This window comes from Muscardinus avellanarius, assembly GCF_963383645.1.
Source record: "Muscardinus avellanarius genome assembly, chromosome: 9".
In the NCBI taxonomy this organism is placed as follows: Eukaryota; Metazoa; Chordata; class Mammalia; order Rodentia; family Gliridae; genus Muscardinus; species Muscardinus avellanarius.
In genome coordinates, this window is record NC_137795.1 from 14,441,716 (window position 1) to 14,568,262 (window position 126,547).

The 126,547-nt window shown below is 42.9% G+C and overlaps 1 protein-coding gene across 1 annotated transcript; it reads left to right on the forward strand.

The window, feature by feature from the left end:
- Positions 1 to 25,497: 25,497 nt before the first annotated feature.
- VWC2 (von Willebrand factor C domain containing 2) lies at positions 25,498 to 118,851 on the forward strand (the record flags this gene model as incomplete). Its single annotated transcript, XM_080701536.1, has 3 exons — positions 25,498 to 26,193; positions 47,137 to 47,266; positions 118,700 to 118,851. 3 exons carry the CDS (start codon positions 25,498 to 25,500, stop codon positions 118,849 to 118,851), a joined length of 978 nt encoding a protein of 325 aa, XP_080557662.1.
- Between the last annotated feature and the right edge of the window lie 7,696 nt (positions 118,852 to 126,547).

Sequence of the window (126,547 nt, forward strand, 5' to 3'; positions counted from 1 at the left end):
CCGGACTAATTTTTATCCAATTATGTACATTTCTGGACATGAAAATATGAGATCCTATCACTGGCATTTTTAAATTTCCAGGAGTATTGCACAGTTCTGTACCAATCTCTATCCACCATTGTAAAGTGCTCTATTTACATACTGTTGGAATGTGACTATTTGAAAATGGAGCATTATCTTCAGATATTTGGCATTTGAAATTGCATAGATCTGAGCATGAAACTTTTCTGAGCCCTAGTTTTCTTGCTTAAAAATATAATATATATATATAGTAAAATATATAAAAATATATAATATATAAATATATATATAATATATATTAAAATATATAATATATAAATATATAAAAATTTTATATATATATATATATATTGTAAGGATGTTTCGGGTATTTTTAAAAATGTACTGCCAGGCATGGTGGTGCACACCTGTACTCCTAGTACTTGAAAGGTTGAGGCAGTAGGATCACAGGTTCAAGACCAGTGTCAGTACGTTAACAAGACTTTCAGCAAACCAGTGAGACTATACTTCAAAAAAATAAATAAAAATAAATGAGGGTGTACCACATTGGTAAAATTCCTCTGAGTTCAAACCCTAGTCCAAAAAGAAAGAAGGAAGAAAAGGGAAAGGAGGAGGAGGAGGAGGAGGAGGAGGAGGAGGAGGAGGAAGAAGAGGAGAAAATGTATAGCGAGTACTATGTATACATGATTTTTCATGCCTTGGAGTTATCATTATTATCATCATCATCATCACTATCATCTGGTACTTTCCAGTAGAAAGTGGGTTCATAATTACATCAGATCCAAGTCCTCTCGACTTAAGAATGAGCCACTATTAATCCTCCTGAAAACGCAATGATCCGTAGGAAATTGTTTTGTTTCTTAAGACTCAGCGACTCAAGGAATAGGTTTTAAAATGCTACAGCATTTTCTCTCTCTTGGTCAGTTTGAATATAACTCTATGCTGTGGAGACTGGAAGTTATTACTGCCTAATGACCTGCAATAAAAAAGGTGAGAGTCTCCATCAAGCACTGGCGAGACAGGTGTATACCCCAGCCAAATGAGTGTCTCTAATTGCCAGCCCTGTTTGCAGATCCTGAGACAAGATAAGAGCCCCCTAAGCATACGGACTTGGGGTACATACCCTCTTCTAGCAGGGTTTGGAGCTTGGGGAGGACAGGCGCACACAAAATTTATGCTTCACTTCCTTCTGTTAAGAGAATAAATTAAGCATCTCCCTCCAGAACATCATCAGTGTAGGTAAACTCCACATTAAATTTATATTACGCTAAAGGAGATTCCATGATAATAAATGTGGCCACGTTTGACAAAATTTCCTCACATACATCTGCAGGTTTTGCATGCTATAACATTTAATATTCCTTCCAAAATTAAGGCCCAAACAATCATCCATTATCCATAAAGGAAAAGAATTTATGTATTAAGATTTAATTTCTTAAGCACCAGCATTTTAAATTTCTCTTGAGCTCTCCCATGAAATGTTAAGGTAAATCTCTTAATTGTATTTTCTTTGCCCCATGAAAAACAGCAAAGAAGACACTGAGTTTTTAATTTTTTTATTTGTGCGTTAAGTCATATATCTTAATGGAGTACAAGATGGTGGAGGCATACATGCACACATCACTCATTTAGCCCTTCCCAAATTCCCTCCCCATTTCCTCTCCCTCCCTCCTTCTCATGTTTGGCTTAGTGATTGACTTTGATATGTTTGTGATTGTACATTAGAAAATTTCTCTCTAAACCATGTTGGAGAATAAGACTCTATCTTTTGTCCAGATATGCCCTATAAGTGTATTGAGGATGCAGATAAAAATTTGAGCAGCCCATTAATAATTTTTAAAGTACAAAAAGCCATGATAATTAGCAAATTTAGTGGAAGACAACATCCCAACCAACCCTGAGAGGTGATGGCAAAGCCAAAAGGATGGAATTCTCTCCAACACATTGGGGGAAAAGGGGGAGGGGCAGGTATTTTTCTGACACCTAGTTTGGAGGGAAAAAAAAACTATGTTGTTTGTTATACCTGTCCCTGAAATACAGGAACAGAGAAAAAAAGATAGTTATGCATGCAAAGCCATCTACACTGCTAAGGCTTCTGGTGAGATAGACTGGCATAGGATGTGAGGATGGCAAACGAAGAGGGCCTAATTCATAGAGAGTCTGCCCGGGAAGGGCTCAACAGTGGTCCGTAATAAATCAGCAAGTGTGCCAGGAGTCTGTAGCTAAATTAGTAAGTCAGCTTGTAACAGAAAGACTTCATTAAAGACAGCAGGGTTGTGAAGAGGCAGCCAAGAGCAGACAGGAGGGATTGTTCTAGGATAGATGGACTCCAAGTGAGTAGCCAGGTGTGGTGGCACACACTAGTAACCCCAGCACTTGTGACGCTGAGACAGGAGGATCGCAGGTTTCCCAGCTTCAGCGACTTAGTGAGGTCCTCTGCAACTTAGTGAGACCCTATTTCAAAATAAAGAATTAAAAATAGAGCTGGGGACGTAGATTGGAGGCAGAATGCCCCTGGAATCAATATCCAATACCATGCAACAACAACAACAAAAGAATGAGTAAAGGTTTCAAGACAACTGAGCAGGCTTGTGCCGTTCCTGGACACAGAGCAGTTGGTGAGCTGGCTCCCGTGTGCAGGTGGTATCCCAGGACAGGAGAGGGGCTAGCCACACATATCGAAGCAAGGTGTGGTGGCACACACTTACATCCCACTACTTGAGAGGTTCAGACAGGAGGATCACAGGTTCACAGCCAGCCTCAGCTACTTATTGAGGCCCTCCACAACTTAGTGAGACCCTCTTTCAAAATAAAGAATGAAAAATAGGGCTGGGGCTGTAGCTGGGAGGTAGAATGCCCCAGGGTTCAATTCCCAGTAACACACACACACACACACACACACACACACACACACACAAAAGGCACATGGATTGTCCTTCAGAAGAGACCCTTGATTTCCTTCTTAGGAAGAGAAACAAATACAGATGCATGGTCACAAAACAGCGGAAGAGTAAAGGCTCCATGTGACAACAACATGACCAGAACTCCGTGATAGAGAGATGAGGAAGGGATCAGGGAATCTCCAGCTGTAGCTAAATGGCACCTCTCTTGTGCACATTAGTCAAGGAAGGCGTTTGTCTCTGAATGTGAGGTGCGTATTCAGATTCATGAAGGGCATCTTCAAATGATGAATGAATTCAGCCATGACATCACTTCTTGCAAGTAAAAAAAAAAAAAAACCCATAAAGATGGCATATGGCCTAAGATATAGGTGAGTGAATTGCAGTCAATCTGGACAAAATATGGAAACTTGAAAAATAAAGCACATGTTCAGCAATGCTTTGATTTTCCTTCTCAACAGAAAAATGTGATAAGATTAGTGTGGTTTGGGCAGGTACACGCAGAAGAATCTTAAAGAAAGGCTTCAATCTCAAGCCCGTTCATATGAGACATGATAAGTTATTAAATTCATGTCATTAAGATTAAGAGACTTAATTCATCACCATGATATGTCATTAGACACATAATTCTTAGAACAATTAGAAGAAACAAAATATAAAAATACCTGGAATATACTGGAATTATGTAGATGGGTTACCTTAGCATATGATACAATGTTTAGTTTTTGGTTTGTACCTTTCATTTTGTTGTATTTTTAAGTGATCAGTAGTTAAAGACTATGTGCTTTCCTTAAGAATGGGGGAATCATTTATTCTTTCCCAGTACCCATGAGCAGAGTTCTAGACCTATTTCCAGGCTTGTCCTTCCTTGGCTTGGAACCTGCAGGAAGTTCAGCCTGGAATAGAGAGACCTCATTAGATACAGCAAGGCCAGAGAGGGACAGACAAGAACAGAATGGAGAGACTGTCCAGGGATAGATAGGCAACCAAAAAGATTAACAGTATCAAGACAACCGAAAAGGCCTGTGATGCTCTGGAGGACACAGAGTCTACTTCCAGGAGAGCAGAGCATGGACAGAATTCCAGGCACAAAGTCAAGCAGGAAGTGTCTCCATGGGAGTCCTCCAGAAAGTTTCTGGTATTCAGGCTTCCAAAAATCTCCTGAGGGAGCTGAGTGGGCAGCTCCCAAGAGTTGAGCGAGAGGCTACGTGGAAAATAACACCTATTTTGAAAAGGCAAGAATTTGAGGAGGGGGAATCCTGGCTGGGGCTTCTCAGATATGGCAATGAAAATTATTGGGATGAGATGTAAAGAAGAGCCACGTGGTAGAATGGGACTGAGACTCAGCAAACCGCTTTTTGAAAAGGCCCAACAGGTACATAGCTTGGGTTTTGTGGGCCAAACATTCTCCATTGCAGCTGCTCAACTGTGCAATTACAGTAAGTCAAAAGCAGCCACAACAGATACAGACAGGAATGTCAGGGCGAGGGTTCCCCCAAAATGCCAGCTGGATTTGGCTATGGCTTACTAATGCCTGTTAGCGAACCTCTGGATTTTTAAACAAAACTTTTTTGTTTTTTATCCTAAGAATAAAAAGTAGATGACCAATGTTCAAAATTTATTTATTTATTTATTTATTTATTTATTTATTTATTTGCGGGTCTGGGGATGGAACTCAGGGGCATTCTACCTCCAAGCTATATCACCAGCCCTATTTTTTATTCTTTCTTTTGAAAACGGGTCTCCCTGAGTTGCAGAGGGCGTCACTAGGTAGCTGAGGCTGTCCACGAACCACGATCCTCCAGTCTTAGCCTCCAAAATGCTGGGATTACAAGCGTGTGCCACCGTGCCTGGCCAATGTTCAAAATTTAAATGGAAAAGTTTAAAAATACATTTCTTGCCATCTGTATATCAGTGGAGAAACACTAAATCAATGTTTTTGCCAACCTTTTCTACAAAACTGCAACCCTAATTTATGCATGGTCCTGGTTACTGCTTTTTAGTGAAAATTCTATTATTGTTATAACTTCACAACATTTCTCATAAATACTTGGGTTGCTATAAAATATTTTACCATGTGACAACTTTAATCCAATCCATATAAACTGATAAAGATGTGGTTTCCAGTATTTTCCTATTATAAATGGTTTGTGATAAACATTTAACACATAGATCTTTATCTACATATCTCATTATTTCCTCATCAGTTGATTGCCTGGGTTTAATTGGATTACAGAACTCAGAGTGATTTTGAGTGCACAAAGAGAAACCAGAGGAAGGGCTGATTTTTTTTTTACACTGATTGGCATCCTGTTTATTTTTTTTCTTAGAACACAATAATTAATTTACTTCCATTAAAAAACGATTATTGCTTTCTGTGACAGTATCTTACCAGAGTTTCAGTCATCATTCCCACTGCTGTAATCCCAAACACCTGACCATCATACTTTAAGGGAAGAAAATGTTATTTGCTTAAAGCTCTGAAGATTTCAGAGGTTCCGTCCATGTTAGGCCAGGTAAGGTCTGTAGAGCTCAGGAAATGATAGCAGAAGCAGAGAAAGAGCATGAAAAGGCTCTGCTCTCCCATCACACAGGTTGGAAGCAAGAGAGACAGGGAAACAGAAAGCAAGAAGGAGAATCATATATAATCTCCAGGTCAAACCCCTGGGAAGCCTCCTCTATAATAAAGCCCTGCCTTCAACATGGCTGCCTTTATTCCAGGAGGTCTAGGAGGCATTCTTAACCCAAGCCATAAAACCATGGCAAATTTCAATCATATATTTGAGATGTAAGAATTGATTGGAAGCTATAAAAAGGCTAAATTATTTGATTCCAATAGTTGTGTCTTAAATATGAAGATTAGGAAAAATGTCTCAGAATTGAAGAACCAAAAAATATTTGAAGATAATAAAATTTTTCTTTTTTTTCTTTTGGCAGAACTAGAGATGGAACCTAGGGCTATTCTACCTCTGAGCTATACTTCCAGACCTATTTTTCATTATTTTTGAAACAAGATCTCACTAGGTTGCAGAAGGCCTAAGTAGCTGAGGCTGTCTGCTAACCGCAATCCTCCTGTCTCAGCCTCCCCAGCCCTGAGATTACAAGCGTGTGCCACCACGCCCAACTGAAGATAATAATTATAATAGGAATTTATAAGTGAGATTAGTCAGGCACAAAAAGTCAGAAATCAGAAGCTAGGGAGAAAAAGGGTCATAGGAAGAATTCTAGTTAAAGGAAGAGAAACCATAGATGAGCAAATAAGGAGACCTAACTGGAGGTGATAGGAGGGAGAAGAGGGAAATTCACAAACATAACAAAGTCAACCACTAAGCCCAACATGAGAAAAAGGAAGGAGGACGGAATGGGCTGGGAATTGGGGAAGGGCTAAATATAACGTGTGCATGTCTGCCTCCACCATCTTGTACTCCATTAACATGTATGATTGCAATGCACCAAGCAAAGATATTTAAAGAGGAATTTATACTCACATAATGACTTAATGGCTTCAAAATCACTTTCACATGCCTTATATTATTTGCCTCTAGAACTAACACTATTTCCAGGGAGGCTCTTTTTTAAGATAAAAGATACACAATTTTCTTAAGTAAATCATTCCTGAACTGGTATGAAGGAGACAGAAGAGATCACACTCTGAATTCCAAAGCCCTTCCCAGAGGGCAGCCTGTGGAGAGGTGTCGTCTATTATTTTTAGTTTTCTGCACCTGCAAAGCTCACACGGGACTTGTTTTCTTTTTGATGGCAGGGATTTGGTTCTTCTAAAGCAGTTAACAGCAGGGTTGGTAAAAAAAAAAAAAAAAAGGCCAAATTGGTATCTGAATTAAATGAAATCTAACAATTTACAGTGTTCGAAGAGACAAACAAATGTCAGGACATGAACTAGTTAGCACTGATGCACTGTATTATGTTTCCTTTCCTGAAAGTAGAGGGTTATAGTTCCTTTAATTGTGCTTTACACTGAAAATGCATTATATGCCTGTGTTCAAAAATAATTTTGAAATAAGATTATGCTAATTTATGTACAGAGGCCTTTCTCGTTTAAGTTCACAGAGGACAGAAAGATAATTCAAAAACAGAGCTCAATTCCAATCCAACAGTCCTTCCACGGGGTTTTCATGTGTTAATCAGTATCATAAACTGTGTTAGCCGCTGTTTAAATAAAAATAAAAGGGTAAGGAATAGCAATGTAATCCAAAGAATTGCAGTTTGTTTTAATAGATAAAGAGTCTAAAAAATAATATAAAATTAATACTGGATTACCAGACTGAGATACAAAAATTAAAGAAAACATTAAAATCTCCATTGAGAAATTATTTTAGTCGAAGTTTGATGTTAATATACGTTGAAAAAAGAACAAATAGAACAAAAATTTAAACTTTTATGCTGCATAATCTAAAGACTAGATAGTAATTTAAAGCACTTTAAACAGTTCCTCAGAGGCCTTACCTACCTAAGGTCATCTGTGCCTCTGATCTTATTTTTTCTCTAAAATGCAAGGTCCTCTGCATTTGTTTTACATTGATCAGACTGCCAGCTTATATATAAGACAAAAGAAAGAAACAAAAAGGCACACAGAAACCAATATGTAAATATATATATATATATATATATATATATATATATATATATATTAAACCACCTTTACTAAAGGTTTCTTAAGAAGGGCAAAAGGGTTTATATCTTAGCAACGTGAAGAATGTCAATTTAAACAGCCTTGTTTTTCAAGTGTTTCTGTAAAGAACCAGTGTTGAGAGCTAGGACAGGATTTAGGATGGAGTCTAGGATGTATTCTGCTGTGAGATGCAACATGAACAGCGTACTCTCTGGTTAAAGGTTGATTTTTAAACATCAGTACCGAAATTCAGAGACATCAGGAAATATACTTGTGCTTAGCTGAAGGTTGAGTGGAGTATTGTTTTCAATTCTCGCTATCAAACTTAACCAGAACTTATAAACAAAAGTGTTTGCTACTCATGTGGCCTTAAAATCTGAGTCAAAGAATTAATGGAGTGTGGGTTGGTGGTGTTAGAGATGATTGGGGAGCTAGGCATGATGGTACAGACCTGTAATCCCAGTACTTAGAAGGCTGAGACAGGAGGATTGCAATTTCAAGACCAGCCCCTGCAACTTATTTATTTTTATCTGTTTATTTTTTTATTGGTGCACTGTACTCATACATCATAATGGGATAAAAACTTGTGTAGACATACAAGCACACATCGCCCAGTTAGACCCTACCCAATCCCCACCCCCTTTCCTCACCATCCCTCCTTCCCACAGCCCCTGCAACTTAGAACTTAGCAAGCCCCTGCATATAAATTAATAAATAAGTAAATAAATAAATAAATAAATAACTGATTTAAAGAAGCAATATATCTAATACTTCTTGCAGGAATACATATTTCAACCGAAAGATAAATTTTCAAAGAAGTGTTACAGAATCCAGACATTCAGGGGAAATATTGCAAAGCACATAAGAAAATAAGACAGTATGAATAAAAAGCAAACCAAGGCTCACAATGCCATTTTCAGAATATGAGAGGCAGTAGTTACATTCACCATGACCTTGAGACAAAATGGCACAGGAATGTCACTAAGGAACAAAGGACCAGAAAGTTCTGAGGAAGAAAAAGGAAGCAATGTAAATCCTCAAAATTAAAAAAATATTAAAATTAGAGATTCATCAGACAGATTACAGAGAAAATTAGGAGAAGAATATAAAGTATCAAAAGAGAATGAAGAAGAGATTATCATACACAGAAAATTCATAATAAGAATTCTAGAAAATGGTTGCAAGAAGTAATATTTTTAAGATAATTTTTGAAATTTTTCACAATGGATGAAAAACACCAATCCTCAGAATGAGGAGCACAATGAATCCTAAAATTGACTATAGAAATAAAGAGATTTTACTGGAAAAAAATTATAGATTTTTCTACTGAAAAACACTTGTCATTTCTTAAAATCAAATTTTTAATAAGGATTACTGATCCAAACTGAAAAGAAACAAATATATAAAAATACAGGTTTTATATATTATATATGTGAACTACATTTATGTATACTTACACATATATAAATTATTTTAGTAAATAATTAGTAATCTAATTTACTATATAAAGCAATAATATGTCCAATGTGTAAGGCTAAAGAAAAAAAACTAAAATATTGAACAAAAAAGGCATAAAAATTGGGTAAATGGCCCAATCCAGGTTCTGCATGGTTCATGATGATCATAAAAACACTGGTTAATATTAAGTAACCATAATAGGAAGAACAGAAAAGAAAGATCTTAACCAAGGGTTAAGTAAATGATGAAAATAAATTTAAGTGTAGCAAAATTAAAATAAGTATTAAAGAATTAGAAGGTTGTTTTGTTTTTGTTTTTGTTTTTGTTTTGGGGGAGAGGATGGAACCCTTTTACCTCCGGTCTACACTCCCAGACCTATTTTATATTTTATTTGGAAACAGGGTCTCTTAAACCAGCAAGGCTGGCTTCAAACTGGTGTGATCCTCCTGTCTCTGCCTCCCAAAAGCGGGGATTACAAGCATGAGACACCATGCCTGGCGAATTAGAAGTTTTTAAGAACAAATATTTTTATTCAAGATTTAAAAATCCAGAGAAATTAAAATTCAAAGGGTAAAAAAAAAATTCTAGGCATATTAAAAATGAGTGTTGCCGGGCGTGGCGACACACGCCTGTAATCCCAGCTCTTGGGAGGCTGAGACAGAAGGATCACACAGGTTCGAAGTCAGCCTCAGCTACTTAGTGAGGCTCTCAGCAATTTAGTGAGACCCTGTTTCCAAATAAAGTATAAAATAGGTCTGGGAGTATAGCTGGAGGTAGAAAAGCCCCTGGGTTCTACCCCCTATACCACAAAAAAATAGAAAAAAAAGGGAAAAAAAAGTGTTGATTTTTTTTATATGAGAAAATAGACTTTTGTCACAAATAATGTGTCTAGAGACACTGATTTCTATACACTAACTATAAAGCACCATTTACCCAGAGTAATAAAATATTCATCTTTGAATTCACCTAATATTAGTCTCAAATACATAGAGTAGGCTTAAGAAATAGCAGAAAAAAAATTCCTCAAAGATAAAATTTTTAAAGTCTGCTGATCAAAAGACATAATTATGAAAGACTAGGCAAAAATATTAGCTGGGAGAAAATAGAAGCAGAACTTATATGAAAAGGATATATTCTGTATCAATAAATCTGACAACTCAATAATAAAAGAAAGAATTCCAATCAAACTTGAACAAAAGGCCTGAGCCAACATTTCACCAAGGCCTGCATGCCCAGATTCTTCCTTTTTGTTTTTCTTTTGGAAGCCAAGGCTGTCCCCTCCAATCAGTCCCTCCAGTGCTTTGCTATTGTTGCTGTTGTTTTGAAACAGGTCTTGCTCCGTTGCGAGGAGGCTCACCTTAATCTTCTCACCCTCCTGTTTCTGTCTTCCACTCTGCATGGCACTAGTTTCTTAAATCTAAAATAAACCAGCTATGATAGGTCTAAGGGGCTTTTCCACTTAAGGGCATGCTCAGAGAGCACTAATCCTGGGGGTTTCTTTTAGGTACCGTGGGAAAGTTTCCAACATGGAGGGAATAGCCCAGAGAATCAGACAAGATATCAAATTCACCACAAGGATACTACCAGTTTCCCCTTTTGGAACAGACTTCTTCACAATAAAGAATATTTCTATCCTTCTGACGCCGCTTCCTGTCTTAGAACTGCCCCCTCGCTTTGCTAGGTAACCCATTTATATTGATTCTCCTCTGCAATCTTTCTTTCTAGGAAGACAAGATGCCCAGAAAATGGCTGTCCAGCAGCAAGCTCAATTCCGACCGAGGACAAGCAAATCATGTAGCAAGTGACTCCAGCCTGACGGTAGATGTCCTAGTGACCTTTGTTCTTATTTCCATGGGGCATTGTTGAGGAGTAAATCATGGACACTCATACACTTACAAATCCGGCTATTCAAACTATGCCCTGAACACGCCCATCCTCCCTCACCCCAGGGAGACTCTACACTTCACACCCTGGGACACCCTACCATTTGATGACCTGTTGCTTTTTGCAGCCCCAGCCCATCTCAGGGCATAAAACATACAGCTGTGCCTTATTTTTTATATCTTAGTACCAATCACAACGCCTAGGATGAATGTGAAATACTAAAATTTTGGAATCATAGTGTTAAAAAAAGATGAGAATAGGCTTTTAGTGCCCAGAAGCACTTAAGGTATTTAAGGATGATCTGCGTTTGATGTCTTTCTTTTATCTTTTCCTGGACAGGGAAACAATTAAGGGAGCGAACACATTTTATAGTCCTGCGAAAGTGGCAATTGTGTGGACGTTTTTCATCTTTGTTGTGGAAGGAAAGCCATTTACAGTTCAGTCCATCTAAAAAAATGGTGCTTTTTGGATAACTCTTGTGGAAATCAAGACACAAATACAGAAGAAAAAATTGTGATATAGAATACCTAATAGGAAATTTAAGGTTTTATACTGCGAGCTTGTGGTTGTCATTCACAGTGTATCTTAAAAGTTCATACAATTGAAGTCTACAAGTGATCTAAATTGGCGTGCCAAATATAGTTATATAAACCATGCTCTTGCAGAATATTTTGAAATCAGAGTAAAGTAAAAATACAAAAATAAGTCCTGTATAATAAGGATATTTGGAAGTAGAAAATATGTAAAATGCTTAAGAACACAATTAGATACTTTTTCTTTGGTGGTGGTACTGGGGTTCCTGGAAACCCTTCTACCTCTAGGCTACACTCCCAGACCGATTTTGTACTTTTTGTTTGGAAACAGGGTCTCTTAAGCCAGCGGGGCTGGCTTCGAACCTGTGTGATCCTCCTGTCTCCGCCTCCCCAGTACGGGGATTACAAGCGTGCGCCACCACACCCAGCACAATTAGATACTTTTGATGACTCTATCTATTGCCTTTATCCTGAAAAGTATATTTGTATCATGTCAGCTAATTCTTCACTTACTTTTTATAATTCATAGTTGTTTTATTTCAAAAACATAATGTTTATTACCATTTATTTTCAAGTTTTTATCCTCACCTGTTTCAATGACTTATAATTATTCCATGTTAATATACTTAGTTCACATATGTATTTAAACCATTTTGAAGAACTTCTACTTATCAATTATTTAAAATTTCTCAATTGCTAAAAATGTATGTTTTATGAAGGAGGATGGCAAGTCCCTCCTAGGTATCTTTATTTTCAAAATGTATTTTGCAAATGGTGGAGATGGTGGGAAAATTCAAGCATTTTATATTCAGGTTCTAGAGTCCAAATGAAGATCAGGCACGGGATAAATATTAGGGTTTTATCTGCATTTATTTGTACAGCATTAAGAAGACCTCAGCCCCCTTTGCAGAGTACACTCTGCAGTTTAGAAAAGTAATACAATACCTGTACCTTCCCTGACTGCCACTGAGAAGGTACAGGATTGAGAGCTCATGGCCCACTGCTGTGAGGGACATGGCACCCAGGGCTCACCCAGCACCACCTGGCAGCAGCTCTTTTTTTTTTTTTTTTTTTTTTTGGTGGTACTGGGGTTCCTGGAAGCCCTTCTACCTCTGGGCTATACTCGCAGACCTATTTTTACATTTTTATTTGCAAACAGGGTCTCCTAAGCCAGCGTGCGCAGCTGGCTTCGAACTTGCACGATCCTCTTGTCTCTGCCTCCCAAGCGCGGGGATTACAAGCATGTGCCACTACACCCGGTGTGGCAGCAGCTCTTTATACCTTGAAAACGTATGGATATCCCCAGTGAATCCAGTTCTGTTTTGCTTAGTTTTGTAGTAGATATGGCATGTCATTTCTTCTTTCTTTTTTTTTTTCTTTTAGAAACTCCAGTAATATAGAGTCATTGTAGGGAAACAGGAAGCACAGATAAACATGAAAAAAAGTTACATAAAAATCAACTTACTAGAAAAAAACAGCATTAACATATTGGCTTATATATTTTCAGGCTTATATGGTTACACATATCAGTAATTATGTGCTTTCACTAATCTGCTTTTTCTCTTTGAATGCAAGTCTTCTGATGCAATATCAGAATATTAGTTTTAATGACCATTGATTTGAGTGTGCCATAATAAAAAAATTTTTGACTAGAGATGAGAGAAGAAATTTATCAATAAAAGAAGAATTTAGGGGCATAAAATGGCAAAAGATCCTGGGACACTGTGTAAGCAAGTACTTGAAGTTTTAATAATTTAATCAATTTACTATGAACCATTTTAAATGAGTCCTCCATATATGTAAAAATCATCTAAATTTGGTAGAAGAATCCCATAAAGTTTCTGATTTCACAGAGTTTATTATGTAATGGGGAAGGAGCCCAGTTCCTTAAACAAATATTTTTTTTTAAAAAGCTACATAAAATTCAAGAACTTTATAGGTGGCATATGGTAAGCACAGCTAAAACATCAAAAATATGAAAAGATGGCACTCTTTCCAAATGGGCAGTTGGAGGAGGGTTTTGTGGAAAAGATGGTATTTACTTGAGTGCTTCAAATTGACGGGTTGCAGGTCAAAATTTACTAGCAAAGCCCTGGATGAAGAACAACCACACAGAATGCAACACGGAGAGTTCAAGGTGATGTCAAGAAAGAGGATTCCTTGGACAGGCACCAGCTCCAGCCCCAGTGTGGAGGAGCCCAGGGGTAGTGATGTTTGACTCCATGTCAAAATATTGGGTGTTGAACATTGAAATTCAGTAAAGTAGAGAACGGTGCAACCAAACCAAAGCTGTTAGTTAAAGTAATCAGAGATTTCCCACACCCAAGCACCATCACTTAAGAGAGATTCACTAAATAAAATGGATGATAAATATAGGAAAAATACTGAAAAAGTGATGTTCAAAGGACATCAAGCTTGTCCTCTAATAATACAGGTCAAAAATATGATGGAATCCAGTGTAAACTCAGAGGAATTTGCTTCCAAAGACAATCTGGCTGACTGGGTATCACCGAGGTAAATCCATGACAATGGTTTATCAACTTCTGGGACTACTGTGGTAATAAGAGTTACTAAATTGAAAGACTGAAAATTATCCCTCCTCCAGTACTTGCAAAAGAATGTAACTGCAGAGAAGCAGCCGACAAGGCAACCACCTGTAGGTAGAAGAGATGTCCGTGGAGGTCACATTTGGCCCTGTACAAGATCACTCAGGAATTTCCCCCTTTTTCTTCCCTTACCCCACTTCATCAAGGGACCCTGCAATCACTAACTGTCACGTCTCAGCTTCTGTAAGCCCACCTGCCTGCTTCTGCTTTCTGTCTCAAATCTAGAAAGTAAAAGCTTATGTAGAGCTCAGGACTCGAGTTTTTCAGGAGTTATCCTAACTTTAGCCTACTGGTGTAATAAACTTCCTTTTCCCCACCCTAATTGGCATTGAGTCAATTATTCCAGAGGATTTCTGCAACATTATACCCCTCGTGACTCAATTATATCAACTGAGAACATTAGTAAATGAGCTCTTTAGGGGACATGTAGAAAATAGAAGTCAGAACCCCCCCGTTAATTCAGACATTCACATTTTAAACTATTGTGAGCCCATATAAGAATCTTTCTTTAAATATAGGCCTTTAAATTCTACCATATAGTTTTCTTACCTCCATGATCAATGGATTGGCTTTTTCCCCGTGTTGAGGTTTTCCAAAGTAAAGAAATATTCTCAGATGCCTGTCACATAAGATATCGATTATAAGCAATACGTTATCATAGAATATTCCATATACCTGCTGGCCATAAGGGTACAGGTAACAGCGGCTCACACCCCAGATTGTTCCTGGCAGTCCTATTTGTCACTGAAGTAAACTTGCAGATGAGACTACATCTCCTAATAAAAGAAAACCCAAGGATGTTTCTAGATTGCTAACATGCCCTGAACTTAGTTCCAACGGTTCCAATGTCTTTCTTGGTTGGGTCACTTTGGCATGAGGTGGGGAAAACAGCTCTTGCAATTGATAGCAAATGACAGCAGGATGATTGCCGGAGCCAGCCGGCAAAAGTACAGGTTCCGAAGAGAGGAGTGAGGATGAAATAATATAACTCTTAAGAATTAAATTCCAAATATGATTTATTCCTAAGCATGGAAGGATCTCCAGTCAACTCCCCGGGTCGATATCTCTACTGGCCGACACTGGGGCTTCTTCTCTAGTGGTATTTATAGTTTTTTGCTTTAGGTTACCCTGGAGGGAAAATTCCAATGGCCCAATGGCCGGGCAGGTCAAACAATACCCTGATGCAACACAAACCTAGTCTTAGCTCAGACAGAACAATATCATCATTAGCATTAGTAACCTTGAAGCTTTCAAGGCCCCAAACCTTGTGGACTCTGGGCGAGAGGTCAGTCAGAAGTATGTTTTTAGTAAAGATAAGGGGAAAACCTTAATGGCTCCCCACAGATGATAAACCAAAGTACTGGCTGGGCTCAAAGCTGCAAACAAGCAAGCAATTAGCTGCTCTTACTGGAACAGATGGGCATTCGGCAGGGGGGAATAGGGGGACCGGAACTGGAAGTTTTGAGATGGCACATACCATTTCAAAAATCAAGGAGTCGAGTGTGGCTATTACTAAGACAAAGAGCAGCATCTCAGGCCTTTCCAGATTGCAAATGTCTTGTAAACATAGGTATGAAGTCAGAATTTAAAAGTTGTCTGGAAGGTCATTACAAATAGCTCATTCTGTAAAAATACAACTATAATCACAAGCTGATTGCTTGAGTCTGAGACATCATCTTCACATACGCGAACACACACACGTGTTCACACATGTACCATTCTTACATCTATATTGAGTAAAAGCGATGCATAAAAATGTGGTGCAAATCTTGGGTGGCCAAATTATTAGTTGTTACTGATAAGTAAAATAAAAAATTAAATGCGAGTAAAATAAAAATAATGTGCGTACGGCGGAGTGTGAAAAACACGAGAGAGGTCCGGTACACGTGGCATGTAAAGTTTTAATGGCACGGCTCTCCCGGGGATCAGGGCAAGGCACCATGGGGCCCGCGCGCCTGTCCGAAGCTTGAGGACGCGGGCTCTCCTTTTCAAGGTATGCATCTCGCGAGATGAGGGTTTACTCGCGGGAACGCCCAGTTCTCGCGGGGGTTTCAGCCCCTCCCTTGCCCTGCAGAGGTCATGTGACACAAAGTCACATGAGTGCAGGACCCAACTTAACAGTTACTTGCTTACTTAATATTATTATAACTTCCCGCGGGGCTTCATGAGCATATATTACGACTTTAAATGCCCTTCATTTAAGTTGTTTGTTTAGGAGAGGTATTAAAGATTGAACCCAGAAATGTTCTACTTCTGAGCTATACCACCGGCCCTATTTTATTTTTTGTTTTGTAAAAGGGTCTCACTAGGTTGTTGAGAGTCTTACCTTTATTGCTGAGGTTGTCCTCGAATCTATGATCCTTGTGTCTCAACCTCTCAAGTACTGGGATTACAGGTGGGTGCCACCATGCCCAGCTTCATCTAAATTTTAATACAAGCCAGAAGACTATGTCCCTTTACTCAAGAAGATTGTATGAGCTTCAAGTACAATTTTCATTCTTTTATAAAAATTCTTATATTTTTTATTTTTAATGCTCCATTGAATTCTTTAGGAATCCCCAACCCAATGTGGCATAAAACGACCCAGAGTCTTTCTCCCAATCATACACAGAAAGCACCAAATAAAATGTTGGCTGCAGATTCTATATGTGAATGTCTTTTATTAGTTCGAGGAAATTCCTTTTTTTCTTTGTTGATTGTTTTCATGATGAATGGGTGTTGAATTTTCTCCAGTGCATCTATTTCCTGCAACCATTGATGTGATCATACTTTTCTCTTAATGTATGAATCACGTTGATAGATGTTTTTTAACATGGCACAAATTTTTCATCTTTGACACCTTAAAGGTTGAGATTAGTTGTTTTCATATTTTCTTCTGGCTACTTTATAGGTTGAGTGTATATGTTTAAGTCATTTATTTATTTATTTATTTATTTTGGTGGTACTGGGGTTCCTGGAAGCCCTTCTACCTCCAGGCTACACTTTCAGACCTATTTTATATTTTAGTTTTGGAAACAGGGTCTCTTAAGCCTGCGCGGCTGGCTTCAAACCTGTGTGATCCTCCTGTCTCCGCCTCCCAAGCGCGGGGATTACAAGCGTGCACCACCACGCCCAGTGGTTAAGTCAATTATTTAGTTTGAGATAATTTTATGATCCACCCAGAGTTAGAGGTCAAGGTTTATTTCATTCCACACACATATCTCTAGCATTCCTAGTACCTTTTTATTAATATGAGTTTTTTCAGAATTTGTTAAATTTGATTATTCTACTTACAGAATTTCTATTCTGTTGTATATATACTTGTTTCAAAAGATACAATACCTAATTAAATTGTTTTATCAAAGCCTTGGAGTTAAGTAATGTTAGTAGTCCTTTTAACTTTTTAAAAATTGTATTCATTTTTATAATTTGAATTTACATACAAGCTGTTATATAAGTAGTTAAATCTGTATGTTTTATTGTGTTTAGTCTATAAATTCATTTGGGGAGGACTCATATCTTCATCATACTGATGCCTTATTTATGGATATAGTATATCTTTCTATATGTTTAACTCTGTGATATTTTTATTAATACAATTCCTTAAATTTGTTAAAAAATATTTTCTGATTTTAGATGCCACTATAGATGACAACTTAAAATTATATTTCCCAAGCCGGGCATGGTGGCGCATGCTTGTATTCCCCGCACTTGGGAGGCTGAGACAGGAGGATGGCACAGGTTCGAGGCCAGCCTCAGCTACGTAGTGAGACCCTGTTTCCAAACAAAATATAAAAAAATAGGTCTGGGAGTATAGCCCGGAGGTTAAAGCCTCTGGGTTCCACCCCGTACCACAAAAATAAATAAATAAATAAATAAAATAAAAATTATATTCCCCAATTGTTTGTTGCTGGTAGGCATAGTAATTAAATTGGCTTTTGCATATTATCTTATATCATGTGACCCTGTAAATTCACACAATTGGTTCTTTTAGAAAGTTGGGAGGATAAATAGGCAAGTATTACACAAAATTACTGAATCTACCAGGTGACAAAGAAAAACTAAAAAGGAATTTCTTGATCTAATAATAAGACATCCACAAATGATATCTAGAGTCAACACTATTTTTATGTATTCCATGTATGAATGGGGAGCGAGACTCTGAATCCTTTTATGCCACATGGTATTGGAAATTCCCAAAGAACAGAATGAGGCATTAAAAACAAAAGAGAATTTTCAAAAATAATCAAAACTATATTTGAAGGTCATACAATTTTTTTCTTTAAAAATGTTTGAAGGATATACTGGCTAGTATTACAACTAATAAATGAATTTACTATTATGTCTACATTTATATAAAATTTACACATCTTATTGTATGTGAATTGCTTTTTATTAAAGTTGACTTAAAATGATATAAAGCCTATTTCAGATCCTTACATTACCACCTTATAAGATACATGTGAGTTTATTTCTGACAGTGCAGATATGTTTATTATTATGCTGATATGGCATTTGGTACAATTTTAATGGTCGCAGACACGGAAAGAAACAGCAGTGAGTCTTCACAAATAACAGTGATATTGTGTTAAGTAGAGGCCAGCATCTTTACGGGAAGCCCCGCTAATGAAGCACTGGAGTAGTTTAAATAGAGGAAAATGTTGGAGAATCCAGCCCCACCAGACATGAATCCTTTTACAGCACTGAGCCCAGAAGAACCAGAGTAACTAGAAGCAGGTCCTCCCCAGCAATGAGCAGCCATGGGGATTCAGAAAGAATCCCTCTCCTTCCTCCTCCAGCGACTGTGCCTGGCTTTAATTTCACTGGCCTTGTAGTTTATTTTACATCTGGTCTGTAAATTTACTTTTATAATTGTCTAAGAGCTATAAACATAAGGACCCGTAGTATGTTTTATGTTTGCATATATTTAAGTAACATTAGAATAAAAAGGATTTAAGTCAACATTGGGAGGTCTGTGCGAATATTTTCTCCTTTAAAGGAGATCAATACATTATTCAGGGATGGAAAATGCTGAGTATTTCTAAATGGTGTTGTAATTGGAAAAGACCCAAAAATCTTGATTGGATGCTTGGGCTGGCAGGACACACACACACACACACACACACACACACACAGCATAGAGTTGGCAATGGCATCTCTGCACAATTCAAGACCAGTTCTATCTCCGAGAGCAAAGAGGCAGATTTATTTTCTGGGGTGGCATGAAAGGAATTCTTGTGCAGGAGAAGCAGTGGCTTCCTTTCCAGGCACGGGATCCCTTTTCAGCACAACGCAGAGAGGCCTAAAAACCACTACAGTCTAATCATAATGCTGAGATTCTGACACTGGCAGATATATTTGGGGGGCCACAACTTGAATTATGGTATCACTGAATTCAAATAATAAACTTAACAAAATCATTGATTTGTCAAGGCTTTTGAAAAAGTGACCAAAAACTCCAAATTTTCTTGGGAAAGAAAAAAATGGAGAAGATATACATGGGATCTAACTACTGAAAAGAACACCAGGCTTGTTTTTGCGTGGGAGAACCTCACATAATATCATCAGGGCTTGATTAGCCTTTCCTGGCTACCATTTTCTTCTGTTTGTCTCCATTTCATGTAGAAGCTATCACTGGTGGTGCCCCTAAGGGGTCAAGTCTTAATTTTACAAAATTCAGGTCTAGTGGGAAGACAAAAAAAAATTATTTTCAGAGGGTTCAGGCCAAAGTTCTAGTCCTGAACTTGTCATCAAATCAAAAGCTTTTTCCCCTCTGCCTGAGGCGCTTAGTGAATTTCTAATAAGAGCGCAAAAAGGTGTCACAAGAAGTCCCAACATTTCTGAGCAATCCGCTTATGGCACTTCCTAGACCAATAAAGTCTAATCGACCTTTGTTTCCTTGTAATTGTTTCCAAAACCCTCTTACCCATCAACACCGCTGTGATTGATGATGTACATACGCGATGGGTGGCTTTACGCTATGTTAAAAAAAAAAAAAAATGGGTCCCTGGAAACTTCCTTCCAAGGAGCAAGCTTTTGCGACTGATTTTGGAAGGATATCTCTGTGTCATCCATTTGCTTATCTGAACAGATGCTGCTGAGTTTTGGAATCATCGCAGAAGGAATGAGTCCCGAAGGTGCATTGCAATCAGCAGCCTGGACCGCAGGTCAGCCCAGGGAACAGTAACTCTCAACCCCAGACATCTATCAAAAGGGTAAGCAGCAGTGGGCTGTTCCTCTGTCACTGGTACCTTGCTCCAGAGCAGTGCTTTAATTAGTGGCTCCCTTAGCAGCCAGGCAGGCTCTGTGTACATCCATAAAGAGTCATCTGAGCCCCCCGGTGGCTTCTCCCACTCATTAAGTTGAGTTAAAGCTCAACCTTCTGCCTCAACCACCAAAGTCCTGTTGACCCTGATTTCAGGTAGAAGTGCCTTTACTCCCCGTAACCTGGAGAGAGGGGAAGATTTCACAGTGCCTTCTTTCCTGGCCTGAGTCCAGAATTCAAGGTGAATGTGGCTGTGTCAGAGGTGTGAACTATATAAAAGCACCTCATATTTATTTGCCCCAGGCCTTGGACCATCAGCGGGGTGTAGCCAAGAGCCCTCTGAAGTTGCTCTGGCCCCATGGAAGACACCACACCCAGAGCTCAAGTTCCCTGAGTGCACCCCTCCGGCCGCAGCCCTAATGGAAGTTCCACTACACCTCCCCAAAGCCAAGGTGCAGGGTGCCAGCGCCCTGCCCCCGTAACACTAGCTCACCTCTGGATCCCCAGGCAGCTCTGCCTGATAAGAAGATGCTGGAGGTTGGGGCTCTTGTTCTCTACCTGATTTCCAATCCCATAAGGCCTTTTCTGTCTCTCAGCCCCTTTAGTTCAGGCAGAATGCGGAGCATTCACTCAAATTAATGAGTGGAACTTCATTCTATATTTCTTTTACCCCATCTCTTTCCGCCTCAAGATGCAAACACCTGCCTCCCCCTCTGGGTTCCAGCAGGTAATTTTGGCACATCCCTTGGAGGAGTAGATCTAAGAGTCCTCCAGTCTCTTCTACTTCACCTGGAAGTGGGTCCAGAGCACTTTGGGAAGTCCTATCCATTTGGAAAATCTGTCTTTTTCCTTGTAAAGACAAGAAGACGAAGACCAGGTAACACTGGGTGATTTGTACAACCTTGTACACCCAACCCCTGGTAGAGACTGGATGAGACACAAACTTCCTCAGAGTTCTTTCTTCTGCTGTCTCTCACTCTGAAAAAGAGTTGGCAGAATCCTGAAAGACAAATGGGAGAGAGCAAGTGGGGGGAGGAAGGAAAGGAAGGAAGGAGAGGAAAAACAGAGAAGGGAAGTGGATTGTGACTTGGTGGCACTAGCGATTAGCACATTATAAATTACCCTAGGGCCGGCCAAGTCCTCTGGATTTTGAGCTACTCGGCTAACCAGCTGTATGAGTACTGCTACTATTCACTAAAGACAGAAATCCTTCTGTAATTTTCCACTTCATCTCATCTGTCCTATCACACCATTTTTGAGAATATTGGATGGGGAAAAAAAATCAGTTTGGCCAGGAATGATGGCACTCTCTTAATCCTAGTATTTGGGAGGCTGAGACAGGAGGATTGCGGTTTGCAGACAGCCTCAGCTACTTAGTGAGGCCCTTTGCAACTCAGTGAGACCCTGTTTCACAATAAAGAATAAGCCGGGCATGGTGGTGATGGCACATGCTTGTAATCCCTGCGCTTGGGAGGCGGAGACAGGAGGATCGCTCAGATTTGAAGCCAGCTGTGCTGGCTTAAGAGACCCTGTTTCCAAATAAAAACAGTATAAAAATAGGTCTGGAAGTGTAGCCCGGAGGTAGAAGGGCTTCCAGGACCCCAGTACCACCAAAAAGAGAGAGAGAGAGAGAGAGAGAGAGAGAGAGAGAGAGAGAGAGAGAGAGAGAAAACAAAACAAAATAAAGAATAAAAAATAGGCCTGTGGGTGTTTCTCAGAGGTAGAATGTACCTGGGTTCCATCCTCAGTACTGACAAAAAAAAAAAAAAAGCATTCTGGACACATGGTATAATAATTTATCTTTAGTTTTGTCAGCTCTCTTCTTGCAAACCTGAGAGCTCATATTTATGACTCTCCACTGTAACCAGAGGGGCTCTGAATCAAAGGGACCTGTGTTTGAGGTGGACCCAAGAGAGACCTCATTATTCCCTCAGTCAGACCCCAACAGATTTTTTAATTAGTATTTTTTTATTCACGTAGTTACAGATTCTTATTCACGACCACTTTGGGGGCCACCCCATTGCTATCATGTACTGTTGGTAAAACAAATACATGGGATATTTAAGAACTGAAACCAAATTAGCTGATAAATAAGACAAAGAAGAAAAACTGCCCTGATTCTCTAAAAATGGTTAATGACATCACAAGACCACCCAGTGAAGACCACAGCCACATTCCATTATCACTGCGCCCTCGGCCCCGCTTTTAATGGGCGCACCAAGGAATCTGTGACTAGGGCATCATAAGGCCATGGGGGCCTAATGAAGGACCCCTAGGACAAGAGCCAGGGAGCACCAGCAGGTGGTGGCTGAGCCACTAGTGCCCAGGAAAGGCAGCCCACCTCTTGTCTTGGGGTGAGACCAAGAAAAGTGGGCCAAGCAAAGGCAGGGAACTCAGATCATCCAGGACGCAGAAGCCGCCCCATCCCCCATCAGTTTGGGTTTGGGGACAAAGAAAAAGCACCCCACCCTGGGTTTCCAGGCCTCCCCTTTCCTGCGGACAGCTGATCTGAGCACTATCAAGAGGTGAGGAGACTAATTTGTTCCAAATCATCCCCTCTATAGAGAGCCTCACCTTGTAGGGAAAATTTGTATTGACCACTTTGCATTTCCAGGGGTTCTACAGTGACAGTGATGAGTAGCCATGAGAAATGAGCTAATACACACACACACACACACACACACACACACACACACACACGTTGTTGTTGGGACATTTTACCTCTGAGCTACACGCCCAGCCCTATTTTTATTCTTTTATTTTGAAACAGGGCCTCACTAAGTGGCTGAGGTTGGCCTCGAATTCACCATCCTCCTAACCTCCCAAACACTGGGATTCCAAGTGCGCGTCACCGTGCTTGGCTAGAAATGGGCAACTCAGTAAGACCCTGTTTCAAAAAGGGCTTTTTAAAATAAACATTTCATCTCAGAGACTAATGCAAATGGGCACCATTGACCTTTTTTCCTTTATCCAAAGAAAGGAGCAAATTCTCTGATCTAGAAGAGAGTAAACAAGTTGGACCACACGGGATTGCCCTGAATGGTTCCGCGTTGTTAACAAACTAATAAAAAATGTCTCTGGCTGTGGTAGAAGAGAGTTTCCTGTAGTGAGCTGCCTGGATTTTGTAAATCTCCTACTATTATTCCAAGTCTACACTTCTGGGTTCTGAATGCAGAGGTAAAAACACCTCCATCAATCTAAGCTAGGAGGGCTTTTTTTTTTCTTTCTTTCTTTCTTTCTTTCTTTCTTTCTTTCTTTCTCTCTCTCTCTCCCGGATTTCAAACCGAACAGTTTGCTTTCTGTGTTTCACCAGTGGCAAAACCAGGCCTTCCACCGAGAGGAGAGCCAGCGGGGGCCAATTAGGGAGGAAGAAATAGAGGATAAAGGAAGAAAACGCCGAGATGACAGGTCCAGCGGAGAGCCCGGGAGTGGCAGGCAGGACCCTGACAGCCCACAGGTGGGCTGGGCAGCGCCTGGGCCGCGGGCCGGCGGGGCGGGGCGGCGAGGGCCGCTGCGGCGGGGGAGGCGGCGCCAGCTCGGTGCCAGCCTGCGCACCGCTGCCCGCTGGACGCTCCGGGCCGCTCTGCCTCCGCGCCCGCCAGACCTCCCGGCTGCGGGATCCGAGCGAGCCGGTCCGCGGAGCCCAGGTGGCCCCGGGGCTCCCGCCAGCCGGATGTGAGCGGAGGAGGGCGGCGCGGGCGCTGAGCGCACTTGGGGACCCGCCGCCGCGCTGCGGGGCGAGCCAGCCCTGGCCGGCGCCCCAGCCGGGTGCACGCGCCGGGCGGTGCGCGCAGGAGGGACTGCGCTCCCCGCGGTCCGCCCCGCGCGGGTCCCCGCCGGCCGGAGGATGGGCGCGGGCGCCCGGGGGCCGCGCCCGCCGCTGCTGGCCCGGCACTCGCCGCGAGCCCGCCGTCCGGCCCGCGTCCTGCGCTCATGTATGTAGGCTGGCGCCGGTGCGCGGGGTGAGGGTGCATGCCGAGTCCGCGCCGCGGGCGCACGGGCGCCGCCCAGGTGCCGGGGAGGGGGGGGGCTCGGCCTCCCGCACCCCAAGTTTGCAAAAATGGGAGATTGGCCCTGGACTGGGGTCGGCTGGACCTGGGCTGGGGATGAGCGGAGGGCAGGCAGGGCAGGAGCCCGACCCGGAGCTCTGCGGGGGAGGGGAGGGGGCGCAGCGGAGCTCGCCCAGTGGGTGGGCTTTGGGGGATCCGGGCGGAGGGGTTGGATTGCCTTTGCCCCGCGGTGCTGAGCTCCTTCGGGCGGCAGAAACTTTGCAATCCGGAAAGACTGGCGGGCCTGCCTTGCGCGAGCCAGGGTGCCCCACTGTACATCCTAGAGTCCTCCCCCCCACCACCGCCCACCTTATCGCCCCGTCGCCAGGACCCCTCCTGGGTAAATGCAATCCCAAGACCGAGCGGGATCCGCTCCTGGCACCTCTCCGAGTTGCCCAGATCCGGCCAGGCGCGGGTCCCGTGGCGGCGCCCAGCCTCCGGCATCCCGGACCCCACTGTCCTCGAGGGCCAGGGCCGCCCCTCTGCGCAGCAGGGGTTGGAGAAGGAGGGGGCATTGGCTCCCCGGACAGGACGCATTTAAAGAAGTTACGAGCGAGTCACGGGGTCTAAGGAGAAACCCGGTTAGCCGCTCCTCCTTCTCCGCCCAGCACAAAGCCCCGGGGCGAAGGATTCCCCTTTCATGCTCCAGCACTTTCGCTCTCCTCTCGCACTCCACCGCAGAATTTTCCATTTAATAACCCTGGGGAAATGCGGCCAGGACCCAGGGAGGGACGGCCACAGCCGCGGGGGCGGATTTATGTAGCTTCTGTGGGGGCTTTCCTGGGGGGCGCGGCCGACTCCCGGCATCCCCCCTCTCCGCAAGCTGCCGCGGACCCTCCCCAACACTCCTCGCCACTGCAGGAGACCCCGCTGGCCGGCGCGCGGCTCGGACTTCGCTTCCAGCGTCCGCCCTCCACCTTTCCTGATGTGTAAGAGCCCCGGCTGCGCCCCGGGGCTGGGCAGACGGCCCGGGTCCCCGGCTCCCGGCTCCGGCCCCTAGAGCGATGCCGGAGCCCGGGCGGGGCGGCCGCGGGCCCGGGGCTCAGGGGCGCTGCTCTTCTCTCCGCAGGGACGGCGGCTCCCGGCTGGCGGTGGCGCGCCCCCGGGCTGTGAATGCCCCTCGCCCCCCGGCCGCGCTCCCCGCCCGCCCGCCCGCCGGGACGCGGTAGGGGATGCCCAGTCCCGCGACGATGGCCCTCGGCGCGCTCTCCAGCTCCCTGCTGGTCGCCTGCTGCCTCATGGTGGCTCTGTGCAGCCCGGGCATCCCGCTGGAGAAGCTGGCCCAGGCGCCCGAGCAGCCGGGCCACGAGAAGCGCGAACACGCGTCTCGGGACGGCCCGGGCAGGGTGAGCGAGCTCGGGCGCTCCGCGAGGGACGAGGGCAGCAGCGGCCGAGACTGGAGGGGCCGGAGCGGCCGCGGGCTCGCCGGGCGGGAGGCGTGGAGCCGGCAGAAGCAGGCGTGGGCTGCCCAGAGCGGGGGCGCCAAGGCCGGGGACCTGCAGGTGCGGGCCCGCGGGGACACCCCGCAGGGGCAGCCCCCGGCCGCCGCCGCGCAGGACTCCATCAGCCCCGAGCTCGAGCCCACGCCGGAGCTGCCCGAGGAGTACGCGTACCCGGACTACCGCGGGAAGGGCTGCGTGGACGAGAGCGGCTTCGTGTACGCCATCGGGGAGAAGTTCGCGCCGGGGCCCTCGGCCTGCCCCTGCCTGTGCACCGAGGAGGGGCCGCTGTGCGCGCAGCCCGAGTGCCCGCGCCTGCACCCGCGCTGCATCCACGTCGACACCAGCCAGTGCTGCCCGCAGTGCAAAGAGAGGAAGAACTACTGCGAGTTCCGGGGCAAGACCTACCAGACCCTGGAGGAGTTCGTGGTAAGCTCGGCAGACGCCCACCGGGCGACTCTGCGGTTCTCAGGGAGGGGTTGAAACAGCCTTGGTTCTGCGGGGTCCCCCCACTATGGGAAGAGATGCTTTGGGGTCCTCAGAGGTGGAGAGCACCCACTCTCACAGAGAGCCCCTTTAACACGACCTCCATTCGCAGGGCACACAGTGGCCAACCCCTACTGATTCATTTGGCATTTGCTCTAGCAGGGCGCCATTAGAATAAGGCCCTGGGCACAGAGGGAGCGGCTCCAACAGTTATTGGCTGTGTTTTCAACGTGTATTTATTGCTCCTAATTTAGAAGTGTTGCTGCTGAAATGCACAACCTGTTTTCAAACACAGGATAATTTACCATGCCACTTGGGATGTATCCTTCAGCTAATAGCTAATTAAGAGAGGCCGCTCATATAAATAAGCCACTCCCAGAGATACCTGTTCAGGGTATCATGCACGCACATATCCTAAAAATTAAAAGAAGAAAGCATTGGCTGGTTAGAGGGGAAAGGCATACTGGGTGGCAAAACCTGTATGCTTAACAGTGTCTCATTTTAAGGAATAGTACTCATCTTTTCCTAATCCCTCTATGCTGGGTTCTAGGCTCTGCTGTTCCCGTGCAATCGTTTAGTTAAGCATCCTGCCAGGCTAGGAGGCATGTGATCTACTTACCTCTCATCTCCATTTTGTGAAGATGAGGAAACTGAGACCCACAATATTTAAATAACTTGCTGAAGGCAAGGAAGTTATTAGAATGCAGATTCTGTGTGGAACTATACAGTTCTACCTCATGGCTTCTTAACCCTTACTCTCCACTTGAACCAAAAGCCCAGCCCCGCTGGGGCACAGATGTAGAAAGGAGCTGTCCAGAGTGGAGCTGGCTACCCAGAGACCCTCCTCTAGGGGCCTCTGCCAGAACGCTCAGATGTTCGTCCTTTTCAAACTCCCCAAGGTGGAGTCGATCCTTGCTTGGCCTCGCTGAACCTAGGATTTGATATATCAGATACATTTTCCCAACCTGTAGAAGGCATCTCAGAGCCTGCAGCCCCTAAAGCAGAGCTTGGAAGGCAGGTAGGGAGGAATCATTCTGGAACCCCTGTGAGACCTCTGATTCCAGGGCCCAAGATGTGAAGGCTGAATTAGTGAGCATTAATGAATACCCAGCAATATATTGCCTGGGTTTTGTGAAACGTCAAGTCAGAAAGGACAAATCTATGGAGACAGTGCTCCATTCCTAAAACAAGGCGTATTGTCTCCTCTGGCTTCCTTTGCTCTGTTCTGTGGGACTAGGATCGAACTAAGGCTCACAGGCAGGATAAAGGTCCAGGCACACATTGTTTACACAGTCCTTGGCTTCAGCCTTTTGGAGAAAGATGACTCTGATAAGATCTCCTAAGAAGCAGGCCCAGGTGGTTCATTACTGAATCCGGAACTCTCAGCTCAAGTGTGTCCTGTCTGTGGGGAATTCTGGCAGGTAATTCCAGTGGCTTTGGGTACCACGAGACAATGCAGCAGGCAAGGGGACCCTGGGTACTAAGGAGCCCAGAAGAGGAGCTGTCCATCTTCTTAGGTGTTTTGGGTTCATAAAATAGTCAAATTCTTAGAAGGTCAAAGAGAGGCAGTTTGTTGTTATTATTGTTGCTAATAACATTTGTTTGTTTGCATTGTTTAGACTTGCAGTCCTTCCTTAGAGTGATCCCAGGAAGTTAGCTGAAGAGTTATTACTACTTTGATCTAAAGAGCCCCAGTACTTCACAGAGAAACTATCCATCTGCCTGAGACCATATCCATTCTGCCAGAGGATAGAATTGATACTTCTGCTTATAAAACTCATTATGAAGTTCTACAAGCCCTGAAGCTGCCTTCAAGCTAGGGGTGGACAGAGGAGCAGGGAACATGCCTCGTAGTTGATTTCTGTTTCCAAAAAGCGTAGTCAATAGATCGGATGTGTTTTCAAACTGTGGGTATGGGAGATGGCTTTGACAAAAGAGCTTTTGGAAAGATGACAATCTTTCAAAACTAGTAAGGCTGTGTGGAGTAGTTAACGCATCTTCTCTCTTCAAATGTCATTTCCTTCAACTTTCATTACTGGATGCTAGGAGTCACACATACTGAACGGCGCAAAGTTACTACGCGTTTTTAATTGTATGCTTTCTCCTATAAATGTAAATTACACCAAGAATTCAGTAGTGTTAAGTGTGTTCATTTCTGTTAGTAGCAGGCAAGCTGCTAGGCACTTCCCTAACGTAGTATGGCTTTGTGTAACTCATGCAGGTAGTAGCTCTGCTTTGGTTTCCTGCTGGGTACAAAGGAACACCCCATACTTGGGTGCCTGGTGTGGAGAGGATGAATGCAGACCCTACAGGGTCAGCCAGGAGCCCATAGCGTCTGTGGGTCGCTGTAATGGGGATTTGTTATGATGCTGAGGCCAAACCACAGCAATAGATAGCATGCCTGCTCTGGGTATTGTAGATTTTGGAGAAAGAAATTGTAGTGAGTAGTTTTCACAGCACAAAGTATATGGAAAATTAAAAAGGAGATCATTTTCCATGGGAAGGGCTTTGCGCTTCTGTGAAGAAAGTATAATTCAAATGGAGGTGGTGGCACAATAAGGGCACGCTTCCAGCAGTGTTTACCTTAGCAAAGAAGGAAGGGAGAGGGAGATGGTATCTGGCTTCCTTTCTCAGGGTTGCAGAGCCCAGCAACTATCTCTTCTCTGCTTCCTGAGAGAGGAAATTACTACTGAGGGAGGCTGGCTCCGCCTCCCGGGTGTCAGAAGGGAGCAGCGGATAAAACTCCAGAGTTCCCCTTGCTAGTGATGCGCAGGGCATTCAGATGGCTTGGCTTCCTGTGCTTCTATGTCTGTGGACACCTGTTTTCTTGACACCTTCTCTGCCCAGCTCCCTGCAGACTCCAAAGCCCTGCTTCCCCTTCTCTCTGGATTTGTAACACATCAGAACTCCTGTCATTACACTCAGTTTGATTTTGACCACAAGTCAGTACAAGACTTTGCTGACTCGGCAAAATACCACTGAACTGCTAGTTATCAGGAGAGGCAGCCAAGCATGGTGGCAAATGCTTGTAATCACACTACTTGAGAGGCTGAGACAGGGGGACTGCGGGTTCAAGGACAGCCTCAGAAAATAGTGAGACTCTCATTAATCTAGTGAGACTGTTTCAAAATTTAAAAATAGCCGGACGTGGTAGCGCACGCTTGTAATCCCCGCGCTTGGGAGGCGGAGACAGGAGGATCACGCAGGTTTGAAGCCAGCCTCAGCTGGCTTAAGAGACCTTGTTTCCAAATAAAAAAATATAAAATAGGTCTGGGAGTGTAGCCCGGAGGTAGGAGAGTTTCCAGGAACCCCAGTACCACTAAAAAAGAAAGAAAAAAAAATTAAAAAATAAAATAGGGCTCAGGGTATAGCTCAAAGGTAGAATGCACCTGGGTTTAATCTCTAGTATAATAATAATAATAATAATAATAATAATAATATGCTTACAATTTGAGAGATAGTTGGAACTTGATTTTTTAGTCAAAAATAAAAATAAAAATGTAGTTAGTAATAAGTTTTTTTTTCTATTGCCCTTTAAGTTATACCAAGTGTCTTCTTGTTCTTCAGCTTATGCCAACAGATACCCAACTTTGAGCAAAGAAGCTTGCCTATTGGTACACACACACACACGCACACACACACACATACACACACACACACATTTTATACGTACATATATATTTACAAATGACTATTTCTTCTTCTTAGGGTATATTAGTCTGCTAGGAATTCCATAAAAGCATATGGAAACCTAGGTGACTTAAGTGTCAGCAATTTATCACCTCACAGACATAGAGGCTGAGATCAAGGAATGTGTGAGGACGGTTCTGAGAACCTTCTCCTTGACTGATAGGAGTAAGTGGTTACTTTCTCTTTGTCTCTACCTATTCTTCCCTCTGGAAATGTCTATGTTAGAGGTACTCTTCTTCATTTTTTATTTTTTATTTTTATTCCATTTTGCATTTCTGGGGTGAAAACTAGGGCCCTGCACATGCTAGGCAAGCCCTCTACCTCTGAGTTACCCCCTCAACTCCAAATTTCTTCTTCTTACAAGGACACTGGTCATATGATCATGACCTCATTTTAATGTAATTATTTCTTTTTTGACCCTGTCTCCATGTACATACAGTCTCACTCTGAGATATTGGGACTTCAACATATAAATTTGGAGAAGGCCCATTTTAGCCCATAATATAGGGAGTTGGTGACCAGAGTGGGCGTGGTAGAAATGGGCCCAGGGAGATTCAAGACACAAGATACGGTGGGGAAGGGAGCCTCAAGAAGCCAGGCTGGAGGAAAGAGCGTTTGTGGAGAGGGGGTAGAGCAAGCAGTTGCAAACTGAGTGCCTTAGTGTTACTGACTGACCCATCCCGCACATTCTGATTCTGTTCCTGTTCCTGTTTGAGCTCCCCCCGAGGAGGGTGTTTTACTTCTGTGAACGGATCATCATCGTATCACAGATAACTAAAAGGTGACTTGGGGGTAGTGGGAAGGAGGGGTTGTTGAACAATTTAATGGATTACCATCCATCAGAGAAGCAAACTAAATTTGAAATTATCTATTAAAAAGTAATTCTGTTTTGGCCGGGCGTGGTGGCGCATGCTTGTAATCCCCGCGCTTGGGAGGCAGAGACCGGAGGATCGCGCAGGTTCGAAGCCAGCCGCGCGTGCTGGCTTAGGAGACCCTGTTTCCAAATAAAAATGTAAAAATAGGTCTGGGAGTGTAGCCCGGAGGTAGAAGGGCTTCCAGGAACCCCAGTACCACCAAAAAAAAAAAAAAAAGTAATTCTGTTTTTATCAACAGAATGAATTATTCCTGTTATGGGAATTCTGGCCCCCTGGGGGACTCCAGGTGAAAGTAGAAACCTAGACCTTTGTTTCAGTGTTGTATAGAACCTAATGGAATGTCTGTGGCTCTCTGAAACTCAGGACCCCAAGGCTTCATACATCTTTGCTTTGGGCAGGAGTGATGTTTGTTCAGAGTGTCAACACTGGCCACCACAGACAGCTCTGACTGGGAATCCTATGCATTTTCACAGGAAAGGAGAAAATGAATGATACAGTGCATGAAGCTTGCAGTTGAGAGAGAGACAGCTCAAGGAGCTCCGTGGTGACTTGATCTTGGACCACTTCCTTGGCCAGGCGCTCTCCCGGGACACACATTCTGACTCACCATGAATACCATCCCAGAGTCTCACATTTAGGCTTTTATCAATGAAAAAAAGTTTCTTACATGAAATTTGGAACCCACACCTTCATCTAAATAGATCTCTGTTACATCTTTGAGGGTGTGCCAGTCAAGAAAAAGATGCCGCTCACCACAGTCTTTCAGTCCAACAGCATTTATATTCTTGTGGCTGGTGTCACTTAACCGAAAACAATGCTGTTATCATCACCATCATAAATTAAAATGAAGCAATCTGTGTGCAGCCTTCACTTGTATCTACAAGTCAGCCGAGCACAGGCAGGATGCTGCCTCTCCCTTTGATTTTAAGATTGTGCAATTTCTGAACTTATTTTCTGCCTTTCAACCTAAAGCGATTTATTTAACCAGTAACAGTTTTGATTGCTTTTTCATTTAAAATGGAAGAGCCCATGCAGGCTCTTTGGACTTTTCAAGTGTGTCCATAACTCAGGTAGGGGTAAACACAATCTTCAGAACTCGTATTTCCCTTCCCCTGGAACATTTGGTGTGTTCCTGGCAACATTTGGCATGTAAGTGTGATGGAGTTAAACTCAGAAAAGGTTAATATTTTATAATGGGTAGGGGGCAGAGGGAACCAATATTTACTCTGCATTTTATGCATCCTCTTGTTTTTCTTTGGTAATTTATGCAGCAGATTGAAGAGTTGGTGAGCTTCCCTTTAATAAAACTAAAGTTCAAGAAAGTTAAATGACTCAGTCCTGGTAATAGAGCTAGCCTGCTGGACTCTGAAAATTAATCACTTCCAACTGTTTCAGAGTGTCTTCCTGACCAGATGCTGACAGAGAAAGATTTTGTAAGTGGCAGAGAGAATGACATTTAATTTCAGGTACTTGAAAAAAGGAATAATTGACACCTCACAGGCTTGGCGTTTCTGGCCCATATTTGTGTCCAAAACACAATCAATCTATTTGGCCAAACATTTATTAATGTGGATTTATGTCCTATTTGACTCTAGCGCCCTGGAATAAAATAAATGTCTATGCTCTTCAAAGTATGTGTTGAGTTGTTGGGAGAATAAAAGCATTTTGTCCTGGGCATTCCTCACAGCAAAGAAGAGGATTCCAACAGCTGTGCAGAGAATATCGGATGTAGAGAGGTGGACCTCAGAGGTGACCAGACCCACTGGGGAGCAGGTGTCCTGGCTGGCCAGTGTTGACCACCAAGAGATTTGACTATTTAAATAGGCACACTCATTCTTGTGACAACAGATGATCTCCAAAGAGCAGCCACGTGCCAGGGCGGAGCATAGCTGTACCTTGAGGGCATTGGCTCCCCTGCTGACCACGGCCCACCTGGTGGGCATGCGACTCTTCTCTGCTTCTGGTTCTATAGACAGAGGACTTGAAGTTCCACCTTAGAGAACTGATGCCTGGTTCAAAATCATATTGCCAGCTGGTATCGCAAGGAGGTGTAGGATCCCCAGGCTCCATGCTATCAAGTGCTGTGCTCTCAGGGACCAAGAGTGAGTGTTGGCGTCCTGGAGGAGGACAGAGGCATATCGTCTAGAGACATTCGTGTAAAACTGTGCCCTGGGTCCTATTTCAGAGGCTTCTTGTTCTTAGTGTCCTCTGGTGGTATAAAGTAGGTGATGCTCTGCCTGTCCCTCACATAAGACAAAGATGAGATTAGTGAGAGCAGTTTCACCCTATGAAGCTCTGAATACATAGGGTTGAAGGCTGCACCTGTTGCTGGTGTGATATGCGCTTGCTGGAGGTGGCTGTGGCATGGTCCGGGGGCTCTAGAGGGACCATCTGGAGAGTCTCTCTTCATCAGAGCCTGGATTTATGTGTTTATGATTTTCCATTAAGCGCTTCCTACTCAGATAATTTCTCCAAATCTGATAAGTTCCAATAGAAAGATCATTTTAAAATTTGTTTATCGAAGATATTTTGACTATTGTGTGCCCAGCACCAAGTTAGATCCTGGAGAGACCAAAAGAAGCAAACAGGTCCCTCTAGTTTGCAGGCTGGGACGCTGTGGTGTGTGATGTATCCTGAGGGCTCTGTAAGAGCATGTGGCTGGGCTCACCCTCCTGTTTATTATTGCGATCTATTATTACCAATGGATTAGTGTTTGTGCTGGCTTGTCTTTAAATGGCAGAGGAGTCCTGGAACAACGGTTCTAGCGAAAAGCGAGAGTTTATCTCAAATATGAGGATTGTGAGTTCAGATGAAGAAGTTGGCTTCTCCCCGAGGCCTGCGTGCCCTGCAGCCATCTTCATGGTTTTTCTGACCACGTAGCTGGAAATCCTGCTTGCTGCTCATCTGCTCTGAGGCTGAGTGCCTGCCAGCTGGATCTCGCTTCTCGTTCTATTTCTGTCGGGCACTGGGGTGCGGCCAGGACGTAGACTGCCTTTCGAATCTGCAGCAAAGGATGCTGTCAGGCATCTGCCGACGGCCCTGTGAGTGATCTCAGAGGCCCTAGGCCAATGGGGCAAGCACAAGAGATGAGAAATAAAGTTCTTTGTCCCTCTGCACACTTCCAGTTATGGCAGAACCGATATTTCTGTAAAGACGAGGAGACCATGTCTTTCCTTGGAATATGGAAGGCATCCTTTTTCAAAATCCATGGAACCCTGGATATTATGTAAAACACATCCGCATTAGTCAGCTTTCCGTTACTTTAACAAAATAGCTGAGACAGTCAACATATAAAAGAAAAGGGGTTGTTTTGGCTCACAGTGTTGGAGTTCCAGTCTACGGAAGACTAGACTTATTGTGAGCCAGTGCATCAAAGAAAGGAAGGACACATGGGAAAAATGAGAGGAAGGAGCCTGGACACCACAGTCCCTCAAGGGCAGGCCACCAGGAACCTGCGGACCTCCTCCTAGGCTCCACCTTCTACAAGAGCTACCATTTCCCAGGAGTACCACCCTGGGGACCAAACCCTTCACATAGACATTGTTAGGAGATCTTGAACATCCAAACTACTCAGCATGGCTTGACCAGCACAGGTGACTTGAGAAGGAAATGACCTGAGAAGAGAAATGCCTTCCCAGAAGCAGAAATTGTGATCCAAAGAGCAAAGGCTGCCTTGCGGGGATGGCTGTCTGGAAGCTGGTTCCCGGGGATGCGGCTTTGGTCCTCATGGAGTCAGGAATGGGCAGGTGATGAGCCCCGGGGCCCATGTAGAAAGTCAGATGAAGGTCTGTCTCATAAAGATAGGGTCTTTCAAAAAGGCTGTTCTGCAAGGGATATTGTAGGCAGTCTCCAGTGGTTTTGGTCTCTACTGTACATGCCTCCTGTGGGCATGGAGGCAAACTCATGCTTCCTGTGTGTCCTGAAAACTCCAAGCTGAATTTCACTTTTGAAAGGCAGCCACAGGTGGCTGATCTAAGAAAACCCATACAGGGAACCCCTTCCCACCTCCAACAAGGCTGCAAAACTTTTTTCACAAATAGTATTCCAGAGAATGGGACCTCAACATAAAAATGATAGGCAAGACGAAAGGGCCTGATATGCAAGAGTCAGCCCAGATAAAAGCAGTCAGGCCAGACCCAGATAGTAGGATGTAAAATGAACACATTTATATTAATATACAAATAGTTGAATAAATGCTTGTGTAAAGATCAGAAGTATATCACTAATACTAATCATCTTTGAAGAAGAATATAATAACACCTTGCATAAGTAATACAAACATGAGAGTTGATGTTCAGTGGGAGAGCTTAACAGAATTGGGCTAGGTACTGATGAGATAATTTAGTGATGCTGATAGATCTGCAGAAGGCAGCCAGTCTGAGACACAGACATATGGATGCAACATAGCCAAGGGGTGTTTCCATATGTGTAGGAGAGGGTGAGAAGACTTAACATATCCTTGATCAGAATTCTAACAGATAGTAGAGAGGAGCCTTCTAGAAGATGTTTTTAAACAATAACCACAGACACAGTGACACATGCTTGCAGTCCTAGCTACTCTCTACTCTAGGGACAGGAGGGTCACTTAAGCCCAGGAGTTCAAGACCAGTTTGGGCAACATAGACTCTGTCTCAAAAACAAATTTTTTTTCCAAAATCAAAACGTTCTACTAAAAATCTTCCAGATAAGACATTTGCAATGTGTGAAGACAATTTTGGTTGTGGTGTGCAAGATGTTAGTGACAGACACCCAAGGACCAGCCCATGGCAGAGGTGTAAGGTGCGGGACCCAGTGCAGACTGTGTGGTCTGAATGAGTGGACCAGGCAGTTGATGTGACTGTACCTTGAGGGCTATGATTTTTGTGACACCAAAATTTGTGTTGGAAACTTTAAACAAAACAAACTATTAAATAACTTTCCGTGGTCTTGGGAAAATAGTCTCAGGGTCCAGCTCCGCTTTAGGACAATCTTAACAAAAACTCCTCCTGCTACCCAGGGCTACTCACCTCAGACACCACCAAGAAGCAGTAGACCTTTCTATCATGAAGGTCAGAATCTTCCAAATGATCTTCCTTCCCGTTGGGCCCTCTTACCCTTTAGCCTTTGAGCATCTCAGAAATAGTCTCTCTCCGGCCATACCAGACCACACCATACATTCTCAATTGTGCCTTTGCCTCTCCCTGTGGCTGCCTTTAAAAACGATTTATATTTGGCTTTCAGATTCTGTTTTCCCTTTATAAAGATATCTCAGTAGTTTTGTTTGAGGAGACTTTAAACAAATAAAATGGAGTCAAGTTCATTTCAAGAGAGTTAGTACTATCCGGTCCTGGTGGTGCATGCTTTTAATCCCAGCATTTGGGAGCCTGAGACCGGAGGATTGCAGTTTGTGGCCAGCCTCAGCTACTTAGTTAAGCCCTGTGCAACTCAGTGAGACCCTGTAACCAAGTCATACATTTTGGGCATAACAAAAGCTTGCCCAGGAGATAGTGTACGGGCCTACACCTGCATCTGGTCAGGGGCAGATAGAAAGACTATTGATTAAGCAGGATGGGAGATAATAAACCCTTATAAAAACTGTTCTGAGCTGGGCGTGGTGGCACACGCTTGTAATCCCAGCATTCTGGAGGCTGAGAGACTGGAGGATCAGTTCACGGACAGCCTCAGCTACTTAGTGAGCCCCTCTGCAACTCAGTGAGACCCTATTTCAGAATAAAGAATGAAAATTAGGGCAAGGGGTGTAGCTCGGTGGTTGAATGCCCCTGGGTTCCATCTCCAGACGCCCCCACCCCCCAAAAAAAAACTGTTCTGTGTTCAAAAACTTCAGTGTCTTAATTTCCATGCACTCCACTGTGCCTCTCTCCTTTCTGATGCAGTGCTTTATAGTACTGTCCCTTCTTTCTACCCTTGTAATAATAAAATTTGCTTGAGCTTGCAAAGAAAGAAAGAAAGAAAGGAAGGAAGGAAGAGAGAGAGAAAGAAAGAAAGGCAAAATATAGAAATATAGGAGGGCTGGGCATGTAGCTTGGAGGTAGAATGCCCCTGGGTTTCATCCCCAGTACCGCAAAAAAAGAAAAAGAAAAAAAGAAGGTTATTACTCATACTTATTAATTACTTTGGGTGTGTGGAGCCAAACCTTCCCTGCTGACAGCCACACTCTGGGGACACAGGACCCCCGCCCAGGGAGCAGCTGGGACATGACCTTTCTGACCACTTGGTGCTGGTCAGCAGCTGGCCAGGAGGAAGCACGCATCTCTTTCTGACATGGCCAGAACCACCCTGAGTGCTGTTGTGTCCGCTGGCTGGCGGCTCAGTCATGCCAGGAATGCAAAATGTCAGGCTGGGCAGGATGAGTAAGAAAAAGAATTCTGACACGTGTGAGGAGCAGCCAAGGCAGCCTGGGGGATAAATCGCTGCCTCTTGCTCAGGGTAGTCTCCTGCTGATGGGAGCCAGCTTGGCTTCTGGGCTCTTGGTGGTTTCCAAGAAGCCAAGAAAACAATAAACCTATCTTGCTTCTGAGTAGCAGTTCAGATTTAATAGTTAGGCCTCTGAGAACAGCTCTTTGGCTTGAGTGCAGAGAAGGGTCGTTTCTAAGTAAAGGAGACCGGCAAGCTCCTCTCCACCCAAGCCTAACATCCCAGGGAAGGGGCCTCCATTACCCAGGGCCACTGCGGTGTGTCCTGACCTCATCTGAGCATGAAGGAAGAGGCTTGGCTTCAGGCAGAAATACAGGCCAGAGGGAGCCAGCGGCAGGGCTGCCCTGCGGTACTTCCTGGGCACCTGGCCACTGGTGGAGGTTATAAGACTAGCCGGCCTTGCACTGCAGGCTGCCGGCATGGGTGTCCACAGTGGCCCCTTTGCAGTGGAGGTAGGAGCCCAGTGCAGGGCCCTACCAGGTCCAAGTCATGGTCATTACTCCCTGCCTGTGATGACCTTGACACTGCCATCTCTGTTGATGATTCCGTGTATGTGTGTGTGTTTGTGTGTGTGTGTGTGCACGTGCATGAGAGAGAGAGAGAGAGAGAGAGAGAGAGAGAGAGTCGTCCACAAGTGACTGCCTTTTGGATTCCCCCAGTTTGTCAGTGTCCCCACCACTCCTCCACACAGCATGGTGTTCAATGCTCTGTTTTCTTCCTCCACTAGTTGTGAACGGGCCTCCTGTCTCTGTTACAAGCCCGTTGTTTGGAAGACATTTAGTTTTAGTCATTTAGAGTAAGGAGACACTAACCTCTCCTCGCCCCCTCTTTCTCTCTCATTCTCCTAAGGATCACTTAGCTTTGACCCTGTATTCTAACTCTAAAACAAAAGGTCGTGGATCTTCTGTGTGTGTGTGTGTCGGTGTGTGTGTCAATGTGTGTGTGTCTGTGTGTGTTTCTGTGTGTCTGTGTGTCTGTGTGTGTGTCTGTGTGTCTGTGTCTGTGTGTGTGTCTGTGTATGTCTTTCTGTGTGTGTCTATGTGTGTGTCTGTGTGTGTCTGTGTCTGTGTGTGTCTGTGTGTGTGTCTGTGTGTGTCTGTCTGTGTGTGTCTGTGTGTGTGTCTCTGTGTGTGTCTGTCTGTGTGTGTGTGTCTGTGTGTGTCTGTGTGTCTGTGTGTGTGTCTGTGTGTGTGTCTGTGTGTATGTCTGTGTGTGTGTGTATCTGTGTGTGTGTGTGTGTGTTACTGGTGGTGGAATTGGACCCAGGGGGATTCTACCACTAGCTACTTCCCCAAACTTTTCTATATTTTATTTTGAAACAGGGTCTCACTAAATTACTATGCCCCGGCCTTGAACCTGCGATCCTCCTGTCTCAGCCTGTGAGGTCTAGGATTACAGGTGTGCACCACTGTGCTGGCTCCAGTTTTATTTTATTTTATTTTTAAATGGTTCGGCCTTTAACCTAAGTTAGCAAAGGGACTTCAGTCACGCTAACTAGTTGTTTACCCAGGGAATGCCACAATCCTTCTCTTCAGGGCTTGATTTAGGAATTTGTGAACGAGCAGATTCTCTGTTAAAATGATCCCAGGAGAATCTCCACACCACGTGGGCTCCCCAGGCAGGAAGCAGGCCCCTCCCTGCCCTGCACTGTCTGGAGCCCCGAGGCTGGCCATGGGCCGGGTGGCCATCAGCCCCTCTGCACTCGGCTCCAGTGCTGTTGACAGCAGTCCTGAGGGGACATCGGGGCTGCTCCACACGGCAAACACACCTGCCTGTACTGTGGAGGGAGCTCGTTGGCACATCCATCCTGACTTGTGTGTCTGTCAGCCTGCAGATTCTAGAAGGCCCCTCAAATTCAGACCACCATCACAGAAGGGGGAGGTCTTCCTGCTACTCCTCGAAGCTCTTCCGCTCTTTGGTCCCAAATAAATGTACCATGTAAATACTGCCAGCCTGCAGCTCCCTCATGGCTGACCGCGTACATTTCTGCAGGATCTGTATTAATCTGAGGAAGTTCTCCAGCGGAGGATTTGGGCGACCCTAGGAGAGGAGGGCCTTGCCCCAAGCTACCACAGAGATGAGGTGAAGTTGTCAGCAGGTGACTGAGAAGAAGGCGGTGCCACCCCAGTAGCAGGCCTTGGTGCTTTGAGTCCCCCTGTGGGAAGGAAGCTGTTTTTTAATTCATGCTGCTCAGAAACTGACAGCTTCTGGGGACAGTGCTTAATTAAGCCCTTTTTGTGTGCAAATCAATGCTCTGAAGGAGCAAAGAAAGAGAAAGAAAGAAAAAAAAAAAAAAGACAGCAAAAACTCCTTTTTGGAGGGCTCAGGCAGCCAAGGTCCCTGGCCCTGGCTTCTGTCCCCACTCGCGTTGGGTGTCAGAGGTGGCTGACGCCTTTCGCCTTAGGTCTACTGTGAATCACAGGAAGGGCCACAGGAAGGCCCACAGGAAGGGCCACAACAGTCAGGTCAGGGCACAGGGAGCCTTTCTTTGCTGCCCCTGGCGAGTGAAGGAACTTAGACATTTTGGACAGATCGCGGGGCTGGTTGTGGTGCTGGTTTGGAGGATGCATGCGGTGCTGGCTGCCTAGAAAAGATGTGTAAGATAGTTTCCCGGAAGGAAAACTAAAGCAGGGTTGGAGAGAGATTTGATTCCACGTGATGTGGAGAAGGCAGTGAACCGGGTGTCACCTCCCAGGCCTCCAGCAGGTATAAGGGGAGCAGAGAGAAGCAGTCAGGGCCCTGAGCCCAGCATGCGCCCTGACTCTGAGGAATGGAGGTTGTTGTGGGTGCGGGGTGCTGAGAGGAGCAGGCTGTCAGGCAGCTGCCCTGCCTTGGCCATTCACGGCCCGTGGGTGTGTGTTTACTCCAGCAGAGCAGAGTCAAAGGCTTCACTTCTGCGTCTTCCTCCAGCTCTGAAATAGCAGCTTCAGGTTCACAGAGGCGTCTGTGTTTACATAGAAAGGGACTTGGCGGCTTCCCTCTTGGAAGCTGGACAGAGGTTTGCTGGACTGTGCGGCTAGAAAGGACACTTTCGCCACCTGGTGACCAAACAGTAACAGTGACATTGGGAGGCTGCCTGGACCCTGGACCAGGTGGGGAGGCCTCGGGCCACTTGGTTGTTACTCTGAGCTCATCAGAATAATCCTGCCAAAGAGTCAGAAGGAGCACACGACTCAGATGTGGAAGGCTAGAGCTAGTTGTCTTTAGGCTTAGATGTGATGTTTCTTTTAGTTGTGTGTGTGTTTCCCCATCTCCTATCTGCAGATGGCTGAAAACATTTGTGCTTAGCAGTTTAAACTTTCTAACTCTGTCAGGACATCCCAGTCTTTGGGGCCATTGGGAGCCTCCTTATTTTGATAAATACTCAGTTTTAGGAGTCCTCCTCTCTGAAGGCATCTCTCACCTTTTGCACATCCGCAGCTGCAGTGTCGTCATGGTGATGTGAAGGATGTCATGGTGATGGGAAGGATACCTTGTCCTGTGTCATCTCTTGCTTCTTGTGTGGCCCTTGCAGAAGCAGCCCACCATGCCGGGGTACCACAGGCTGTGTTTTCCTGGGGCCATGGCCCTAGTCCCCATGTCTGTGGACATGGTCCTCTTTCCAATCGGGGTACTGGGGTCTTTACTCTCTGAAGCTTTGTCTGCTAGGTTCTGCAGTCCAGCAGAGGATGGGCAGTATCTTTGGAGACAGATCAGAAAAAAGTAGGTGAACCAGATTTTCAGGCTGCTCTATGTGTTCATGTTAATCCTATTTTGGTCACTGAAGAATCAATTAAATAAGATTGGAAAAATTAATGCCACTTTTCTACTGGTGACAGGAATGGCGAAATGGCAAAATAAAAAGTTTATTTTGTGCTGGACAGTTTTATTTGAAAAAGAGCTACACTGCAGCCTATTAATTCACACTTCTCTTTCTTCTCTGTCTTTAATCCCATCTATGAAAGCATTAGCAATTATTTGGAAAATAGTTCTGAGATTTCCATGCCCCCATTTGTCTGTTCTTGAGTTAGCATCCACTATCAGCCTGGAATTCTTCCCCAGCCACCAAGAACCAGTGTGTTTTATAGCAGTGAGATTTTATGACATCTGCCCTTGAAGTTTGCAGTGACAATCTCCAAATGGAAAGTATGGTGGTGGTCAGAATTTGGGTGAAAGGATTGTTCACACAGAGATCTCTAACTCCCCTTCCAGGCCAGCGATTTTTCCTGGCAGTATAGAATAAGAAGGTGTGTTATGCTGAATTTGAGAAGAGTAGGTTGCATTCCTGAATAGGCGGGAATTCTGATGGGTATTGGGGTACAGTAAACCATGCACACAGGGAGAAAGAGAAAGAAGTGTTTGGAAAATAATTTCTATTTCCCACAATGGAAAGAGGTTCAGGACAAGAGGGGGTATAGCTAAGTGGTAGAGCATTTGACTGCAGATTCAAGACATGGAACAGAGTAGGATTAAACTCTAGCCAGCTTTCCTCAGTATTCCGAATACTCATGGCTATGAAGGTGATTATCTTATAAAATTAAGAAAGGCAAAACTTCTTATGCCTAATAATGCCTGGTTTCATTACTACAGTAGATATATATGCAATAAAATACAAAGCTCTGTATATTTTACTTATGTAGGATTGTTAATCCCAATCTCTCTACTATTTCCCATCACATGGGAACATGTGTTGAAGGCCTGTTCCCTACTGCAGCAGTGGGAAGTCTTCAAGAGGTAGGGACTAAGCTGGGTGCAGTGGCGCACGCTTGTATCCCAGCATTTGGGAGGCTGAGACAGAAGGATTGAAGTTCATGGCCAGCCTCAGCTACTTGCTGAGGCCCTTTGCAACTAAGTGAGACCCTGTTTCAAAATAAAGAATAAAAAAATAGGACTGGGGGTGGAGCTTGGAGGTAGAATACCTCTGAGTTCCATCCCAGGCACCAAAAATAAAAAAATAAAAAAATAAAAAAGAGGTGGAAACTAGCAGGAGTTGGTTAGGTCGGATGGTAGCCCTCAGTTTGTGTGTGAAGCACTTGACTTAAACCATTTTATTTTCCACAGGTCTCATTTTACATTTAAGAATTGTTTTATGTGTAAACTCTACCCACTCCTACTTAGTTGTTCAGAAGTAGACTTAAAATGTATTGTATAACCTTTGCTGTTCATGTGCAGATGGTATGGACCTGTATAGAATTGCTGAGCATAGTTATAAAGGTCTAACTAACGATGACCAATTCTCCATTAGTTACCATTGAGTCAATAACTTGTTCTGATGAGCATTCTTGCAGATAGAATCTAAAAGACTGGCCATGTAACTAAGAGGAAAGAAGATTTATTTTCTTACAGTTTGGGGTTCAGTCCATGTGAGACTGGGGGCCACAGATCTCAGAAAATGGCGGCAGGAAGCCGATAGAGGGAAAGCACCTGGGCTGTGCTCGCTCCTTACATTATGGAGGCCAGAAGCAACAGAGTAAGTAGGGAAAGGAGGAACCACTTACACAATCCCCAAGGCCTCCCTGCAGGGACCCACCTCCACCCACACCCTACTTGCCTGGTTCACCACCAAGATAAATCCATTCCAAGGATCCACTGCAATGGATTTATCCATGGCTGAGCTTACCACCTTCATGACTCAGTGACCTCAGCTCCCAACATTAATAAAAGAGCTCATTTTATATCTAACTATAACATATCTTTAAGCTGTGCTGTCCATGTTGTAGACATAGTTGTTTTTCTGAAAATAAAATATTCCCCAACATGTCTGTTCTGGTGTTTCGCTTCAGATTTGAGGCATGGTTCTTAGATCCATTTTAAAGAATGGCTGTATGTAATCAACGTGGTAACTGTAAAATCCACTAAAATGATTGAAATAGAGAGCCGCCGGCTGAAAGAGTGCGTGCGGGGGCCAGGTCAGACTCCACTCTTTAATCTTCATCACCACCCTCAAACATCATTACTGTTCTCAGCTTCCCCCCAAGAGCAAAGAATGAGCCCTAGGACTGGAAGGAGCAGACTGTCTCAACTTTCACTCCCAGTGGGGAGAAGCCAGATCCTTTCACCCAGCATGGTTTCCGACTGCTTCTTGGTGCCCTGAGGCACTGAGCAGAGCCCATTGTTGGCATGGTGGGCGCCCAAGCTCTGTCGGGCCCAGGGCTGTAAGAAGGGCTGGCCTGCAGCCATCAGAGTCACCTGCCACTTCCCTGGGCGACTGCCAGCTGGAACTCAGAGTCACCTTCCAAATGTGACATTGTGAGGCGGGTCGTGGCCACTGTTCCTGTGCTGGCACTCAGCTCACCCGGGCACTGGACTTTGCATATGTTGTTATTGTTGTTTTAACTTAGATACATTCTCTACACTATATAAGGCATAGACGCAAGCCCAAGCGGAGGCGTAATGGAAGGGATTACTCTGTCCAGTCATGTTAGCATTGGCTTCCTGGAGGAGGATATGGATTGGCTGGCTCTGTGACAAAGAGGAGTTTATCGAATGAAGTTTTACTTGGGCACATACCAGCATAGGAAATAGACATGTTTAGGGGTCATTTTTAAATGATGGAGCTGTGCATAGAGCATGGCAGCACAGCCAAGCACAGCAGAGGCCGGGTGGACTGAGCTCAATGGATCGTTCTTGCTGAGCTTTGTAGACAAGGCCCAGGCATTATTTTGTCTCATAGGTCAGAGCAGGCCTGCGTGGCCTTGAATGGCAGAGCCCAGTCAGTGACCAGGGCCCAACACGCATGGCCAAGGGGCCCATCAGGTGATCTGAGCCCAGCCTGCAGGCGGGTTTCCCTGGGAGGCTGGGATCGGGGCTCCCCAGGACCTCAGGCTGTACTGTCTTGCAGGAGACAGACATCTGCACGATGAAGGCAGAGTTCTGTTACATGGCCTGGAACCAGGGCAGGGGCAATGGAGCCGTTATCAGATGAGAAGCTCTGACTTCTCTGGACCAGTAGGAGAGCTTTACCCTGGTGAGACTAGCGGAGGCATGGCCAATGTCTTTGAGAACCAGCAGAGCTGTGACCTCTGCTGTCAGGCTTCCTACTGCAGGAACTGGGCAGCCTGGCCAGAGTGAGCGTGAATCGGAGCCCCATGGGAGCCTGAGAAAGTAGACTGGGGCAGACGTGAGGCCCGAGAGCATCGTACTCATGGTGACCCTGATTCTGAGAAGGAAACAAATCTCCACGTAGTTGAATCAAGCTTCCTCATTATTATTTAAGACACATTTTTGATAAAACCACAAAACCTTTAAAGGAATATCACAGCAAGATGTGCTCCTACTTTTGAGACCCGAGATCCAGGGCCTAGTGCAGCAAAATTGTGGCTCCAGGGTGGTAAAGAAGATTCCTTCACAGACCAGGCTCCCTGCTGGCTTTGCCAGGATGTACTCCCCCACACCATGCAGAAACAGCTTCACTGGGCCAGGGCCTCCTGCTGAGGTTCCTGGGGCCTCCTGGCTTGCAGTTGCATGCTTTGCTCTGGGTCCTGCTGTTCTCCTGGCCTCTGGACACAGAGCCCACATCTCTTAGGTGCTCTGTACTCCCTCCCAGGAGACCAGGCTGGGGAAGGGGTGGGTGGGTGCCACCTTGTGCTGCTTCTGAGAAAAGATAAAGATCCGGACACCACCCCCTCTTGCTGGCGCTGCCGCCTTCTGCAGGCATGGCCTCCCCTGCCCTGGGTAGCCTGGCCTGGCTCTCAAACTCTAATCCACACCATCTGGGCTCTGATGTGCAATAACCTGGGTCTGACAGCTCAAGGTCCCTTTGAAAACTCGGGATCTTTCTCTCCTCCTGCTTGCAGCATACATCTGCCCTTGAGACCAAGGTGCCACAGTCTAACCTGGAGACATGATAGGAGACAGACGGAGGGGGGAGAGCAAAAAGAGTAGCATTAGTCATGGTAGCAAAACCCCAAAAGCCTTATGGTGCCAAAAGTGTGTCTCAAAATCACACCTTTCTCTTATTTTAATATATATATATATATATTTACTTCTAAGACTGCATTGCAAAATTGGTCAATATTTTGTCCTGGGCTACTCTAAAAGTTTCTAACACCCCTCTCACACTGTTAGATTGATCATCTAGACAAAAGGTCAGTAAGGATGCCTCAGACCTAAAGAACACCATCAACCAAATGAACCTATTAGACACATAGAGAATATTCTACCCAATGACAGCAGAGTTCACATTTTTCTCAGCTGCTCATTCTCCAAAATAGATCACATCCTGGGCCACAAGTGATCACTAGCAAATTCAAAAAATGTGACATACTTCCCCGTGTCTTTTTAGACCATAATGGAATGAAACTAAAAATAAACTATAAGAAGACCCAGAGAAACCAAATAAACCTGTGGAGACTTACAAAAGTTCTCTTTCTTGCATTTTTTTGGCCAAGTACACACACACACACACACACACACACACACACACACACACACACCTAAATCCTGACTATGGTCAAGATGAAAAATAGATATATTTAAGTCCAAATCGAACTTCTGCTTCATGCATTAACCAGCCATTGATGGAGAGTTGGGTTTTCCATGTTTGCCTTGAATAGACCGAGGAAGTGTCTGCCAGCATCCCTATGTCCTTTCCCTCTTTCCCTCGTGGGTGCTTTGGGTGCCATGTGATGGTGCACACAAGTCAAACAGGGTCTCCCTGCCCCTGGGCAGACAGGAAGCAGCTCAGCACACTAGCCCAGCCATGCTCGTTCCCTTTCCAAGTGCAAATCTCCACTTCATTTTCTGAGTCTGATGGTCTCTGTGCTATTTCTGCATTGTCCTGGATCAAACCGGATCAGAAACCACCCCAGGTTTCCGGAAGTTGAATGATCCTCTTTACACCCTGCATGCACCACTGGGGAGAGCATGGTTGGTTCTGTGCGAGTTCCCAGATATGTCTGTTGTGCTTGACTTGAGTGCCTTCCAAAAGTAGTGTTTGAGCCAAGATGCTGGAGAGTCCAGTGGCAGATTGGGGCCCAGTATCTAGAAAGACATGGCAACACTGGCTGACAGGAAGGGCTGACCCGAGGCACCTTGGAGAAGAGAGGGACCATCAGAATCATAGCTGTGAGCCCTGGAGTCTAAGCATCCGCTTCCTAAGGAGAAGTCACCTCTGAGTCTCAGCTTCCTCCTCTGCAAACAGGACTGAGAAGTGTAGCCAGGCTATTTTAGCATTACTATAAAAGTTCAAAGACTGTATTCTCCAGCTCCTGGCAGCAGTCCCACTTCCCCCTCCTCTTATCCTGTGTCTGTTCTAGTGTGTTCTTAACCGGACACCTGAAGAATGTTCCACAGCAGGCTAGGAGACGACTTGGCAGGGCTCTGGAAGTGAGATTTATCTATGTGAGGAGTGGCTGAGCTAGAAATTGATAGCAGATTATTTGATGGATGTTTTTAAAAACCAGAAACATTTCCGCAAAAGAAATTAACAAAGAAACATAGTCACAGCCAGGTGCCACGGCACACACCTGTCATCCCAGTACTTTAGGGGGAGGATCACAGGTTCCTTGCCACCTTTGACAACTTAGTGAGACCCTGTTTCAAAATAAGCAGTAAAATAAAGCTAAGGGTATAGCTGTAGGGTAGAACTAGAACACCCCTGGGTTCAATCACCAGTACCAAGAAAGGGAAAAGAAAAGAAAAAGAAGCATACCAGTATATCATGAAAACCCCGAGGCTCTCTGGTTGCAGCTAAGAGGGAGGATGGGTCCCCACGGCCCTACCCCACCATGAGCAATTGCACCCATGACCACCTGGTTAACACCCAGGGAGCCCTTGTTCGCACTTGGAAAACCATTGGCCACATCACTTGTGTTAACATTTCTAACACCCATGGGTGTGTTTGCAGAAAGCTTAGAGAAATCAAACATGGCTCTGTAGGGTGAGGCTCGTGGGAGGCATGACCCTGACCCATGGGCTTGTGTTTCAGGTGTCTCCCTGCGAGAGGTGCCGCTGCGAAGCCAACGGGGAAGTACTGTGCACGGTGTCGGCGTGCCCCCAGACCGAGTGTGTGGACCCCGTGTACGAGCCTGATCAGTGCTGTCCCATCTGCAAGAATGGTAGGTGGGGTGGCCGTGGTGATGGTGCACCCCGGTCCATGCCCTGCATCATCGCCATCACCGTGGAGGCAGCATGTGTGGACATATGAGTTTGAAGAGGTGTGCAAATTCACACACACACACACACACACACACACACACACACACACGTAACCCATAGGCCAGAGTAACGATAGGAGTTGCTGTGTATCAAGGTGTGCTCTGTGTTGGTGTCGGCCCCATTTTTATGGATGCTAAGAAGTTCTTTAGGGAGAAATTCAATTTCCACCATCAAGAAGGGTCACTCATTTTTTTTTTTAACTTTGTTTGTTCTTGCAAAGCTGTTTTTCTCCTTCCAAGACAAATCAAATAATGCTGGTTGGGTTCATTTGCTTTCTATTACCCAGTGAATTAAACTCAGAACATCATAGGATATTTTTTTCAGAAGCACATTAGGCCAAGAGAGAGCGAGCCTGTCTTATTCTCAGTGAGGTCCAGTGGTAGATCAAGTCATACCTGCTTTATGAAAAGAGAAGGCAGAGCATCCTTCACCCTAACTGGTCAAGGGAGAGTTACTTCATTCTGAATATTAACGATTATTTCATACTAGAGATCCTGAGCCCAGTTCTGGGTATTGTTCTCCTTGAGTGTATTTGATGAGAGTGGGAATGGACCTGAGATTCATGGCTGGAGGGAGAGATTTGACAAAGAGTCTGGAGTAGAAGAGAGTCGAGTCAGGACATACAATCCCGGTCTTCAGAACCTGGCAAGAGAGACTGGACTTCCTAGATAACTCCCCCCAAAGCCTATGCCACTGAGATTCCTCAAGGGACATTATAAGATTAACTTGTGCGTTCTCAGCCTGTTCACTTTGGGTTGCTGGTCTGAGGCTTGATGCCTGAGATTCGGGCTCTGATGAGTGTCAGGCAAGCAATGAGTGAATGGTAGACCCAGGCATTAGTGGTGTACCTGGCAATTTCATGAGTCTGAGCCATGAGCTACCATAGAAGCCTTTGACCAGGTACCCACATACATCAAGATTTCACCGCAACAGATTGGAACACACCTGAAATACAGAAATAAAAGAGGAAATGGAGTTTCCATTGAAGATGGATAGTCCAATATGCAAAGCAGGATCAGTGTATTAGGAATACAGTAATCATGGAAGTTTGGTCTGTTCATCCCTCTCAATCAAAGTGGAGAGTGTCCCTGGAAGAATGTTGTGGTGTGTTTCATGTATTAGTTATGAAGAAGCCATGAGGTATGATTCCATTAGATGAGAATGATGAAGCCTTTGAGCTTGGAGTACATTATTCTAAAAATGATGTTGAAACCCCACCATAAGGTAGAAGGGGATCAATATGGTTTCCTTTGCTAATGTGAATGAGGAATGGGGTTGGAGAAAGAGAAGCAGGTAGAGAGGCCAGCAGAGTCTCTGGTTGGGGCTAGAGCGTGGCCTGACACCAACACAGTGAGGAGTCAGCAGCGCCCGGGACTGTCCAGAGCCAGCCAAGGCTGTCTTCACACGTAGGTCTCTGCTTGGTGAGATGGTGCTGGAGAATAACCTCTCACTTAGCCCATAGATTTTAAACCACTAGCCCAGTAAGTGGTTTAAAATCTGGTGGCTGAGCTGGGCGCAGTGGCGCACACTTGTAACCCCAGCATTTGGGAGGCTGAGACAGATGGATTGTGGTTTGCGGACAGCCTCAGCTACTTAGGCCCTTTGCAATTCAGTGAGACCCTGTTTCAAAATAAAGAATAAAAAACAGGACTGGGTGTATAGCTCGGAGGTAGAATGGCCCTAAGTTCCAACCCCAGTACTGCAAAAAAAAAAAAAAAAAAAAAAAATCTGGTGGCATCTTAACTACCTAAGATAGCCCACCTGTGTCTTGTGAATTATGATTAGAAGCAATGTTATGTGCATGCATTAATATATCACAGTAGTGATCACTAATTTTTAATAGTAATAAGTCCCAATTTAAAATGTTTCAGCACGAGATAATCACGAGACCTGGTTGGGGTGATTACAATAAGTGGAAAGTCAGGATTTCAGTCCCTGGGCACGTCTTTGGAAAAGTTGAAGGCGTTGTAAACAATTAACACACTCGTCTCTACTCACCTGTCGGTGACACTTTGCTCTGTTTGCTTAATCATTTCCTTTCTCTGTCTTTGTCCCCCTCATGAGCCAGTTCTGCGAATACACACACCCAGCATCATTATTACAGTTTCTCATTTGTTCTTTTCCACAATATGCCCAGAGGAACCTCAACTTACCCTGTCACTACCATGAAACCTACCGACCGAGCAAAGGTCAAGACTTCTTGACGCTGCTTCTTGCTCCTAGGATTTTCCCCATGTGGAGAATAGACTCAGAGAATGACGCTTTAGGAGACATTTGAATTAATTCTTTGTCATGCGTGAATATATCGGAATTTATAAAGTTTTAAAGTCATTTGATTCTGTTTGCATTCAACATTTTTGTCACTGAAGATATAATTTTATTTTTTAAGTAGGCAAGACGTGTTCAAAAGTAAAAGCTCTTTAAATAATGCATGCTCAAAGATTCCATGTGCTTTATTATTGAACTGATAGTTTAGGAAGAGAGTAGGTAACAGTTTGCCATGATACTTCTAAATGTCCACTCTTCACCTCTATCCTTGAAGAGACAATATGGGTTAAAGAGATAATGTAGGTTAGATGAGGCATGGTTTTTGTGATGACACATTAGAGATTTAGAAGGATGAATATGTTTCTTAAAGCAGAATTATATTTCAGAAAACTTTAGGAAATTTGAACCAATTATATAAAAACATCAGAAACTTCTAATTTTCAGGGCTATGGGAAAAATAAATAGAAATGTGTCTAATTATGTATGTATTTTAAGTTTTAGAGATGGCTTTGAGCCATCTCTAGTAGGTGTTCTGACCTTGACAGGGCAAATCGGGTGTAGAATTCTAAGTAAAAGAGACTTACTTGGGAAATGAAAGGTGTTTTTTATCAAAAATTAAGGCTCTGTTGTAAGGGACTGAGGTTAATGAATAATTCACAGCAGTTGAGTCCTGCCTTCCCATACTCGAAAATGCTGTTTTTGTAAGAAAAGAGTGTGTCAGATATACTGCAGATTAGAGGACATCAAAAATAGATGTTTTATATGGAATTAAGTGCTAGGCTAGACTTAGCTTGGATGAACTATGAAGGTTTTAACTCTTGGTCTCGGCAGGCCTGCCCTTCCTCCCCACACTGACACGTCTTGACCTAGAGCATAAAATAGCTCTTTCTCTCAACAGAAAGAAAATTGCAGTTCAGTTATGAGCTGCCAGACTCACTTGCATCAAAGGAGCAAAAGTTTGAAACCAAGAATGTCTTGAATATAAATAAATGATCACAAATCAAATACAGTTTAATATATTCACTTTGTTGACTTGTGCAGATCAATCTCCTGAGGTTTTTCTTTTGATAAAATGGATGTTTTGTGGCGCTCTTTTGTTTTATTTTCTTATATTGACTCTCAGGAACTCAGGCTTTCTCTGGTGATGGGTGGACTTCAGAAGTTCACAGCACCCTTTCCATTTAAGCCCTGTGGTCTTAGACATGCTTGTTAGCAGGAAGTAGGCTTGAAGTGCCCCTAGTGATCCAAAGACCTCCCTTGTGCAGGTATACAGTGAGCTCACTTTATGGATACTGAAGGAGGCAGCTAATAAAAAGAAGGATGTCAGTGTTAAAGTACAGGGCCCTTGTTGGAATTAGCTATAGTCCTTGAAGGTAGAATATGGTACCCTAAAGGGGGATATGATGTATATCAAAGGCAGGAAAGCTACAGATATAAAGATTGTATTTCTCCCTGAGGTCTCAGTTCTACTTGATGATAGCTTTTGAGGGTTTATTTTCCTAAGAAAATAAAATCAGATTTTTGTAGAGAAATGAAAAAAAATTCATGAAATTGATAAAATGAACACTGAGATCTCAAATGATTAGATGTACTCTTCATAGAAAATATGTGAGATACACTCACTGACAATAATATAGCAGTCTTGTTTCTTTGTTTTCCAGTTTGTTTGTTTATCCAGCTTTTTCAAAATCATAGTGACCCAAATACCCAGCAAGCAAGACTGATTGGGTTCATGGTTTTAGAGGTACAGCCCACAGTCAGCCAACTCCAAGGCATACATGCATCATGGCAGCAGAGGGTGGTGGGAGAAAGTCAAGCTCAATTCAGTGTCAGCCAGAAGCAGAGAAAGAGAGAGGAAGGAGTCGGGGTGTATATAGTCTCCAAGGCCACTTCCCTGTGCACACAGAAACACCACAGAAGTCAAAGGCTTCACATAGATTTGCTGACCCCCCAGCCTCTTTGTGAATTGTGTAGATGTCCGACTCTCCACTCACACCCCTTCAGTCGCTTTTGATACCTCTTCCCCCTCTCAACATCTCCCATGTAGGCTCTTAGGGCTCAGCTACCCAGGACCTGGAATTGCTGGGACCTCCGAGGCCGGGATCGGAGCCTGCCAAGGGGTTAGGCCGGTGCCGGGGCCAGCGGCCAACATCGGAGCCTTCAGTGAGGCAAGGCTGCTACTGAGGCCTCTGAGGCCGGGATCAGAGCCTGCCTTGAGGTTACGGTGCTGGGGCCACCGAGGCCGGGATCAGAGCCAGATGAGGGGTTAGGCAGGGGTCGGGGCCAAGGAGACCAGAATTGGGGCCTCCCATGAGGCAAGGCCGCTGCTTGAGCCAGCAAGGTCTGGATCAGTCCACCGGGTAGCCAGGCTACTACTTGGGCCGTCAAGAGTGGGATTGGTACTTGCAATGCGGCATGCACAGAGAAAAATCGCAGAAAATAGAACCAGATGCTTCCCCTAATCAGCAATAACTAGGAGAAAAGGGGCAACAGGAAGAGGTCGAGCTATATAGAAAGGGCCCTATAGTGAAGCAATTAAGGTGACCAATCAGAGGGTATGGAATAGGGGAGGATGGAGCCTCTTTAAAACGCAGGAGGTACATAAACAAATGTATCAAAGTTAATCACCAAACAAGCATGGGATCAAGGGAGGGGGAGGGAATGGGATGGGGACTGGATGAGGGCTAATTGGATGATGTGTGCTTGTATATCCTCTCAAGTCTTGTATTCCAATGTGATGTATGATTACAATGCACCAATAAAAATAAATTTAAAAAAAAAAGAAGAAAATGCAGGAGGAATGGAAACCAGGAGGCTCCTCCTATGGAGACAACAGGATCCCTCCTCTAGGTGTCGCTCTGCAGGATGCACATCCTGCTCCTTCAATACAGTGGCTCCCTCAGCATATCAGAATCATCCCTTTAGAGTTCAAAGAGACAGACTGCTGGGGCTTCCCAGAGTTCCTGATCCAGTGGCCTTGTCTGGGGCCAGAGAATCTCACTTGCAGGATGCTCAGAGGTGTTTCTGAGGTTGCTGGTTTGGAGACCACCCTGCAGGACCAGTGCTGTTTAGCACCCATTTCTCCACAGTTTTCTTGGCTATTTCCTCCCAGTTAGATTTTTAGGAGAAAGAACAGAGATATGTAAGGCTTTAAACACAGAGTGGGAGCGTGTTGAGTTAAATGCATCTCCAAATGTGTTAATTATGTTTGGGTTTTTTTTTTTCCCTAGGCGTGGGTTCCCAAAGTATGCAATATCGCCCACCCTCTGTATTTTATACTGTTGTAATGAAATATAGACACATAAAAATGCAAATTTGTCACTGCATCTTTCTGCTTGTTCACTTAAAGAGGGTAGATTTCCAGAAGGTAGCTGAGTAAATTTTTTTTTTCTGAAAAGAGAGTAGTAAACCAAGTAAGTTTGGGAATCTTTGTTAAAAACACTCAAATTTGTAGAAATATAGAACATGCAATAATACTTTAAAATTTAAAAATATCAGGACAGAGAGAAAATGAAAACTGAATGGCAAATTAATTTGAAAAAAGATGTTCTCTCCTCTGTAGAGCTAGTTATTAAAGGTGAGCATAAAATTTGACTATCAGCTTTCTGGCAGCCAAAACAAAACAAAAAACTCTAATGACTAGTAATAAATATCAGCTGCAAAGAGAATCACACAGTTATGCTTTTCTTAGTTGCTGAGGACTGGGAAAAATTACTTCCTACTGAATAGTTCCCTAAAGACAAGTACATAAATAAAATAAAAAATAATTAAAAGATCTATTCAACTTCTTCAATTAGCATTTCTCAACACAAGTCAAGAACTCAACTCTAAAACACTAACAGACATCTACATGTCTTAATCATACTTGCATGCTTTGGCGGAAGTAATGTTTTGGATATCATCCCATCTTCCTAAAGCCTAGCACCAATTCCTTATCCTCAGCTAGTGAAGTTGAGTGTCTCAGCCTTTGTGACACTTCGCTCCATGCCGTCCCTCTTCACTTTCTTATTGGTTGACTGCTGTCTGTGTCAGGCTTCCGTGCTAGTCTCAACCCAAGAGACCTCAGATCTTGGACCTATTTCAGACAACACAGAGAGTGAGTAACATTTGACCTCTTCAATTAAGGAATTTGACTCACTTTCATCTCCTTTTGAGATCTTGGAAGTAGGAGTTTTTCTTTGTTAAATTTGAGAACAACTTAAAACGATGTGTTTGCAAACTTTGGCATAGAATTTTATTTTATTTTATTTTATTTTTGGTGGTACTGGGTTCCTGGACACCCTTCTACCTCTGGGCTACACTCCCAGACCTATTTTACATTTTTATTTGGAAACAGGGTCTCCTAAGGCAGCGCGCGTGGCTGGCTTCGAACCTGCGCGATCCTCCTGTCTCTGCCTCCTAAGCGCGGGGATTACAAGCGTGTGCCACCACACCTGGCCTAGAATTTTATTTTTTAAACAAAGTGAGAGACAGACAGCCCCAAAGTAGTTGTTACCAAGATATTCAAATGAAGTACTTTCTTGAGTTAAGTGTTCTCTAGCCATGTAGTCAGAGATAATGGCAGGCGGTTTTATGTGTATGTTTTATTTTTTTATTGGTGCATTAAAATTAGACATCATGATAATTTCAGAGAGATAGAGGCATATGCACACACAGCCCTCGGTGCACCCCCCCCAGCTCCTTCCCTTGTCCCTCACCTGCCCCTTACACGACATTGTGATTGGCACTGATAAATTCGTGTATGTATATCACCATCACGTCCACTGAAGTGTTTCTCTCCCCAAGTCTCCCTCCCCCATCCCACCTCCCTCCCTCCCTCTGAAACAAACACATAGCCAGTGGGTGGCGGAAACCATGAGAGAGAAGTCCTGAGCATATTTGTTTCTGAGAAAGCAGAACAAAGAATAGTCTCCGGGGGCCTTGGTCCTTTGACCTGGCCAAGGACCTGCTCTGGAGTCCTTTCCTCCTCTCCACCATTTGAAGTGCTCTTTGAGTCGCTGAAGATTTGTGTCCACATGTCCTCACTGAGAAACCTTCCCTGCTCTGCTTCCCAAGCCACTGTATCCCACTGTTTGACTGACTGTCCTCAGAACCTACTGCTCTCATTGAAGAGTGTTCTGAGTGTGGGAATAGTGCAGACACTCTATGTAAGCGGTCCCGTTTGTTCAACACTGGGTTCTCTTTTTAGATTTTCAGAGAGGAGTGTGTGTGTGTGTGTGTGTGTGTGTGTGTGTGTGTATGTGTGTGTGTGCGTGCATGTTTTAATCATTTTTGTAAAACATTGAGACAGTCACTGTTTGTTTCTCGGCAAATACAAGGATGAATCAAGTTGTAGTGTCTCCTTAGTGAGCTCATGGTCTAGAGAGGAGGTGGCCTTGTAAATAACTTGTGCTTGCCGTTCTGCTTAAATTATGGTGAAAGTGGTAAGGGAGGTGGTTAAAAAAAAAAAAGCTGCAGTAGCATCCTCTGTTTGTGGCCTTGATTTTGAGTTATTTCATTAAAATAAATTCCCGAGAATAAGGATATTAGGCTAAAGGCTCAGAACATTTGTATGACTCTGATTCTATTGCAATATTGTTTTATAAAAGCTTGTTCACATTTATAAAGTCTCCAATTTTTGTAATCTTTCTTTTTTTCTAATATTGTTGATTTAATTTATAAAATATTGTGTCTCATTATTTTAATATTGAGCAGCTAAATTTTAAAATATCTTGAATGGCATTCTTTCTACAATATATTGCACTTCTCTACCTTCTTGGAGAAATAACATCAGACATATTTTGAATGGTTCTTGGTGACAGGGACCATGGATGTGGAAACCAATTGTTGGGCTGCCCTGTGATGCAGGGAGGGCTTTGGAGGAAGATTTTGGTCAAGTAACTCTATTTCTTTTCATCCTTTTTATGTGTTGTAAAATGGGAATATGAAACATAGCTGAATGGGTGAATGTTCAGTGACAATTAAAATAACATGATGGATTTTGGAGTCCTTTGTTAGTTTATTCTGCAGTTATTGTTGTATACCTTGGGAAATGAAATGGCAAATAGCAAGACCTCCAGAAACATAGTTTAGACAAGAAAAAAATGGAATATGAGTATGTTTTATTCCTTGCCTCTGGGGATGTAGACAGAGGAAGAGAGAGAGGAGTGAGCGGCCTCAGAGCACAACATGTTCAGGGTGAAGTTAGGCTCTGTTGATGAGCTACAGCAATGAGGAGGTGAGAGGTGGAGTCTGAAGATCGCCACAGACTTGCTTATGGAGGACAGTTAGGCCTTGTTGAAGACATTGGATTTAATTTTGAGACAATGAGACCATCAAAGAAGGGATTTTAAGATGGAAGTGAATACAATTATATTTGAACCCTACACGGTCATTCTGGTTGTAGGATTCAGAAAAGAAGCTGCTGGGATACCCAGAGAAGGGTAAGAGTGACCTGAACTTGGGCATGAGGAGAAGCAGGTGCCTATGGAGATACTTCAGTGGTCAAGCCAGCTGGACTTGGGTGCTGACTGTGGAAGGTGGGGTGATTGAGAATTTAAGACTGGGAGCTCTGTTTCAGACTTGGGCAGTGATGGTGGTGTGGGTCCATGAAGCAGGAGAAGGGGAAGAAGAGTCCTCATGGAGGACAAGGCCAGTGGATATTCTTTGCTCAACACTCTGAGTCATCAAGTCAGCCTGAATTTCTGGAAGTAGTGTGGAAAGCCCTGGCTTTGGAGCTAAACAGATATGACAGTCCATCTGGATCCCTGCCACCTTGTCTAACTGGCTCATTCCCTTCGGTTTTTGCACCTATAAAATTGGGGTAATCTTCCTTACCTCCCTTGAAGGTTTGTTATGAAAATTAAAGAAGTCAGGTGTCTACTGTTGAGTCAAGAAACATAAGACTGCTTCCTCCTACCTCTGACCCTAGGGCTTCACTGTGAATTGGGCTTCTTTAAAGTTAAGTATAATTTGAGACCAGCCTGGTCAACATAGTGAGACTCCATCTTTAAAACAAAACAAACCCCCCCACCCAAAAAAAAGAAACACCATCGCCAAATTTCCTTTCAGCCAACCTCTAAAGTTTGTTTCATGAGCACCTTGAGGATTTTCCCAGCTTTAGAGAGGCAGACCGATGCTGTGGAAGAGGTTAAGTTTCCAGCTGTATTTCACAGGCAAGACTCTCTTGGAGATTTTCCATCCAGGATCCTTCGTCATTATTCATCTTTTAAAAGCCAGTTGGTCATTAATACAGTGGGCTAAAATCTCTCCTGCCCAGTATCCCCAGCAAAAGGGAAACCAATTGTCACAGCACACAATAAAGCTATTCATCCCAAGACAGATAACTTTACCACATCCACAGCATGATCAATGGCACCATTACCAGAGGTAACTTGAACTGCATCCAAAACACTTACATGGGATGCATTCTGGTAGAAACGATCTGTCAGTGGTAGACAGTGTGAAGACAAATAGCCCTGTGGATGACTTGCCCAATCTGTCTCCGTCTCCAGAAGAACAAGCCAGTGAATATTCTTAGTGAGGATTTTCAGTGGCTGCTTCCAGGGAATGCAAAATACCCTCTTTGTTGCTTGGAAGACACAATCTTCTCTAATACCAACAGCAAAACCCAAACCTTTTGTTTGTCTTTCAGGAAGATAAACTTCAGGTATATAAAGAGCCCATTACCCCAGGAGGTATCCATAAACTGCCAATTCTGAAAATTGCATCTCATCTTTTCTAAAGCAAATGCCTTCACTTAAGAGCGCTTACAGTTTGCTAATCCTGACAGCTGTGAACTGAATTTATGTTTAATCACACATTCACTGACTATCTTTTGAAAGCACATCAGCCATCATTGAAGAAAGCGTTATCATGGGGGGAGGGGTGTTGCCAATTCTTTCATTGGGAATGCTGAAATCCTTTAGATAATAAGAATCATATGTTTTTGGAGTGAGGGTGGATACTTTAATTTCTGCTAGAGCTCAATTCTTATTATTCTGGTGAAAAACAGCAGTTGTTTGAACAATGGTCGGTTACTTGAGGAACAGCTAAGGGAGGGGAAAGGGACACAATGGACTTCACCATAAGAAGATTCACCAGATTCTAGGTACAGCTGCATCCAGGTTAACTTAGGAGAAAAGAACTGGAAAAAAAAAAAAGGCAATTGAAAGAAGGTAGATGGGGGTGCAGTGCAAGGCGGGAATTTTTAATCATTCGGATTACTCCTCTCAAGTGTGCAGAACATGAAAAGCCAAATGTAGAAACAGATTCTTCTCAGACTGGACCAGATTACTTGAAAAGCCCTTCAGCCCTTTGAATCTATTATTTCTTGACATTAATACATACATGTCTCAGACACGATTATTCAGTGAGACATTCTGAGTGTGCATAAAACAATTTCCTTTTTTTTGTTAATAAACAAGTTGCCCTGTTTGTTCCCAATCTTGTTATTTCGTATTATTTTCTTCTAAAACAGAGAGGAGTGAAAATCAGCTCCAGGCAGGGAAATTACATAGATAGTGTCAAGATTCTGCAGCAAGGTTGCTGGATTGCCCCACCTCTGCTGGGGCCAACAGTGACACAGAGACTGTGATTTCTCATCTGTGAATGAGACCAATAAAATAGGAGAGAATATATGCGAACTTGTCTTAGAGACTTTTAAAAAAGGTTATTTAATGGAGCACAAATGCCTTAGCAAATAAAACAGACATGGTTAATGGTTATGAAAAGTGTCACACGTGTTTCCCCTACAAATCCAGATATACTTCTCTCTCAGTGATTGGATTTTTGAGGCTGTCTTTGGAAAGGTGAGCTCTTAGCACACAAACAGCTTCCTGGCTGATCTGCGTTTCCTCTTGTCTTGAATCCATACAGAATTTCTGATACATCCTATTGGTGCTTACCTGCTTTTTTCAATGTCTCACTCCACCTAACAATTCCTTAACCACCCCCCCACACACAAATAAAACTCCACACATTTCAGGAGCCATAGCAAATGTCTTCGGTGCTCTGCTGCAGGGGCCTCCTCAGCCTCAAAGGCATAGAAGATGTGTGTCTGTGTGTCTGCAGTGGTGCCCAGCACTGTCTGGGGTAGCTGAGGTTGACCTATTTTCTACCTCAAGGCAGTGAGCGACCCCATGCCAGGGCTCACACGTTTGCACTCCTCCTTCTTCGTAGACATGTCCCCTAAAGCATAGAGGACATGGGAGCGAGAGACACTGCCGTGCAGCCTAAAGTGTGAAGCACAGTGGTTCTTTATACTGTAGGGAATATGGTGGGAATGCACCCCTGGTGGAACAGACAGATTGACTGAGAAAACTGTTCTTCACCGAATTTGCACATTTTACATATACCTAGGGGACACCCAGGGAAAAAATAGCTCTCAAAGAGGGGACTTCCAATTTTAGTTTATACAGCACCTTCAGCAAAGGATGGTAAATTTTTAGAGAAGGGACAAGACAGAGGAAAGAGACTCTGATTCCTTGTTGGGGGGCAGCTTGGAGGAAGGCAGATAGTCAAGACTAGTTAGCAAAGTTTGTTGAAGTTACTTCCTCTGATCCCACCTCTAAGCTCATGGGGCCGGAATCCATCTTCCATGTCAACCTTCTCCCTAGTAGAGGGGAGATGGAAGACCTTCATCTGTGTGCTACTTTGGGCAATGAAGGGAGGGCAGAGAACTCTGCTGCATCCACTCAACCATCTTCAGGTCAACAATCCGCATTTGAGGAAGACTATTCTGGCTCCGCCTAATGCATTTTTATAGTTTTGATAGCTTCTAAACGAAGTGACTTCAGACAAAGCAAACTCCCGGCATCTCCAATGTCATCACATTAGCAGAGACTGATTACTGATCTCCCTGGAGCCCTGGAAGAAAATGATGACAAGGATGTGCTTTTCTCTTGCAAATAACCCAGGAATGCTCTACCCTGAAGACTTTCTGGAGTGCTTAGCCTGTCTGGAGCTGGCAGAAACATCTCACAGGGACCAAGGCATGGCTTCCCTCCAGGTTCCATGAACAATGGTCTCTGAGGCAGCCTGATAGTCATGATTTAAAACATAGCATCAGAATAATGAAGATACTAAGATTCTTTCCTCTGGCTCCCAGAGGGAAAGGAATGAATAAAGCCTGAAGGAAGGGCTCATCCATTAAGATTTTATAAGCCAGTGGAACATAAGAGGATATTTGTTTAAAAAAATTAATTTCTAAGCTGGGCATGGTGGCGCATCTTTGTAATAACAGCATTCGGGAGGCTGAGACAGGAAGATCGCGGTTCGCAGACAGCCTCAGCTACTTAGTGAGGCCCTCCACAACTTAGTGAGACCCAGTTTCAAAATAAAGAATAAAAAATAGGGCAGGGGGTGTAGCTCAGAGGTCGAATGCCCCCAGGTTCCATCCCCAGACCCGCAAAAAAAAAAATTAATTTCTGCCCAGTCTATTCTTACTTTAGAGGAACTTTGTAGAGAACATTCATTTATTTTTTAAAAGCTTTGATTGCTGCAAACGAATGTTTCATGTATTCCTGAGCTGTTTCGTTTTGTTGAGAACTTCCGATCAATGGAGAAGAATTTTATTTCTGTTTCATTTTCTAGTTTTTAGTTGTTCGTTGGTGCATTCTAATTATGCACACTAGTGGGATTTGTTGTTGTGAGTTTAGGCACGCGCCTAACATGATTTTGTCGTTCAACTCTTTATCATTTATCCTGATACTGCAGGGAGTAAAGTGCTTCTCACTTATGTTAATCCTTCCCCTTATTTAAACTTACAATGTCATCCCTGTAAATAATCTGGCAATGACTGACCGCTTGGAACCTACAAGGACAGTGAAGGTGGATCCAGCTGTGGTGGTGCACACTTGTAATCCGGTGCTGGGGAGGCTGAGACAGGAGGATCGCAGGCTCACGACCGGCTTCAGCTACTTAGTGAGGATCTGGCAACTTAGTGAGACCGTGTTTCAAAATGAAGAATAAAAAATAGGTCTGGGGTTACAGCTCCGAGGTAGAATGCCCCTGGGCTTAATCCTCAGCACCACACAAAAAAGGATGAAGATAGACAATCATATTGAGAAATCACCGTACACATGCAGGCCCAGGGAGCCTGGAGAGAGAGGAATCCTGCGTGGCAATGGGCTTGGTGAGACAAGAGCGATCCCTGTGTCTGCATCAGGGGCCCAGCAGATACACAGTCCAGAGCTGAGCTGTGCCACCCGCCCAGACTGGGATTCTGAGGTCAAGGCTGAGTTTTCTAGTTTTGCAGTATTATAATAACAAAAGTAACTAGCCTCAATCCTTAGTCTCTGCTGGGATGGCTTCAAAGACCCCCACAGATCGCCAAATCTGCAGATGCTCAAGTTTTTTATATAAAAGGGTTGACTTTTGCTGGGTGTGGTGGCACATGCTTGTGATCCCCGCGCTTGGAAGGAAGAGACAGGAGGATCACGCAGGTTCGAAGCCAGCTGCGCTGGCTTAAAAGACCCTGTTTACAAATAAAAATAGCTTAAAATAGGTACTGGGAGTGTAGCCCAGAGGTAGAAGGGTTTCCGGGAACCCCAGTACCACCAAAAATAAAAAATAAAGAAATAAAATGGTTGTCTTTTCATATCAATTACACACACCCTCCCATTTACTCTAAGTCAGCTCTAGATTTCTCAGAATATCTAATACAATGTAAATCATTGTTTACTGTACTGTTTGGGGAATAATGACAGAAAAAAATACTGAGTAGAAAGTTTTTCCTTTTTTCAAATATTTTCAATCTGGGCTGGATGTAACTCAATGGTAGGGCACTTGCCTACAGGGCCCAAGGCCCTGGGCTCGATCCCTAGTGATCTATACACACACACACACACACACACACACACACACACACACACAAACATTTTTAATCAGAGTACTATAGTTTAGATCTTATATGTCCCCCAAACATCTTTGTGGTAGTCAGCTTTTCATTGCTATGATAAAATAACCTAAGGTGAAGTGTTTTTATTGGCTCATGGGTTCAGAGGTTTCCACTGATGGTCTTCTGGGCCTGTGGAAAGACAGAACAGAACAGGGGAAGCCTGTGGCAGGACTCTGCTCACCTCATAGTGGCCCAGAAGCTAAGGCAGAGAGAGGAAAGGGCTGGGGTTCCCATATACTCTAAGCGCACACCCAGTGAGCTGTTTCTCCAGATGGGCTTGGGTTCCATACATTCTAAGAGAATACCCCAGTGAGCTGCTTGGGAAGCCCCAGCTCCTAACGTTTTGACACCTTTCAATAGCACCATCACTGAAGGACTGAGCCGGTAACACAGGAGATTTGGGGCCATTTATGATCCAGAACAGTATAGCCAGTGCAGAGGAAGCATGGTCCCAGGTGGCGCTTATGGGAGGCGGTGGAGTCTTGAAGACGTGAGGCCTGCTGGGAGTTCTTTAGGTCACTGGGGTGTTCTGTTTGATGGAGCTGTGGGACCTGGCCTCTCCCTGGTCTTCTTTTGCTTCCTGGCCATGAGGCGTGCAGGTGTGTTCTGCCATATACTCCCCACCTTCTCCATTCAACACCTCCACCCAAGCAATAGGCTTACCTGCACATGGGAGAATCTCCAAAACCATAAGCCTATTTGGCTTTTCTCTTTGTAAGTTGATTATCTCAGTTATTTGTTGTAAAAGTGGAAAGCTAACACGCAGGATAGTTGCATTCACAGGCGCAGGACCACACTGACAGAGGGCTGACTGTAATTCATCTGTTGACACTTTTCCAGTTTTATAACCAGTGCCTTATTAGCAGTGAGAAGTGAAGAGAGGAAGGAAGGAGGGAAATAGCAAATAACTTGTCATTATTTACTATTAATTTCAATTTTTCAAGGCTATTGATGATGAATGTTTAATTTATATACATTTTGTCCTCTCACTCATGGGGTTTGTACTGAACTCACTAACCAGGTGTAGACAAAGATATAAATTTGCTTATGAATCTTTAGCCTCTAGCTCAAAGGTTAATAATAATTCATAAACAGGCCCTATGAAGCCATGGGAGGCCTCACCTGCCCCATCTGAGCTCTCCCTAAGAGCAAATGACTCCCACTATGATCAAATTTCACTTTTATTCAACACCAAGCTTATTTGTAGTTATACAAAAATAAAACAACTACTCTCAATATATTGGGCTCAGCAACAGAAAGAAAAAGTCACATAAAATAATGTAGGCCTTATATCAGCATCTCATTCACTTGAGATAAAAATCAATTCATATTTTAAAATCAAAGTCAGTTACAGTTATTTTTGTTTTTAATCAAATTCTTGAAATAGCAACTAAGTTTTTTGAAGGTAGTTTCAGCAAAAGTAAAATATCCAATCCTATTCCTAATTCTGAAATTCATTTGTGTGTGTGTGTGTGTGTGTGTGTGTGTGTGTGTGTGTGTGTGTGGTACTGGGGTTCCTGGAAGCCCTTCTCTCTCTGGGCTATGCTTCCAGACCTATTTTATATTTTTATTTGTAAACAGGGTCACTTAAGCCAGAGTGGCTGGCTTCGAACCTGCCCAATCCTCTTGTCTCTGCCTCCCAAGTGCGGGGATTATAAGTGTACGCCACCACACCTGGCTTTTTAGTGTCAAATTTTAAAAATGAATTTCAAGCCGGGCGTGGTGGTACATGCTTGTAATTCCCGCTTGGGAGGCGGAGACAGGAGGATCGCACAGGTTGGAAACCAGCCTCACTGGCTTAAGAGACCCTGTTACCAAATTTAAAAAATATAGAAAATAGGTGTCTGGGAGCATAACCTGGAATAAAAGGGTTTCCAGGAACCCCAGTACCACCAAAAAAATAAATAAATAATTGACACTAAAAATGATTTTGATTGATACTTTGAATACATGTTTGGCATAGGTGAATTATAAAAGCCATGATATTGCCAAGGAAAACAACAGTAGTAACACACTTAGGTTTTATTATTTTACACATATTGCTTGTAATTGCATCCATACAAACCGTGTGATCTTAGATATAAATACAGGAGCTGCAGTTGTAAAAATTTACAAACCTGGGCTGGGGGTGTAGCTCAGTGGTAGAATATTTGCCTAGCATGTATGAGGCTATACATTCAATCCACAACAGCACAAGAAAAACATCTTTTTGTGAATAAAAATACATTCAACTTGACTATTATGTCTTCTCTTTCATCGACTCGATTTTCTTTGAATGAAGTTGAATCTTGAAACAGGTATTTTGAAGTCAACCTAAATGCTTGCCCAAGTTTTTTACTTTTTGCTTCTTTTTAAGTAAATGATTTTTTAAAAAATATTTGGCTATATGGTTCTTTCAAAATCAAGTGGATTTGTGTGTGTGTGTGTGTGTGTGTGTGTGTGTGTGTGTGTGTGTGTGTGTGCGGTACAGAGGGTGGAACCCAGGGGCTTTTCTTCCTACAGTCTATAATCCCAGACCTATTGGGATTCATTAATCACAGTATTCAGCAAATAGAAAAACTATAGCTTTTAAAGGTTCATACAGTTCCTATTGTAGGAAGCATAGTGTGTTATATATAAATTGTATGATGCTCAAAATGTTTTCTTTTAAAAATCAGACTTATTGTGGTGTAAATTACGTAGAATTAAAAACCTCTTTGTCACAGCGATTCCGTCATCAGCTCTCTTTCCTGGCTCCTGCTGAGGCTGTAGGCTACTCCTGATCTCTTTCTGTAAGGCAGTTGTTAACCCACCTTTTGTACAGTTTCACATGGAATAATAATGTCTTTGAGTCTGGTCTTGTTGACTTACTCTGCTGTTTTTGAGATTTGCTCCTGGGTATCAGTCCTTCCATTTTCTCGGTTGACCAGAGCCCCATTGCATGGACAGACACACTTTATCCACTCACTACTTACCAGGCTGTTGCATTTTTTCAGTGTCTGCTTAGTGTGAATGGTTCTGCTGTGAGCCTTGGTGAAGGAGCCTTCATGGAGATGTGCGCTCTTGCTTGCCATGGATGGATGGCTAGCAATGGGACCGGCGAGCGCACGCTTCCTCTGGTGAGAAGCTGTGTTTTGCTTTCCCTGTACCTCTCTCTTATGTCTTCCCTCCAGCATTGCTCTGGTACGCTCATTGTTACATACTTATCTACTATCAGGTATGATTACAGGTTTCAGGAATGCAGGATCCACACAAGCATTCAGACAGATGACAGGCGGAGCACATTGTTACTTTCAAGTCCAAACAAGAACAGGGTGACAGCCGGGCGTGGTGGCACACGCTGTAATGCCAGTCCTTGGGAGGCTGAGACAGGAGGATCAAGTTTCCTGGACAGCCTCAGCTATTTAGTGAGGCCCCTGCAACTTAGTGAGAGCCTGTTTCAAAATAAAAAATAAAAAAATAGGGCTGGGGATGAAGCTCGGAGGTAGAATGCCCCTGGGTTCCATCCCCAGTATGGAAAAAAAAAAAAAAAAGAACAGGCTGCCACTCTGGTCTGGCCTTTCAGTACCAAGCACCCAGGAGAGCTACAAGAGCTGCCTCCAGGGATATCTGTGGATGCCAGATGAGCAGAAGTGGAGCCAGCTAGTGGGCATTATGAGCAATTCCATGAAAGAAGAGGCCTTTTCTGGGGGTTAAATAACCAGGAGCAGTTGGGCATGTGCATATTATAAAGTTGGAGCTGATCATGGAAGTCGCTATGATGGCATTTAGCAAATTGTCTGTGAAAGGGTTTGAGTCTTCATTCATGACTGCAAATCTGGCTAAATCAGTCCTGTGAAGTATGATGCTACTTACATCATTACCAACACTTGGTACTGATAGTGTTTAATTTTAGAAATACTATGTGTGGTGGACTTTAATTTGCATTTCCACAAACACTGCTGATGGCTTATGGCCATTCTTACAACTTTTTGTGAAGTGCCTGTTCAGAACTTAGGCTCATGTTTTACTGAGGTTTTTTTTATTCCTATTAACTCAAAGAAGTTTGCGCAAATCCTTTGCCTTCTGTGTAGAGTCTGTGGCTTGCCTTTCCACTTTTTTATGATATCTTTCCAAGAACAAAAGTTTTAAATTTCAATGATTTTTATTTCATCAATGTCACTTTTATGATCCGTACTTTCTGGGTCCATTTAGAAAATACCTGCCCGGTCCTAGGTAGCAAGTTTCTCTTGTGTTCTCTTCCAGAAGTTTTGCAATTTCAGCCCTCATGTTTTTTGTCTTGTGTTTTTGGGTTGAATTTAGGGAGATAAGGGCTTATGTTTGCTTTGTTCCCATATTAATAATGAGTTGTTCTGGCACCATTTTTAAAAGATTTTCATTTTCGCTGGGCATGGTGGCGCATGCTTGCAATCCCTGTGTTTGGGAGGCAGAGAGAGGAGGATCACGCAGGTTCGAAGCCAGCTGCGCTGGCGTAAGAGACCCTGTTTCCAAATAAAAATATAAAAATAGGTCTGGGAGTGTAGCCCAGAGGTAGAAGGGTTTCCAGGAACCCCAGTACCACCAGAAAAAAACAAAGATTTTCATTTTCCCTTGACATTTTTGGTCAAAATTAGCTCACCATATAAGTGTAGACCTATTTTTGGACCTCTGTTCTGCCCCATTGATCTATGTCTATATCTTATGCTGGCATAATAACAGTGTATAGGTTAAACTCTACATTACTCCAAGTTCAGTGTAAGACTTGAAATCAGGTATTATATAATGGCAAATTTATTTTTAAAATTTCTTTAGCCTTTGAATTAACATAAAACATTAAAATCAGTTTATCAGATTCAACCAACATCTGTTTGGATTTTCAATGAGATTGGATTGAATTTATAGATTTTTGAAGCAATAGCCAACTTAAACAGACTGAACAGTCTAATCTATGAACATAGTATATCTCATGTTTATTTGAGTTTTCTTCCATTTTTCATAGTGATTTTTTAAGTTTATCCAGCAGATCTCACACATCCTCTATTAATCCAGTTCCTAGTATTATAGTTTTCTGGCATTAAATTGCAGTATTTTATTTTATTTTCTAGTTGTTTGTACCTTCAAAATAGGAAGGTATACATTTGATTTTTGCTTATTAACATTATGTCTTCCCATCTTGCTAAATTCGCCTAATTTGTGAGGTTTTCAGCCTTTATTTATCAAGTTATTTTTTTTCCTCTGTTTCTATTTTCTATCCTCCTCAGATTCCAGTTACTCATGTGAAAACTTGCTTTATTGTCATGTGGGTCTTTAGGAATCTATTTTTTTTATCCTTCCCCCTTCTATTCTTTAAATTGAATAATTTTTATTGATAGGTCTTTAAAGTCAGTGGTCTTTTATCTCTTCTTTCTAATCTTTTGATAATGGTCTAGTGATTTTGCACATCAGCCACTGTACTTTTCAATTCTGGAAATTTGATAGAATTCTTGTATTTGTTTGTTTATTTATTTGTTTATTTATTGCTGGTACATTGTAATTATCCATCTTTTTTTATTTATTTATTTATTTATTTTTTGCCGTACTGGAAATGAAACCCAGGGGCACAAGGCATGCATACTTATTGGCTGGTCAGAAATACAGGCACATTTTATGTATTTTTCTGTATTCTTGTGTTCTGTATTAAATTCTGACACTTTTAGACTCATGCAAATAGAGTGAAACTTTGTCCACTCTTTATAAGGTTTTCAGCCATTATTTCAACCATTATAATGAACATTATTTCACATGATTTTCATATTTGTTCATATCAAATCCAATGTTTTTTCTTTTTTTTGCTTTTTGTGTTACTGGAGATGGAACCCAGGGGCATTCTACCTCCGAGATACACCCCGCAGCCCTAGTTTTTAGTCATTTTTATTTTTGAAACAGGGTCTCACTGAGTTGCAAAGGGCCTCACTAAGTAGCAGTTGAGGCTGGCCATGAACTGCGATCCTCCTGTCTCAGTATCTCAAATGCTGGTATTACAAGTATGCCACCATGCCCAGCTTCCAATGTCTATTTTGAAAATACAATATCCCAGCTCATTTTAATATATTATTAATACTAGACCCAGTAAGGGGAAAAAGGAAAACCTCTCCTATTCTATGTCAATATTCTCTACAAAAAACTGTCAAAGATTAAATACAAGAAAGCCATACAATTTTATTATTAGTATGCAAGATAGGAAAATTACAGCTTTTGGGGGATAGGAATCACACAGATGTGTTTACCCACCTGCTTTGCATTATTGAAAAACTTACACACCCCTTTTCCTGTAGAGGATGGACGGAGAGTTTGAGTAATGTTGACAGTTTTAAAGGATTGTCTCTTTGGAGTTGGATTGAGCCCAAGTGACAAATATCATCTTGTAGGGGAAGCCCTCCAGGTGTGGGCCTGTCTTCAGTCTTCTTCCTGAGACAGATGATGGATACCAGTGCAGGAGGAAGGCAACTCTGCTCCATATGCAGTCTGGTACTCGTGTACTCAGGGATTCCAGGGGAGCCCTTCTGCTTGGGTGAGAGGAGCCAAGGCCTTCTAATCTTATCTAGATCAAGTTGTTCAGCATGTTTCAAATGCCATAATTGAGGGGTATCATTCTCTGAGTCCTGGCAACCCCATTTTTCTATATGGTCAACATTATGCTAGTCTTGTCTCTTCATTCCTATGTTTTATGGGACAGGAACCCTTTATTTTTCATTGTATCAGATGGGAGGTAATTGCATATTATTAAATTTATTTTCTGCGATTTAATTATGTTCAAAATAAAATGCTGTCATTATTTTCTGCCATTCCTACCATTATATGCTATTAATAGTAATCACCATTTAAGAGTTCCACTTTGTACAAAGAGCAATTCTAAACCTTCTACACAATGGCTCCTTTATTCCATGATTCCCCTGTCCTCTGGGATACTTCTGCAGAAGAGGAATAGGGGAAGCCTTCTCTGAAAAGAAGACTTCTTTTCATCTTATTTTTAAATTATTTTGCTGGAAGTTGAATCAAGGTCTTCTATCATTGAGCTATGTCTTCAGTCCTCATTGTATTTTATTTGTTACTTTGTTTTCCTATAAAATGTAATACATACATTTGATTCTTCTCTCAATACATTTTTTTCAGAATGAATATTCTATATTCTGATCTTGCCTTAAATTGAGGCATGTTTTGCATACAATAAGATGCACAGATTATACTTATTTACATTTTGGTAGGTACAAACATCCACCTAACTGCCACCCAGAAAGTTTCTCACAAGTGTTACCCTCTGATTTTCATCTACTTTGCCCATCAGAGGTGCCTACTTCTCAATTTCTGTCTGTGTAGATTATTTTTCTTGTTGTGAGATATTATATAAGTGGAATTACATAAGATAGTTTGTGTCTGTTTCTTTCATTCAACATAATATTTAGAGAGTCTTCCATGTCATTGTGCTTATTTGTATTTTAGTTCCTTTTTCTTGCTGTGGGTCTCCATTGTAAAAATAAATTACAATTTGTTCTCTTGCTGAAGAGTATTTTCTTCCTTTTCAGATTGGGTCAATAAGGAGTAAGTTGCAATGGACATTTCATACTGGTCTTCTGTTGCTGTAAATACTGAGGAGTGGGGCATGGGTTTAGCCTGCTTCACGTTATAAAAAATTGTCAGTTTTCAAAGAGTGCATACCACCTTATATTTCTATCAGCAATATCTAAGAATCCCAGTTGCTAGCCATCCTCACCAACACTTAGTATTATCAGTTTTTCCAAGTCTATCTAGTGGGTGTATAGTGCTGTCTCATACATATTGAGCTGGGTCTGGGTGCAGTTGAATTTAGTCACTGTCTTTTCAGTATTGTGATGCTTCCACAACTAGGGTGGTGGTGCAGCTCAGGAGGGGCAGCTTTTACCGCGATCAGCCAGTGCCTACCATAATAGACAACCTGCCCTTGAATGCAACATTCAAATGCAAACCAGCTAAGCCAGACCAATCCTTACCACCTCCATGGGGCACTTGCTGCCTGCCCTTCTTAACCCAAGGCGAAGTAGGGAAGACCTGTGTCCCACAGTCCACCAAAATGACTCACATCAGCCAGCCAGTCCTAAGCCAGCATACACAGCTCTACCAGGTAAAGAGTCCCACCACTGTCCCTCCTGGCTCTCCCAGTGTGCTTCCCCCAGAGTGGCATGCTCCTCCTCTTAGAGACTGTGAGTGATAAACCATCTTTACAATGAGAGGTTTTCTTGATCTGCCAGCTGTACACCTCAAGTTCCTATGAACACACTGTGTTCAACAGTTGAGATCCTGGGGCCTCAGGTTGGTGGGCTCTCTGCTCTGCTGCCCCGGGAGGGCATCCACAGCATACTCTTTAAGGTCCTCCCGGCTTAGCAGGGCATCACAGCTTCCATGGGCATCCCCAGATGTCCCTTGTCCACTTGGTGAAGCCATGTGTCTGGGAGAAGACTTCCTAGCTGCTCGGGTCCCCTTGGGTTGGGTCTAGAGCATCATGCCTATCTACTCTGTCCAAGTCTCAGATAACCTTGTGGTCCCCTGACCCCTGTCTGAAGAGCCTCTTTCCTCTGGGCTGATGAGGGTCCCTGTGCTCCTGCAAAGACTTATCCTTTTAAGGTATTTAGCTCACTTTAGTCTTTTTGTATCCTCAGCTGTCTGGAGAATAAGTAACAAGCAAACAGCAACAGAAACCTAAGGTTTTATAGTTGACCCAGTTCATTCTTATTAGGACAGGGATGACAGTCTCTTGAGACTTTTTATACCCTAACTGGAATCAGACGTTCCTGTTGATTGATCTGTGTATCGTTACTATCTGGGGGTTATTGTCATCTTCTCTAGCTAATCTGTTCTCGGAGCTCTGTTGCTGCTCGTAATGATTTTTACAGCTATGGACTTGTGTTTACAGATTTTTCTCCTGTCCTCCAGCTACTAAGACATTTTTCTTTTGTCTTCAAAAGAAAAGGCAGACTAACTGTGCATAGCAGTAGCCACATTTATTTTCCCTGCTAGGCTCCTCCCTGCAGCTCTCCCCTCCTCCGGGCTCCAGGGAGACTTCGGAACATTCTTCTTCTTGCCTCCTGTTCATCATTGTAGCATCTTTTCTTTAGTCTTTGAAGAAGGAAAGTGGTCCATGAATGGAGTTCTGAAGCAGAAGAGAGGTGGTTTGGTAAGGGGCTCTGCATTGCTAGAACGCTCTGATTTCTCTGGAACTTTGATTACATCATGTTTTGGAATCCTGGTATCTGACTTCAATGTCTATGAGTTCACCTCATATTATTACTGTTACTCTTTTCATTTGCCTGACAGTGATTTTCTGGGCTAGCATTTATCTACTATTACTTTTTCTTTGTTTTCCTCTACTTGTTTAAATTATGGGAAAGACTGTTAGTCCCCATTCCCTGAGACGTGGCTGTTTCCACACCCTGGCTATGATAGTGAACGCTCCTCTGCTTTTTCTCAGGTGTTCCCCCTCCTCCTTTTGCACTTGGCTGACCAAGGGAGCAAAGTCCCAGAACATTATGTGGATTTTGAGCGGAGTGAGCTCCTGACCAGCTGCCCTCTTCTCTTACTTTGTAACTAAAGGTACTCCCCTCCAGGTGGTGGAGCATTGGATCTCTCTCCCTCTCCCTCTCCCTCTCCCTCTCCCTCTCCCTCTCCCTCTCCCTCTCCCTCTCCCTCTCCTTCTCCCTATCCTTCTCCCTATCCTTCTTCCTCTCTTTCTCTCTCTCCCTACCTCTCTCTCCCTACCTCTCTCTGGCTAGCTCTCTCTCTTTTGAAATTTCTCTTTGCTCTTTGAAGTTCTTAAAATTTATTTAGAAGTGACCTGACTTTTCTTTCTTTCTTTCTCTCTTTCTTTCTTTCTTTCTTTCTTTCTTTCTTTCTTTCTTTCTTTCTTTCTTTCATGTTACCCTGTGTTTTAGACTGCTGTTATTAGTACTCTTGTTTGTTTTTTTTACAAGCATTCAAATAGATAACCATTTTATGTTGTCTGGACACCAGGATTTAAGACTGATGTCAGAAATGTTGTATTTATTAGCATAATTATTTAAGCAGGAAATATTTCTTTAACCTAGAGAAGAAAATATGTTGGGGTCTCAAAGGAGAAATGCTACAAGTTGGCTTCTTATGTTTATGCATCAGAAATGTAGTCTTATGATTTGTACATCTGTACTAAACATATATTAATTTACATTGTATATCATATGTATAAATTACACATATATTAAATATATGTAATTGATATTGTATTAGGTATTTTAATTGATATAATGATTGTTTAAAGTGTGTAGGAGACTATACATAGGTTGTATGTAAATATTGTACCATTTTATATAAGGAACTTGAGCATCCATGAATTTTGATATTCATGGGGGTCCTAGATCCAATCACCCATGAATGTCAAAGAATGTTTGCACTTATTTCATGGGAAAATAATTATATTTATTTTATACAACATCGGGAGTATCTTGGGTAGAATACACAGGGGGCAGATTTTGGCTTCATGTCAAAGAGAGGCTCTTCGTAGTGAAAGCCAACCACCACCTAAATGGGCACAGAGGAAACACTAATTTCCAGCTCCTGGAGGTGGAGGGCATAGGCTTGTGCTCATGCTTAAGTTACAATGAGACAAGATCCTGGCTTTGGCAGTAAAGAAAGAATAATCTCTTTTATCAACAAGATGATGAACTGTCAAAGGAGTAAAACTGAATTTAGGAAGGAGAGACTTCTGTTCAAAAAGATCACCACCAGAGGGAAGGCATCATTACAACATGAGGAAGGGACCATTGAACAGGGAGGAGGTCATGGCACTATTGCAGTAACAGGTCTACCTTGACAGAAAGGTCTAGCAAAGCAACAGACTGAAAGAGGCTTCCTTTTATAGACAGGAATATATAAGGCTAGATGAGGACAGGGCAGTACGATTTGGTTTAAACAAAAGAATAGTTTATCTGACAGGTGGCCTCAGCTCAAAGGCCAAGGGAAGGTGAGCCAGCGTTCCGCCTGGTCAATCAGTGGGGACAACACAGGTTCTCACTAAGTTGCAGAGGGCCAAAGTAGCTGAGCTTGGCTGCAAACCTGAATCCTCCTGTCTCAGCCTCCCAAGTACTGGGATTACAAGCATGCACCACCATATCGAATTTATAACCATCTTTCTTTTAATGACAAAATTGGCTTTTATTTCTGTTCTAGAATTGGGCAACCCCTCATTCATTCAAAGAGAATGGAAATTCTGATGAGCTATCCAGAGGAGTTTGGCTTTATAGGCACCCAGCTTTATAGGCAGAACCAGAGCACAATTAGTGAGTTGGGTTGTTTCTGAATTACCTTCATTAAGGTTTAAGACAGAGGGGACTTCTTTATTAGGAGGGCTCAGGTCCACTGTAATCTTATGGTGTTTGAAAACTGGCATGTTCCAGTTGGGGTCTTATGAACCTGGCACTCAGCTAAGGTGGCTTTTTTCTTTTAGGTCTGGTCTGCTGGGGATGAGTACAGGAGCTCAGTCTAGGACAATTGTCCCCATAAACTTTGCCTAACAACCCTCAGGCGTGAAAGTCAACACTGTCAAGATTTCAAGTTTTATTACTTCTTAGCAAGGAGCTGTGCCAAGGGTCACTTTACTTTCTTTGGTTATAGACCAAGTGTCTTCCAGGTACTCCATTAGTAGACCCTAGAGCTAAAAGTCTGGATGAAAAACTGATTGCAGCCCAAGGTCACAACCCCTCAGTACTCTGTAGTGAAAGATACTTCTAGAATTATAACTATAGACCACTTAAGTCTTGAAGTCCAGATCACAGCCAAGGAGAGAAAGAAAGGCAAAGAAAACAGGCCAATACTTGCCATGACTTACATTTGTTCATGAAAGAGAGGCAGCCAGCCTATTTACAGCGTTTAGGCTAAGCAACTGCGTGAATAGGTTCAATATTGAAACTAAGAAAAATGTGGGCATAGCAAAAGGAAGTGGAAGGAGGTTAGGAGTTCAGTTTTGATGTGTTAAGTGTGATAATTCTATTAAAACCACAAGCTACATTTTTTCAAGTGGAGAACTGGAATCTGGAATTCATGGGTGGGGTCCAAGCTATAGAGACAAATGTGGAGGTGACTTGGATCATCATATCCAGGAGCCATAAAGTGGACCTTGTCTTTGGAAATAGGGTATTGGTTGATCAAGATTAGCAGTGATGATAGGCTTTGGAAGTGAGGAAAGCCTGCTATTTTTTTTTTAAAGCACAGTTCTTTTTTTCCAAAATAGTCCTCTGATCTTTGATCAGGGATGCTCTGATTAGCTGAATAACACTGGATGGGTTATGTGGGCCTTAGGGCAAACTTCAAGGTTGAGTTGGTGTAATTCATGGGTGTGTTCCTTTGTCCTCTATCCATTATGCCCAGTGGCTAAGTCACTCCCAGGGGACTCTGTGGGAATCAAATAGCTCATTATATGGGAAATGAATCTGAACAGAGTTTTCATCATACATTAAGGGGCCTTTGCTATAAACAAGATACAGAGCTATCAGGATATTGCTACAGGCTAGTGGAAGGTTCTCTGTTGCATTCTTGTGTTCTTGAAGGAAAGAATTCAAAGTAGACACAAAGGGCATTGTACCAGCAGAGCAAAGAGTTTAGGAGAGAGTGCTGTTGAGGAAAAAACACTAGTGCACTCTCCAGACATAACAGTTGGCTGCCCTGGGTAGGAGTGGCTCACTCAGGATTTCTGTTGGGATATTTTATCATCCCTGGTTCATGGTGATATAGTCTCCTCCCAGGCCCTGTGTCTGCTGATTGACAGCCATGGTTGACAGGTGGTGTTCCATAATTCCTAAGAGTCTTGAATGTGCTTTCCCATAATTTCTGCGAACAGCTCATGAGAGGGCCAAGTGCAATATAAATGATATTATAATGATAACTGCCAGAGGTTACTTTGGGGCAAGCTTAGAGATTGGTGTGCATGAGTCGGGAACTGGTTAGTTGCATGAAACTGTTCAAATTTCCAATATCATATGTAGCTTCTAACTACAACTGGGCAGAGAATTTCTGTTTCTCTGCTTGGGCACTGATCTAAATTCCCCTTTGATTGTCTTATCTCTTCCTCTGCCCTGCTCATTTCTAGTTTAATAGCCTAAGATTAAAATTATGTAATTATATATTCATCCAACATGTTAGTGAGAAAGTTGATTGTATGGCAGATTTGCTAGTCCTACTATGCGCCAATGTCTAATTACTACTAAGATATCACCATGCTAAATCCATCAGTATGAAAACAGAACCCTGTTATAATCAACTAGAGTTTTCCCATTAATTCAGAGATGGTAAAGATGAGGAAATCGGTTGAAGTAATCAACTAACATTGACAGGTTAAATGAGAAAATGTTTTACTGTTTCAATAAATTCAGAAGATAAATGATGAAAATTAAGTTCCCAGTTATGACTTTAATAAAACTTCTTAAGTAAGGAATAAAGAGGAAAGTTTTAAAGTTTTGATTCAGTGTGAAAGCAAAACAAAGAACTAAAGCATATATATGTATATGTAAATGTTATATATTTGTATTTGTATATATATGTATATATGATGGAATATGGTAAGTATTCTTTTAAATCAGAAACAGGAATATTCACTGTCACTACTTTTTCTCCAAATCTTACTAGAAATTCTAATAATACAATAAAATACATAAAAACACGAAAAAAATAAGAATTTGAAGAGAAAGTTTTATTCAGAAGATAGATTATATAGAAAATCCTAATAATCTATAGATAAGTCTTTGGACTTATTGCAAGCTTATTAAATTGTTGATAAAATCAATAATATTTATACATCATAAACAAATATTTATAAAATATAGTACAGTATACCATTGATTGTTTGATTGACACTGGAAATAAATATATAAATTTTAATATTAGCTATCTGTCTTAAAAAGTATTTATTTATTTATTTATTTATTTATTTATTTATTTATTTATTGGTGGTATTGGGGTTCCTGGAAACCCTTCTACCTTCGGACTACACTCCCAGACCTATTTTATAATTTTTTTTTTTTTTCATTTGAAAACAGGGTCTCTTAAGCCAGCATGGCTGGCTTCGAACCTGCGCGATCCTTCTGTCTCCGCCTCCCAAGCACAGGGATTACAAGCATGCGCCACCATGCCCGGCCCTTATAAAGTTATTATAACCCTTTTTTCCTTCCATTTGTCAGCTTTGTTTTATTATAACACAACACCTAAGATAATCAACTTTAAAAGAGGAAAGTTTTATTTTGACTCACAGTTTCAGCAGTTTTAGTCCAAGATTGCCTGTCCCATCTTTTTGGGCCTATGGTGAGGCAGTTCATTCTAGAAGGAACATATGGTGGAGGAAGCAGCTCATGGTGGTGTGAAAGTGGAAAAAATAGAGATACACCTTCCACAGCACTCCCACAGTGACCAGACATTTTCTCACTGGACTCTGTCTCTTAGAGGCTCTGCCACCTTCTCAGAGCATCATGGGCTGGGACCAAGGCCCATGGGTCTTTGGGGGCACATTTATCCAAACCATAGCACCTTTTTCATATGTTTTTTTCAATTTGTTATTTTTCCATTATTCTCCTATTACTAGAAATAACAACAAAATTGAAGTCATGCAATCACGACTGAGTTCCTTATATATCCAAACAAAGATAAATTAAATGACTTTAAAAGAAAATAGTTTCCTGGTTCTCCATTTTGGAATGTTGAATCACACTATAGATGATGATGAATAAAAGCCAGGAGAAGGGATATGAGTAATTTTTTCTATTCTGGATTTATTTGTATGTATGTATGTATGTATGTATTTATTTTATTATTTATTTATTTATTTTGGTGGTACTGGGGATGGAACCCTTCTACCTCCAGGCTACACTCCCAGACCTATTTTTTATATTTAATTGGAAACAGGGTCTCGTAAGCCAGCGAGGCTGGCTTCGAACCTGCACGACCCTCCTGTCTCCACCTCCCAAGTGCAGGGGTTACAAGCGTGCACCACCATGCCCAGCTCTATTCTGGATTTAAATAAAAGTCTGAAATGCAATTTTCAGATTGTTCCACTATGGCATCAGTCCATCAAATTTCATTTGGATAGAGTATTGTAGGCAGATAAACTCAACAATTATATTTATATTTGTTTTACAAATAATACAAATTTTCTATTAAAATAAATTTAGAGGTAAATGATTGTATTAATATTTTTGCACTTAAATTTTTACTATGATATATTTAAACTGTGTGTGTGTGTGTGTGTGTGTGTGTGTGTGTGTGTGTAGAGAGAGAGAGAGAGAGAGAGAGAGAGAGAGAGAGAGAGAGAGAGAGAGTACACCCGTGCATGCTGCTGTGTTACTGGGGTTCTACCTCTGAGCGATACTACCTAGCCTTTTCTTATTTTTACTTTTTGTTTTGAAATACTGTCTTGTCAGATCGATGAGAGTTTTGCTACGTTTCTGAGGTTGTCCTTGAACCTGTGATCCTCTTCTCTCAGCCTCCCAAGTACTGAGATTACAGGCATGTGGCACCATGCACGGCTTCAAACCATATTTAAAGTATATACTTAGTTGTGCAGAGAATTTATAAAATTTTTTTCTTGAAGACTAAAAAAATCTTTCAGAATGTTTTATGCAAATAATATGGATACACTGATTAAACACACACACACACGCGCGCGCGCGCACACACACACACACACACACACACACACACCACTGGTTGTGTATATCTCTGTATCCTTTATTCCTGAAAGGAATCTTCAAATGATGAGCCTCAGTAAAGTCCGGATTCCACACCAAACTGGTCCTGCCTTTGAACTAAATGCCAACAATCATGAGCACATGTGCACAGCTAATTTCTAAAGGATGTAGTTACTAAACACCTGGATTTTTAGTCTTTGAAGTCTAAGTTACTTGCTTCATATGACATTAAAACTTGGCTTCACAGAAACCAACTATTAAAGTGAGTTGAGAATCTTCACAGAAATGACCCAGTTCTTTTCAAGGGTTTCATTCAGTGTACTTCATACAGGTATGAAGAATATAAATTAAGAATTGCAGCTGTGATGATCAATGAGGGAATATTCAAGCAGCCTTGCATGGGACTCAGTAGACCGTGCATTTCTTATACTGACTTGAGTAATAGAACTTAATTAAATTTAGACATTCTGAGCATAATTGCTGGAAATTGTGTTATCTATTGCCAAGAAAAAAAACTGGAAAAAATAGTAGTATTAAGAAACCTGAAGACCAAGGAAGATGAATTATGCGCTGACTGTGTCAGTTAGGAGCCTGGTGTCCCCCAGACATGTGAAGGACTTTTGGGTGCCCTGTTTTCAGCTAACTCTTCACTTGGAATCCCTGAAGCCTGGGCAGGGTGGTAGAGGGAGTGCTAGCAAGACCCACGGATAGATCCTGGAACTGGCTGGAGTCACAGTGGTAAGGGGGAGTCACTTGCCTTGTGAGTGAGGGTTTAAGTATTCAACTTGGGTACTATACTTGAAGAGCAGTTTTATTCATTATACCCCAGTTTATTTTAAAAAAGGGCTTGACAAGTCTACTGCAAGACAGGGAGCACAAAAAGATTTTTTTTTTTAAATTGCAAAAGTAATGCAATTTGAGAGGGAGAAGAGAAAGACAAGTCCAATAGCAAGATTACGACCCCCAGTGCTTTCCAAAGGTCACATACACTATTACGAATGAAGTGAAAATTTCCTTTTGAATGTTCTCTTAGACAAAGGGATAGAAATCTAATCCACAGCATGACTCATGGTGCTGATAATAAAAATAAAAGTGTGCTGCTTAGGAAGAGTGTATTTATTTCTTCCTTGGAGACCTGAAAGACATTTTCCCATTTGTCCTTTTGTTAGAACATAATAAAAATAAATCTTTCCATTCCTTAGAGAAAATGCAAGCATAAAGTTAAGGCTCTACCTATAAGCTTCCTCCCTGTGCATGCAAAGGAAGCAAAATGGAATGATATCTCTGTGTCCAGCGCAGATAAGCATGTCTCAGATGGTGGAATGTTGATTTCACAACAGCTACAGGGGACGGAGAACTGAAATCCTTTGGGCTCTCCTCTGTACTCCTCACCAATTTGCTATGCCTGAGATAAGACCTGAGAGGCCTATTTGGGATCATAATCCGGGAAGCCGGTGTCAGGAGTACAGATGTGTGAATGTGAGACACTTCACCTGAGACTCTTGAACTGTGTGGTGTGAAAGGCTTACATAGAGACTTATCTATAATCTCCTTAAGTTATTTATTTCCAAGCAGGTTAGTGCTTATTTTCATTCCTTTAGAAGTAGCTGGCTGGGCTTTTATGGGGTGTCTGGATGTTGACAGAGTTGTTACAGGTGAGGGTGGATTCAGGCAGCCTGGGAACTCCAGATCTGAACAATGGGGCTGAGGAGCCCATGCACGGGCCGCTGGTGCTAAGGCTGTAGCTGGTCCCTGCTGGGACTCCTCCAGTGACCAGCGAAAGACTCTTCTGGTGACCAAACACTGGTGGACAGGCTTCGGGGCATTTGGTCCTAGAAATCATGCCGGTTTTTCTGCTGCTCTTGACATAGATCTCAGAAGTGATTTTAAGGGAAGGATTGACAGACATCATCACAATGTTGCAATAGTTTTCGTAAAAATAATTTTCCAAGTCCTAAAAGTTTCTAGGGCTTTCTAAGAACTTTTAATCTTCTATCATTTAAGCTTTAGACTGACCCTATAAAATAGAATGCATCTTTTACAAATCAAAAACAAGGCTTGGAAGTGATGCATAAATTGTCCACAGAGTCACACAATTATTGAGAGGACTATGCCCTGAAGGAAATCACACAAGACCTGTGTGTGTTATGTTTGTTTGTCAGACTTTGATACGCACTATGATGTATAGGAACAACGCGCTCATACAAGTATGAAAGTCTATATTTTTTAAAATTTTTATTGGGTGCATTGTAATTTGACATCTAATTGAGGAACACAGTGTTAGAAAAATACCTTCACACAACTCTTGTTGTCTGCCCCACTGGGTCCTCCTCCCTCACCTTCATCCTGCAAGTCTTTGAGATTGGAATGGACAGTCCTGCATACGTCCATGGCATCATGTCTACTATAGCCATCTTTATGACTTTGCACCCTCATCCCTAATCACCCTCAGTCATTTCCCTGGAGTCTCTGTTCCTCGGGATGTGTATTATAGACCAGAGCTGGAAGGAACAGTGAACACCCCCAACACTGGTCTAAACCCTTCCAACCGTTCAGTGGCACGTACACCAGCAGTGTGAGCTTATAATTGTTGTGTCTGCTTTATGGAGCTCATCATATCTGATAGATGGATACATTTGCTTAACAGAATGTGCTGGCTGTTGCTGGGTAGCTCCAGCTTGGTAGGGAGCCACTTAGGAAAACTCTAGTGCTGTGTAATAATGTTTAGTGGTGGGAGGCAGGGATTGTGGATCAGGAAGCCCAAATCAGAGAGTTAGGCTTCCAAATCAGCAAATGTTTGGAAAGTCCTCTGCTTCTATTTATTTTGTGAGCAGAAGGGGTATTTGTATGACTATATTTTTTTTCTTTCTGAATCTCTAGAAAATTGCTTCAGTGCAGCTTCTAGAGCTTTATGCAGAATAAGCTGTTTATTCTTATTCTGTGCTTTGTTGATCATTTATATGGATCAGGAATTGGAAAAAAAAATTCCAAAACCTCCCCTCAAAGGTTCAATAGACTTGAGGTTCACAGAGTCAAGTCCACCTCCTGTTTTGTTTGTCTCCACCCTCTAACCCTGAGGCAGAGCTGTCTCTCAGTCCCAAGCTAGCTGTCTATGGGTGGGAGCTGGATAGTACTTCAGCTGGTCAGCATGAATACACTCATGGGTGCAACTCACAGTTTCCACCGACACTGGGAGGAGGTTAAAAGGAACAGCTGCTACCTGACTGGTCTGTATGCAGAAGGACGGGAAATTGAAATGCTTGCTTCTATTTGGATGCACGGAGGAATATGGGTTGAGATGTTTTCTGTCTGAATGATGAGACATCATGCATACAAGAGAAGCTGTCTGTTCTGGTACAAGAGGGATTCCAGAGAAAGTGGCCTTCCTGTTCTAGGTCAAGTAATCAAAGCCAGGAAGGGGCTGAGAGTTCCTTATTGACCGAGATGAAGGCAGCTTAAGTCTACAGCCATGCTATGAAAACTAGCATTTGTTGAAATAGCTTAAGATGTTGATATATTACTCTTGTGTTTTTTTTAAGTAAGAGAATCAGGCAAAAGCAGCAAGTAGACTATCAGCTCACGGTAATGTTGTCAAGGGAAAATAACAATTCTTTTTCAGAATGGAGAAAAGAAATTAATGGGTTGGTGGCTTTTAAGGTAGAGATTCAGTGTTTAAATTGGATATACAACTCTCACATAAATGCATCTGAACAAGTGCTCTTTCTTTGCCTCAGAACTCTAATATTGTATTGCAGATCAGGAATCTTTAAGAAGTGGTATAGTAAATTTTTTCTATAATAATTTATTTATTTATTTATTGGTGGTACTGGGGTACCTCCGGGCTATACTCCCAGACCCATTTTATATTTGATTTGGAAACAGGGTCTCACTAAGTTGCTGAGAGCCTCACTAAGTAGCTGAGGCTCGCTTCAAATGTGTGCGATCTCCTGTCTCAGCCTCCCAAGCGCAGGGATTACAAGCGTGCACTACCACGCCCAGCTTTCTATAATAATTTAGACATGGAGAATTTCACCTCTGATTTTCTAATGAGAAAGATGTTCTGCATGACACTCCAGGAGACTTTGCAGTAGAGATTTAGTTACCATTGTTTGCTTTTTTAATTCTTCATTTTATATCCTTTCCACATGTTTCTTATATGGAGTAATAATTTACGGTGGCATTATTCCTAAAGCTCTATTTTTGTCCCTGTCAAAGTTCATGTTCTGTGACCGTAACAGAATGCCACAGACTGTGTCATTTATAGAGAATAAAGGTTTATTCTGCCCATTGTTCTGAAGACTGGCCGCCACCTCTGGCGAGGTCTATCTTGTTGGCAAGATCTTCTCTGTAGATTCTTGAGGTGGACCAGGACATCACCTGGCAAGACAGAATGCCCAAGCCCAGGTCTTTCCTTTCCTTAGAAGGGCACAGTCCCATTTGGTCAGGCCCCACCCTTACAGACTCATTCAACCTTGTTTACCTCTCAAAGAGTCCACCTTCACATACCAATATTTCTACCTTTTTAATACCTCAGAGTGGAGGTTGAAGAGCTTTGGTAGGAACATTCAAACCATAGCAGACTCTCTAAGGTTTCTGACTGTGGAGAGACTGTTTCTATGAAGTCTGCTTGTTGTCAGAAAGTCCTCTGGGATTTAATTTTATTAGCATATGTTTCATCAGGAATTATAATTTGTCTCTCAAGTATCATTGAGGATTGGTGTCTTGAAGTTAGAGGTGTCTCTTCTTTTTGTTTTGTTTAGTTTTGTTTGCAGGTCTGGAGATGGAACCCAGGGGCATTTAACCACCGAGCTCCAACCCCTCTTTAATTTTTGCTCCTTTATTTTGAAACAGGGTTTCACTAAGTTACAGAGGCCCTCACTAACTAAGTAGCTGAGACTGTCCGCAAACTGTGATCCTCCAGTCTCAGCCTCCCGAGTGCTGGGATTACAAGCATGTGCCACCATGCCCGGCTTAGAAGTGTCTACTCTGTTTTGTAGAAATTCCTGTGAATCATGAAAAGTCTCATTTGGTTCATGTCTAATTTCATGGATACTTCAACTATCTCTAGTTTAGATATATCCTTCACTGTTTCACAATTTCTGCCTTTTATATTTGCCTTTTATATTTAAACCATAAAACATCAAAGTTTTGCTGTTTCGCTAGTAATTGGTAGTCATAATCACACATTCAGGGGTTAAAGTTATATGTGAACAGGGGTTATATGTGAACATCCAACTTTTTTATGGATACCATAGATGATTTACAGATGGACAGAGTATTAAAATTTATATACTTTAATCACCTTCCTTTATAAGAAGGGAAACCATGTCTCAGAGATGGAAACCTAAGCAGCTCACCCATGCTAAAGTAGCTGCTGCAGCCTGTGTCTGTTGACCCCAAGCCAAAGAGTCCCAAAGATCACTGCTTTTTCAGGTTCCCCTCTTTTAGGACTCAGTCTTGCTCCTATTTCTTGGCTATTAGTAAGTAGAAATTTATATTCAGCAATGGACATACAGTTAATTGAGTAATGTAGAATAAATATCACCCAGAAATGCATTGATAGGACAGTGTTTTAGAATTGTATCAGATCTTCATTAGCTCGCTGCTTAAGCAGAGCCAACTGTTCCTGTTAGCTTGCGTGGAACTATGAGAGTAGATGGTTTAATAACTTAATGAGACTTCCTAAAAGTAAATACCACCGTGTTTTAAATGGCTTTAAAGTTTGAGGTCAGAATACACGCTTTCAAAGTCCTCTTACTTTACCACCATCAGCAGTGACGTGGAAATATTCCTCACCAGCGTCCACCGCCTGTTTAGAGTGTGAGGTTTAAGTCCCATGAAGTAGATCTCTTCCTTGGCAGTCCCACATCACCTCCACCCATGAGCTACTCTGCCTTTGGCCACCTTCTTCCCAACAAAAGTGACCCCTGACTCCTCCTGTGTCCTCCACCTCCATGAATCAGCACTCAACTTGTTGCAGGGCGAGGCCCAGAAGCCTTCATTGACTCGCCGCCTCTCGTCCCTTCTACTCAGCTCTCACTCCAACTGAATTAGCACCAAGTCTCACTTTTTTTTTTTTACCTCATTAATATCTCTGAGATCTCCCCATTTGTCAGGGATTCCCCAGTCTCCTAGTTCCTTCCATCTTCTTCAGGACAGACAGATTGATTTTGTTTTTTCAAGATGAAACACTTCTCACATCACTGCCAACCTAAGTCTTTCCAGGACACCCAGTCGCACCAGACAGTCTTCACTCTCATAGTGTGATCTTAGTTATGATCTAGCGCTCCTGTGACTTGCCTTTGACCAGACCTCAGCACCTGTCACTTCTCCACCCACATGCCGGGCTCCTTTCCCCAGCTCCCTGATTAGCTGTGGCTCCTGCAGCGCTGAGTTCAAGCTTTGGTTTTTTGTTGACTATGTTGACTTATTACACTGTGTGATTATTATTGTTTTACTTATTTTCTGCACTCTGTTCTCAGATCTGTATAGACTTTTCCATCTCAACATCCACTGTGCCTGAAGAACAGGCAACACATACATCTCTTCACTACATATGGGCTGAATTAATTCATAATTTCCTGACATAGGAATGCATACATTTTCCTTCTTGATACATATGTAAATTTCCCTGAGCATCACTTGACAGCCAGACTAGTGGGTTTCCTAATCATCCTGACACCTTGGCAGTTTAGTGTAGATGAGGTAAAATATTATGATACAAATATCTGATTGTTTTTCTTTGAAGGAATAATTAGCAGTTTGACAGCTTGCATATGTGAATTATTCAGTGTGAGCCTGTAAATTTTCTACCTGCATAATTTAACTCTAGCGTGGAGTGAACAGCATGTATGAGTTAAAGTGTAGCTGTCTTTGAAAATGTTGGCCTGTTATTTGTGATGTGTTTCCAGAGAACAGTGAGAGCTCAGAAATGGTCTTGCTTTTAAGAAAAACAGATCATAAAAGGGTCCCTGACTGGGTACAAGAATCTTCTGTGGGATATAACATTAAGAAATGAGAAATGGGAGAATTTTATAATATAATGAATGATTAGGCTATCAGTTCTACCCTGAGTAATGCCAGCTACAAACTTTGACAAGTTACCCATCATCTGTAATTCTGTTTTTTTTTTCCACATTTAAATCACACACTAATGTTACCTGTGATGGAGACATAGCAGTGACGATCAGAGAGTCCACGCTGGGCTGCAAGACTCAGAGACTGACAGGGGCCCCTGACAATTTGTTGGTGACTATACTTCTCTGAGAATATGTGTCTTAAAGGTAGGATTTAATATTAGTGGATATGGCAACAGATGATGAGACAGTTGTCATCACGAAGATCATTCCTTCTACTCACAGACACCAAGAGAGGGGCATGCATGGCAGAGAACTGGGACACACTGGTGGATCAGCAGGCAGAGTGTGTCAGAGGAAGCCCGGGGCAAAAGTCTTGGTCATGGTGTCCACTGGAAGGTACAGACAGGCAAGGTGTCAGGCTGAGGGCTGGTTGGCATGATCCTCAAGGCTCAGGACACAGGGCTGACCCTGGGGAAAGTAAAGATGAAAGTGTGAGAGCTCATGGAACAGGTGAGTGAGTGGGCTCTGGTTTGCACATGAAAGGTAGCATACTCACCCAGGAGTTCTTTACCTTCCCTGGGAACTGGCTACTCTGGGTTCTCCAGCTCCCGGCCTAACCAACATTCAGCCATGACTGGCCCTGGAGCGCCATCGTGTGTGTGTGTGTGTGTGTGTGTGTGTGTGTGTGTCTCCCTGAACTACAGATTCAGGTGGAAGCCAACATCTGTAACCCACAAGCTGCTAGATTAAAGGTGCGGAAGGGCCACTGGGCTTCCCTCTGACCCAGTCCTTCCTCCTCCTCCTCCTCACTCCACACATTATAAAACAACAGCAGTAGCACAGGACAGATGCAAAAGCCACAGGAACTGAACATAACCCCAGGCTGATGGCCGTCTGGCAAGGCTGTGGGGTGGGGATAGGGTCTGAGCGGCAGGAACAGTCTCTGGGGATGATGGACTTGGCTCTCACTCTGGATTCCGGTTTGAAGGCAAAGCCTCTGGTAGGCAGGCTCATGCCAGCTGTGGAGTGGGCTCTTTTGCAGGACAGCTTCCGCCTCGGGACTGCTGGCTTCCCACCAGGGCAAGAGGCTTCCACTGTGCCAACCCCTGCCAATGGAAGTGCCATCGTGTCCCTCGCAAGGGCCCAGAGAGTCATGCTGGGACAGGTCTCGGTCCTCATGGGAGGCTGACGACCTGTGTGCCCTGTCAGGAGCTCTGCTGGGAACCCACTCTCTACCCTCAGGCTCTTAGGACTAAGATTAGACCATGGTAAAGTATAAAGCCTACAATGTGGTGAATGAGATAACTTCTATAAAGTTCGTTTGTGAGCATGTGTTTCTCACTTGGCTGTTTATTTTTGTACCTTTAATATGAGCCACACATTGTGCCAAAGGGTGTAGGTACACGTCTGGTTTGTTACAACTCCTGAGTGGGATAGCCATGATTTTCCAGATTTATAAATTTAAGCCTACCGAAACTCAAAAACATTATTTGTCTAATGTCATGCAGCCCCACCCAGGGTGGATGGTTTGACAAATACTAGGTCTTGTTACAAGAGAAGTGCCCGGGCTCATGAAGGTGCAGAAGGATCTAGAGTCGAGTCTTACTTGACAGGAAATGCGGTGTTGGTGATTCCTTTACTGTGTTAAGATCACATAGTGTACATGCCCTGGATGGTGCAGCCTCCAACACTGAGGCCGCAGCCAGTGCCATGTGATGCTGAGCTGCATGGGGTAGGTAAGTATAACACAACAATAAATGTTCGTGTGTCTAAACATATCTAAACATAGAAATGGTATAGTAAAATACCAGGTAATAGGAACGTTTTTATCTCCCTTCTAATTTTATCAAACCACTATTTTTTTTTAACCAGATCACCATATGTGGTCCATCATTGGCCCATATATTACATGGCCGATGTAATATTACATCATGATATTATATATTACGTGATATAGACATATATTACATAATATTACAATGTAATATTACATTACTATATTACATCAGCCAATATATTACATGACTGAATCATCATGCCTATTTGAGATGGATGAGGAGTTGTCAGGTTCCATATTTAAAAGTAGGACAAGGAATCCATTCCTCAATAAAGCTATGAATATATTGTGTGTGCAAAGCTTGCTTTCATTAATTTCTCCATTATTAATGCAATAACAGTCTTTCTTAGTCCCTGAAAGGCATTTCTTTCTTCCTCGGTATCATCTCTGAAGTTGGGATGTGTTTTGCAACCAGTGGTTGAGGAAGACATTGGCTTATAGTTCACTGACACAGATTTGCTTTCTTAGTGATGTTTAAAGATCCTTCTTACCTTCCCTGATAGCTTAGATTTCCTTTATACCTTCTGCTTTTTGTTCAGGCTTTTAACTTGTGTTTAACTTTTGAGAAGCCACCAAACTCACAACCCTGGTGCCCATAAAATTTTACATTCTTGCCAAAAATGGATAAAGTCTCTAGTTTATAGGGGTTCCAATTTCTCTGCATCCTCATTAACACTTTTATTTTTGTTATTGTTATATTACCATCTTAGAAGATAGGAAGTGATATCTCACTGTGGCTTTGGTTTGCGTTTTTCTAATGACTAATGGTATCAGAGTGTCTTTTCATGTGTTTATAGTCAATTCTCTTTGGAGAAGTGATTATTTGAATCCTTGCCACTCTTTAAAATTGGGCTCTTTTTTGTTGTTCTAAGTTATGAATTCTTTATATTCTTAACATATTTAAATACATGACTTACAATAATGTCCCATTTTGTTGGCTGTCTTTTTGTTGTCTTGATTAAATGTCCTCTGACATATAAAAGTTTTTTCATTATATTTTTTATTATTTTACCAAGTCCATCTTATCTGTTTCTTTGCTCACATTCGGGTGTCATATCTAGAAATCCATTGTTTAACCATTGTCATGAAGATTCATGCCTTTGTTTTCTTCTAAGAGGTTTGCAATTTTAGCTCCTATATTTAGGTTATGGGCCCACTTGAATAAATGTTTACATATGGGGTGAAGTAGGAGTCCAACTTCCTGGATGCAGCTATCTGGTTGTCCCAGCATAATTTGTTGAAGGAATTGTACTTTTCTGATCAAATGGACTTGACACACCTGTCCACAATCAGTTGGCTACAGATGTATGTATGCAGGTTTATTTTTGAACTCTAAATTTTGTTCCATTGTGTAAATACCTGCCCTCATGCCAGTACCACATTGTTATAATGATGGTAGTTTTGTGTTAAGTTACAAAATTAGTAAAAATATGTCTTTTGAATTTTCCCTGGAGATTATATTGACTATCTGGAGTCCTGTACAATTCCATATGAATTTAAAGACAGTCTTTCTCATTTCCAAAGGCTGTTGAAATGTTAATAGGGATTATCTTGTATCTATAGATTTCTTTAATGATTATTGCCATCTTCAAAATACCAAATCATTCAAGCCACAAAATGAGATTTTTTTCATATTCTAGTGTATTTTCTAATTTTTTGAGCAATGTATAATTTTCAGTGCACAAGTCTTTTTTACCTCATCATTTAAGTTTATTTCTAGGTAATTAATTTTTAGATGCTAATGTAAATGGAATTGTTCTTTTACATTTCCCTTCAGATTATTTATTGCTAGTGTATAGAAACACAATTGACTTTTGTGGTTTGATTTTGTTGCCTGTAACTCTTCTGAGGTCAGTTGTTGGACATAGTGTCTTTCTTGTGGATTTTCTATACACAGACTCATCCTATGTTTGTGGCTAGAGATAGTTTTACTTCTTCCATTCCAATCTGGGTGCCTTTGTATTGGTGCTAATTGTAGTCATACATCTTAATGAAGTACAAGATGGTAGAGGCATACATACACACTTCACTCATTTAGCCCCTACCCAGTTCCCATCCCATTCCCCCTCTCTCCATCTTTTCATCTTTGCTTAATAACATTGATATGTTTGTGAATATACATCATGTACATTAGAGAATTCCCCTCTTCCCCTCTCCCATTCCCCTTTATTAGGTCGCCTTATTTGCTAATAAGTGGTTTCTCTTTTGTCTAGAGTTCCTCCTATGACCCATTTTCTCCTTGGCTTCTACATATTAGAGGGGGCACTTTAATTTTATTCCCTTGTCTACTTCTTCTTGCTAGACCCTCCAGAACAATGCTGAATGGTTCACAATGCTGAATGCTGTACACCTTTGACCGTTTTCCACCTTTCTAAGAACGTTGGTTCTGACAGGTCCTGCCTGCTTGCCGATGTTTCCTTGGAGAGGTTAGGAGGCTGGAGCTGCCTACGCTTTCATTTCGCTGATAGTCTCCTCTATTGATTCTTAAAGACTTGGGGCTTTTTTGGCAAACAACTTTAAATGGTTTATTTTAATGTCATTTTCTAACTGAAATTTGTTGTGTTGAAGTATGATTGGATAGGAATATGAATTTCAAAAAGATGGGTTATTGTTATTTTAGTGTGGTTTATGTATAAACAGGGCAAGGTAAAAGCTTTGTGGTGGGCAGTGATTGGTGAGCTGAGCTCTGAGATCTGATCACCTTGGATCAAATCATAGATTCTCTCCCATCCATTTTGTTAGCTTTGATAAATGTCTTTTGCCTTTAATCCTCAGTTTTCTCAGATGACAAATGGTAATAACGCAAGAACTGTATCAGGTAGCTTTTCATGATCACACACTATAAACCCTAAGACTCTGACAATCATTTTACCCTGATGTCCCGTGGAGAGACTGTACTCAACTAGGTACTCTCTTAACCCTTTTCTAGATCTTAATACTGGTGCTCACAGCCTGTCTTCATCCATTTCCTGTTGCTAATAATGCAACAACACAAACTGAATATGAGGAAAATAATTTTATTTCTAATTATTTATTTGTACTGGAGATTGAACCCAGAGTCATTCTAACTTTGAGCTCCACTCCCAACCCCATTTTCTTTCTTTCCTTTATTTTGAGACAGGGTCTTGCTAAGTTGCTGAGGGCTTTACTAAGTTGCTGGGGCTGGCCTCAGGCCAGCATTCCTTCTCTCTCTCAGCCTCCTAAGTACTGGGATTACAGGTGTGCACCATTACTCCTGGCTAGAGACATTATTTTTGCTCAGGGTTCTAGACGGTGGTCACCTGGTGAGCAACAAGGCACATGTAAGAGGTCTAGCCAAACTAGTTCTTGTAGAAGCCCTTTTCCAGATAACTTTCAGCTCATTAGCTACACGGATGGACTAACTTGCCCATAAGGAAAAGCCCTAATAACCTTGTAAAGGTCTCACCTTTGTCAACATGAGGTTTAAACGTCAACATGATATTTTGGGAGGAAAACTAAATTCCTTCATTGAGAATCTTTTGCAAGTTGGAGAAAGTAGAACTGGAAAATGGAAGCCAGGTGTGGTGTCTCACACCTATAATCCCAGTATTTGGGAGGCTGAGACGGGAGGATCACTGGTTCAAGGACAGCCTCAGCAATACAGGAAGACTCTCAGCAACTTAGTGAGACCCTATTTCAAAATAAAAAATAAAATAGGGATGGGGATATTATAGCTCAGAGGTATAACACAGGGATTCAGTCCCCAATCTCTCTCTCTCTCTCTCTCTCTCTCTCTCTCTCTCTCTCTCTCTCTTTGTCTCTCTCTCACACACACACACACACACACACACACACACACACACACACACCATGAAATGGTTCCAACAAATCCTGCCTCTCCATATTTCTCCAAATTCTGTTTCTAAGCTAAACTCTTCTCTCATTGTCTTACCTCTCTCTTGCCAGTAGTATTTTAGAAACAGTCAGGAGAACCAATGAACACTTCACCAGGTCGCCCACCAGTACTTCATCTGCCCTCAGTGATTACGCCAGACGTCTGCCAGGCCAGCTGTGTAGCCACAGACTCACACTGGCGGCCACTTTTTCTGCCCTGACTAGTCCTAAAACAAATGCCCCAGCCAGCTCTGCTCCTCTGAGGTGGTCCCAGTGTTGCGAGTGCTCAGGAGGAGCCAGGTCCGAAGCGCAAGCCCTTTGCAAGCTCAGCTTGCGCTGCATTTGCTCAGAGCGCATGGTTAAAGCAAGCATAGGAGCAAGCCCTGGCACAAAAGGTGGAGAACAGACTCTTTTTCTTGCTTTCCAGAGATGCAAGATGTGGTCAATTTTGTCATCGATTCCAAGTGCCTACATTTTGTGACTGTGAGCACAAATTACAAATTATTAGTAACAACAAAGTAATAACACATATGTGAATACTTTTTTTGGTACTGGGGATTGAACCCAGGTGAATTCCACCTCCTAACTACATCCCCAGCCTTTTTTTTTTTTTTTTAATTTTGAAACAAGGTCTCGCTGAGTTTCTGAAGGTCTTACTTAAGGTGCTGAGGCTGGCCTGGAACCTGCGAGCTTCCTGTCTCAGCCTCCTAGGTACTGAAATGACAAGCATGCACCTCCATGCCTGACTGGCCACTCCTTAAGATGGTCTGGGAATCTGTGCACCAGTGTGGCCATCCTCTATAGCATAGAGATCCCTGAAATAACACACCTAAAGAGGGTCCAGCCCAAAGCAGCAGCGAGGCGAAGCCACCTTCCTCCTGGGGACAGAAAGACCCGGGAAGCCTGCTTTTTTTTCCTCTCCTTGCCAAAAGGAGAGCCTCAGTAAGTGAGACTGTAAAGCAGAGCAGAGATAAAGCCTGAAAGGACCACATTATCTTTATAACTCCTAAGAAAGAGACATTTGCCTGAGGACATTGAAATAGCAGCATCTCCCCTGATGTCCTACAGATATGTGGGGCTGCCTCTCAAGAGTGGAACATACACACAAAACTGTGGGGAACAGCTTTCCATTTAAATCAGCTTTCCTTTTCTTTAAGATTCAGTTTTTTTAAATGTATTTATTATTTTATTGATACACTGTAGTCATACCTCTTAATGGCACACATGCACACATCACTCATTTAGCCCTTCCCCAATTCCTACCCGCCTTCCCTCCGCCTCCCTACTTCTCATGTTTGGCTTGGTGATTGACTTTAATATGTTTGAAAATGTACATAATTTACCTTAGTAAATCTCCTTCTTCCCTTCTCCCATCACCCCCAGTTAGGTCTCCTTATTTGCTCATCTGTACTTTCTCCTTCTTCGTCTAGAGTTCCTTCTAGGATTCTTTTTCCCCCTACCTTCTGCGTATTAGGGAGAGAATCAGATTCTTTACTTTTTGTGACTAATTCCTTGAGGATATTTAGACCTTGCTATTCTTTAACAGTCCCAAAGGATGATGATATTGATCAAAATATCATTGAAAATACACTTCAGATGTTTCATTTCTGAAAGTTTCTGGGAAAAAAGGAATCATGGAAAAAAAACAGAAAGGTATTCATTCATTCATTCATTCATTCATTCATTTGGAATTGAAATTTATACTCAAAACAGGAACATAACATGAGCAAACAAAGGGGATCCAGCCCCACAATGGGTTGGCTCCAACCCTTCACCTTCACAGTACAGCAGAAGTGGCATGCGTTCAGTAAAATTCATGCCTCACATTTTGAATTGGGACATTTCCCAGGACTAGCAATATTATATTTGTCCATGTTTAAGAAAAACTGTTGGACAACGATGAATCATGATAAATATGTCCCATTTTCCTACAAAATTTTCTGTAGTTCACCAGGCCCTGCATGGCACTGGGGAGAGAGGCGGAATTGGAGCTACTCACTGTGAATCTCACATCTGAGAGACTCTGGTGGGGAAACAGGAGGATTCTGGTGCTAAGGTACACCTAGCAGTCAGCTACAAGTTTGAAGGGATGAGTATGTTCTCCAAAATATAAGTGTAGAAGCAGGAAGGGCAGACCTGACAGTCTCGGATGCCCACCGGCTACAGCAGCTTAGATTTTATGGGGAAAGGTTGGATTGAATAATTCACCCCTCTACCACAACTATGCTCTTGTTCTTTGAGGTAACATTAATGGTGCTGTTTCTCTAGATGTTAGGGAAAGGTTGAGTTTTATTGATGAAAGACATCCAGTTAATTTTAAATCAAAGACCTAGGACTGTCTGGGTTCTGTTTTGCCATGCTAATTTTATAGCAATTTCAGAGTGTCAGTTTGATCTTTCATCTGCTTGAATGTGACTCAGTTGATAATGATACTTATTGTTTGTGAGATGAGGCATATATAATTTTGAGTCACTGTGTCTACTTGGGGACTATGTTTTTATTTTATAAAAAAATGAATCACTTAAAAGTAGAGAAAGTGCCTGAAAACATTCCTGTAAATGGATTCTCTCCTACATCGGAGACACATTTGATTTTTCTAATAGACATCCATGTACATTGCTTCAACATTCGCATACAGGAGGTCTTAAAGGACTGGTAAGAAGAAAGGTTTCCTGTCTCAAATATATGGATGGTTTTCCAGAATATAGTTTCCAGAAAGATACGCTATGAATTGAGGAAATAGCAGGTCTTTTTCATCTTTCTGAATTGTAAGGAATTTTGGAAACTCCTATAAGCAAATGAAGCATTTATGCTTTCATTAATTTCCCCCCCTAAATATTCATGGAATTCTTGCCATGTGCTTAAACCCCTTGACAAGGCTGGGGGCATAAACATGAATAAAACACGGCAGTCCACAGCTTGAGAGAATAGGTAGACATCGCCCATAGTTCCAGGAGTGTGCTTGTTGTAAATAAGGCATTTGTAAAGTACACAGAAAATGGAAGAAATAGTTCCACTTAGGGAGCCAGGGGGGAACACTAGAGAAAGGACTGCTAAGCTGGATCTGAAAGAGTATGTTTACTTGGTCAGGAAACAGGTGTGAGGACTGACCCAGACAGTCAAATGATCTTAACAAATCAGGGTTTACAATAGGATCACAAAATTGGAGAGAGAAAAAAAAAACTATTTCATATACTATAAAAGTAATGCTATCTTTGCTGTACCATGATAATAATAAGTTTCAAACATCTTAGATCTTTATATTGATTCTTTTGCACAATTTTAAATCTTTTTAATGTTTTTAAGTCAAAGCATTAAAATAAAATAAAAAGTCCTACAAAAGGGTATGTTTCTGGGTGCAATAGTGCATGCCTGTAATTCCAGCTACTGGGGAGGCTGAGACAGGAGAGTCACATGTTCAAGGCCAGCCTGGGCAATTTATATCTTTATTTTATTTTTGGTGAATTGTAGTCATACATTTTAGTGGAGTACAAGATGGTATACACATACATGCACACATCACCCAATGAGCCCTCACCCAATTCCTGCCCCATTCCCTCCCCCTCCCTCCCTCTCATGTTTGGCTTAGTGATTGGCTTTGATATGTTTCTTTTTTTCTTTTTTTCTTTTTTTTTTTTTGGTGGTACTGGGGTTCCTGGAAGCTCTTCTACCTCTGGACTACACTCCCAGGCCTATTTTATATTTTTGAAACAGGGTCTCCTACGCCAGCGTGGCTGGCTTCGAACCTGCGTGATCCTCCTGTCTCAGCCTCCCAAGCGCGGGGAATTACAAGCGTGCGCCACCATGCCCGGCTGATATGTTTCTTAATGTATATCGTGTGCATTAGAGAATTTCCTTCTTCCCCTCCCCTCCCCTCAGTTAGGTGGCCTTATTTTCTCATCTATAGTATCTCTTTCTCCGTCTAGAGTTCTCCCTATGACCCACTTTATCCCTAGCTTCTACATATTAGGGAGAGCATCTGATGTCTTACTTTTGTGACTGATTGTTATCACTTAGCATAATGCTCTCCAGTTCCACTAGGCAATTTAGGGAGACTATTTCAAAATAAAAGGACTGGAGGTGTAGCTCAGCGATAGAGCACCCCTGCGTTTAATCGCTAGTAGTGCAACAAAAAAAGTGCTTTTCACAGAATAGTTAAAATTATAAAGCCTATCAACTGAAAAAATGCAAAGCAACTAGAACTCTCATACCCTGAGGTGAAAAAATTCATTCTGTGCCTTAGATGTCCATACAAGAGAACTGAGTGCACATGCCTACCGCAAGACATTTACATTTACACAAATGTGTGTTTTATTTGTAATAGCCCCAAACTGAAAACTGCCCAGTTCCCATCAAAAGGAGAAGGATTAACAAACGGTGACATATTCATGCCGCTTAGAACTACTCAGATGTCAAGAAGACTGAGCTACTTGCTATATGCAAGACATAGTTGAATCTCCAAAATATTGTGCGAAGTAAAAGAAGCTTCAAACAAAAACAAATGCATGCGCTTAAATCTATTTGCATTTGAAGAACAGGAAAACCAACCTATGGTGATATAAGACAAAACATTTTGGGGGAGAGGAAATGAGGAAACTCTTTGGGCTGAATTTTGTTCTCTATGTTGTGATTGGGCAAGTGTGTACCTAGCTATGCAAAGGTTACCAATCTGTAAGTTTCATATCTATCCTGTATATAAAACTAAAATTATAAAAGAGGATTAATGAGAGTGATGACAGTAACTAGGTAACTGAATCCAGAGCATGTTGTAAGGGGAGGATGCGCATCCCTGCACAGGGGAGCTGAGGCCACGGATCCCACGCACAATAAGAAGTAAGTTTCCCTCTTGGATCAAGACTGGAAAGCCATGGCATTATCATGAGCAGATCACAGAGAGCATTCTTTCCCACTGTTCATTAAGGCTGCTGAAAATGGCAGCCTGGGCAACCTAGGAGAGTGTCTCAAAAACAAACAAACAAACATACCAAGACATAAAGAACAGAAGACTATTAAACAGAGCCAGGCAGTTAGGTTAGGGACACAAGAAAAAGTACTACAACTGAAAAATATATCATCATTGAAGCTCAAAACCCAGTTGATTCATCCCAATAAAGAGTGAATTAGTGAATCGGCAGGGTGAGGAGGTAGCAGAGGGGCCATTGTCAGAGATAATGACTGAGGACATTTGAGAAATGAAAACAATGAAAATGTCTAGTGTCCACCATGTGTCGAGTTAGACATACTGGGAACTACCACATAACAGTGCTCCCATCCACATGCCGCTCAGCACAGAGGCAGGCAGAATTCCTGGAAATCTTCAGAGAGAAGGACATTTTCTACAAAATCTAGTTTTGAAAGAAGCATCAGTCTGTTCTTCTATAGGAATAGACTTGAAGAAGCAAAAGATATCTAAATGTTTAAGATTTCAAAAAGAAAATAACTGTGTACAAAATGTCTATAGTTATTGTATTCTCACTTGAGAATAAGGGTAAAATCATTCTTTAGTTTACAAGAGGGGGATAGTTTGATGGTGAAGAATTTCTCACACACACAAAAAGAATAAAACTCCATGGCTTATGCAGGAAGAAAAGGCATGCTTTATTTTTTAAAAAATGCAGAAAATGATGACTTTCACCAACAAGGAAACAGGATCTTGCATTTTTCTCAATAGCTCAGCCAGTGCTGCCCACAGAGCCCAGAGCAGAGGCCTCCATGGAACCCAGAAGGAGAAAGGCCTGGCAGCCGACGGCATGTGCTTTCCAGTGGCTGGCAGCCGTCCACCCAGAGAGCCAGCACCCTGCCCTGCCTGTCCTTGCCGGCTCTGATCTAAGCTGGGCCTCCCTGGGCAAACTCTGCCAAGAGCCGGAGGACCCTCTTCACAGATCTGTGGTCATGATTATCCTCAGTGCAAAGCGGGGGAGAGAAGGCAGAGGAGGGAAGAGGAGGGATCTGGGGACTGCAGGAACTCTAAGCCTAAAGGGGACACGGCGAGGGAAACACAACACGCACACGTGCACGCACACACACGCATATGCGCGCACACATGCACACACACGCACACATGCGCACACATGCACAAATGGAAACTCTAAATAAGTATTAATCTAAAAATCACAATAGAAGGACAGTAGGTTTTGTGCTTTCTCTGAATTACTTTGTGAAGCCAATGGTCCATTTATCTGTTAATGATCCCAGCTGAGAGAGTAGGATCTCAAGTTCACTGCCAGGCTCAGCAACCTAGAGAGAGGCCCTCCATTAAGTGAGAAAGTAAAAAGTAACTAGGATTGGGAATGTAGCTCAGAGTAGAATGACCCAGAGTTCAATTTCCAGTACCACAAAGACAAAATACAAAAACAAAAAAAGAGTGCTCATAGGGAGGGTACAGGATGGTAACGTCCTCTGAGAAAGACTAGAAACACTGCCTAACAATTTAATTTTCTAACTGTAATTTTCTAACTGCAATATCACCAACAATTCCTACTCCTGTCCTCAGAACTTGTTTTACCCATTTGAAACCATATTACAGTGGGAAAAATTCTTCCCGGTACATCTCTGCACAATTTAAGGGTAATTAGGAATTTAAGGGTAATCAGGAAAAGAATATACATAAAACACTTAATGGCTCTACTTGTAAAGGAAAATAAAAGGAAAAAGGGGAAAGTGAAAACAGAACATAGAAATATGCCAAGCACTCACCACAAAAGGAAATCCACAGTCACCATTTGTTAAGGTAAACTTAAAACTTTACCAACCTAGGTAAACTAAATCTATGTATGTCTCCTCAAAAATGTAGATCATTTACAATAATAATAATAATAATAATAATAATAATAATAATAATATATCCTTACCAAGTATGTCCACATACTTGTTAAAAGGAAGAAGGAACAGAGCAAGTTTCAGTGAGTGCACATACCAGGCTGAGGCATGGGAACACCCACAGTGTCTTCTCTAGAAATGGATGCAGCTGACTTGGAAGGCGCAGACTTGGGAGTACAGGAATGCAGGAAAACCTGGGATTCTGGTGAATGAGGCCTGAGCTACTGCCCCCCGACTTCAGGACCAAAAAGAAAACTCAGTTCAAGCCTCTTTTGCGCAGGCAAATTTAATCCTCCCTGGTATTATCTAATAAATCGTGTTCTGGTTGGTTTTGTGTTGCTATAACAGAATGTCTCAGACTGGATAATTTATAAAGAAAAGAGGTTGTTTAACTCACAAAAATCTGGGATTTGATGGCTACAGACCAACGCACTCAACAGCCCACCAGGCTCCAGAGAGGAGCGGAGGACAGCGAGCCAAGGTGAGCTGCTGTGGAACAGCCGGACGGGATTTGGCAGATTTTTTGGCACAGGGAGTATCTAAAGCTCCCAGGGGCTGGGCTCAGCACACCCTGCAGGACTCAGAGCGGAGCTCAAAAACAGAGAAGAAAAACGCCAGCCTCATAGCCGAGGGCATAGCAGCAGCGCCATATTGCCACTGGAGGCAGCAGCAACGAATTCAACAAGTCCACTACAGCTCCATCGGCACACTCAACAACAGTGAGTCAAATTGTGGCCCCTAGAGGAGAAATCCCAGTACAGTACTACCAGGGACTTGACCCAGTGGGGGAGTGGCGGTGGCAGAGATATCACACTATTGTCACAACTCCATTCAGGAGAACGCCCAACCTGGCAGCCCCCCATGGTGTAAAGCAGCCTCGATTGACTCCCTGGGTCTGAGACTCTGCAATACAACCCAGTAAAGGAGTAGTGGTGACTAAGATACCACAGACTTGAGATTCAGAACACCTTAAGTGAAGTCGTAATGACCCAAGGGAAGAACCCAGAGAAGGCACAAACTTCCAAAATCATGGGAAAGAGGAATAACAATGGAGCAATGAATGCCCACAACCCCACAACATCAGAACCTGATAAAACAGAAATTCAGAGATTTCCTTTTTTTTTTTTTTTTTTTGGTGGTACTGGGGTTCCTGGAAGCCCTTCTACCTCCAGGCTACACTCCCAGACCTATTTTTACATTTTTATTTGGAAACAGGGTCTCCTAAGCCAGCGTGCAGCTGGCTTTGAACCTGCGCGATCCTCCTGTCTCTGCCTCCCAAGCGCGGGGATTACAAGCGTGCGCCACCACGCCCAGCTAAATTCAGAGATTTCTAGAAGATCAAATCAGGAAAATAACTGCAGAAATAAGAGAGGTGTTTCGAAAAGAATTCAGAGAGAGAGTCAAAAAGAGATAAAGGATGCAATTAATGAAGTAAAGGCCTCAATTCAAAGTACAAACAACCAACTAGACCACATGGAGAATAGAATCTTGATCTTAGAAAAAGATCATTCAAAAATGAACGCATAGTTTCTAATTTAGAAAAAAAATCCGACAGCAGGAATCTGACATTGAAGAAATATGGGCCCATTTTAAGAGAGCTAACCTAAGAATAATTGGAATAGAGGAGGGAAAAGAAGGTGAAACCAAAGGGATCAACAATCTCTTCAAGGAAGTAATAGCAGAAAATTTCCCAAACATAGAACAAGAAGTTGATACACAGGCCCAGGAAACTTATAGAACTCCCTTTAGAGAGGATCGGAGAAGACGATCCCCACGCCACATAATTGTCAAAATGACCAATGTGGAAGCCAAGCAGAGAATCTTAAAGGCAACAAAAACAAAGGGCCAAGTGACATTTAGAGGCAAACCAATTAGAATCACTCCAGACTTCCCAAACCAAGTCATGAGAGCCAGAAGGGCTTGAAGTAACATATTTCAAACTCTGAAAGAAAACAACTTCCAGCCAAAAATTTTCTACCCAGCAAAACTTTCTATCAAATTAGATGGGGAAATAAGAAACTTCCATGACAAACAGAAACTGAAGGAATTTATGTCTTCAAAACCAGCACTAGAGAAATTACTCAAAGAGATTAACTACAAAGAAGAAATAGGTAACACACACCAGAACCAGAGAAAAAGATTTTCCATCCAACAGACAACTAAGATTGGCTATCTTTGGAGATTCATAATTTATGTTAGTCTTTTACCTATTTCTAAATTGTACTGTTTGCTTTTATTGTTGCTAATTTTTAGGATTTCTATTTGGAATATTAATATACCTTCAGATATAGCATTTGGAAATATTTTATCCCATTCTATCAGTAACTTTTAACTCTGTCTACATTGTCTTTGGATATACAATATTTTTTTTTATTTTCTAGGGAGTTTGTTTACCCTTCTGTTGCCTGTGCCATTGAAATCATATCCAAGAAAACACTGCCAATTTCAATGTCATGAGGTTTTATGACCAATATTTTCTTCTAAAAGTTTATAATCTTAAGATTTATATTTAGGTCTTTTATCTATTTTGAGTTAATATTTGTATATGGTGTTAGGTAAGGGTCCAATTTATTCTTCTTCATGTAATTATTATTTTTCAACAATATTTAGTTAAAAGATTATTATTTCCTCCACCAAATGTCTATGGAAACCTTGTAAAAAATAACCTGACAATATATGGAAGAATTTATCGCTAGGCTTTTATTTAACTCCAATGGTTTATATATCTGCCTTTATAACAGTACTACACTGTTTCAATTATTGTAGCTTTATAACATTTGAAATCAGAAAATATACATCTTCTAGCTTTGTTCTTTTTCGAGATTGTTTTGTGTATCTAGAGTCCATATTCCATATTAGGATAGATATTCTCTGAAAAATAAATAAATAAATGTGTGATAGATTCACCTAAAAAAAAAAGAAAAAAATATTCTCTGGTAAGAAAGCAAAAAGAAATATTGAAATGTTATCTTTAAGTCATCCAAAGCTTGGTATCAGACATATGAAACTGTTATGTGAGATTATCATTGGTAATTTTAGATAAATTGCTATAATACTAGATGTCAACCATTAAGCCAAGCATGGGAAGGAGGGATAGGGAGGGAAAAAGGTGGGGATCGGGTAGGGGCTAACTGGGTGATGTGTGCATGTATGTCTACAAGTCTTTTTTTTTTAATACCATTATGATGTATGAATACATTGCACCAATAAAAAAAAAGAAAAAAAAAATCTGGCATTCAAGAGGGTGACACCAGGCTCTGCTGATGTTAGGGGGAGCAGCTTCCTGCTTCTTGCTGGGTCATGCCATGGTGGAAAACATTGCCTGATGAGTCAGAGCAGGTGGGCAGAGAGAGCTCAATTTTATAGCAACACCACTCACAGGATAATGCATGGACCCACTAATCCACTTCACCATGAGTGGATTAATCCAGTCACTTCTTACTGGCCCTACCTCATATACTTGACAACATGGATTATATTTGCTGGAGACACTAAAAGTTTAGCAAACAGTTATAGAATTATAATGCATTTGTACAATGTAGAGATCAAGCCAATAAAACTAATGTTTTATGTTTTGGGAGTGTTTTTCTTTTATGGAGACATAGCATACACAGCATATTTTGAGAGAAGTTTCTCCTGGGAAATAGGGGAAAATAGGAAAGGAGTTGGGCCGAGGAGAAGACCACTCACTCTGTTGTATCCAAGATTCCTAATAAGGCTAAATACATGCACACAGCCACAGTTGCTTAAATAGCAAAATTAGACATAGCTATGCTGTTCTTTGTTTTATTTTCTGGAACTTACCAACTTTCTAATACAAATGGCGTGGTGACACTGGCAGTCCATGGGTCAGGACACCCTCCCCTCGTTGCTAGCACTGCCTCTCATGTCTTGTTGGTCCCTTCTTTTCCAGTTCCCAGTAAAGATTTCTGCCCCCTCTTCTCTTAGAATTCAAGGAATGGACAGAAAACATCAGAACACTCCTCAGTCATTTCTCTCTGTAGGAAGAAGCTAGGTTCCCTGAATTGCGATCTCTTATAGAAATTGGTTTTAAATTGTGCAGAGATGTACCTGGAAGAATTTTCCCCACTATAATATGGTTTCAAATGGGTAAAACAAGTTCTGAGGACAGGAGTAGGAATTGTTGGTGATATTGCTTCTGAGAGAAAAAAAAGAGTTTCCCCACTTTTTAAAAAGTGAAAAACATTTGGATCTGAGTCCATTGGCACCATGGAGCCGCTGTGCTGAGCTGTAGACCAGCTTTTGTAGCTGACACGTACTTGTGTAATGCTCCACTAGTGCCAGGAGTAAGGGTGCAGGTGTCCCACATTGCTGGGTGGAAACACAACCCTTTCCTGGTGCACACCTCTAATTCTAGCATTTGGAGGCTGAGACAGGAGGAAGCTCACAGATTTGAGACCAGCCTCAACAAATTAGTGATACTCTCAGCAACCTAGCAAGCCCTTGTTTTGAAATTTTAAAATATAATAAAAGGGGCTGGGGATGTAGCTCAGAGGTTGAGTGCCTCTGTGTTCAATCCCCCCAATGCAGCTGTTTATTGTTAGTACTGATGTTTCCCTCTTCGTCCCTCGTGCTCCAAGAGTCATACCGTCTTGCCTGTTTCCTCACTACTGTGTTGCTGGCCTCTGTACAGTACCTTACAGACTGGATGCTCAGTAACTAGCTGCTGAAAGGATGAATAGAATAAATCAATAGCAGATTTTGCTGACACTTATTCTGTGAGTGTGAATGTGAAACCTTATATTTCTGGAAAACCACTTGGCAGTGTCTTTCAAATGTGAAGCATGTTCAGAATTTGCTGTGGCTTGAGGGATGTACTCCTAGAATCTGATCCTAAGGGATGAATACACTCTGTGGACCAGGATTTATGTGGAAGGCTGTCTCAGCTACATAAGAACTTGGGAAGGCCCTGAACTTTGAGTCTCACGTTGAGTAAGCCATGTCCCTGCAGAAGGACACCATAATAAACTGTATTTTCCAAGAAAACTTGAAAATAGTGGCAAATTTTCCTTATGAAGAGTAGTTGTGGTTGGTTCAAGGGAAAATAAATTTCAGTTAACACACCTGATTTGGATCTGTCTGCCTGTCATTTGTGGTTGACAAATTTGCCCAAGTCACTTAATAAGTATGAGCCTCAGCTTCTGAAAATAACAGGGTGTACAAACTCATACAGACACCTAACTCCCAAGTGGCATCCAAGGATATGCTTTTGACATCACTTGTCTTTAATTTGGTACTTTAATTAAACACCTCGTTGGGCAACTCCACGAGTACTGGCTGAGAGCAGGCACAGGAAGGAGATCAAGAGCCCCTTCCTGCTCTTCAGAAGCCTTGGCATTTCAGCCTATTTTAAGACCTTCCTTCCTCCACTCTTTTTTCTGACAGCCTGTATCTGCATTCAATCATACCTGTCAACACAGTTTTATTTCGTATGAATAAATATGGCATAATTAGCTTGGAAACGATTCTCTTAATTACAGTTGTAGTGTTGCTTTATTTGCTCAGCCTTCATCTCTGAAAAATGTGACATAGCCTGCCAGGGCGACTTACAACACAAAGTCTAAATTTATCAGTGAGACCCTTTTGATGTGCTTGCATTCGTGTGGCTTTGCCCAATTTCTCTTGACAGGTCTCCAAGGTTCAAATGCATTTAAGCACATTTGTTACTCGGGGCAGTCTGGGGCTGTGGAACTTTCTACTGAATTGTCAGTCTATTTCAGAAAGAGCTGATGCCTAAAGGAATGAGAAGGGAAGATGGTGCCCCTCACAGCAATATCAGAGATATTGCAAGGACCAAAGAGAACATACATTGGAAGACATGGGCCTCCTCTGGCATACAGTTAGTAATTCCATTATTTAGGAGGCCAAGATTGGAGGATTGCAGGTTTGAAGCCAGCCTCAGCAACTTAGGCCCTGTTTCAAAATAAAATTATAAAATAGATTAAAGGTAGAAGGCCTCTGGGCTCAATCTCAGTAAGACACACAAACAACACACACACACACACACACACACACACACACACACACACATTTATTTACTGGTTTGATGTGCATCAAGACATCCTTTGTCTTCCTTATGGTGGTTTCCATGACTTGTGGACCAACATCATACGATCTGTAATGGCTGCGATTTATATGACAAAGACAGTAGGGCTCAGAGGGCCCTGGATTGGGTCACAGCCCTTCGCCTCTGGTCCTGGACAGTCACTCTGAAGTTTTAGACATCAGCTGCTTTGGTTTAAGGCTTTATTATTGTTGGAAACAGATGTCAGTCTTCAAAGGTACCTCCATCATTTCTTCCGCACTTCCAGTGAGCACCTGCTGTTGCCACCCAGCAGCCTTGACGTTGGACCACACATTCTGGGGGTGGGTGGAGAATTCTCTTCTATTGTTGTTGGGGGGAAGTCTCATTTCCTTTAGGTTAGGTTTCTCACCCCTTTCTGGAGATGTTTTGATGCTATGTATATGTATGTATGTATATATATATATATATATATATATATATATATATATATGTGTGTGTGTGTGTGTGTGTGTGTGTGTGTGTGTGTGTGTATATATGTAGCATTCTCCCTCTGTTGACTCAGAAGCATAAAGACTGTGTGTTGGTGACTGACCCAGGTGTTCCTGTGTGCCTGCTGGCTTCTCAGAGTTACTGTCTCGTGAGCTGCTCTCCGCGTCCTGGACAACACCAGGGCTTCAGCTCACACCACTGCAAAGGTGCAGCCGTGTTCTCAGGCTGTCTTCTGCAGACAGTGGCCACAGAGATCTGCTCACATGTGTAGAATCTTTTGTTCTGCCTCACCAAGCTGCTTTTGGGCTCCTTACTCTTCTTTCAAAAAGACTTAATTGTGATACATTTTCTCAGAACTTATGTGTTTGAAACTATCTTTATCTCCTTTCTCTTTCTAACGGATATGTTTTCTCAATCTGTACTTTAACATGAGTATTTTCCTTCAAATCTCTGAAGGTATCCTATTTTTCTGACATCCAGAGTAACCTCTTCTTCGAGTACTCATGGGTCCCATGGATGTAACTTTTTTTCTCTAACTTCCATTAATATTTTATTCATGTTCCTCTTCTTCAGCAGCTTCACAATTCTACTCCAAGTTGTACATTGTTATTATTTTAATTATTTTCCTCTTGGTTTTCCTAAGCCTTGTTCTGTTGGTGGCACGATGTCTTTTGTAAGTTCTTTGCCATTCCCTACTACTTTCCTCCTCATGTTTGGCTTAGTGATTGACTTTTACACACACACACACACGCACACACGTACACATGCACACACACATACACACACATTGCCTTCTTCAAATTGACTGTTCTGTTTCTACTGGAGACATTTCCACTTGATCCTTTCTTATAGTCTCCAGTTCTTTGCCTAGAAATCTTGTCTTTTAGCTTCTGGAATACAATGAGCAAATTCAATTCAAATTATGTCCAGGTAATCCTAGTCTGTGGAGCAACTGTGTTTTATTCTTATTCTTATTTTTTCTGATCTTACATGTGAATTGGTTTTTATAAATTGTTAGATATTCTTTTTCAAAAGTCTGTAGGAATTGTTTGAGCAGGAAGATGGTATCATCACATCCCTATGTGAGTTTATATATGAAATACCAGGTGTACCTGCAGCAGCTGGAGCCGCCGTTCAAGATGGGCTTTTGTCTTGAAGCTATCTACTCCTCCTGTATTCCTGGGAGTAAACAGAAATGCAGCAACTCTGGGTCCTCACCCAGAACGGATGGCATGCATGGGCACCTCTGCCCAGCCCCAAATCGTAAGGCCTTGTACTGAGTTTTGTGATAAAAACAACTCCCACCACGCTGGTAGACAGTACGCTTTCTCTTCAGTTCTGTCACTTGTTCCCATGGTTGAGGAGGCTCCTTGCTATCTTCCTTAATTTCGTTCTTAGAGTTTCAGGAACAATCACCATGGGTGGTGGGTATTTCTCGTTTCCTTCTCCACGTCCTTGTTTTTAGACCTCAGAAAGTCATTTGGTTTCAGTGTTCAGTCTTCCTGAGACCGATCGCTAGCTCCTCACTGTTTATTGAACCGGTTTCATTCTTCTGTTTTCATTTTCCACAGTCTTCAGATTTGAAGAAAGCCATGATGCCGAATGGGTGAATCGTTCCCTAGTTCTTGATTTCTACTGAAATGATGCTTGTATCTCACCAAGGAGAACATTAACTCCTGTTAGGTTGGTTGGTTTGTTTTTTGTTTTGTTTTGTTTTGTTTTGGTGGTACTGGGGTTCCTGGAAACCCTTCTACCTCTGGGCTACACTCCTAGACACCTTTTTTTTATATTTTTATTTGGAAACAGGGTCTCTTAACCTGCGCAATCCTCCTGTCTCCACCTCCCAAGTGCGGTGATTACAAGCATGTGCCACCACGCCCAAGTCCTGTTAGATTTTGATAAGTGTTTTTCTTTCATTTGAAATTGTCTCTACCTTTGCAATATCTTACTAAGAATCTCTGCTAAATTTCATCAAGTGCCTTTTCTCTCCCTTCATATTACAATGTTTTTTTCATCTGTTTTGGTAAAAAACATGTCAATTAATTTCTTCACATTCAACACTTCACTTTCTCAGTGTCATTCTGAATTTAATATGCAATTCCAAATTACTTATAATTCCCTTTAAAATTTTACACTTATATTTATAGATGAACTTGGGCTTCTTTCACATCATAATCTTTTTTAAGCGTTGGTATTAAAGTTTTCTTGGTTTCATTATATTACTGAGTTCAATCTTCAGCATGACAAAGATAAAAATAAATCAATAAACAACATTATAGTTCAAGGTCGTGCTAGTCCCCTCCTTAGTCAGAGTTTCAATTTCCACAGGAAAACTCCAGAAATAAAACATGTTTCAAGCTGAGTTTGGTATCGCACACTTGTAATCCCAGCATTTGAGAGGCTGAGACAGGAGGATCATAGTTCGCGGCCAGCCTCAGCTACTTAGTGAGGCCCTTTGCAACTCAGTGAGACCCTGTTTCAAAATACAGAATAAAAATAGGGCTGGGGGTGTAGCTCCGAGGTAGAATCCCCCTGGGTTCCATCCCCAGTACCGCATAAATAAATAAATAAATAAATAAATAAAACCTGTTTTAAATTTTGCACCATTCTGAGCAGCATTACAAAACCTTACTCCAGCCCACTATGTCCACTTGGGACCTGAGTCATTTCAGTGTGCAGTGAGTTCCTGCTGTATCAGCTGCACATCTGTGAGTACCTCAGAAGCAGTCTCGGATTGAGTGCCACAGTATCCTACTGCTCTGTCCATGTAATCTTATTTTATTTAATAATGGCTCCAAAGTATGAGTAGTGGTGCTGGCAATATGATCACAGTATTTGTTACCATTGCTTTATTTTGCTTTTAGTTATTATTTGGTCTCTTATATTACCTAACTTATAAGTTAAAGTTCATCACAGATATGTAGGCATAGGATAAAATACTGTATAGGGGTTGGCGCTGTCCTTGGTTTTAGGAACACATTGGGGATCTTGGAAAGTGGCCCCTCTAGATGATGGATGGCTTTTCTTGAAGAGTAGACTTTTGATTCATTTTTTTTTAGTAATTGATCTATCCAGATGTTTCGCCTTCTTTGTGGTCCAATATCTTGCTCTCAGTACCACGTTCCTCTGGCAGTTTTTTCTGCCCAAGGGAAGCAAGTTTGCTTTCTTCCATATACTCAGGAGTGGAGAGAAGGAGAGTTCTGCTCAGGCCCTTGGCAGGGCATCCCAATTCCCTCGTAGCCTTTGTTTAAACAGCCAGCTGCCTCCTGCACACACATCCCACCTATCTGATCATACAGCGTGTGGGACTTAAGGACCGTAAAAGAGCAATCTGAAATTCTACTTGTTGACAGGAAGTTTAGAATAAGAGGAACTTAGTAGAGACTTTTTAAAAAGAAAGAGGAAAAGAGCAATTGGGCCTGGGCCTGTCCGGTCCCCATCCATTCAGGGATCCCTCCTTTGCGCTCTTCTGCTTATTCCTGTGTAGTTTGGAGATAACAGGAAATAACGAGGAGCCCACGACCTGTGCTTTTAGTCCCAGGAAACACGTTATGGCTTTTCAAGATCCTCGTATCGTTGACATCCACCGTGTCCTGCTTGTGTCCAACAAACCATCATGATGTGATTTCGCGATAGGCTCTTTTTTCAGAACTGTCTTTGGTTTTGTTAGATTCTTAGTAGAATGACTATGAATCAGCATTTGAAGAGCAGTCTCTCTTTTTAAATATTTATTTAAATCATTTTTCAATAGTAATAATATTTACTTCAATAATTAGTCATTTATTTTTGTACTATTAAACAGATAAATTTATAGTTGAATTTACAGATATAATTATAAAAGATAGACATTAAAATGAAATATAAATTATTTGCCTTACTGAATCTCCAATTAGTTGAGCAAATTTTCCCTTCTCTATGTTTGAATTTTCCTTGAAAATAAATTGCAGTTTTGCTTCATTATGTAAGCCTAAGAGAAAATGAAAACACTTTTAGATAAACATACAAGTGCCATCTGCCTGCTTCGGTTGCACACAGATTTTTTGTTTTAGAAATTATTTAAAACAGAAAGTGACTGTATATAAATATTTAAGAATAGATTTGCATGTGCCACAATACTTAAGAGCACACTGGTGATATAATCAATATTTGTTCTTTTTTATAAAATTAATTTAACAGAAATTAGAACTAGTAGAATTAATGCTCCGTTCTATGGAGGCCATCCAAAGTTTGCAACTAAAGGTTAAAGTAGTGACTCCTCGATATTTCTTTTTGCTCTGCCAAGGCTGCTTCCCTCACCCCACATAATGTTGGCACCTGTATTATAACACTCTAAAACAGATCAGAAAAAGAAATAGCAATATTTTCCACCAGCATAATATACACTCTCTCCATTTCTGTCCTCCCTTCTTTTTCCATACACATCTCACAACTCTATACTGTTATCATAAGAGAAGTGGGGAGAGAAAGAGAGGAGAGGATGAGAGGGGCTGACTGGCATCGTACTGCCGAGGTTTCCGGCAGAGGAAGCTGTGGGCTCTGGTCTTCAGGTCCGCGGGCACTAGTGTTGGTTGAGCTGGTGGGGCGCTGAGCCCGCGTGTTGCCTGTCGTGCCCAGGCGTGGCACCTTGTGCCCACACCTGTGTTACCCTGAGTGTGCTGTGCCCCAAAAGCTCCATGACGTGCCTGCATGTTGCATTACGCACTAGTGCAGTGTGCCACGCCCAGATGTGTTTCGGAAGTTAAGCCCTTTTGGTGTTTGTATGGCCCCCTTTTTAATTTGTGGCCACACAATGGGTAGAATAGATTGAATGCAATCTGTTTGACAAGTTCTAAGCGAAGGTCCCGATTCTTTCTCCCTTCAGCTGTCTCACTATCTGCCTTCCTGCTTCCTCCTCTATCTCCACTGGGCTTTCTGTTTTGCACTCTGGATTCCTCTTCCTTCTCTGCCATCCTTTCTTTACTCTCATTTCCTCTTCTGCTGTCAAGCCTCCTTGTTTTGTTTTCCTGTTTCCCTCTAGACTTCCTGTCTCCCTTTCTGACTTCCTTTTTCCATCTCTTGGCTTCCTGCTTTTCTCTTCTCCCCTGTCTTGCTATGCTTCTTCCTGTCTCTCTCTTCCTTCCTTCTTCTTCTCTTGCAGTCTGGCTTCTTTTCTCCCTTGGTGACTTCCTCTTTCTTTGCCTCTCCATCTTTCTTTGCTTCCTGTCTCCCAAGCTAGCTTCCTGTTTTCTTCATGGCTTCCTGCCAGGCACCCTGCATTCCCAACTTCCCCTCTGGAGTTCACTTTTCCACTCTCCTTCCTCCTCCCCTCTGGGCCTTCTGTTTTGCTCTCATCATTTCTCCTCTCACTCCCTGTCTAGTTCTTGGCCTCCCTGCTGCCTCTCCTCTCCTCCTGTGGCCTTGAAGCCAGAGTACTGGGGCCAGTGCCAAACAGTCTGGGAGGAAAGGAGAGCCTGAGTGCTGGATGAGAAGCTGCCGTCCACCACTGCGGGGCGTGACCAAGGATGGGCAGTGATGGGGAAAGGCTACATTGGGGGAAGCTGGACCTCCGGGTCTGGCTGTGTGGATACTTGCAGAAGGTCCAGCACAGGCTCCACGTATTTTGATTCATTGCTTTAAATATTCTCACTGTTAAATGAAGACAAAAATAAATTTAGGATCAAAGAGGAAAACAAAAATCCAAAAATAATTTATAGATTAGTAGTTGAAAAAGTAGATAATGATATATTAGGAAATGGAAAAATACAAAAAATAAAACCTGGTAAATCTAAAAATGCATTCCTGGGCCAAACCAATAAAATGGTGACTTTTAATAATTCAAAAGAGTAAAATATTAAAGCATCAATTTATAAAATTAGAAAATATAAAAAGGTATACTAGTTGTAGAGCTAAATTTAAAATTGTAGAAGTTTTGTGCAATTGTAACTTTTTACTTATAAAATATTAAAATCTCTATTAGGTGGAATACTTTCTGGGTTTACTAAAAGTGTCTTCAAAGGAGAAGCAGGAAAATTGAATGGTCTAAAATGCATATAAAAAATTGAAATACATGTTAAATAATTTAGTTTCAGAAATGCTTTAATGGTAACTTTTTGCAGGTTTTTAGCAAATATGTATCTTGTTAAAATTAGCACATAGGAAGGTAAAGATGTTTCTTAATAAATTTCATAAAATTAGAATAATTATAAACCACAACCTTATTTTTAAAAGTAGCTCTAGAAATTATAGGAACATTGTAGTTAGTGATATGACAAATGATTATTAAAATATAGTCTGAAAAAATATATATTGATTTTTCTAATCTTTTTAAACTACAAAGAATATTGATTTCAACTTAACCTCATATTAGTATAAAGAAAATCCACAATATATGTTTTAAGAAAACATTACCTTTTCTCATTTTATTCAGGTATTTCTGCCTAGTCTAGTTAGGTAAAGATGGGGAAATCCTGTGTAGGAGTAACTACGTGCATGGAAGATTGATGTGCGTGTGTGTCCCCCAGTCGCATAGAGACACGCGGAGATCCATAGTAGATATTATGGATGCCTTTATTCGTGGGAGATCGGCCTCGAATTCGTGGGAGATGGCCGCGGGGGCTGGTGGCGGGTGGGAGAGTGCCTCCCTCCCTCTCGGGCTCCTCTCTGAACTCTGCACTCTCTTCTTCCTGACCGGGAGGCCTGGTCCCCTCCCGGAATCACAGAGCTCCACCTCCTAGCTTCCGGCCCTGCCCCCTGCGGGGCAGGGGGATTCAAACCTTTCATCCCGACCTCTTTGACTAAGGGGTGCAGAAGGGCAGGGTTTTTGTTCATCTAGCGACTTCCTGCTGAGATGGGACACCGTCAGTCAGGGCCCCAGGTCGGGAGAAACCGGGATCTGAGCCGCTGGAAGGGAGCAGGTGGCTGTGGTGGCAGCGAGAGTTGGAGGTTACCCTGGAGAGCTCGGTGGCTGGTTTGCTTTGAGGAGACTAACAGGCAAGGTGCTATTAAAGAAAAAGAAAATTGTGAGAGCAGAACCCAGGCTGGGCAGAAGCCCTTTTAGACGCAAGGCAGTCACTAGATCTATTAACTTAAATAGCAACATTTTCCTGAGGAGAACGCCTACTGCCCCTTTAGCAGTTTTTCATTAGACCTGAGTTATTAATAGCAGCAACTCCCGAAGCAGACCCACACCACTCTTTTCAGCATTGAGTGAGTATGGATTTGTCTGGTCAAACACCTGTCACTGCATTAGGAATATCAGTTACCCATTTTAGAAGTTTAATACTTAGGCAATTTGGCATCCGAGGAGGGAGAGCACCATAGTATGTAAACAAGTGGACCTACTAAAATATAAACATCAAAGAGAGTTATGTCGAGAGAAACAAAGTTAAGTGGGTCCCAACACCGTGCAAGAGAATTTGTCCCTGCCGTCATCACCCTGAACCGAGATTTGAGAAGGAGACTAAGGCCTGAAAGATCGAGCAGGCCACCAAAGAGGAAACTGGCTTAACCTGTACCTGCAGTTACCCCGGGCCAGCAAGGAAGATGGAGGAAGGAGGAAGAGGGATTCCAAGAGCTGTCAGTCCTTGGTCAGACCAAATAGGGCCAGCAGCAGGTCCTTGTTCAGAAGGGTAGACCCCCTGTAGTGAGGTACCTGAGGTCCACCACTTTTTAAAGGACACTCGCCTTTCCAATGGCCATTTACTCCACACCTGAAACAGGCTCCTGGAGGTGGTTGTCTTTACTGTCGTCCTCTCCTGGGTGGAGCTTGCCACCCGGAAAGCTGCCCTTCCTCCTCCGGCCTCAGGGCTGCTATCAGGGCCTGGGACTGTAAGTCCGCCATCTGACGAAGATGGAGAGTACGCTCCACTTCGGCCTGTTCCTCTCTGGAATTAAAGACTTTAAATGCCATGTTCATCAAGTCTCGAACAGGAGTCTGCGGGCCATCCTCAGCTTTCTTTAGCTTTTTTCTTATGTCAGGAGCCGCTTGCCCAATGAAATGGGTGGCCAATATGATCGAGCCTGCCTCAGAGGATGGATCTAGACGGGTATAGCATGTAAGGGCCTCTCGCAACCGGTTAAGAAAAACTGCTGGGTTTTCATTTGGACCCTGGGTGATTTCCCTAAGCTTATCATAATTAACTGCCTTATGGGAAGCATCTCGCATACCATCAAGAAGACATTGTATCATATAATTTCTCATTTCTATTCCCTCCTTTACATTATAATTCCAGTGGGGCTCCTCAGATGGAACTGCAGCTGCACCAATAGGAAGCTCTGGATCTGTTAAATGAGTCTGGTCAGCCCTCTCTCTGGCTGCCTTCAGGATCCGATTACGTTCGTCTGGATTTAGAGAAGAGGTTAGAATGACATGCAAATCTCGCCACATTAAGTCATATGCCTGCACAATATGTTGGAATTCCTTGATAAAACCCGAAGGATTGGTAGAAAAGGACCCCAGTCTCTTTTCCAGTTGAGTGAGGTCAGGAAGGGAAAAAGGGACATGGACCCGGACCACCCCTTCTGCCCCAGCCACTTCGCGAAGTGGGGCCAGGAGAGAGGAAGATGGGGCTTGTAACCCAGCTGGGTCAGACCCCGGCCCCCACATTTTATCACAAGATGGCGGCTGTGGGTCCGCAGAATTGTAAGCCTGTGACCCAGAAGGGCCACCAGGTGGCACCTGTGAGTTGCCACGTGGTGTCCAAGATGGCGGCTATGGCTGACGGGATACTCCAGCCAGCATGCCCTGGGCAGCAGTAGAGCCGGTAGAGGGAGAAAACAGAAAATGCAGCCGCCAGAAGGGCTGTACATACTCGAGGTCACACCATTTTGCTGACCACGTGCAAAATTTACTGAGAGCCATCAGCGTCCTAGGATCTAGCGTGCCCATGGGAGGCCATCGAAAGTTATTAGTTAGGTCATATGTCGGCCAGACCTTAGTGCAAAGAGACACGAGTTTTTCAGGGGACAGTTCCCCAAAGAATCCCAGAGCCTGCAGATTAGTCAACACACAGCCCAGCGGAGACTGAGAGTCAATCTCAATCTTTGATGGCTGACTTCCCCCCATGACGTGTAAGTGGTCAAGAACAAAGGCAGGTATCCCCAGCGTCCCAGGGCCTTGCCTAGTTCGGTAATACAGATCAGGTGTGCCAGAGAGAAGATGTCTCTTTTCTCTTTTACACCACTCAATCGTCCTGAACGATCGGAGAACTGGAAGATACCGGTATACCGGGTTTAATAGCAGTCAGTCAGAATCCTCCGAGATAGGCAGAGCCCACTTACTCCCTTAAGAGGAAGCTTACTGCTGAGAGAGGCTGCTGTGGAGATCTGGCCTGAAGATGGCTGCGAAAAGTTTTTTAAAAATGGCCGCTGATTCCTAGGATTGGTTAGGAGTGGAAACCTGGAGGGTTTCGGACCTCCAGCGAGGCCCTGAGGTAGGAGGGGTTAAAGATGGCAGCTCCCCAGTGATTACACATGGGCCAAAGATGGCGGGCCAAAGCTTGTGGCCTCTCCCCCACAGTGATTCCATGTGGGTGCTTACCGGAATGGCCGGGCCCTGGCAGCGGCAGTGGGCGGACAGAGGGTGAAGGGCGCGATCAGCAGAGAGCCGGCGCAGGGGCCTGTGCCTTCTGGCAGGCAGGGGCGGGCGGGTCTAAGCACGCCAGGCGCAGAGAAGGCATGTGCGGCACAGGCTGGACTTGGCGGGCCGGGGGAGAGTGGCGCCGTTTGGCAGAGTGGCGGCGCTAAGCAGCACAGTCTGGCGTGGCCGTCCGCGGGGCCGCGGGCCTGTCCCGGTGATGGGAGAGGCGCGCACCGGCAGCGCGGGCCCATCCTGGGTCCGCGGGCGCGGCGGCAAGGGCGCTCAGAGTGGCGTGGGCACGGCTCGGGCCGCGGGCGCGGTGGCGGGTGGCTCGGGCCACAGGCGCGGGGCGGGCGGGCGGCGCGGGCGCCCATTCCAGCAGAAGCGGCTCGAGCAGCAGCGTGGCACGGGCGAGTGCTGCGCGGCCCATTCCAGCGGAGGTGGGTGGTGCGGTCTTGTCCTGTAGGCACCGCGTATCTTCTTTCAGCTTTTTGCAGAAGTCGGCGGGCCGGGCGGCGGGCGCGCAGAGGCTGCGCATGTAGTTAAATAAGCTGAGATCCAAACCAAGTCCCATAAGTCCGATACGGGTCTTCAGCACCAAATGGAAGATTGATGTGCGCGTGTGTCTCCCAGTCGCATAGAGACACGCGGAGATCCATAGTAGATATTATGGATGCCTTTATTCGTGGGAGATGGGCCTCGAATTCGTGGGAGATGGCCGCGGGGGCTGGTGGCGGGCGGGAGAGTGCCTCCCTCCCTCTCGGGCTCCTCTCTGAACTCTGCACTCTCTTCTTCCTGACCGGGAGGCCTGGTCCCCTCCAGGAATTGCAGAGCTCCACCTCCTAGCTTCCGGCCCTGCCCCCTGCGGGGCAGGGGGACTCAAACCTTTCAGTGTATCTGAGGGGTTTTAAATGTGGCTCAATAATGGACTCACTAGTGAATGTGTCTGTGGATTGGACCCTGCGGCCGGGCAGATGGCATCCGACGTGGTGAGCAACAGAAGGATGCCTGGGCTTCCAGAGGTTAAGCTGGCAGGATGCGCTGGTCTGAGCTGTGATGAGAAAGGTGAGGGCCAGAGGTGCCTGGCGAGGTCCTTGGGGCCTGCGACGTCCTTCAAAGGCCACGTTTAGAAGTCTGGTCCTCAGCTTGACACCACAGGAAAGGGATGGGACTGCTAAGGCGTGGGGTCTAGTGCCTCAGGTCTCAGGGCCGTGCCCTACCGGCAAGGGCACGGTGAGACTCCATCCCCGTCAGCGCATTGATTCCTGGCTTCCATGAGGGGAGCAGCTTTGCCTCACCACAGAACCAAGCAATGGGGCCAACCTACCCTGAACTAAAACCTCTGAAGCCAGAAGCCCAAATAAGCCTCTTTTCTTTATAAGGCATTTTGTCATTGTAATGGAAAGCTAACACCTGTCTTGTTTGTAGACTGGAGAATTAGAGGAACCTCCCCTTTCTGAAGTTGGAAGGTCTGGGGAATATTGGAGTTTTGTGGGGGGGGCAGTACTGCAGATTGAAACGAGGGGTATTCTACCTCTGAGGCACAACCCAGCCCTTTTTGAGTCCTGCTAAGTTGCTGAGGGCTCTGTTTAACTGCTGATGCTGGCCTCCAACTTGCAATTCTCCCATCTCAGCCTCCCAAGTGAAATCAGAGGCAAGCGCCAATTTTGACTTGAGGATATCTGAATCATTTAAAAGACTTTCAGAGGGCGGGAACTCAGATGATATACAATTACATGCATGCATCATTAAAAACATTTACAGTGTGTTTGTTTTGTATTGTCTCTTTGGTTAAGGACACAGTTGCTAGTCATCAAGCATGACTGATGAAATGTTGGCATCATTTGGGACTGATTGTAAGTGCAGATGGAAGGATGAGGTTGGACATCTGAGATCACAATAGGCTTCCCAGAAACCTTAGGCGTCCTGATGTCCCAGAACACTCCCTGGCCAGGGAGTGGCTCAGAAGTCATCCTCAAGGGACAGATGGGTGCATGGACAGACAGATGGAGGGACAGATGGCTGGGGAGGGGTGATGACCCAAGGGGTGGGCAGGGTGCATGGCATGCTTGGGCCATGCAGACAGGGTGTACGCCGCCTATCACTGCCTCGGTATGAAACGGAATTGGGACCAGAAGCAACGTAACGCTCATCTCATTCTTATCCTGGGTGCGTTATGGATTCCTCCTCTTCTGAGTCACCGACTGTTGGTCACGTCACAGCGCCGCTGCCACGCTTCTTAAGTATATTAGTGGGACTTGGAAAGGGGGCATTTCCTGAAATCTCCTTTATCTGGGAGTCTTTCAGTTTGCTGTTTAGGCTTCCATTTTGAAGGTTACATTTGATGAAAGGTTATAGTGTCAAATAAGGATGGGTCTAGATAAAAGTAGAAGATAGGTGAGGGCTGCCGTGCAGCTGGTGTGTGTATCCCTGTGTCCTTGAAGCGGCAGGCCCTGAGCACTGGGGGCAGGAAGGAGAGGCTGGAGGAGCAGCAATGGCTGCCACATCTGGGAGGTAGGAGGGTAAAGTGCGGTGCGTCCAACGGGAGCAGACAGCAAGGTCAGTCGGAAGTGAGGGGAGAGAGAAGTGGCCTCAGGGTCACAGCGAGGCCCGTTCTCAGGGAAACACAACTGTCATCCGTGCAGACCAGTCTGATCCTCCAGGAGTGCCCGGGAGCCCCTAAAGGCTCCCATACTTAGTGTTTAGCTTTTGATAAGTGGCCACTAAAATTTTTGTGGCAGAAAAAAAAGCTTATTGGAAATAAATAATAAGCCTTATTAACATATTTAAGAATATTCTGCTTGAAATAAAAAGCTCAAGTGATTCTTAGTAATAACTGGTACTTGCCAGCTCAGAGGAGGCACTGGTGCCTGAACCCTTGGGCAAAGCCTAGCCCAGCCTAGTGTGCCTGAGAAGAGTCTCCACTGTGCATCCCAGTGTGTCAACCAGAGAGCAGGGTGAAGGGCAGAAACGGAGCTTTAATTGGCATGCCCATGGAGAGAGCAGGTAGAGCGGTGTCGGGACTAAAGGTCTGTCTTCAAGGGGCTGAAGAAACTTTGAAGCTTCCTACCAAAAGGAAGCAAACACGAGGGCTAGTGGCCGGCATGCAGAGGTCTGCCCAGCTGGCAGGGCGGGTCCTCTTGGTCAGGCCCTGGTCTGACCTGGGTGGTCCTTTCTCAGCACTGGCTCTGGGAACCTCCCTGTCCACTGAGGGGCGCTCTGGTTCCCCTCATGGGATGATCGCTCCAGTGTAGCAGGACAATTTCACCTGGTGTGTGATCTGCTTGGTGAGGGTCCCTGTTGCTTGGGGGTAGTTTCAGTCCATTGTCATTAAGGTACTTATTAATCAGGCCTGTGGTTCCTGGAATCCAAAGTAACTGCAGGACAAAGTGGTTCAGAAGGAGAAAAAAAAAAGATTTTAGGCAAATGGAGTCCGAGAGGGCCGAGGAAGAGCGGTTAGGTCGGGAACTGTGCCTCCTTCAGTACCCACTTGAGAGGATTGGACCACAGCGAGCGAGGAGTTGTGACAAGGCTCCAGGAATCAGAAGACAGGAGGGAGCCCCAGCCGAGAAGAACGTGACAGCTCTCCAGCTGGCGCTCCCTGTGGACCACCTCAGAGAGGAGGCTGATTCGGCCACATTGTTTTCTAACGGACAGGCACTTCCAGAAACTCAACTGGCTTCATTCCCAGGCCTATTTTAGTGTCATTTGTTGCACTTCATCATTTTAACCGTAAAAATGGTTTTGTGTTAGCTCAGCAGACAACACATCTACACGTCAGTGTGAACAGACACGTGGACATTGTTTCAGTTGCTTCGTTTTCATTTAAGAGAGAAAAACAATGCACGTTAGGAAGCCAGTCTAGCCCCTGCATTTGAGACCAGTGCCCTGTGAGGCAAAGACACGCCAGGTATAGAAAATGAAAACTGAAAGGCAATGGGTGCTGGTCCCATCATAAGCAGTGGTGGGGAGATGGCTATGGCAGAGCCAGGGTGTGCTGAGGAACCTGCTTCATAGACGGCGGAGGAAATGCATCGCTGCTCAACTTGGGGGGGCAGGGGGCTCAGGATACTTGCAGCTGTTTTTATCCTAATTTCATGGCTCCAAAAGAAAGATCACCAGAAATCTTGTCCCTAAAGTAACACGTGCTGATACCAGTGCCCCTCTGTCCTGCCCTTCCTGGGTGCTGAGGCCATTCCCTGGGGCTCTGTCCTGCGCTGAAGGGGAGGAGATATGACTCCAGGCAATACTTGTGTCTTTGTTCATTAACCCTCTGTTTACTGTGGCGTAACATTCTTGTGGTAAAACCTAAAACCCTCTGGCAGTTACTCACTGACACAGCCATCCTGGTTTACCTCAGTATGCCAACTCATTATCGAATTCTACCATTAAATTCTGTCATAGACACACTGGGCTCCAGCTCCTTGCTCCAGCTGAGTGGATCTGCAGTGCCACGGTGGCCGGTGCCCCTGGGGCTCCCCAGCAGTGGAGAGCACATGTGGGCAGGAGACGTCTGCCACTCTGGAAGGCCATTTTGCTGGACAAGGGGAGCATCTGGAGGGGTGCCCAATTCCAGCCCTTCCAGGAGGTCCCAGCTTGGTTGGGAATTTGTGAGCCTCAGCCTCATTATCTTCAGCTCAGTGCACCCGGAGCCAAAGCCCCTATTATGATCTGGATTGTATGGTAACTAGGGCATCAGAGGGGCAGGACACAGACTGTGCCTTGCAGGGGCATGCTAGAGGGGTCTTGGAGGGGTGAAAAGGGACCAACAGGGGTCCTCTAACCACAACCAGGCCAGATCAATGTAATGGAACATATTGGCAATTATTAGCTATGTGATTTAGCCAATTTAGACAAATACGTATTCTCTCTGAATCTAATGTTCTGTGTTATTGAACTATTCTGCCCATTTTATATTTTAACACAGTATATAAATATTATTATACAGTAAATGTTAAGTATTGTAATCATCGTTACTTAAACATTATTATTGCATTTGAGATTAAAACTTTCCCTCCATCCCACTACTTATTCCTGAAGTTTGGTTTAGGTGCTGTTTTTGTCTTTCGCCTTTATCTGGAGTTTGTGATTTTAAATGACCCTTTTTTGGTTCCAGTTAGTCTATGTTAACAGTCAATGTGGTTTCGCTGAGAATTACAGAGATCCTTGGTTCTTATGGAAAATGTCAAAGATAGACTCCTGGTTCATGCTCAGATGGCTAAGATGTGCTTTCCAAAGTGTGGTCCCCAAACCAGCAACACCCACATCACCTAGGAGCTTAACAGAGAAAGTCCTTGGGCCCCATCTCAAATGTAATCAGAAACTCTGCAGGAGGGGCCTGCAGCCAGCATTTCAATACCCCCCCCCTGCCCCCGTGGCTGGGTGTGTGTTAAAGTTTGAGAACCTGTCCAGAGGTGCAGAAGTACACTGGATCTGTGCTACGTCTAGCAGTTTTCTAAGCTCTCTCTACTAAAGTGTAATGAAGAACAAGACAGGGAAGTTCTCTAATGCTTCTGGCTAATTATAATGCTTTTTTTCCATATTACTTTGCATAAATTAAATCTACAATTGCAGATGTGGCCTCATGAGGTACCAAAATGGAATAGTCTGTTAATGAAAATCCCCAACATTATCACTCATAAAAATTTAAATAACATGGGTTCATTTCAGAAAAATAAAAAGTGGAAGTATTTTAAACTGCTGAAGTTTTATAACTTTCCCACTGTCCTTCGTAAGAGACAGTGAATAAAACATACACAGTAATGCTAACTGCCTAATTATATGGATTATGTATTTATGCTCACACATAGTCTAACACATTTTTCTGCATTTCAGGTCCAAACTGCTTTGCAGAAACTGCTGTCATCCCAGCTGGCCGGGAAGTGAAGACCGACGAATGCACCATATGCCACTGCACTTACGAGGAGGGCACGTGGAGGATCGAACGGCAGGCCATGTGCACGAGACACGAGTGCAGGCAGATGTAGCACCTGGCAGTGCAGGGACAGACGCCACGTTTTCTAGACACTTTACTGATGCGAACATTCTAGATGACTCTGGGAAATACCAACCCAAAGGAGAAGACTTGTGATAACACGGAAAATGGTTGGCACACTGGCTTTTCTTGGTGACAATGACTGCAAGAGAAGGAAACGGATATATTTCAAAACATCAACAAGAACTTGGGGCATCAATCCCTCTCTAAATAAATGTGCTATTTTCACAGTAAGTACACTAAAGGACACTATTATATAATAAATGTATTTCTATAATCCCTCTATTAGAGAGCTTATATAAATGTTTTCTATAGATACAGATTAAAAATGCTGTGTTGTCAACCGTCCTCACCGTGTACCTGCATTTCTCCGTCAGTTCTGACTCAGTTGCATGGGGATCTTGGTGACTGCCAGTCCCCGCCTCTTCACACCTTCATGTAGCATATGAATGGGTCCACCCATGAATGGACTCTAGCAAGACTGATTTCTACTGAAACTCCATCCAATTCCATAAATATGTCAGCTTCTTATTATAACATGCTTTTATCAGTTTGTCCTCAGTCATTTGAAAAATGCAGGCATAAAGATGGCTATCACACACATTTCCAGTCCTTACCGGGCTCCTATGTTGTGGACCATAAATAAATGTGTACAGATATTCCATTTCCACATTACCTTATCTTCCAAGGATGACTTTCATTCATCTTCTCCCTTGAGGAACAGAGCAGGCTGAGACGCTTGACTTGGTTTCCATTCAGCTGAAGCAGGCCATAAAACATGGGAGAATCCCTTAATTCTCTGGAGGAGAATTCTGGAAAATCGATTCCAGAACAAGTGGATACCTGAAACCCATGGTGCAAATGTCTCAGCTCTCAGTTCAGGGTGGTCACATTACTAGTGGGAATGAGGCACCTGTCCGCAGGGCCATCTCTACTCAGATTCTGAATGAGAGTTCCGTGGCCACTTCAACACCCCATGAGACAGAGAGGTACTCAGTTCTTCACAGGTGTAGGGCAAAAAGAGAGATGATAATCGCTATTTGAATGTTGAAAGTGCTTTTTCCATATATTTATTTCCCCCGACTTTTGAACTGAACAACTACTAAGTACAAAGCACTGGGATGACAGAAAAGGAGTGAGCGGCTTCTCACCTTCAGTGGCTTTTGGTCTCTGAAACACCAGGACTATGAAATTAAAGTATGTTACATTAGGAGTCAAAGGACAGATCAGAATATAGAGATTAAAAAGGCTTCATGAGAGAAGAGCACAGAGTCTACCCCCAAAAAAGAGCACTCATTATATGAAAAAGTCATTAATAAAGATTGAATAGTATTCAAGAAAAACTGAAATAGGCCATCATTAAGAAATTGGACTGTTGTAGACCTTGGCAAAGGCAAAGAATGTCACCACTGGTTCTGACTCCTCAGGGCACTTACATATGCTCATCTTCAGTTCTTAGTCGTAAAGAGCATCTTGTGCTGAGAGGACTAGCAAACACATAGGTCTCATGAACATGCTCTGGGGGAGCATTAGCTATTACTCTCACGTGTGATTAGCTCTTTAAAATTTAACTTTTGGTAAGAAAGACTGCTAGACATTACCTATCCCTCCATTATTCAAGGATAGAGATTTCTGAGACAAGAGTATATATTAAGTTATCATTTTTCCAACAAATGACCCTACAAGCCTTGGATAGGAAGACCATCGAACTATTGCTAACAGTGCACAATTAGCCTCTTTTCTCTCCAACAAACATGGCACAGTTAGAGCCCCGGCTTACAAGGCCCTACTTCCCTTAGAAATGTAATCCCTACAGAAGGGACAATGAGCTCTGAAACAGTCCCCAAGTGAGAATCGCAGAATCAGTGTGGTGAGAGCCACAGAGAGCTACAAGAAATCAAGTTTCTTGTTGCATAGAGAGTGAAGGCGGTTTCATCTGGGGAAACTGACTGACTTGTACTCCATGTCAACTAGTGGAACCCACAGTACTCGGGGACCACTCCTGGAAGCAGGAGCTCAGTGGCTGTCATCCCACTACAGCATCTCCCTTCCCATCTCTACCCAACCCCCCAATCCATCTCTCCACATTGGACAGTGCATAGACCAAACAGGGCAAAACCGGAGTGATGAGCGCATGCTCAACAGTGGTGGAAGTCCTTGTGCTGTTGCTGAACAGAGATTCTTCTGCAGGTAGCCCACACTGCCTCCTTTGTTGAGGAAGGCAATCGTAGACTCAGCGAGGATCAGAAACCGCATCACGATTCCGTCTAGGGCCGCGGGGCGGTGAATGCAACCTTGCTTCACAGCAGAGTCTGTGATCTCAAGTCTTATCATTTGCTTTCAGATCAAGAATCTCTAGAAATGAGACAAAATGCTCTTCCATTCTCTCCCCAGAAATACAGAAGATAAACAGTGACATGTTCTCCTCATTCAAGCTTCTACTATGGCAATCTTCATGCTTGGCAAAATAACATGCAGCACCTCACAAAACCATGAGCCCCAATCTAAACACCTGGCATACTTGATTTCTAACTAAACTGATCTCTTATAAAAATGGTTCTTAAGCATCAGAAATGTTTTATATGTCTTTGCCTTGGCACCATTGTTATACTGAAACTTAGAAAAGGTGGCAAAATGCATGACCCATATAAGCTTCTTGGAGTCAGGTGACGTTGACTGCCATTGTTCAGTGACAATCATGAGAAACGCTACAGTCTCAAAATTTAAATTCTCCATTTGATCTCTCCCTCTTACCACCTCTGCTGTATCAATGAAGACATCAGTATACGGCTGACTCCTTGTCCAAGGCTAAGTCTGTGTGATGCCAAGCCCCAGGCATCTCCACTGCCCTCACAGGGCTTGGCAGGCCTGGAGTGGCCGGCACAAGTCCATTCAATTATTCCTCTAGGGAGCAGCCACTGACCTCCTTCGGTTATTTATTCCACGCTGGGGTATTCATTGAGTCTGCTTTATGTTTCTGCGTGATGAAGTAATGTGGCCCCACGGAGCTGTTAGTCTGCATGCCCACCGCCGTCCTTAAGCCCAAAGAATTCGGAACTCTTGCATTACAGTCACAAACGTATATCACTGTCACCATTTAAAATTTTAAATAAAATGTTGCTACCTTCTGGTACATAGTAATTAGTGATGAAATCATAAAGTTTACAATATGTGATAACTGACTTAAAAACATGAAGTGCCTCCGTAGTACATCCCACAAGCATTGTCTTTGCTTGATTCTCACAGCCTTCAGCTTCATTAATACAAATTAATTGGAAAAGCCCACCTGCCTGTGTTATCTACGATTTCTGCCATTTCAAAATATATGTTATTTCTCAAAAGAGAAGCAAACGTTTTCCCCAACCAAAACAATGACAGCCATGGCGGAGGGCGCTGGAGGACAGGACAGGACCGCCCTCTGGTACCAGTGTCCTGTCCTCTGGGCTCACTGGCCTGGGCCTTCAACCCCAAGGAAGCAGCCCCAGATTAGTGGGCATCACTGCAGTAAAGGTGCTTGACACAGCACATATTGTTCCCCGATGCCTTTGTGTGGGTCAAGGATCCAGTCTGGCTGACTGATACCTTCCATATATACACAATACAGATATATATATATATATATATATATATATATATATATATATATATATATCCCTCGTGTGAGAATAAACCAGACCCTTTATTTCAGCCACAAACTAAAATGTCGTTAAAATATACATAATGGGCTATTCTAGTACAATAAAAACCAAAACTACACTTGAAAGGACAAAAAATGTTACATAGCAATTGAGGGGAACAATTAATTTTGGATATGAAAATGTTGGAATTTAAAGTAATACAGATTATAAGAGGTATTAGAAACCTTTAAGGTATTAAGAAGTGTAACATAAATTCAGCAATGTTAATACATAATGAGCCTCCTTCATAAGAATAAAAAGGAAAATAATAAGCATAGTCTTTGGGTAAGATAATGTTCCTTCAAATTTATTCCCTGGAATTATCTAAATTTTCCCCCTGAAAGCTTAAATTTCTACTCGTGCATACATTTATACAAATGGTTCAAGAACTACCCTCTGAGTTCTCACAATCTAAAAGGTAAAGGTACAAACATGGCAGGATCAGATCAAACAAAAGAAACAAAAGGAAAAAAAAAGGTTCCATGATCACTGGCTAGAAATTCTTCTTAGGTTAGAAGTCAAAGTCAGCCATAAGCAGTCAGAGGTATGTGGGAGGCGAGGGCGACTGTATGTGGTGGACTCTGCCATTCTATTTTGTCTTTGTAAAGACAGCTACATAAGTCTAGATAACAATCTACATGTAGCTATACGTAGAACCACCTTTATATATTTACTATAATTTGAATGATTTAAATTTTTTCTTATTTATAATTTTTTTCTCATTCCATTAATACTATTTGAAAAAACATTATTTTAAATTGAATCATTTACCAAACATGTGTGAGGTAGCACATGAATATCAGACCATATATTGTTTCTATTTTTAAAAAACCTTTGTAGGCAAAAGTACTATATGTAACATTTATGAATCATAGTTTTTTTTATAGTCTTAGAACAATTATATATTTTTATAAAGTTCATTGGTGAAAGAGAGTTTTCTACTAAATGTTCATGTCTTATATAAGTTGATCAGTTGATTGGATATCATTACTTACCAAGGGTGACAATAAATTGCCAATTATCATTTTTCCTAAGCATCTAATAGGGCGATCATAGATGGATCATAATATGGTAGATTAGAATCAGGCTGAAGATCGGAGATAAAATTTAGGTTAGAGGGAAAAAATAGAAAGCGAATGCTCATAGCTGGGCATGGCAGCACATGCCTATAACCACAGTACTTGGGAGGCTGAGACAGGAGGCTCATAGGTTTGAAGCGAGCCTCTCTAGCGTAGGGAGACTATTTCTAAGAAAAAAAAGGCTGGGGGTTTATCTCAGAGGTAGAATATCCTTGAGTTAAATCCCTGGTGCCACAACAAAAGGGAAGGGAGCTCATGATGATTTCAAGAAACCACGGTGAGATTGTACTGCGAGGACGGCTAGGGCTGGGCCCCACAGGAGACAATGGGAGCTAAACACCATCAGGACACTGTTCTCACTCCTGGCCTTGGTGTTACTCCATACCTACAGAACCACACTCTCCAGAAACAAAGGCTAGAGCATCTTTTTAACATCTATATCATGGGCATCTCGTTTGAGATCTCGTTCATTTATTGTAACACAGCATTGTAGATGTCAGCCTTCAGAGGCCTGATTCAAACCCCAGGCCACCACTTACTGTGGTTCATTCAACCGCACATCACTACCTCTTCTGTAACTCAAGACTGCTCCCAGTGCACTGTGGACGGGAGCACGAGCTCTTCAGAGGATCAAGGAGTGTCTACTGGAAAGTGCATACTAGGATGGGTATTATTTATAAAGCACAAAGTCTATATAAAAGCATTTATTATGTAATATATTGGGCATATAAGAATGTCACGACTAAAATAAATTTGAAGATTCTAATTAAATAACTGAGGGTTTAATTTCTATATTTTATTTTCTTATTTGTTTAAATTTAAAATATATTATTTACATATCATAGTTTTATCCCATTAGTGTTATATATGCTAGAAAAACATTTTTATAACTTAATGTCAAGCTGAATTTATACACTCAAGTTCAATTGGTATGTGTTGTTGAATGGGTATGTGTATTGAACTGATTATAAAATAAAATATTCATTGAACTGAATTTTGTACTTCCAGGTAGAGTCACACAGAAGAGAATCTTTTGAAATATTTTTGCCCTTTAAATCATCACTTTAGAGACAATGCAAACGCTGTAGAACAGTTTATCTACATGTACCACTTCCTTAATTATATTTATTGATGTATTTTAAATCTAAGTCCTCCTCATCCTTATTTTCCCAGTAGTCACTAGTCATAGTCAGACCCTTGCATTTGCCATTTTTTTCTGTTTTCAGTCCTTCTTGTGTCTTTCATTGCAAATGTTTTTCCTTCTGCCTGAAGAATACTCCTTGGAATTTCTTTAGTGAATTTCTAATGGTAGCATGCTTGTTTGCTTTTTCAGCTTTTATTTGAGTGAAACATCTTTATCTCAACTACTGTACTTTTAAAGGATAATGGACAAAAACGGTAAAAGCATAAACAATATTATATTCTGACAAGGCAAGTATGCCTACTATAAGTTACTTGGCCACTTTATATGTAACTGATAAAATGAACAAGAGACAAGAGAGTCATAAAAACTAGAAAAAATGCCGGGCGTGGTGGCGCACGCTTGTAATCCCCGCACTTGGGAGGCAGAGACAGGAGGATCGCGCAGGTTCAAAGCCAGCCTCGCGGGCTGGCTTAAGAGACCCTGTTTCCAAATAAAAACATAAAAATAGGTCTGGGAGTGTAGCCCGTAGGTAGAAGGGCTTCCAGGAACCCCAGTACCACCAAAAAAAAAAAAAAACTATAAAAAATTAACAAAATAATGAACAAAGCTGTACTAGAAGACATATATGTAATTCCTCATGAAAAAATATGGGAGGTAGACACTTCCATGGTATTTCTGTAAAATTATAATAAACAATGATTTTACACAAGCTGCAGAGCCTCAATACAAAGACCCAGAAGCATATGGGTGATAAATCCTGATGGCTTTCAATTAAACTATAAATTAAAATGGAATAAAATATCACCATACATTTCAAAGTAAGACACATTTCAAATATAAGTGAAAGAATGCATCACAATAGATTCAAATTCTGATGTGCCTGGCCAAGAACAAAAGGAAGAGAAGGCCATCTTGAGACCCTGGAATTTAAAGGACACTGAAGGTAGGTTTGGACAAAAGAAAGCTCCCAGATGAGCCAAAGGCCAGGAAAAGGATGGCCTAACTGCAGGTGAAGGCAAGTGTCTTCTGTGTCCTATATACGAGTCAGCCAATGATCCTGTATACACACAAATGCGTAAAGCAAGCCAGGGGTTGTTCTAATGTTGAAAGGGATCGTGGCTTTCATTGAAAAGCAGTGGCCGGGGCCAGGAAGCAAAAGCCAGGACTGAAGGTGCCAGTGCCTTTAAGGACGAGCTGCATACGGTAACTGTGGATAAATATCACTTGCTAGAAAATGTGGTGTTGATGAAATGAGCTTATTTTGGGAGCACATGCTAGAGTGTATACATATTCATCAGGAGTCCAAGACAGTGCCAGGATTCAAGACATTATGATATGGTGCAATGCTGCTTTTGGGTGGAAATTCACAGAATTGAAAAATAAAACCTTTCTAAATTTTCCAGAGAGAACCCTAAAGCACTGGAGAAAGCGAGACGCACAAGCTCCCTATTTGTTATCGCCACACAAAGCCAGGCTGACATCAGCATTGTGAAAGACTGAGGGAAGCAGGACAGTGTTATTAAAACACGCCATTCAAGATCCTTCTGGTCTTAGACAAGGCCCCAGGCACATTGCTGATGTGTCGCCTAGTGTCACGGTGCTGTGTTTGCTGACACACAACCATACTCATTCAGGGAAGGCAAGAAGATGCGAAGGCTGCCTTCAACACAGCGCATATGTGCCAAACATTTGCATAGGTGTTTGAAGCAACAAATCTAGCCAATTGCTCCAAACGTTTTGGGAAAGTTTCAACATCCTTAATGATACCTGAACATCTCCGTTCCGTGG